Source organism: Crocuta crocuta, unplaced genomic scaffold, assembly GCF_008692635.1.
Source record: "Crocuta crocuta isolate KB4526 unplaced genomic scaffold, BGI_CrCroc_1.0 scaffold197, whole genome shotgun sequence".
Lineage (NCBI taxonomy): Eukaryota > Metazoa > Chordata > Mammalia > Carnivora > Hyaenidae > Crocuta > Crocuta crocuta.
Window position 1 is genome coordinate 11,517,412 of NW_027532002.1, and position 144,179 is coordinate 11,661,590.

General features: G+C 39.8%; 1 protein-coding gene and 1 non-coding gene across 3 annotated transcripts; one reads left to right on the plus strand and one right to left on the minus strand.

The window, feature by feature from the left end:
- Positions 1-54,628: 54,628 nt before the first annotated feature.
- Positions 54,629-76,770, minus strand: NPY (neuropeptide Y). Of its 2 annotated transcripts, none has more exons than XM_077775391.1 (4): positions 76,633-76,770; positions 60,893-61,080; positions 56,701-56,781; positions 54,629-54,832 (listed from the first exon to the last, which is right to left on the minus strand). In XM_077775391.1, the coding sequence occupies exons 2-4, from the start codon at positions 61,078-61,080 to the stop codon at positions 54,808-54,810; spliced, it is 294 nt and encodes a 97-aa protein (XP_077631517.1). In that variant the 5' UTR covers positions 76,633-76,770; the 3' UTR covers positions 54,629-54,807. The 2 variants fall into 2 exon arrangements, with proteins under 2 accessions (XP_077631517.1, XP_077631516.1); XM_077775390.1 differs by lacking the exon at positions 76,633-76,770 and adding an exon at positions 61,993-62,093.
- Positions 76,771-141,445: 64,675 nt separating this feature from the next.
- On the plus strand, positions 141,446-141,608 carry LOC144241050 (U1 spliceosomal RNA). The gene has a single exon (XR_013337957.1). It is a non-coding gene; the product is annotated as a U1 spliceosomal RNA (small nuclear RNA).
- Positions 141,609-144,179: the final 2,571 nt, after the last annotated feature.

Here is a 144,179-nt window from a genome sequence, read left to right on the forward strand (position 1 = left end):
TGTGGAGGGTGTGGGCAAGGGGGACAGTGTGGACAGATTGAGAGGCTGCTGCATTGCAGGGGTCCCAGTGAGTGATCCTGATAGCTTGGGCTAGGGTAACAAAGGTAGAGGTAGAAAGAAATGAACAGATTCAAAATTAAGGCACAAAATGACTAGTTTCGTCACAAATTGAATAAAATCATGTATAACAAGTGTTTATCAAACTTATAAAGAATGGAAGAAAATAAAGTATCAGGTACAGAGATGCTAGGCAGATTAAAAGGGAAAGATAGCAGGAGTGGCAATATTATACTCAGACCACGAGGAATTTAAGGGTTAAGTGTACTAAAGGGGATACACGGGATATGAGTACTGAGAAAGTCAGTATTTAAGAGAACCTCGTGTGATCGCATACAATCATCTATTGACAAATACTAGAGCAAGCACACATTAACAGAGGCCAGCAACACTTGGGTAATTCAATCAAGGTTCCTGAAGGAAAAGGAAGAAAGCACAGCCAGGATACAGAGCAGCAGCAATAGAATCCTCCCACATGACTGCAAGTTCCTGTCTCTCCGCATCCTTTTCAACAGGTGTTCTGCTGCAGATGGTGGCGTCTGAGTGGGAAGATAACTAAGGCTGTTTGGAAGCATTAACTGTCAGGATCAGTCTTACACACAAGCCTGGAACCCGATGGGCTTATGGCTCTCCTGCCTGTTGGGTAGAAACCATCAGACTCGGGCCAGGACACTTCATTCATCTTGGGACTCAACACTCCCCAAGGGTACAGTACTGTGTACTGTACTCACAGTACACAGCAGAATTAGGCCTGAATAAACTTCTTATCTCTCATTCTGTTGTCTCCTTGGGCTGACACAGCTTGGCCTAAACACATTCCTAAGCAACTTTAGGATAAGTTTAGTAGAGTCATATCATTTATTAAGGTGAAATAAGAAATATGTCCTGAAATAAGAAAGATACTCTAAAATTGCCCTGATTATACCAATAAACACCTAGAAATGGAAATTAGGAGATAATTTTATAAAAATAACAAAAATGTAAGATTTAAAAATTCAACAGAAAAGACCCAAGAACTGCATGCTTATAACTATAAAATCTTGAAGGATAAAAACTAAGATCTGAATAAAGGGAAAAACATACTATTTTCTTGGATAAGAAACCTAATGTATAAAAATTAATGTTAGTTTTCAAATTAATTTATAAATTTAATGTTCCAGTCAGAATTCCAATGGTTTTTGGTGGGTTTTTGTTTTGTTTTGTTTTGCTTTGCTTTACTTTGTTCTGAGAGAGAGAGAGAGAGAGAGAGCTGGGGAGAGAGGCAGAAAGAGAGGGAGAGAGAAAATCCCAAGGAGCCTCCACACTCAGAGCAGAGTGTGATCATGACCTGAGCTGGAATCAAGTCCAATGCTCAACCAACTAGGTGACCCAGCACCCATGGTGGTTTTTTGTTTTGTTTTATTTTGTTTATTTTGTTTTGTTTTTAGGGAAATGAGCTGGGAATTGAAGAAAGATGTCAGTGTTTGAATGGAAAAACAAATGATCAATAATCCTTATGAGAAATATGAATAACAAGAGTTTTGGGGGAACTTGCCTCACTAGTTATGCCTCACTAGGACATACTGTAAAATAGAACAAGCTACATAAGAATGTACAGTCACCATGATCAAATCAATATACAAACAGATCAATGGAACATAATGATTCGAAAAATCAGTGGAGGGATGCCTGAGCAGTTCAGTCAATTAAGCAACCAACTTCAGCTCAGGTCAGGATCTCATGGTTCCTGAGCTCAGCTCAGCATGGGGCCCTCTGCAGTCAACATGGAGTCTGCCTCATATCCTCTCTCTCCGTCTCTCTGCCCCTCCTTGATTTGTGCTTGTGTGCATATGCACTCTCTCTCTCTCTCGAAAACAAAACTAAATGAAATAAAACAAAATAGTGTAGCACAATAAAGATTCCATAAATAGAAGTGAGCATATTTCAAAAATTAATATATGGCAAAGATGGCGTATCCACTAATGGGGAAATGGGTGGGTTATTTAATAACTGGCATTGGCACAACTGATTATTAATCTTGAAGAAACTAATTAAAAATACAAATTTTTTTTAAAAATACAAAAATAAATTATAGGCAGCTGAAAGATTTAAATGCTTATTTTTAAAAGCAATGATAGCTTGGGCTAAGGCAATAAAGGTGGAGGTGGAGAGAAATTAATGAATTCAAAATTAATTTAGGGCACAAAATTGATATGGTTTGGTTATAAATTAGATAAAATCATAGCTAATAGTTGTGAAATGTTATTGTTTTCATGTGTTAGGCAGCATTCTAAACCCTTTACATATATTAGCTCATTTAGCACTTAACAGCAACTCTGTGAGGTAGGTTACAAGACCAATTTCAGTGTGGACACAGAGGCATGGAGAGCTGAAGTCATTTGCCCAGGCTAGGAGGTAGTTTCCTCATTTCCCGTTGTATTGGACATAGGGTCAAGGGGAGAGGGAGAGGGAGAGGGAGAGAGGGGTGTTCTAGGTATCTCCTGGGTTCTGACTTGTGCAACTGGGTGACATATGGGGCCATTTATTGGGCTTAGGAGCCTCAGAAGAGGGCCAGGTTTGGGAAAGGAATTTAATTTTAAGTTTAGTTTTGAACATGACAAATTTAAGATACTTTTAGTCATCTAAGAGGTCAAGGCACCAGCTGAATATACAGGTCTGGACTCAAAGGAGATTTCCAGACTTTGGATATAAATATGTTAGTTGTTGGCAAAGTTGATATACAGGTGTTAGTGAGGTCAGGGAAGTATAGAAGAAGAGAAGAAGAGGGTTTAGGATGGAGCTTTGAGGGTCTCTAATATTTAATGGCCATCAAAAAGGATAAACCTGAAAAGCAGACAAGCAAGAAGTACCCCAAACAGTTAAAGGAAAACCAGGAGATTGATGTGTCTTGGAAATCAAGGGGGAAAGAATTTAAAAAGGAGGAAGTAACCAATAGTACCGAAGGCTGCTAAAAGGTGAATTAGGATGAAGATAAATAAATGGAGAAGTCTGGATGTGTGGGAAGTAGAGGGAAAAATAGTGGGCAGCAGAGGGCTAACAAAAAGACCCGTTAAGAGATTGTGCATGTAGCCTAGGTATTGATGATGGGAGTTTTGATGAGGTAGTGATTGTGTCAATAGAGAGGATGGATTTTTGAGAGATGTATTCTGAGGTAGTACAGGCAAGACTTGCTAATGGATTGGAAGCAAGGATGGTTTCCAGGTTTCAAGCAGTGCACCTGGGTGAATGGTGTTGATATTTATTATAACGGGAAAAGACATGAGGAGGAATAGATTTGAGGGTAGAAATCAATTACTATTTAGGCTATGCCAAGTTTGAGATGTCTATGGGATATTCAATGGATATATGAGGTAAGTAGTTTGGGGCACAGAAAACGTATTTGACCATCAAAATACCATTTTTTTTCATGTTTATTTATCACTGAGAGAGGGAGAAACAGAATCTGAATTAGGCTCTAGGCTCTGAGCTTCAGCACAGAACCCGATGTGGAGCTCAAACTCAAGACCCATGAGATCATGACCTGAGCCGAAGTTGAATACTTAACCAACTGAGCCACCCAAATGCCCCCCTCTTATTTTTTTAAGTTTATTTATTTTGAGAGAGAGAGAAAGTGGGGGGAGGCAGGGTAGAGAGAGGGAGAGAGAGAGAACCTCAAGCCTGATGTGGGGCTTGGACTGGCAAACTGAGATTATGACCTGAGATGAAATCAAGAGTCAGGTGCTTAGCCAACTGAGCCACACAGGTGCCCCTCAAAATACCATTTAAAACCCTGGGCTGGAACATATCAGCCCAAGAGAGAACAAACATGGCCAATTACCAAAAATGAGTGGAGTAGGGGCTCAAAGAGTCCTGACAGTTTGTCAAAAAGGCAGGAGACTAAAGTGATGAGGACCCCATGAGGGACGCAAAGATGTCCCTTCAGTGGCACCTGTACACAGAACTGTGTGATTTTCTCTCACTGGACTCAGCGTTCTGAATATGGGAGCTAAATTGGAGATCTTAAGTCTTTTAGGCTCCAGGATTTCCCCTGGATCTTACATTTGTTTCCGTGATTTCCCAAACCCCAAATTGCAGGCTTGGATCCTGAAGAGAACTAACTGACCAGGAAGAATTAGGTGAACATCTACCTGACCTACAGCATTGCTAGAAGCTCATATCTTCCCTCAGCATTGATCCACAGACATGAGTCAAGCCTGTGCCCATTGGCTGCCCATTTGGTGGGCATTTGGTGCCCGTTTAGATACCTACCACCTCAGTTGATTTTCCTACCACCCAACCTTGCTTTTCTTACTTTTCCACATTGCAGAGTCCTAACTCATGAATTAATGATTCATAGTCAGGTCTGCTTAAGTTGTGACTTTCATTACCTCTCACATTGACTGTGGCAAGAGTCTGCATAATCGGTTTTATTGCTGCTTGTTCCTTCCCTCTCCGATTTGTCTTTTGGTTGCCAGTTTCATCTTTTTGAAACAAAGCTCTAATCCAGCATCTCAGCCCAAACACCTCTAATAGCTCCCTATTTATAGAACAGTGATTTTCAGACTCTGCACAGCAGTGCTCAGGGATTTGCAGAGATGGGAGTGCGTATGTATGCTAGGATGTCTACTCCCACCTTGTCCTACCTGACTGGCTCTGTGTCTGTATCTATTTTACATACCAGCCTCTGGTGTATCAATACTAGCTTTGTGGAATTGGAATTTGTTTTTTCTAGAGAATATAGCAACCAGAAAGCAAGGCCCTCCAAAATCTAAGAACAATTTTATATTAGGCCATCTTTTCCCCCACTCTCTTTTCTGTAGTCTCTGCTTAAAAGGAGATTTTTTGAGTTATTATTATTATTATTTTGCACTCAGTCTATATTGTTGCAATGAAATTTATTTCTTTGACTTACAAGACTAGGTTCTGGAATCAGGTAACTATGTGTTAAAATATTGGGATTTATCATGTACTAGCTGTATGAAACTGGATAAGTTATACCTCTATGCCTCAGTTTTCTTTCTGATCTATTAAAGGGAAGCAAAATTAGTGCTTCCTACAATAGGACTGTTTAAAGGCTTAAGTTAGACACTGTACATAAAGTGATTAGCACGGTGCCCAGTTTGTAGTAAACAAGAATTGCTGCAATAGATATTATTATGTCAAGTATTATCTTCATTTATTTTAATTAAGCCCAAGCATTTCAATAAAATAAAAAGTAACCATAATTTTTCTCTTAAGTAAATTACAGTGAAAGGCTGGTGTAGATTTGAATCTAAAGTTGAGTCATATCAGGTGCCTGGCAAGCTCAGTCGGTAGAGCGTGAGACTCTTAAAGTTGAGTCATGTCATCTATGTTACCCAGTCGAGTTCAATGTTTTTATTTTTATTTTCATGGCAAGAAGCACTAAAAATATTGAATTATATAATTAGGTTAATGAGCAAACTTAAAAGGAGCTGTTCTTAATAACTTTATGCATTCGTTCATGCTTTGTCTTTCACTTAAACTTCTCTTCCAACCCCAAATGTCTAAATTCTACTCATCCTTTAAATGTCAAATGGTCCCTTCTTCATTAACTGTTGCTTGACTTCCCTCACTGGAATCACCTCTCTTTCTTCTACAATCCAAGGGTGCTTGATCTGGCTCACTCTTATGGTTTTATGGTGGTATTTCTTCATAATGTATAGGAATGCACTTCTCCAGCTTGGGATCCCAATAGATTCACACCTCCTTCAACAATTGGTAAGCACCTATTATGGGCTAAACAGAATTCTAAGTGCTGGTAGAACAGCAGAAAACAAAACAAAGCCCCCCTGCTTGTGTAGAACCCACATTCCAACAGAGGTAAGAGGTAACAAACTCGTATATGTGTAAAGTCAGATAATAACTAGTTCTATGGATGAAAGCAAAGGAAGATGTAAAGAACAAGAGCATTGGTAGAAGGGAGTACTCAAAGGACATGAGGGAAGACCTCATGGAGAAGAGTGTTTGGGGCATAGGGATCATCAGCTAGTGTGAAGATCCTAAGATGAGAGTATGTTTGAGGAATACCAGAGTCTGGCTTGTCTCATGGTGAGGGAGCAGAGTAAGGTTGACAAGAAATAAGGTCACAGAAAAAAAGGTGTAAGAGAGACCCTGGAGGCCAGTAAACAAATTTTGACTTTCACCCTTTTATTTTATCTAATGCATTGAGCACCCCCATATTTATATTAGCAAAAAGCCAATTATCTCCCTTTTGATGCCTCTTTTTCATTCCAAATTGTTCAACAACTGAGGACTTACTTATTTGAACAGGTTAGTCCTGCTTGCCAAGAGAAAGAGGTCACTTTTCTCAGTCCATTACCACTGTTGCTTTGGTTGTTCCCACATGGGATCCTCATAGGACCTTGTCCTAGGTAGCCTAATGGGTACATTCCCCACTGTGTGGCCATACTATGGCTGGTCCAAATCCCTGTCCAGGCTTTAAGTCTGAGGTAAAAGATCACAGATCTCATATGTCACAAACACATGCTCAGCCATTGTTTCTAAAGCTCAACCATCTTGCCGAGGAGCTAGGCTTGGAGTAGCCACCTGCCATGACTACACACTGATCCCTAGTCATTGGTATAAACTCAGCAGAACTTGCATCTAGAGGAGTGGCACCATACATATTTATGAGTCAAATGAAAGTATGTAGGTTCAACACAAATGCATAAAGCTATGGATATTGAGACACATCTCAGTGTGACTTCCCGCAACACAGAGGAGGAGGCTGGCATGCTATAGATTCCACTTCATCAGGCATCTCAGACTTATTTCTCCTCTCTGAGGGAGGCTAACTAATAGGAAGAATCTGTCTGATTTACCTGAGTAAACTCCACAGCACCCAGTTTAGTAAATGGCACTTACATTTGCGGAATAAAAATCTGATACATTTGAAATGATCAAATCAATCTTTCATTTGTTGTGAAGTGTTTTAAAATGGATGGCCAGTGAGAAAAGGATTTTCCCATTCCCCTCCAAGCAGCTGATATTGTGGATTAATGCATACAATGGTGTCTTCAAATTTTATTCAAACAGACGCAGCTATACCGAATGCTCTTGCATTTTTGTTAGCTGGTCAAGAAAAAACCTTGCAAGTGGGCCAGAAGGCAAGGAAAGAAGGAGCCAAAAGGAGGCATTACATTTGAATTTTGTGAGACTGAAGAGAGGAGAGCGAGCCTAACAGGGCAGGAGAGCCCACTACCCCCAAAACGGCTCCTTCCTAGATCCTGAACACAAACATCAGGGCAGGGGTGAGATAGGGGCTAGGAAAGCCATCAACATCTTCTGGGGCCTTAGTTGATCCATTTCGCATCCTGAACTCAATTGGCTGGCCAGTTTAAACAACTGCTCCCTTTCCACCTTGCTCCAGAGTCAGGCAAACTGGTCTCTGAGGAACCAAAATTGGACAGACTACAAAGAAAACACTTCCATGGAGCCCCTGGGACTGCCGTAGAGCCCCGAAAACCTGTATTTATATATTGTGCGGATTTTCCCTTTAAGCTCTCCCCTGGCACTCCATTAATTAGCAAGTCTCTTATTCAAACCCACTCTCTCTTCCTTCTGCTTGTGATCCTGCAGTGAAGTCATAATGCTGAATTGGGTGCCTCCTAGCAGTTTCCATGACAACCAGCTATAGTCACCCAGGTAAAAGTTTGTGCCTTCACTAAAGGCTCCTGAAAGAAGAGAAGTAGAATGATGAGAGAGACAAGGTCTTATTGAAATACAAATACTTTCAACAATACCTCCACAAATTACTCTGTGAAATAAATTGATTTGCATAGCAGCTTTTTTAGTTAGGCCTGACACAGTTGCTTCCTCTACCCTCTCCATGGTTCAGAAATCATTTAAAGGAGTATTTTCTATTTATCCCTCCATATTAAATCTTATTTTAGATGTCTGCTTTTGGTAAAGAAATCAGAATTATGATATGCTAATCTTTTTGACACTCTACTTAATTTAAAATTAATCTCCTTTCATAACTTGTAATATCTTTTTACTGTAAACTCTCTCCTTCAAGTAAAGCACACCCACTGAACACTGAACACATACACAGGCAGCTTAAAGAATGGCCCAGAGAGGCTATCATGAAACCCCTGCTTCTTTCTCTGACCACGTTGAAAGGCAGTAGTCAAACAGAGATCACGCCAAGGCCCATGCATGTAATTCTACCTTAACTTCCACATTAGGGCTGGCCTGGAATCTGATGATGGTCCTTGTCACCCCAGACTACTGCAAGGAAGCTTCCCTTTTGCCAGTTTCTGAAGTGCTGCTGAAGTCACAGAGCCCATGCCACAGACTGTAACACAGATGAATGACTGTGGGCACTCCAGCTTTGTACCCGTCTTCCTCACTCTCAGCAGCCATGCCAACTAAAGTGGGGCTTCTGGGAAGTGGATACCTGCTGGGAAAAGCAAATCAACACTACCCAGTCACTGCAGTCACACTCAGATTGCTGCCTCCCTCAGCTGAGTCACTGTGAGAAGCTGCCTTTGTACTGGTATTTAGGATTTAGTTTCAGGGGTATATTTCTTAGTCATCAGCACCAACCTGTCCATGGAATTCCCAGGTGGTAATGCACAGTGCCCCTTCTACCTTCTTTATTGTCCTCATCTTTAGTCCACTCCTCTCTTGACACTGCTTGTGAATGGCTATCCAAGAGGGACAAGGAGACAGTTGTAGGGAAAGGACGAATGCTATGTCACAGGAATAAATGTAACATTCATAAGCAGGAATACATTGCATGTGGTTAATGTTACCTCTGGTCACCACTGACACACTGGGAATCATTATTGGATGTTAAAGATCAGAGTTTCAGAATACGGTATAAGTGTCTTCTACTTAGTCTTGTTAGAAGTGCTTGCTGGCTCCTGAAGCGATGTGATGCACTGCCTGTGTATATACACATTTTCGGCTGACTTATCCATTAAGCACAGTGCATGGTGCTTTTAGGGATCCATGGAAATGTTTTAATTTCTTTTAAAGTCAAAAGAAAAAATTAAGTATAATCCAGCTGAGATTATACTCATCTTTAAACCCACGCAATTATGATTATCATTTAAATTTTTAAAAACTGTTTATGTTTATTTATTTCCTGAGAAAGACAGACAGAGTGCAAGCAGGGGAGGGGCAGAGAGAGAGGGAGATACAGAAACTAAAGCAGGTCCAGGCTCTGAGCTGTCAGCACAGAGCCCAAGGCGGGGCTGAGACTCTTGAACTAAGAGATCATAATCTAAGCCAAAGTCAGATGCTCAACCAACTGAGCCACCCAGACGACCCTCAGGGAAAAAAATTTATGAAATAAGGGGGCTACACAGGCAAAAGTAGCTAGGGTCCACAAAAGTCATAACACATCCCCTGAGTCACTGTTATAAGCCCCTTTGAACAATGAATCACACACATGAAGATGATGGCCTAAAACACTAATGACACAGCATGAAATAGTAGTTTATAGAACCAGCAGTGAGTGTTGAGTATAAAGCTATTTGTCCTTCTAATAGTGTGTGTATACGCATGTGTGTGCGTATGATGTGCTGAAGGTCTCCTATAATGCTACATTCCCATATCACTGCCCTTGGATAGCTTTCTTCTAAAATATTTCTGAAAATTTGAGAATTGTCCCTTATTTCTTGAGAGACTAAGGAAACTAAGTTGGTCATTTCTCATTAGGAAACAGCTCATGTTCCCAGCTCCTTGGAAAGGCTGGAATGATAATCTTGAAAGCTGGCTATTTTAGCTAACGACGTTAATCATTCCGATTCTGCTGTCAACTGAGGTTATGCCATCTGATCTCCCATTTCCCTTGTCATAATCATTTATGTTCTACCCCTTGACATGACCCATAAGTTCTTTTTATTATATTACATATTAAATACACCAGAACATACTAAAAACTCTTCGTTACCCACTAATATATAAAGTGGGCGCATCATGATCTCCTCTTAAAAACATCTGGTTACCAAAGCACCTGAAGGCCCTGCTTAAGGTACTTTTACCTGCAGGGAAATGAAGCAGCAAATACTTCATGAAGGCTATAATAAATCCTCAAGGAATTAAAAGGACCCTGTGTTTTGCAGATCCTCTCGCCACACCATGGATCAACAAACTTTTCCTGAGCTGGATAACAACTACTCAATTGCTATGAGAGCATGAAGACAGCTACAGACAATATGTACACAAATGGGCATGGCTGTGTATCTGTAAAACTGTATATTAAAAAATAGGCAGTAGCTGATTTGGGACTGAGGGCTATAGTTTGCCAGCCTCTGTTTTACACTGTGGGTCTCAACACTGGCTGCTATTGGAATCACTGGGAAGTTTTAAAATTCTTGATGCACAAGACTTATCCCATGTCAGTTAAATAAGAATCATTTTTAAAGTAACCTTTCCAGGTGATTCTGACAAGGAGCCGCAGTTGAGAAGTCCTGTTCCACAGCGTGTTAATGAATAAAGGCAGCCATGTTATGGACAACTAACCATCTATCCAAGTCTAGTTTTTCTTTCAGGAGCCAACTAAAATCCTACCCTTTATTACCATCCTTACCTTGCTCAGAAATATTGAGTCCTCCCTTATCGGAATTCCTATAAGACCGTGGTGCAGAATTAGTCCTATTGCAACAAATTTTGTGTTATTGTTCTAGTGGTTATTCAAATCTTCTACTATTACTTGATGTTTCCTGTAGGTAAATCCTGTCTTCTCAAACAGACTATAAAGTGTGGGTTTCCTCACAACACCTAACAACACCAGCTACAAAATAGGTGCAAGGAGCTTTCTCGAAGGGGAGGGAAATGAACATGTTGGGGGATTGAAAACAGGTTTGATTTTAATGTGCTTTGGCAAAACTCAGTAATTTTCCTTATCTTTCCCCCTTTCCCCTGATCTGTTCCTTCTTCATTCTTCCCCATCTTAGTTAATATCACCTCCGCCCTTAAAAGATCTTGAAATTGAACTTGGCTTTTCTCCTTTCCCTTATACTCACATTGAAATCAGATAGCATACACTGGTAGTTCTATTTTTAACATAGACACAAAATCTGATCATTATTTGTCACCTACACTCATATTGTCCTGGTCCAAGTCACCATCTCTCACTTGGATTATTGCCAAATCCTCTTAACTGGTCTCCCTGCTTCTGCCCTGGCCCCCTACTCTGCCTATTCTAAACACAGCATCCAGAATGGCACAGTTCAAAAAGTTTAACTGTCCTTAAAATTCTCCAATGGCTTCTCATTTCCCTCCAAGTAAAAACCAAAGTCCCCTCAAGGTATGCCATTATTCTCTGACTTCATCTCCTAATATTCTCCCCATTGCTCACTCAATCTCAGGTACTTTGGCCTCTTTGCTAAACCCTGAACAAACCATGAATGCTAGTTGGTGTGATGGGCATCTGTGGGTTTGGCCTATCAGGTACCATTCACTTCTCTTATGGTAATAGGAACTTTCTACTCTAGAAGATACCATGTTACTTGGGTGGAGCAATTTCTCTCCCCAACCCTGGCTCCAAGAGTGGGCACATGATCCTGGTCTTGGGTATTTCTTGACTATTGTTACTGCTATTATTGGCTTAGCACTAAACGTATCTAACCAAGGCCACTCCAAACATTGCGTGTGACCTCTCTGCTGAGAGACTGGAGATTATTTTTCTGCTTGAGGTTGCTAAAGTTGATAGAATAAGGGTCTGGGGCTATTTCTCACCCCATGGCAAGAGTCTATTCAAAAGATGGACAGAAAAATGAAGTTGACACTATTGTTTGAACTCTGGACTCACACATTCCTAAAATGAAACCTGCTTTAGTGCTACAGCTGTGTGACAAAATAAATTCTTGTCATTATTTAAGGTTGGGTTCCTGTCACTTGACACTAAAAGAGTCCTAAAAAATAAATCTGGTCTGAAAAGACTCAATCTCATTGCTAAAAACATTTTTTTGTTGTTTACTTTTTTCAAAGACTGATTATCTTGAGAAAACTGAGGCAATACAATAAAGATTGAATAATTATGTAATTTATGAAAAGATAATACAGAGGCTTCTTTTTCTTGTTTGGTAGGGAATGGTGTCCCTAATGTTTTATAATGAACTAATTAACATATTTAGCATTAATTTTTTTGAGTTCTAAATTAGTGAGTTAAAGCATGATATAAGTTAGATTCTGGAGCTATGAATGAGAAAGGATATGAAGAGCCTCCTTATGCTAGGTTTATTGCAAAATAAATGACAAAAAAGGCTTTTACCTTAATGCATCATTCACCTTAGCATCCCTTTACGTAGTGTCTGCCGCAAGGTTGACATTCAGGAAAGTTTTACTGAGTGAATAAAAAATGATTGAATTATTAAGAAAGTAATTGTTCTTAGCATTTTATTGGGTCCTGGGCTTCAATTAAAGCTCTTCCCCATGGGGTACCTGGGTGGGTCAGTTGGTTAAGCATCCAACTTTGGCTCAGGTCTTGATCTCGCAGTTGTGGGTTCAAGGCCCATGTTCGGCTCCATGCTGACAGCTCAGAGCCTGGAGTCTGCTTCAGATTCTGTGTGTGTCTCTCTCTCTGACCTCTCCCACTTGCACTCTGTCTCTCTCTCTCTCTCTCTCTCAAAAATAAACATTAAAATAAAAGATCTTCCTCAGAAGAATGCTCACCTATGCATATAATAAAACACACACACACACACAGCTTGCATAAAATGTCTGTATTTTTCGGTGTCCTTGAGGCAATTATAAACTTGCAGGGTGCCCATGGATCCTAGGTTAAGAACTGCTTTGAAAATTCCACTGCAATATATGGCCCAGGCAGTATTTCCATCGAGAATTTTTATATTGAAAAGGTGATGAACACTCTTAAACATGGACTATTGAGGAAACTTATTGGATTGGCAGTTTAGCGGCTAAGTGACTTTGGAGTTAGAAGTAGACTATCTTTGGGGCACCTGGTTGGCTTGCTTAGTTAAGTGTCCCACTCTTGATTTTGGCTCAGGTCATGATTTGGCGGTTCCTGAGCTAGAGTCCTGCATCAGGCTTTGCACAGACAGTGCAGACCCTGCTTGAGATTCTTTCTCTCCCTCGCTTTCTGCCCCTCCCCCACTCTCTCTTGCACATGCATGTTCTCTCTCTCAAAATAAATAAATTTTTTTTTTAAAAAAGAAGTAGATTGGGGCGCCTGGGTGGCTTAGTCGGTTAAGCGTCCNCATGTACAACCTCAGGTAACTTCACCTCTTTGAACTTGCCTCAGTTTCCAAATGTGTAAGATGAAAATAATAATCCAATCTCCTCCAGATGTTTAGCAACAACTACAATAAACACTTCACAAAGAGCTATTAGCATAGTTCCCACTGTATAGTACGCAGTCAACAAATATTAGCTGCCAATGGTGTTAGGCCATTTACAAAATGCAATATTTTAAAGAGAATGAACTCATTTTGTCTACCATAGCTCAGGTGGAATGGTGCCACCCAACAGAGAGGTAACTATGGGAACTTCCATAGTTAATTCCATAGTTGGATTCTGTCTTTGTGATAAGAAGTTATATTTTCTATACATTATAAAAAACTGATTTCTATTGCCTACAAGATAATAGTAATCTCTCAATCATTGAGATCTTCTTTAAAAGTTGATCCAGGAGTCTTTTGGAAGACCTGGTCAGAGATGTCATGTACCTGAATCCTAGCCTTTCTCTTTAGTGACTGCTGAAGATATTCATGTGCTGATAATACAATTGATTATATTAATTGTCAAACCACAGGGACCTCTTTGTTAGCTTGAGCAAACTTCCTAATCAAAAATGTCCTTTTACACCATTAAAAGGAGTATTTAAAAATTTATGGAAAATGCAGGGCACCTGGGTGGCTCAGTTGGTTGAGCATCCAGCTTTGGCTCAGGTCATGATCTCTCAGTTCATGGGTTCGAGCCCTGTGTCGGGCTCTGTGCTGACAGCTAGCTTAGAGCCTGGAGCCTGTTTCAAATTCTGTATCTCCCTCACTTTCTGACCCTCCCCTGCTCATGCTGTCTCTCTCTCTCTCTCAGAAATAAATTTTTAAAAATAATATGGAAAATGCAATGAGGTAATTTCAACTTCTTCATTGACCAATTAAAAGATGTCCTTATTTTTTTGCTCTCTTCTGCACTGATTCATTCAACAATATTTATATAGGATGTGTTATATACTGGTGCTGTTCCAGATTCAGGAGGCCAATAAATTCCTGCCCCTGGGGTTAAGAGTGTTATAATAGACTGTCCGCTCCTTTCCTTCTATAATTCCACCAGCACCTGAAGATTTTGTTATGCAACGTTACTGAGAGTGAAGAAGAGTTTCCCTGGCTCAAGGCTGATCCCTGCAGCTGAGTGAAGACAGGCAACTCTTCATTCTCTCCATCTTAAGTGGTCTTGCTCTGAATCCAGGCTCTCAAACTCAAACACCTTCGGGAGCCACAGAAATAGCCTAAATGTGAAAGTGGCTCAGTTTAGAAAAACAGGACAGTTCCGAGTCTCCAGTAGAGACATTCAGATTCTGCTTTTTAAAACACAGACCTGCCAAAGCAAACTCATCTATCAGCCACAGTTTCTAACCACTGCTATTAATGAAACTCCAAAGGGAGAGGGATCAAAATCAGGTGTTGGCAAACCTTTTCTGTCAAGGGCCAGATTGTAAATATTTTCAGCTCTGCACACCATGCCGTCTCTGTCACAAGTAGTCAACTCTGCCATTATACTGTGAAAGCAGCCATAGACAAACTTAAACAAATGAGCGTGGTTGTATTCCAGCAGGATTTAGCCTGCCGGCCATAGTCTGCCAACCTGAGCCAACCTGATTTAATCATACCTCCTTTCTCCGAGAATAGAGGAAATGGGACATAGTCATCTTCACATCGCTAGAACCAAACAGTACACAGCACATGGCAATGCTCAGGGAATGCTAGCAGATGCAACAAATTCAGGAGAAGGTGTATTCTTGATGATCAAGCTGGTACTACTCAGAGCTTAAACCTCTCTTCCCAGAAAGGCTGAAGGCCAAAGTCTCTAAGTTGGAGGCAGTCTTCTCTCTGTCCAGGGATAGACTAGATAAACCCTGAAGTTCCTTCTCAGCTGAAAAAAAATTCTGATGAAAACTCAGGACTCAGAAAATAAAGTCTCTTGAGTGTTTCCTCTATTCTAGCTCCCAACTGCAAACTTAAGCAGATTAGAAGACTCCNGCCCTGAAGTTCCTTCTCAGCTGAAAAAAAAAATTCTGATGAAAACTCAGGACTCAGAAAATAAAGTCTTTTGAGTGTTTCCTCTATTCTAGCTCCCAACTGCAAACTTAAGCAGATTAGAAGACTCCAAGTATCCAACTATGTTTTGCACAACACAGAAGACAGTTCTTTCACACTTGGAAGGACACTTCCAGGGCTGGAACATGATTTGCCTCCTACTGCTACCTTGGCGAAAGAGTGCTGCACTCTGCCCAATGCGATACTTTAAACATCTTCACCCGGGAGTTGCTCTCCAAGTAGAATGTAAAAAGATTCCCTGAGCAAACCATCAGTGTTTCTGCCTCCTATCAGATAAAATGAGGAGCTGCTGCACCAACCGGCTGAGTTTCTAAAGCCAAATATCAACGGCACAGCTTGAGCAGAGCTTGATTAGAGACTTTATATTTGTTCAGAATAAAGAGGAAATATCTCATCATGTCCTTCTTACGGAGGAAAATGAGGGGAGGGTAACACCAAATGAAAAAGCCCCACAATCTTCTGATTATAGAAGCCAAATTAACCAAAGGTCATTTATACCAAGTATCATTATAAATAAAGGAGTCTGGGTCTGTTTCAGCTAGACTTTAAAAGCAGAGAATATGGCCTAAATGCTTTTTGCATTTTATGCCTACTTTTTATTGCCCTACATGTAGCACTCATGAAAAAATATCTCTTTTAATTTCTTTTAATGTTTTATTTATTTCTGAGAGAGAGAGACAGCATGAGCAGGGGAGAGTCAGAGAGAGAGATACACAATCTGAAACAGGCTCCAGGCTCTGAGCTGGCAGTCAGCACAGAGCCCGATGCGGGGCTCAAACCCACAAACCATGAGATCATGACCTGAGCTGAAGTCAGACACTTAACCAACTGAGCCACCCAGGTACCTCACAAAATACCTCTTTTAAATAGGAGCAACCCAGCCTGTTTGCTTGGCCAAAGTCTCTTCAAACCCTATGTAAGGAATAGAAACAGAATTCAAGATGGATATAGGATTTAAAAATACACTGTTTTCATCCAGTTCATTCCCTAGGTTTTATAGTCACTGTTTCAAAGGGCTAGGGGAAGATCTTCCTATTTTACATTTAGATTGTTCCAGAAGGAAGATGATAGAACACAAATGCCACAGTCATATGCCTGGCCTCAAGCCAGGTCTCTGCACCCATGTTCCCAGCTTGGTTGAAGCCAGGCCTTTCCCGAGCTTTGTCAAGGGCCCTTTAGGGGAAAGGGTCTTGTGGTCTGTGTTTTATGTGTTTGCTTGCTTGTTTGTTTGTTTAAGTAAAATAGACATGTCACATTTTTTTTAAAGTGTGACTTTTTTTTTTTAAAGTATAAGTTATTTGCTCTATGCCTTAATGTCCTCATCTGTAAAATGGAGGTAATAAAAAAAAAAATGCCTCACAGAGTTAGTGTCTGGATTAAGTGACAATACAATTCAGCATGAACAGAGCCTGGCATGGGAAGTAATTGTGCAGTAAATGTTGGCCATAGTCCTTTGGCTGGAGTTCCATCGGTGAATAAGATGTATAACAGTATCAAGAGATTTTTGTTAATTTACATCTTGCTCTCCCACTTCTGGGGACACAGATTTTTAAAGTTTCATATTTTAATCCATGTATACATACAAATTAATTTTTCTTTTTGGTCAATCAATAAGAAAACTCAGAAAACACAAATTTATATTCTCTTTCAAATTCCCATGATGCATCCAGGGTCAGAAAGGTTATGTTTCAAAAAGATGGCTTGGACAGAAGATGACATTTGGGTTAAAAACTTCCACTAGAAAAATTGCCCTATAACTCTAGGTCCCTAAAGCACAAGGAGGGTAAGCCAGGTAGTGACTGCCTTCTAACAAAAATAATGACACAATTATTTACTTGGTGCAATTTTAACTCAGCCTTAAAGCTCTTTATAGTCAATTTTTAGAACTAATCCCCTCTAATGGAAGATTAAATGCCTTGAAGCAAAGGAAAAAAAAAAGAAATTTGTTTTGACATTATGAGATCAATAAGTCCTGGAAGCTGTTAAACTACACACTGACAAGGCCCTGAGTATATTTAAAAATGTAGAGTTTTAGATTTCAGTACAAAGTCTATTTCTGTGGCTTAAAATATATGAAAACAGTTAATATTAGCATGTGAAAAATCACAAGTTTGATTTTATCTTTTGTCTGGTCTCAGGACAAAATTTATCTGCTAAATGCAGATTTAAAATCCTTTGCTGAAATGTTGGTAGTTTAACTGTACCATTTCTACTAAGAGCTCTTGAATATGAGAACTCATTTAATTCTGTAAATTACTGAACCTAAGTGCTTTCATCATGCAGCCAAAGACCACATAAAGTCCAAGTTGTCTTCGACAGTGTGCCTCTCTGGGAAATCACCTGCGAAGGAATCTAAGGGCTGGGTTACTATTTCATACATCTGTATTTGGCTCCAGCCCTGACCCTAAGGGATCCCTGAATTAAAAATGTTATTTTCTTTCTGTGGTGATAAGTATGCAGAAAGACCAAGTATCTCTACCTTCCTTTGGGGTCAAGCATAATGACAGTGTCTGTGAATCTCTTAGAAATTAGATAATTAGGTTCACAGTCTCAGAACATGCTTAAGGATTCTACAGTTCTCCACACTTCCTTCAGAGAAGTTTACCAAATGCATGAGATAAGCACATCTATATGGCCCTGAGTGTCACACCCTTCAATTCATCCCTAGTTTTCTTTTTGTAGTTCCCTGTTATGGAAGAACAGCCCACTGACTCTTCTTTTTTAAGGTGAGTTCTCCTCCTGTCTAAGGGTTGCTAGCCAGGGGAGGCAAGGAAGGAAAAATGACTTCTCCTTGGCATTTTTTTTAATATAAGGGGACTTTAAAACCCTAGCTCCCTGTTGCCCTTTTTTCCAAACCTTAGGAGACATAGGGGCAATAATGCACAGTAACTACAAAGAACAGATCTAGGCACCCAATGATTCCCCAAGCATACATGCAATTAACCTGCAATAGACCTGGACTATAAGGGACACTTAGCCTGTGCTGAAATGGGTAGCCCTGAATCCCCTTAAGATATAAGACTGTAAGGCAACTGATCTTATTTTGAGGAACTGTCCCCCTCTAAACACCCTAACTTTCTGACCTCAGGTTTCAGAAATCAACACACTCTTTACATTGTTGCCTAAATGTTTTGTATGATGCCAAACAGCCATCATACCCATGTTTAACTTAAGCAAATTCTACTCTGGGGAATTGGAGAAAGAGAGACTGTATAATATCTCAGCTGTTCTGCTCACTGCGTGTGTGCTCCAGGGTCAGGATGAGATGAAAGCCTACTATTCAGTCAGTGCTTTTGCTTCCCTCCCTAACAAGGGGAGGATCTTGCCACACTGAGTATGATTCTAATATTGAAGAGACTCATATTTTTCTTTTAACGGGGCCACAAATATTGAACCAACTATCTCACTGATGCTCAACTAAAGAAACAGCAGTCTGTTCCCAGTGCTGAAAGAGAAGCTGCTGGTGGTGATCTTACCGAGACTGAGACAGTCTCTAATATGGTTCTTTCCTAAAGGGTTTTTAACGGTAATAGTGACTGGAGGCCAAGTTCACTTTAGATTTTCTTTACAACAGAACTATTGTATGAGATTCTTCTCTCTGATATTTTTTCTGTAGCCAGTTTTCATGAACTGAGACTAAGAGAAGATATTGACTGTTCACCTTATTCAAAGAATTGATTTATTTGTTTGAGCTTAAAAGTGCACAATTCTCCTGAGTAGTGTTAGAAGCAGGGAAGCCAGATATCATGTTAATGACTTTGTACAGTTTTTGTGTACAGATCTGGTTCTATCTTCAGGAATATCTCCCATGAGAGTGAGGGAAATTCAAAATTGGCAGAATAGATCTTGGCATTGATTGATGAACTTTGGATGATGCAGCCCTGGTTTGTTTGGCATTTCTATCCATGCCTTGGCTGAAAGTTTAGAAGGCACATTGATTTAATTTGTGGATGACAGGAATCTGTAAAGGATGGCAAATGCATTGGGTGATAGAATGAGGATCCAAAAAGATCATGACAAGCTGGAGAAATGGGACACATCTAACAATATGAATTTTAACAGTAGTAGATAGAAGATCCTATACTTAGATACAACAAGCCAGGACTCACAGGACATTCCAGGGAACTATTGCTATAAATCATCAAGTTTGGGATATTTAAGTGCAGGTGCCTGGTGTGCATGTTGGGGGAGGGGGTATGGTTTAGCAATAGCAGGTGTGCAGAAGATTTGAAGATTTTGGTTGAGAGCGAGATTAGGGAGTATGATGTGGCTGCCAAAACCCAATGGAATATTAGGTTGGAGAAATATAAATAAAAACAACACTCAATTGGCCATGGCAATGGTGGGAGTTGGCAGTGAAAAGGGGAAAAGGCGGAATGAAAGGAGGAGGTCAAGGTCAAGAATGTCTTTTTTTTTTTAGAAAAACTTTCTCCTTCATTGGGTGTACTATATCCTCCAGCAGCTTCCTAAGAATAAATTCAAGGAAATTTTTAGATATCTGATTTCCAGAAAATGTTGTTATTCTACCCTCATGTTTAATCGGTAAGCCGAGTAGGAAATTTTAGGTTGGAAATATTCTCCTTTAGATTTTTGAAGGTATGTTAGCCATTATCTTCTGGCTTTCATTATTGCTGTTAAATCCAGTGGCATTCTGCTTCTTGATCCTTTGTACAAAACCTTTGCTTTTCTTCTGGAAGTTTCTTCTCTTTGTTCCAAGAATTTGGAAATTGCACAATGGTGTGTGTCTCATTCATTGTGTGGGGCTCTCTGGTGGTTTGTTCAATACTGACACTCATATCCTTCAGTTATTGAATTATTTCTTTGAGGATTTCTTTCCTTCCATTTTCTGTTTCTAGATTATCTTTTTTTTTGGTATCTGTTCTCTATGTGCCAGGCATTGTTCTAATCACTTAACAATTATTAACTCTTTGAATCTTCATTGCAATCCCATTTTCCTTGTCTTTAACTTTTCGTTCTATTTTAGGGGGAGATTCCAGTTCTTTTGAGTTTGTAATTTCTTATGTTTTACTTTTTAAGAGCCTTTCCTTTTTTGTTATCTAAATGGTCTTTTAAAAATAGTAACCTGTTCTTATCTTGTAAATGTTACATCGTTATATGAGGATAAGTTTTATTTGTTTTTAACTTTGCTCTTTGCCTAGTCTCTGTTTCACACTAGTTGCTTTTGGTCTCTCTTTCAAATCAGAGATTCTCCTCAAAATCATAATTCTTTTGGGCTGTTAGCTCACATTTAAGAGTGAGATACTCAAGTGCTATTTCAAAGCTCTCTGCACTAGAGCTTATCATTTGATATGACACGACTATTTCTTTTGGAGATCAATTGGTATCGGTACCTTTAGATCTTTTCTTCAGGTTGATTACATTACGTTGCCCAGACAGGACACTTCTAATTGCTCAACTGGTTAGAATACATCTGGCCTCCAGATATTATTAGAGCCCTAGGGGAGGAACAGAGCCATGTGGCATGTAACCTTTTACTTAATTCTCTTGTTTGCAATTATAGACCTCTGCCCCCAACTATACTTAGTGTCCCTCAGTCTAAAGACTCTGTTTTACCCACTCCAGAGAACAAAATTTGAGTCTTCACCCAGAGTGGGGGATTGGTAGTCAGTTAAGCTGCGTGAAGTTGGGGAGGGAATCCAGATGGTCTAACTGCTCCTCAACCAAACACTAAAACAATTCTACTCTTGGGGTACCTGGGTGGAACAGTCGGTTGAGCATCCGACACTGGTTCAGGTCATGATCTCATGTTTTGTGAGTTCAAGCCCTGTGTTGGGCTCTGTGCTGACAGCTCAGAGCCTGCTTCAGATTGTGACTCCTTCTCTCTCTGCCCCTCCCCTACTCATACTCTGTCTCTCTCTGTCTCTCAAAAATGAAAAAAATTAAAAATAAATAAGTAAAACAAGTGTACTCTTTCAAGTCCCACTTTCCCTCCCACTTCAGGGGCATCTGATACCACCTGATCCTGAGCCCCCAGAGGCTGTGCGGTGTATACCGGACTGTACCTCACTCGTGCTGACGTCTGCCACACTTGATGCCATTTGTTCACTTCGTTGACATCACCTTTCCTATTCTTTGTCCTCTTGGGCTTCCGCCTTTACAACAACCCATTTACTCTGGTTTCAGCGGTTTTGCCAAGGACCAAGAGGTTCAATCTGTCTCCTTAACAAGAAGTTCAGCATAAAACTTTTGTTGCAGCATTTGTAAAGGTCAAAAACTAAATCTACAAGAAAATTCACGAGGAAACTATGGAATTTGCTGCAGTTAATTTACAACTTGGGGTATTAGAATGAATGGTTATATCTATACAAGATTATTTGAAGGACTTCCATGATGTATTGTTAAGTGAAAAGCAAGGCCCAGAAAAACGTATAAAGTATGATTGCACTTTTGTAAAATAAATGGCAAAATCCCTATAAATGTAAATATATGTTTATGAGATTTTATATTAAAATTGATTTCCCAGTTTGAGGCAGGTAGGGTGTAGGGAAAGGCTGAGGGGAGTGAGCACAGAAGAAAAAAGTAAAAGACTAGAAGAAAACAAACATGTTCCTAATTAGAATAGTATGTATAATGTTCTATTAATATAACTTTAACTATGTATTTGTATATATGCTTAAAGATATGTATGAAGCCACAGTTACTGAAATGTCATAGTGACTTACTCTGGGTAACAGGATTATTTTTATATTCTCTTATACATTTCTATACTGACTTTGTTTTTATAATGAGCAAATATTATGTAAGTAATCTAGAAAAAAGTTTTAAAAATAAAAGTCCAGAGCTCTGAAAAATTAAAAGGTCCACAAATGGAGGTAGAAGAGTATATTTCTGGCTTAGTCAATAAAGGCACAAACACGGTAACCAGAGAGATTCAGTTTCACATTCTGGCTCTAACGTAGATAAAGCCATTTAGTATAAGGCTTAAGAGCAAGAGTTGCTTGGAGTTTGAATCCCCACTTCACCATTTACTGGCTGTGTAATTTGGGCCAGACAATTGACCTCTTTGTGCCTTAGTTTCCTCACTAAAAAAGAGAGTTAAAAGTTTAATAACTTTACTTGCTTCATAGTGTTGCAAGGTAGATGAAAAGAGTTAATGTTTCCAAAGTGGTCAGAACAGTGCCTGGCATTTAGTAAGTAATATACATGCTTGAATTTCCCCTGTATTTCTGCATTCTCTGGTTTAATTCATACATTTTATATGAATTTTGTATGATTTTACTTTATCTGCTCTCTCAGCATTTTCATTAAAATTCAATTTTTAAGTGGTTATACTAGAGTTTAACAACATACACTTCAACTAATCTACTTTCAAATAGTACTATATCTTTTCCCATGTAGTAAAAGTACCTTGTAACAAAGTATGTTCAATTTCTTACATCCCTTGTGGTATTATTGTCATTCATTTCACTTATCCAGATAGTCTAATCACCTAATACATTGTTACTGTTATTTCTTTATTTATTTTAAGCTTATTTATTTATTTTGAGAGAGAGAGACAAAGAAAGCATGAGCTGAGGAGGGGCAGAGAGAGGGGGAGAATCCCAAGCACGCTCTGCAGGGTCCGTGCAGAGCCCGATGCAGGCCTCAAACCCACAAAACTGTGAGATCATGACCTGAGCTGTAGTCAAGAGCTGGATGCTCAACTGACTGAGCCCCCCCCAGGTGCCCATTATTTTTTTAAATAAAAACTTATCTTTTAGACCAATCAATTCTATGATACTCTTCCTTTTTTAATATAGATTCATGTTTTTGATTTATATCATTTTCCTTCTGTCTAAAGAACTTCTTTTAACATTTCTTGGTGCCGTAGAATAAATGTTTGTGCCCCTCCCCCCAAATTCATATTTAAACATATTCTCCAGTATAATAGTATTTGATGGTGGGACCTTTGGGAGGTTATTAAGCCATGAGGCCTAATTTATGATGTTCCCTCATGAATAGGATTAAAGCCCTTATAAAATGTGGCCCAGAGAGCTTTCTAACTCCCTTCTATCATGTGAGGACACAGTGGCAAGATGGAGGTCTGTGAACTAGGAAGTGAGCTCTCACCAGAAACCAGATCTGCACATCTAGACTTGTGGGACTTCCAGCCTCCCGAACTGTGAGAAATAAATCCCTGTTGTTTATAAGCCACTTGGTCTATGGTACTTTGTTATAGGAGCCCCAGTGAATGAAGATATTTACAGAACAAGTCTACTGGTGAGAAATTCCCTCAGGCTTTGATTTTCTATGAAAGTCTTTATTTCTCCTTCACTTTTGAAGGATAGTTTCACTGGATATAGAATTCTAGGTTGGCAGGGGTTTTTTTCCTCTTCCAACACTTTAAGGCTTTCACTCTACTCTGCTTTCTTGCACCGTTTCTGACAAAAGGTTTGCTGTAATTCTTATCCTTGTTTTCTTTGCAGATACATTTTCATTCTTCTATCTTCTTTTAGTAGTTTCTTTTTCTCTTTGATTTCTTTCAATTTCATATGATATCCTTAGACGGCTGTTTTTGTTTTGTTTTGTGTTCACCTTGTTTGTTTTTTTCTGACTTTCATTGGTCTATTGTTTGATGTCTTTCATTAATTTTGGAAAAAATCTCAGCCATTATTCTTTCAAACATTTCTTCTGCTTTCTTCTGTTTTTCTTCTCCTTCTTGTATTCCAATGATATACATATTACATCTTTTGATATTGTTCCACAATTGGATACTCTGTTTTTATTTTTTTCTTCATTATTTTTCTCTTTGTATTTCACTTTGGATGGCTTTTGTTGACTATCAGTGATTCTTTTCTCAGCCATGTCAAGTCAACTGATGAACCCATCAAAGGTTTTCTTCATTTCTGTTATAGTGTTTTTGATGTCTGGCATTTCCTTTTGGTTCTTAGACTTTCCATCTGTCTCTTTACACTGCCCATCTGTTCTTCCATGTTGTCTAAATTTTCTATTTGGGCCCTTAACATATTAATCATAGATATTTTTAATTCTGTGTCAGAAAATTCCCACAGTTGTGTGATATTTGAGTCTAGTTCTGATAACTGCTTTGTTTCCTTAGTCTGTGTTTATTTTTTGCCTTTTGGCACTCCTTGTAATTTTTTGTTGAGTATTAGACATGTTTTGTTGGATAATAGGAACTGAGATAAATAGGCATTAGAGTAGGGGTTTATGTTAATATGGCTACAAGTTGGGCTTTAATATTTGCTATAGCTATAGGTACCAGAGGCTTCCAGTTCCTCAGCTTCTTTGCTTTTGTCTCCCCTGTTGACTTTGGGCTTCCCCAAATACTCCTCCTGAGAGAGAGTTGGTCTGTGTCTTATAGCTTTTTGTTTTTTTTATTTTTTTATGTTTTATTTATTTAGCTCTTTTAGCTGTAATCCACTGTGATTATACTGGAACCCTGGTGGTGAAGTAGTAAGGTGTGGAAAAGAGGTAGCCTTTTATAATCTTCGAATTAAATTTCATTCCTTTAGTGGTTCTGTGTTTCTGGGCTGCAGCCTTCACAAGTGTTTCTCCCTGCCCCCTACTCCCTTACCTGGCTACAACATTCTCCATCTATTTCCTTGAGGCCTGACCCCTGTTACAGATGGTTGTTTTTCCTGGTTTTGTTTTTTTCCTTAGGCAAACAGGAAGTCAGGAGGGAGCCGGAGTGGGAGGAATACTCTTCTCCAAGCCAGGATAAGACTCCAAGTGTTTTCCCCTGAAGTAGATTATGAAGAATATTCTTGGTGTATTTCCCAAGGATTATGCTTTTTTTCTCCCAGGAACAGATCCACAAAGATATCTTTCTCTGATCACCACCTTGAGAACCTGGTGCATTTCCTGGATGTAAAACGCACATAAATAGGGGGCTCCCACTAAAATTGTGACCCCTCCCCAAGTAGTTTCCCACCGTCATGCTAGTCCACACTCAGCTTCCAGTAACTTGACAAAATTATCATTTACATGTTTATTACCAGTTTATGGATCCAGTGGCTTTTGCTCCAGATAAGATTTTAGCAGTATTATGTGTACCCACCTGCCTCACCAGATTTAGGGGTAGCAGTTTGCCCTGTGAATTCAGTTCTCTGATGAGGCCAAGAAAAGTAACTGATTTTCAGTTTGGGTTTTTCTTATTGTTAGGATATGAATGATGACTTCAAAGCTTTTTATATGTTGGAGTTAAAATCAGAAGTCTACAACTTGTTTGTAAGAAGTTTCTTATACTCTCTGAATCTTAGTTTCAACATTTATCAAGTAGGAATAGCAGTTCCTATCTGCTAAGGTGATTGTGAGGAATAAGTAAAAATACCTACACATAGTACCTAGCAAATGATCAAGTACTAGTACCCATCCCCTTTCCCTCCAGGGAAATCATTAGAAGTAGAAAGACCCCTGGTAAGGACAAGGTGGAGGAGATTCCGAATTAGAAGGGTAGTTGGGGGAAGAAAAACTTTTAAAATCTTTCATATCTCTGAGGTTACCTAGTTCTCTTGCTCCCATTCTCCAAATCTGGTCACTCCCAAGGAGAAAGTTAATTAACACAATATGTAAATTAAAGAGCAGTTATAACACTAATTAACATTTTCTTATCAACAGCTAGCCCAGTTCGTATATGTGTAAATCAAGACATCAGTGTCTGCAGCAATAGAAACTCACGCTGGAACTCTGCAAGTATCCTGCCATCTAAACAAAACTGAGATGCTTAGAAGTGATGGCTTCATTTCCCCTCAAGACAAATGATGAATGTGAGCATTGTCACATCGATTGCTTCATCTTGGTGAGTAACAGACGGGGTGGTGACACAATAGGCTGGTGTGCAGGTGGGCGAGCCTCTGGGCAGGGGTGGCAGTCCCAGGGCTGGAGCACCGGTTTCTTCACCTGACCTTCTGCCCTTTCAATCACATGGAACTAAATCTATACCTTTTCAAAATGGGGACACACTGGATTTTGCTGTGCTTTGCTGGTTGATAGTCACAACTTGTTAAACAGCTCCCCTGAGGGCAGAGCAATTGTAATTTCCAGGGATGCGAGATGTGCTAGCAAAGGAACTGCCACACAGCCATCTCATCTTGCCCATGCACTGTCCCCTGTGAGGAGTTTCTATGCAGCAAACAACACATCTTCCCAAATATGGTTTGCACAGCACTAACTGAAGACATGCACCCGAACTTCCCAGCATAACAATGGCTCTCTGTCCCTTTTTCATAGAACAAACCTTGGAAAATCAGGAAAGATCGAGTCAGAGACTCTTAAAAAGAAAAAAAAAAAAAAAACAAGTTTGCAAAGATGAAAATTTTGTTCTGACCCAAATAGACTTGCTTTCTAAATACTTCCTCCTTCCACGCTTCTTAACTTTCACTGAAGTTTTTTCTCTCATTTGTTTGCTGCTTAAATGAGACAAAACTCTGGGTCTTCTAAATTATTGCACAAGAGGGGCGCCTGGGTGGCTTAGTCGGTTAAGCGTCCGACTTTCGCTTAGGTCATGATCTCGCCGTTCGTGGGTTCGAGCCCCGCGTCGGGCTCTGTGCTGACTGCCACGCTCAGAGCATGGAGCCTGTTTNCAAGTTTGCAAAGATGAAATTTTTGTTCTGACCCAAATAGACTTGCCTTCTAAATACTTCCTCCTTCCACGCTTCTTAACTTTCACTGAAGTTTTTTCTCTCATTTGTTTGCTGCTTAAATGAGACAAAACTCTGGGTCTTCTAAATTATTGCACAAGAGGGGCGCCTGGGTGGCTTAGTCGGTTAAGCGTCCGACTTTCGCTTAGGTCATGATCTCGCCGTTCGTGGGTTCGAGCCCCGCGTCGGGCTCTGTGCTGACTGCCACGCTCAGAGCATGGAGCCTGTTTCAGTCTGTGACTCCCTCTCTCTCTGACCCTCCCCTGCTCACGCTGTCTCTCTCTCTGTCTCCTAGAAATAAATAAAACATTAAAAAAAAACTTTTAAAAAAAATTATTGCACAAGAAATTGTGCAAATGCATGGACTTTAAGTTTGAAAGTCTTTTTTTATTTAAAAAGTCTCATTTTAATTATTTATATTAGTGATTTGAAAGTCTCATTTTAATTATTTATATTAGTGAAGAATTGCTGAGCTATCAATCGCAATATTATTACCAGAGCAACAAATTATCAAGATAAACAATCAAAATTACTTTCTTTGGTGTTAAAGATTATTGGCTTAGCCAGCATCCTTATAGGAAATAACCTCTGACTCAGATGGTTCTAGAGACTTAATGAAGGAACTACTTGTAAAGGTAGTAAGGCTAAGAGAACTATTGGGGCTCTCAGAGCTCAATAACAGTGGGAAACTATTTCCATCGTTAGGGCTGGAGGGGCAGGTGAGCCAGGGAGGACTGGAGCCCTGGCAGAGTCTCCCCCGATGTCCTTCTTCTGATAGGGCTGTCACCAAAACTGGCAACAAAGCCCAAAGTCGGCAAGAAGTGGAATGAATGTCCTCCCCCGTATCTCTTGGGCAAAGCAGGCAGGCAAGGGCTTACATAGGGCAGGGCAGGGCACACCTGATGGAGAAGGTCTCCTTAAATTTTGTCCCTTGCACAAATTTAAATTGTGCTTGTCTCACTAGATGTCCTGGCTCTTCCATTGGCCAAAACAAACAAGGCCATTCACAAGTGGGGGGGAGGGGCATTCGTGGGGCTTAGCCTCCTGGGGCACAAAGGCAGGCCTCAAAAGAAAAAAAAAGAGAAAGGATCTTGGGGAGAGTCAGAGAGAATAACAAGCACCATTATTTTTACAGGTCATGGCAACAATTTGTAAGTCTTGGGGCTCTTAACAGGAGCCTTTGTTCATACTATTTGCAAGGACAGATTTCGATAAGGGAAGAAAATAAGCTGGCAACAGTCATTCACACACACAAGCAAGATTATATTCTTGTGACTACTCTTATATTAGCATTTTATCAAATTACACTATTGGAACTGGTTTCATGGAGAAAAGATCTTTCTCCATCTGCAGAAGGAAACAAGAAGATCTTTTTCATCTTATCCTGTGACACCTCTTGTTACTTATGAAGACTTTCATTTTTAAGGCCAGGCTCTGAAATTTCATAAGTCAGCATTATGAGCAAAAACGGCAGATGGGGAGAGTTCAGTCTCACTAACAGAAATGAACCAAAGAGTGAGTGATATTTTACTAATACAATATACCCACATAGCTTTATCCTTTTTTTTTTTTTACATCATTTTTAACATTTCATAGGAGTCACTATATGTGCAATGATGAAGAAAGCACAACCTGGGGCACCTGGGTGGCTTAGAGGGTCAGATGTCTGACTCTTGATCTCAGCTCAGGTCTTAATCTCAGGGTTGTGAGTTCAAGCCCTGTGTTGGGCTCTGAGCCAGGCATGGAGTCTATAAGAAAGAAAAGAAAGAAAGGAAAAGGAAAAGGAAACTCCTCAGTGGCTGGCTGACATGGATCCCAGAGACTACTGTGTATATTTGTAGTTCTACACATTCCACTAATATCGATGTTGAACTACAGAAATAACTCAAAAGGAAATGCTTTTAGAGCAAAGCACTTTTGGGTAAAATCAGTCTCTGCAGAAATTGCCTCAGGGATTTTTAGTCTCTTCAGTGGTAGGAGCAACAGCTAAGAAAAAAAAATATGTATCTGGTAGGTATCAAGTACCTATCTCAGACACTGTTTGGTCCATTGCAAGCATTAACTGACTTCATTTTACCACAGCTCTATGAAGGAGGTGCTATTTTTAGTCTTTTTTTTTTTTTTAACATTCTTCTTTTTTCTTAAGATGTGGAAATAAGGATCACAGTTCTCATAAGGGTAAAGCTGAAAAGGGAGTTCAGGTCTGTACTTTCAGTGCCCAAGCTCTCAACTCCCAACAGCTGTCTTAGAGGCAGCGAGTCCTAACAAGTAAACCTTTCTCTTTTTCGTATTAAAAGAAATATTTAGGAAAAGATTTTTTTAAGTTTATTTTTTTATTTTGAGAGAGAGAGAGAGAGAGAGTGCAACTCGGGTAGAGGTAGAGAGAGAATTCCAAGCAGGCTCCACACCATCAGCACAGAGCCCCATGTGGGACTTGAACCCACAAACCATGAGATCATGACCCGAGCTAAAGTCAGAGGCTTAATAGACTGAGCCACCCAGATGCCCTCAGAAAAGATTTTTTTAGAGTAAATTTAAGGANCTAAAAACTAAACCTTTCTCTTTTTCGTATTAAAAGAAATATTTAGGAAAAGATTTTTTTAAGTTTATTTTTTTATTTTGAGAGAGAGAGAGAGAGAGAGAGAGTGCAACTCGGGTAGAGTTAGAGAGAGAATTCCAAGCAGGCTCCACACCATCAGCACAGAGCCCCATGTGGGACTTGAACCCACAAACCATGAGATCATGACCCGAGCTAAAGTCAGAGGCTTAATAGACTGAGCCACCCAGATGCCCTCAGAAAAGATTTTTTTAGAGTAAATTTAAGGACCATTTAAAAAAAAAACTTTAGAACAATAAAAGCTTTGGAAGAAACTGTAAATATTTCTTCTCCTTACAGTAGTAAAATATACATATCTTCCCCTTTCATTTTTGAAGCATTTGTAAAGAAAAAAAATATTGCAGAGAATGATACTGGACAGGGAGAACTCCTTCAGGTGCTGAGGATTTAGGAATGAGCAAGAAGGACATAGCTCCACCCAAACACAGCTTCTATGGTAGTAAAAAGATGTTGACAAGATACTAAATGAAGAAAGCAGATCACAAATTGATATGTAGAGTAGGAGTGTGTTTTTTAAATCAAAAGAAAAAACTGTGTGTATGTTTGTCTTAGTCTATTTAGGCTGCTATGGCAAAATATCATAAACCAGGTGGCTTATGAATAAAAGAGATTTATTTCTCACAGCTCTGGAAGTTGGGTAGCCCAAGATCAAAATGCTGGCAGATTCTGTGTCTGGTGAGGTCCAGCTTCTCGGTTTGTAGATGGCTGTCTTCATACTGTGTCTTCACATGGCAGAAGGGAAAGCTCTCTGGGGTCCGTTTTACAAGGACAGCAATCCCATTCATGAGGGTTCCATACTCATGACTTAATCACCTCCCCATATCTCCACCTGCCATACCATCACAGGGATGATGATTTCAACATATGAACTGAGAGAGGGAACACAATTATTCAGTTTATAGCAGTATCTGTAACTAGAAAGATATTTATAAAGATATTCTCTCTAGGTGATAAATAGAGACTATTTCAGTTTATTCAGTTTGCTTTTATGTCATTACTAACTTTTCTAGACTAAGTGACTGACCATGAACTCTCAAGGCAGAGACTGAAACTTCTTTGCAAAGGCAGCATTGAGCTTGGTGCAAGATAAAGCAGGTACTCAGGAAGTCGCTGTTGACCCAGAGAACAACTGGCACTTTCTAATACCACAGGATTGGAGGGTACATTCCCAAGTATCTCTGTGGTTGGAGCTGAGTTGCATAAAATATCTTCCTTTGTTTTACTGGCTTGTCTGAGTGTGCTGGGTGGATTAGTTGTCTGATTCAGGCAAGATCAGAAGAGAAAATGCTTATCAGCTCATGAGATTCTGACTAGGTTGAATCTTGATATAGCTCTGGTTGGTATCCAGAGTATCTGACTCTTTGCCCTTCACACTGTGGTCCTTGTTAAACCTGAGATACGTTAGATGTCCTGAAAAAAGGGAGACTGGGTTGACTCGCAGGAATATTAATGGATTTTGTCACTTTGTTGAGTTCCTCAAATTATGCTATTAGGTATAAAACATTATTTAGAAATTGTTAAAATATGTAATTTTGGTCCATTGATTTTATATTATCCATACCCATAATTTGTATTATGGATTTGTTTTGTTCATGTGCAGGCATTTTAGACCTTGGGAACAGCAAAGAACAAAGTGTTTATACATTCACTTGCTGGTATGTGAAGGGCTGTGAAATGTAGTTCTGGCTCTGACAGATAAGCCAGTCAATTTAAGTTATATTAAATGAATTCACTTTTTAATAGAGCTTTAATTTCAGCCTGGTTGGAAAGGGGCAGGGATGATAGAATGGAATTTAAAGTCTATAACAATTTCTTTATAGGACATGATTTTCCAGATTTGGGTTGGAAGGCAGAACATGATGATCTATTAATGTCAGTGCTTCAGGGGTTAAAATAGAATCTCAGTCATTTACATCAATCCCAGATTTTTTCCTTCCCAAATCAGGTTTTACCTGGAGTCCTTTTATATCTAATTCCTATGAGATTTTATAAAGCCTTTTGTTTTTAAACTTTATTATCAATTTATAATATACAAACAGAAAAGGCAATGAACAAGCAATGACCATGCAGCTCAATTAATGAACCCTAAATGACCACACTCGTGTGACCATCTCCCAAGTCAAAACATAAACATTACAAGTACTGCATAAGCTCCCTTCTGCCCCCTCCCAATCATTCACCCCTCCTATCTCCCCAAAGACAGCCACTATACTGACTTGTAATATCATAGAACAATTCTGCCCGATTTGAATATAACTCTGCTCATTCATGTGCTTGTATGTGACTCATTCATTTAATTGCTAAATAATATTCTCCTATTGTGGGCACTAGGCTTATTTCCAATTTGAGGCATTAGAAATCTTCCTGCTGTGCAAATTCCTGTTCAATCTTTTGTGTCTATGTGTGCTGTTGGGTATATATCTCGTAGATGAATTTTTGGATCATGTAGTATATTTTCATTCAACATTACTATATGATGCCAAGTAGGTTTCCAACATGGTTATAACACTTTCTACTTTTCCAGTAATCTCCAAGTTCCTGTAGTGCCACATTCTTGCTCAGGCTTGGTCTTGTCCATCTTTTTTATTTTAGCTATTCTGGTGAATTTGTTCTATTTGTGTGTGTGAGTTTAATTTGTATTTTCTAGATTGCTAACGAAGTTGAACACATTATAATATGTTTATTGGCCACTTGTTGGAGTCGCTTACCCATTTTTCTATTGCATTGTTTGATCCATTGTTTTATAGGATTCTTTGCATTCTGCCCCTAAGCTGTATGTGTCACATGTAACTTATCTCACTCTGTGGCTTTTCTTTTCACTCTATCAATCGTCCTTTTTGACAAACCAAAATTCTTAATTTTAATGTAGTCCAGTTTATTAATATCTTCATTTATTCCTTTTTGTAACCTGTTAAGAAAATCTTTGATTATCCAAAACTAAGAAAATATTTTCCACTGTCAGCTTCTAAAAGGTGTATTATTTTACCTTCTACATTTATATGTACGATCTATATATAGAACCTGGAGTTTATTTGAGAGTATAATATGCGAGAAGATTTTGCAAGTTTATTAGGCTTAGGAGGTCCCATAGCTAAATAGAAGCTTACTTTCTGTTACTTAGAATTTTAATTTTATATGTACTAAAAGAGACCTTTTAGATATACTTACAAAGATTTAAGGCGTGCCTGGGTGGCTCATTCAGTTAAGCGACTGACTCTTAATTTCGGTCCATGATCTCATGGTTTGTGGGATCAAGTCCTGAGTCAGGCGCTGCACTGACAGCATGGGGCTTGCTTGGGATTCTCTCTCTACTGCTCCCCCACAGGCGCATGCTCTCTTATCCCCCCATCTTTCTTTAATATATAAATAAACTTTAAAAAGACAGATTTTAAAATCATATATCACTCTCATGTATTCATAAAAAGAAAAATGTAAACAATATACTGGTAAGTATATAGGTACTGTGTGCTTGACCCTCCAATTCACCCTCCATGCTTTTCAGTCTTGCTCTATGCTCCAGGAGACTGAATTGCATGGACTTTATGAAAGGGCTCCTTGTCATTTGGATCCTGGTTGGTTCAACCAATGGGAAGCATCAAAAGGAGAACAGAGAGTGGAAAGTCAGTAAGGGTGAAGTATTTATTTCTCCTAGCTCCCTCTCTTCCTTCTATCAAAGGCCTAGATCCTGCCAGCCACCCTCTCCATCCGGCTACCTACCCAGGGGTCTAATAACCATCCCCTCTCCTTGCCTCTTCAAGCAATGGAGGAGTGACTACTCCCTGCTCTTCTGGTCCAGAGGCACCCCACTATTCTTTGCTGGTTGTCCTAAACCTTGCCCACACCTTCGTAAATTGCCCCTTCATTAAAATCTCCTCAATTCCGCAATTTCACTGTATTATCTGGTCCCTGCTGGAATCTTAGATAATACAACGATGATATTCCTAAAACATCCTCACCCACTGAGGATTCAACTCTCCTAAATCACTTTTCATCTCCTACTAATCAATGTCTATGCTTTTCGCCATAATTTTATCACTGAGTCAAGGCCACCAAGAGTATTCATGATGTTGTATTTCTTAAATGAGAATGCCACTGTGGTTTCTAGGATTTTCTTACAAGCTGCTGGTGCCCATTTTGCAAGTCTTCATGCACAGACCGTGACAATCACATCATAACAACTACCTTGCCAGCTGCAATTATTAGATGCTTCCAAATTTTAGACCTGGTAAAAATTTGTAAATGTATATTTTACAATCAATGAAATACTATAATAATGATGACAATAATAACTACAAAAATACTAGAACCTTTACATGTAACATAATCACTTTTAATGTCAATGGCAGTATTCTGTGGCAGATGTTATTATCCCATTTGCGTATGTGGAGAAACTGATGCTCAGGAAGATTCAAGACTTTGCTCAGGATCACACCCCTATTCAGTGGTAGAGTTGGGACTCAAAATCAAGTTGATCTAATGTCAAAGCTTATAATCTGACAGGCTCTTCAGCCACCTAGAGATGATGAGAGACCATGTGCATTCAATGTATTCTAATGATCTGGCCAATCCCTTGGGTTCCTTCCAGAAACCTCCAGTAATTCTCATTCCAATTCTAGGTCTTCTACTTTAATGGTTCTGTTATCTACCCCACAAAACGAGTCATTTATGAGAATAACTAATGGTGGTTCATGACAACATTTGCTCCCATCACACAGCAGCTGCAATAGACCCTTCACCCAATGGTTGATTATCCCTCAAGGCAAATGGACTTAATTATGCTCTTGCTTTCCTGTGCACCCACAGTATTCCCAACTTCTATAGAGACAAAGCTCCATTTCAAGAAGCCAGCAGGGAATAAACCGCCTATCGTGTGGTTATAGAGCAATAGGTTGGAAAGACATGGCAAGGTTCCAAACATGGATAACCAGAATCAATCCCTCACATAATGTCTTGGAGCAACACAAGCGCTTCTGCTCTGGGAATCAAAATGCAGGTTCTGATGAGTCAGTAAGTACCACTAAACAGAATGAGTATGTTCTTCCCATCACTGATGGTACTCAACATCACACTTAATGACTGTTCTAGTCTCAGTCCTTTTCAGGTGCCCTTGTAGGTCTCCTTGACATCTCTCTTTAGAGAAGTTCGATATACAATAGTGCTACTAAAGTCAGAGCTGTGGACAGCAGCAGCATCTCCCGGGAATTTGTTAAAAACACATATTCTTAAACTTGATCCCAGAACTGCTGAATCAGATACTCTGTAAGTGAGGGCCTGGCAATCTGTATTTTAACAAACTTCTCTGTTTAAAGTTTGTGAAGCATGGGTATACAGTATTTTTGTGAAAATATGGAGGTTAACAGTAACCTCAATGAACCTGCAACTGGCATTTAATTATTGGATTCAAAACTAAAAAATAGTACACATTTAATTTTATATATCAAATGTTACAAAGGTGTAAAATCCATCATTTACTCCTATCTGATCCTTATCTACAGAGGTAACCAAGGCTAATAGTGTGACAGAATCCATTCACACCAATCTATGTTTATTCACACATGCACAAACATGTGTATTCCTATTTGTGTTTTCCTCCCTTTCTTTCCACGTTTTTTGTTGCTACAGAATTAAGTTTATACCCCAGTATACATATGATTTTGCAATCTGCCCTTTTCACTTAATGTATCATGGACATCTCTCCAAGTCAGTGTATGTAGTTCTAATTTTTTTCCTTAGAAGTTGTAAGGTATTCTAAAGCATGAATGCTCCATATTTTATCCAATCTTTTTTTATTGATAGATATTCAGTACATTTTCAGTTTTTCACAGAGGCTAAATTAGAGGGTTTCCACTGTGAAAATAATTTATGGGCTCAGATCCACCCATGGGCTGAATTTGAAACTGAAAAGGGAGATATATGAGAATATTCTTCTGCATAAAGAAAGGCCTGTGAAGACTGCCTAAGCTACTCAGCTCTGTAAGTCAGTCTTCAGGCATTCAGTGAGAACTTGGCAATGGTCTACTGTGTGTCAGCCCTTCTGATAGTGGCTGAGGATTCAATGGTGAACAAGACAGACATGATCTTGATTCTCCTAGAACTCACTCTCCAGTGGGATGACACACAGGGACAAAAGATAATTATAATGCAGTATGATAAATGTCAAGAAGTTCCAGGTAAGCTATAACCTGTTGTTAGAATAGGAGTTAGTCAGATGAAGGAGGAATAGTGTTCAAAATAGAGGGATCAGCATGGGGGGTTTGGAGGAATTTCAAATAGTGTGAGAAGAGGAGAGATAAAGCTAGAGGTACAAGCAGAATGTAAGTCACAAAGCAACTTCTAAGTTTCACTTCTTGAAGAAAAAAAAACAAGGAGTCCTTTACTATAACAGATGGGTACCCATCCCTTCTATTATATAAGCACCTCTCCTTAGAAATTAAAAGAACTATATTGGACAGAAAAATGAGGTAGGAAAGAGACTTGGATACTTTAAGTTGAATTTTATGCCAGCTCTGAACACATAAAATAGGGACATTCAATAAACCCAGGCAAGGAGCACCCTAATCAAGATAGTGGGATAATTAATATTCTGGATGAAACTTGTGCTGTTACACCTACTGATCCTCACTCACCAAAAATCTAAACTCTATAATGTGGAAAATCCACTTGCAAACAACACTTGCTGAATACCAATAGGGAGTTAGATTCCAGGGATATAAAAAAATGGAGATTTTTATTTACCACATCCAATGGGAATATGATTCTCATAAGAAGAGCAGACTTATGGGGTGCCTGGGTGGCTCAGTCGGTTAAGTGTCTGACTTCGGCTCAGGTCATGATCTCACGGTTCGTGGGTTCAAGCCCCATGTTGGGCTCTGTGCTGACTGCCAGCTCAGAGCCTGGAGCCTGTTTCAGATTCTGTGTCTCCTTCTCTCTCTGACCCTCCCCTGCTCACGCGTCCTCTCTCTCTCTCTCTCTCTCTCTCTCTCTCTCAGAAATAAATAAAACATTTAAAAAATTAAAAAAAAAAAAAAAGAAGAGCAGACTTAGCCAAGAACACATGCCATGTGTAAGCTTTGCATTTGGGAAAGGATGATGAAAATGTGAAAACCACATGTCTATAAGGTGATGACATGAATAAGATGGAGGACACCAGATTTTATCAGCTGCCATGTGTGAGAGAAGAAGGTAAGATGGATTCCCAGGAAGTCATTTATAATCCTTTTTTTAATGTTTATTTATTTATTTTGTGTGAGAAAGAGCACGCACGCACAAGCATGCACTCAAGTGGGAGAGGGGCAGAGAGAGAGGTAGAGAAAATCCCAAGCAGGTTCTGTACTGTCAGCACAGAGCCTGATGCAGGGCTCAATCCCATGAAGATTATGACCTGAAACCAAGAGGTGGCCACTTAACTGACTGAGCCACCCAGGTGCCCCTCAAGATTTCTTAATTGACCACTGTTTGTTTGAATGGGAAACTGAACTGAACATAGACCACGAGGGTGACAGTTACATTTGCATTATACATCTGTTATTTAACTCCAGACAGAAATCTTTTCCAGACCCTAAAGTCTAAGTGTCCTATCAGAAGTTATGCAGTGAGGAGGACGTCTTTCATAGATATGAGATGTGCTTTGCCCATTTCATTCTTACTGTCTCCAGTCCACGTAATATCACCCCCATGTGAGTTTCTGCCCTTACTCCCTACAGAGGTCCGTGATGTGGCTTGAAGTATGGCATACAGTGTGTTTACCCACAACCCACAGGATAGTTATACTCCTTCCCTCCTCTCATTTGTCTCTAGAAAAGTTGCCACAATGTTCACTAATTCCATACTTCATTTCACAGGGTTCTGAGTACTACCTCTTAGAAGATCTTTTCTATATTTAGCTAAAATATGTTCACTATAAAGCATTCATACAAAATAGAAGTGCATAAGTACACCACGGGAAGTCAGTGCTCACTCCACCACCACCCTACTCTCACAGGTAACCAACTTGATATCTATCTTTCTAGAATAATACACATTATTTGTAATAAAAGTTAGATTTTACTATATACTCCATAAGGAAATTGCTCTTTTAAAAAAATTAATGTGTCAGGTATATCTTTCCATGCCAGTACATGTAGAACTACTTTATTCTTTATAAGTGCTAGACATAGTATAGATGTACCAGAATTTAATTAATCCTCTGTTAATGAACATGTAGCTTACTTTTAACTTTCTCTATACACAGGTCTATTGAGATGTAGATATATTGTGTATGGATGAATCATTCAGTAGGATAAATTCCTTATAATGGAATTAATGGCCCAAAAAGAACACACTTAAAACCTTTCCCTACACTCTTATCCAAACTGGGTATGTACAATCATTCTTTTAATTTACATCTTTCTTGGAGAAAGGCCTTTCTTACACCAGTGTTATAAAAAAAAAATCCATATATTTTCTATTACATTTTTTGGTGTTTAAAAAAAACCTTAATGGTTTTTTAAATTCAGGAATTAGCAAATTATTGTCAAATTCTGCCTTTGCCTGTTTTTATGAATAAAGTCTTATGGGAACACAGTAATACCTCTTATATATGAATTCTTGAATACTACTTTTGAACTACAAGGGCAGAGTTGAATATTTGAGATAGAAATTGTATGGCCCATAAAGTCAAAAATGCTTACCATCTCAGGGCTCCTGCGTGGCTCAGTCACTTAAGTATATGACTTCAATTCAGGTCATGATCTTGCAGTTCTTGGGTTTGGGTCCCCATCGGGTTCTATACTGATAGCTCAGAGCCTGGAGCCTGCTTCAGATTCTCTCTCTCTCTCTCTCTCTCTCTCTCTCTCTCTCTCTCCCTCTCTCTTCCTCCCTCCCTTCTCTGCTCACACTCTGTCTCTCTCTCTCTCTCAAAAATAAACATTAAAAAAGAAAAAAAGCTTACTATTTGGCGCTTTCTAGGAAATGCTATCCAACTGATATATAGAATTTATTTGGGGCACTTGGCTGTCTTAATTGGTTAAGCATCTGACTCTTCATTTTGGCTCAGGTCATGATCTTGCAGTTCATGAATTTAAGCCCCACATCTGACTCTGCGCTCACAGCGCAGAACCTACTTGAGATTCTCTCCCTCTCTCTCTGCCTCTAAATAAATAGATAGATAGATAAATAAATAAACAAATAACTAACTTTAATATCCAGAATTTTTAAATTTTATTCTAAAGTTAAGCAGGAACTTAACTTTATCTTATCAATTGTCATAAAACCATTTAATAAATGGTTCATCTTTTCCTTGCTGATATGAAATGCCATATAACATTGTTGTATAACAAATTCCCATATATCCATATCTGGGTTTCCTTGGGGATCCATTCTATATCATTGATCAGTTAATCTTTTCCTGCCTAAATGCCAGACTCTTCATTTCTTTGGTTTTATATTTCTTTTCCCATAGTTTTATAGTTTAAGTTTTTATGTTTAGTAGGGCAAGTCCTGACTTGTCCTTTTTCAAAAAGATTTCTTATATTCTTTTTCATTTTCTCTTTGGGATGAATTTTAGAATCTCCTTGTAAAGATCTCAGTGGGGTTTATTATCAGCATCTCATGGACTGTAATTCAGAAGAGAATTGAAATTTTTACAATATTCTAGCACAGTGACCGTGTCCTCATGGTTTCAGTCACCTACATCCAATATAATCATTTTTTCCACCTTTGCCCATTGCCAAATAATAATGGTGTTTTATTCTAATAATTAATAATAGATAAAATCAGGGCTGTTTTTAGCTTGTTACTAATTTTCCTCAGCTTTTTTTCTTACTGTAGGCTAAGATTAGGCATTACTCTACAATTGAGAGAAGCGGAAGACAGGATTTTACTACATCACCAGCAGTGCAAATTCCTATGCTGTAGTAAACATTTTTAACAATTGGCCAATTGAAAGACATTGATCCCTAAAATAAGCTCTTCAGCAAACATCCTCCCTATTGACTCAACACTGCTACTCCAACACACTCCACCATTTCCTGTTGCCTAAATTAATTTTTAGTCTACTAGATGCTGAGTGAGCATGTACAAATATTCCTCTTCAAGCAGGTGAGGCCCACAAAGGGCAGCAGGAACAGCCACTTTTCTGCTTTTTCTCCACACTCATAATAATTAGCCCTGCTTCCCAGCCTCCCTTGAGTTCACCCTTGACAGTGGCAGGGTGAGAGTTGGGTTCTCAGCTAGGATTCCCTGATATGCATCCTCTGAGAGGGGGATTTGTGGTCAGGAAGTTCCTCTGGGTGTGCTCTTGTGATTGGACTGAGGAGAAAGTGAGCTACCACACAGTCACTGCCCAGAGCTTTGGAGCTGGAAGGGCCCTTCAGAGTTATGCCAAATTAGGGGAAGGACCTGGGTCTTTATACCTATGCACTGAGTAGTCGTGGGTAGGGGCTGCCCCCAGGGAGAGGGCATGACCTTGGGCAAAACAGTTCTGGGCCCAGGGCAATTCCCATTAACAGACTCAGCCAAGGGCCTTCACCTACCAAGTTCCCTAGTGCCTAGGAAGTTGAGTGCCTCCCCCCTGAAGGCGGGATCTGGGTGGCACCGAACAGCATCCACTAGAGAGCTACAGGGTATTCTTCGCCCCTGTCCCGTATTTATTTATTTTTGAGAGAGAGAGAGAGGGAGAGCAAGTGAGCAAGCAGGGGAGGAGCAGAGAGAGAGGAGAACAGAGGATCTGAAGTGGGCTGTGCACTGACAGCAGATCGGGATGTTGGGCTGGAAATCATGAACCAGGAGATCATGACCTGAGGCGTTTCTTCTTTCAGTGCTCCATCTTTTAAATATAGTCTCTTCTGTCATTAATGCTGTTTTATGGCTCTAGAGAAGGGGAGGGTGAGTATTTCCCAGAACGAAGAAGATAAAAGGGGTGAGGGTAGTGACACAAGAACATCAGCTAGGAAGGGCAAGCACAGGACCTTCTGCAAGGGAGAGATGAGGTGAGACTAGGGTTTAGACACTGATGCTCTGGTATTAACTCAGTGAGAATCTAGGAAGCCCAGAAAAATAAAAAGGTTGCTGGAGTGTCCTCCTCAAGCACTGGTGCCAGAAGTAGAAGAGGTGTGCTGATGTGAAATATCTAAGGGCAGGGGCATAACAAAATCCCCTCTGCTTTCCTGTGTTCTGAGCGTGGCAGGGAAGGGATCTAGATGTTCTCAGGCCACAGGGAAGGCAGCCAAGCATGCCAGCTGGAACTCGTGCTAAGGTGAAGGGTCGTGTCCCTCTAGCAGGGGGTTGAAAGTAGGCTGTCTAAGCTGCCTAACGGGATTCACAGCCAGGCCTCAGAAGATCAGCAGCACAGTGAGAGGCAAATGAAGACTCAGTCATGCTTGGGCCACCCTGAGAGAAGAGATCACGAGCTATTCCAGCCAAGAACACTTCAACAGTGGGTGGAGTGAGGGCAGAGGCCACTGCTGCCTAGACACCAGTGGACATGAATTACAGCTTCTTTGGGGGCAAAGAAAAGTCCCCAAAGGAGGATAGCACTTGTGCCAAGAGTCCTTACTCTAACACTAAGCCTCTCCTTGCACTTAGATTGCTCTTGGAAGGAGAAAGAGGAACGTTTGAAGGAGAGAATCAGTCCAGATATGAAGTTCAAAATTTAAAGTAATTATCTACCTAAAATGCAGAGAAGAGTGAATGACATTTGATTGGCAAGTTTCACTCTCCTAACCATCAATGGTAACGAGACCATGCAAGGAAACTGAGTTCTAGTAGGGAGGAATAAAGAAATCCCCACTCCCATGACCTTTAAAAAAAATACATTTGAGACACAATATGTGTCACAAATAAATTTCTTTACTATAAATAAGAAAAGCAGCCCCCACCCCCACCCTGTCACATTCTGGCAAATCCAATCTCAGAAAATACAATGTTAACAATGGAGAGGATCACTTTTACTTCTCTAACACAGTCCGTCTCTCTGCAGTGACCTCATTGTATGTACTTCTGCAGGATGTGGTTACCCTTCACCATATTGTTTTGAAAAACCACCAACCAGGTATATTAGGGACTGAATACCAGGAACAAGATTTGATAATTCCCAACAAGTTAATGATTGATTTCTTCTTTTTTTAAAAATATTTTTATTTATTTCTAGGAGAGAGAGAGAGAGAGAGAGAAAGACAGCGTGAGCAGGGGAGGGTCAGAGAGAGAGAGGGAGTCACAGACTGAAACAGGCTCCAGGCTCTGAGCTGGCAGTCAGCACAGAGCCCGACGCGGGGCTCGAACCCACGAACCGCGAGATCATGACCTAAGCGAAAGTCGGACGCTTAACCGACTAAGCCACCCAGGCGCCCCCGTGATTGATTTCTAAAGCCCCTTCTAACTCTTTTGACTCATGAAGTTCTGACACAGATTTTGTCAGTGTGAAGGAAGGGCCAGGAAACTGATTGTCTTTTCCATGGACCACTTCCCTTCACTCATTAACAGCTGAGATGTGAGGGAATAAAGCTACCCCAAGGGGAAACACACTGCAGTTATAGATGGGTTTCTACACAGAAGTCTTTACTCTTTGGTAAGATTAGATTCAATAGGAGCTTAAAGCAATGACTCCATTCAGATCTTCTGAAAATAGTGACAGACGACCATGTTAGAGCTATCCCACAATCTGAGATTCTGAGACTGTGAATCATCAATATGCTGGGGGCTGTGAGTGAGGGAAAAGTTTACCTCTTTATTAACTATTTTTTTCCCAATTGGGGAACTCCAGATTTCTAATGGCCAGATTGGTTATGCATCCAAATTAGCTGCTAAAACCCTTTAATGTCAAACCAACTCTAATTAATGATATGACATTATACACCTATTCCTCTGGTCTTGATGGAGGAAGGCAACAATAATTTATTAAATACTATCTGCCAATTATTTTACCAAGTATGTTATGTATCCCTCATTTAATTCTAATGGCTCTGCATAACTGGTATTATTATTCAGTTTTAGAAGCTGAAACTAGCAGAGAGAAAGAGATTGTGTCTTGCTCAAGCAGTAAGAGATGGAGCAAGAATATAGCAAATAGTACTTAGTATCTAGTCTTTTCTCTATTCCATACTTCCACAGCAGAAACTGATTTTCTCACTACTCTGTTGTCCTTAACTATTTGTAGTATAAGTTTATGTGCACTTTCCTTTCTCTCTGATGTCAGCCTTTCTGATACACTAGTCTAAATATATTTTTATAACTCTCTCATATATATGCCAAGGAACAGCTGTCATTTTGGGCACACATAGAACATAGCAGTGAGAAGAGAATTAGCAACTAAGATCAAGTTCAGTAAAAATCAAGTACTAAGATGCTGCTAACAAACTAGAAATGCTGAATAAAATATATAATTTTAAAAATGCAAAACAGAGCTCACCAAAAAAAAAGGAGAATAATTACCTCACTACCAGAAATGAGAAACAAAACCTAAAAAAGCAAAGATCTTAGCAACTGTGCATATGCTTCATCCTCTTTAAGATTATACTGGGAGCAAGTTGAAGTAACTTCCCTTTCAGTGCCTACATAAAGGCAGTAGACATGGCCATTAGCCCAAGTTAAGTGGGGATGTGGGACAGAGATTTCAGCATTAAAATGGGATTCTCAAATAGCTATATATTGTAGATATAACAAATAATGAAAGCATGGAATAGGATAAAACTTTACCTACTGGCTTGGCTTGCCAGTCCATGCCTAGGCTCTGAATGAAAAAAAAAAAGTATCTACAGGAAATGAAAACCTCAAATTGTACATCATCTGGGTTAGAAAGTTAGATTTATATTGCCCTTAATAATCCAGGAAACACCAAACTGAGAAATTAACATAAAAACGCTGGTGGTTCCCTTAGGACTCCCATCAGGTGCAAACACAAAACTACATTTATAGAACACTTCCCCCTTCCAAGTTGTAGAAAGTTTCTATGGGAAGGCAAATAAAAGAAAAGTCAGAGTAAGAAAGTCTGACACTCTGAGGCAGCAGAGCCTCGGAAACTTAAAATACAAACCAACAACCTAAAAGTGTACAAACACAGATGTATTTAAAATAATTAGAAACATAAACGTGAATCAAAGGCCCAAGAAAATCATAAGGCACAGGGCATCTGAGTGACTCAGTCAGTTAAGTATCCAACTTCGGCTCAGTTCATGATCTTGTGGTTTGTGCGTTTGGCCCCCATGTCAACTCTGTGCTGACAGCTCAGAGCCTGGAGCCTGCATCAGATTCTGTATTTCCCTCTCTCTCTGTCCCTCTTTGCTCATGCTCTGTCTCTCTCTGTCTCTCAAAAATTAATAAACATTGGGAAAAAAAATTTTAAAGATAAGTCATTACGAAAGCAGAGATAAATTCAAAAATAACAAAATAAAAATTGTATTAATTAATAAACTATCATCATTAAAATTAAAGCTCAATGATGGGTTAAGCAAAAGATAAGACTTGCAGAAAAATTAGCAATTAAAAGGCAGATTTGAAGAAATTATTCAGAATATAGCATAAGTAAATAAATGGGAAATAGAAATTTAGAAATTTAGAACATAGAATGAGAAGGTTTATTCAATAAAAGTTGAAGAACAAAAGGAAAGAGAAAATAAGGGAGGGGCAACACTTAAAGAGATAATGTCTGTGAGTTGATAAAAGATATTAATTCTTACATTTAAAAACACAAAAACTATAAAGATTGCGCACGCGCACACACACACACACACACACACACAAACTTAGAAACTATAAATGGGTCACCTGAGTAACGCAATTGATTGAGTGTCTGACTCTTGATTTCAGCTCAGGTCATGATCCCCAGCTGTGGGATCAAGCCCCGTTTGTGGCTCCATGCAGCATGGAGCCTGCTTGGGATTTCTCTCTCTCTCTCTCTCTCTCTCTCTCTAATAAATTTTTTTTTATTTACAAATAGTTTATTGTCAAATTAGTTTCCACATAACACTCAGTGCTCATCCCCACAAGTGCCCTCCTCCATGCCCCTCCCCCCTCCCCCCCACATCCATCAGTCCTCAGTTTTTGTCAGCATTCAAGAGTCTCTCATGGTTTGCCTCTCTCCCTTTCCCCCACCATTTCCCCCCTTCTTCTCCCCCTTGTTCCTCCGTCAAGTTCCTCCTAATAATAATTTTTTTTAAAAAAGAAGTTTTATGAATTCAGTAAAGTTGTAGGATACAAAATTAATACAGTGAAATCAGTGACCTTTCTATATATAATAATGAAGTACCAGAAAGAGAAATTAAGAAAACAATTCCATTTACAATTACATCAAAAAGAATAAATAGAAATAGAAATAAATTTTTAAAAATTTGTTAATGTTTATTTCTGAGAGAGAGAGAGAGACAGCATGAGCAGTGGAGGGTCAGAGAGAGAGGGAGACACAGAATCTGAAGCAGGCTCCAGGCTCCAGCTAGCTGTCAACACAGAGCCCGACGCGGGCCTTGAACCCACGAACCGTGAGATCATGACCTGAGCTGAAGTCAGACGCTCAATCAACTGAGCCACCCAGGTGCCCCGAAATAGAAATAAATTTAACCAAAGAGATGAGAGACCTGTACTCTAAAACTATAAAATGTTGATGAAAGAAACTGAAGATGACACAAATGGAAAGATATTCCGTGCTCTTGGATTGGATAAACCAATATTGTCAAAATGTCCACACTACCTAAAGCAACCTACAGATTCAGTGCAATCCTGATCAAAATACCAACGGCATTTTTCACAGAAATAGAACAAATGTCCTAAAATTTGTCCGGAACCACAAAAGACCCTGAATTGACAAGACAATCTTGAGAAAGAAGAATTAAGTTGGAGGTATCACAATCTCAGATCTCAAGATATACTATGAAGCTACAGGAATGAAAACAGTATGCCACTGGCACAAAAACTAACACATAGATCAATGTAAGAGAACAGAAGTTCCAGAAATAAACTCATGCTTATACGGTCAATTAATCTATGACAAAGGGGGCAGGAATATACAATGGGGAAAAGACAGTCTGGGAAAACTAGACAGCTACATGCAAAAGAATGAAACTAGACCATTTTCTTACCATACACAAAATTAAACTCAAAATGGATTAAAGACCTAAATGTGAGACCTAAAACCATAAAGTTTCTAAAAGAAAATATAGGCAGTGATTTCTTCAACATCAGCCTTAGCAGTATTTGTCTAGATATGTCTCCTCAGGCAAGTGAAACAAAAGCAAAAATAAACTATTGAGACTAAACCAAAATAAAAAGATCTCCACAGTAAAGGAAACCATCAACAAAACAAAAGAGCAACCTACTTAATGGGAGAAGATATTTGCAAATGATATATCTGATACAGGGTTGATATCCAAACCATATGAAGAACTTAAGTAACTCAATACCACGAAAACAAAGAATCTAATGCAAAATGGGCAGAGGACCTGTAAAGATATTCTGCCAAAGAAGACATACCACTGGCCAATAGATACATGAAATGATGCTCAACATCACTCATCATCAGGGAAATACCGATCAAAACCACAATGAGCTATCACCTCATACCTGTCATAATCACTAGGATCAGAAAGGCAAGAAATAGCAAGTAGTGGCAAGGATGTGTAGAAAAAGAAACCCTTATGCACTATTGGCAGGAATGTACATTGGTGCAGCAACTGTGGAAAACAGGATGGAGATTCTTCACAAAGTTAAAAGTAGAAATACCATACGATTAGTAATTCCACTACTGGGAATTTACCCCCAGCTTTGTTGCTTTATTTGCATGATACCTCTGTGCCTCAGTGTCCTCATCTGTAAAATGTGGCCAGCCATACTTGCCTCTCATGGTTTATATGAGGATTAGAATAACTAAAGTAAATAAAGGGCCAGTTTATACTAGCTTCTCAATGAATGCTAGCTCCCTCGTACCCTACTTCTTATCACAAAAAGCAGAACCTGAAAAACTTATAACTTCAGAAGGCAAATTGCTATTTAGGATTTCCAGTTGAAATCATTTTTTTATAAAGAGTTAATTATCCGTGAAATTAAATATTTATGCATTCATGGAACCAATGTATTTATAATGTTAGAATAAGAAGGTAGCTAGTCTAGAAATTACAGCTGATGTTTTCTATCATGGGAATATTACAAAGTTACCTTTTACAATTTTCTAAAGAGAAGAGTGTACTGGCAGGTCAATTAGGGAAATGGCACACAGTTGAACAGTAACATTCAGGTGTGTAAATGCGGATGGTTGGTTTAGATGCTCACTTGTAAGTAGTTCAGCATCTGGAGCATATTTTCTGTTAAAACAAGACCGCAAATGGGGATTTGTTTCCCAAGTAGGGTGACCGACTAACCTGGTTGACCTGGGACTGGAGGGCTTCCCACGACTTTTAGGGCCAAACCTGGGAAGGTCCCAGGGAAACTGGAATTGTGGGTCACCCTACCAGGCCAGCGCCCCAAAGCTGATCTGCCTGTATCAGTCAAGTTGCTGAAAGTGTTCATGAGGACCCTGCTCTGCCAGCTGCCAGTTTCTCTTATTAGTGGGTGTAGCACTTGATCTCTGACAGTCAGCCGGGAGGCCCCAGGTGCTGAGACTACTCTGGAGTTCATGTGTGGGAGACAACACTGTTGTCTCTGTTACACTTTGTCACTTAGACCCCAGTGCAGCCTCTTCTGTGCCAAGAACATCACTTCTGGTACTTTTAGCTCTGAGTACTTACTCTTCTCACATTGCTACCCAAAATGAGTCCCTCATTTTCAGGGTGGAGGTAGGAGTGTTAAGGGAAGATCAGATGTCATCTTATCCTCTCCCTGGTCTTTAGACTCTCATCCCACCTCCCATTTGTATCAACTCAGACAATCAATATCACTCTGAGATGACAGTCGATGCTCAATCTGAGATGGATGGCTATTCACTATTTCCCTAGACAGCCACCTCAGAATCCTACTTCGAGCTTGCTTAGGCACCTGCACAGCCTTTCTTCTAGGAATATGATGTAGTTAGTAATGACCTTGAGACCTACAAAAGAGCCGCCTATTGAATAACTGCCATTCACCAAGCCCACTTCAAGTGACATTCCTACTCCCTCACATACTAGTGAAAATGAGTTCAGCTTCCCTGCTCTCCCATAGAGATTACTTTCTGCTTCTGTTTAAACTTCAATCATCATCTGCCGCATATTATAGTCACTAAAGCATGAGTCTATCTCCTTCTTAAATTGTTAGATCTTTAAGAGCAGAGAAACTGTCTCACTCATCTTTACATCACTCTTAGAACCGAGCAGAGTACCTGTCACAGAGAGACTGTTCAATAAATATTTCAGGAATTGATAACATCCTTGGGACTCCAGAAACTCATCAGAGATCAGCTGGCTCTATTTTGACTTGGTCAATAATTCAGTCTGTTAGGAGGAATGACTATGTTAAATATGTTCTGCCAACTTTGCTTGTTCTTGCATTAAAATTTACAGATCAGTTAATTTAGTAGGTTGCTTAGACTTGAAAAGACTTGGCAGTGATAGAAAAGATGTAGGAATCAGAATAAATAAAATTCAGGGGCGCCTGGGTGGCTCAGTCGGTTAAGCATCCAACTTCAGCTCTGTCATGATCTCACGGTTCATGGGTTCAAGTCCCATGTCAGGTTCTGTTCTGACAGCCAGCTCAGAGCCTGGAGCCTGTTTCAGATTCTGTATCTCCCTCTCTCTCTGACACTCCCCTGCTCATACTGTCTCTCTCTCTCTCTCTCTAAGAAATAAATAAAACGTTTTTAAAAAGGTAAAAAAAGAATAAATAAAATTCAAATTACTCCAGGCAAACTTTCATTGAAATGTCATTGAATGANTCATGATCTCACAGTTCATGGGTTCGAGTCCCATGTCAGGTTCTGTTCTGACAGCCAGCTCAGAGCCTGGAGCCTGTTTCAGATTCTGTATCTCCCTCTCTCTCCGACCCTCCCCTGCTCATACTGTCTCTCTCTCTCTCTCTCTCAGAAATAAATAAAACATTTTTAAAAAGGTAAAAAAAGAATAAATAAAATTCAAATTACTCCAGGCAAACTTTCATTGAAATGTCATTGAATGATGCTGTTTCTTCCAGTAGATAACACCCAAACAGTAAGGTGTTACTTAGTGAGCAAAAGAGTAAAATATGATTTTTATATTCTACTCAAAGGCTCTCATTTCAACTTTAAATTGCCTCATAACACAATCTATAGCAGCCAAATCAATGAGTAAAGTCAAATTTCAAGTAAATACACTGTACAAATCACATTTCAAATTCAATTAACTTCTGGAAAACAAAGAATTCTGAAATTAGAAATAGATTGGGAATTAAAGGAGTCTGTGCCTTATAGGAAAAAAACTAATTAAAAAAATGCCCAAATCCTTTACAACTTTAAATATCAAAATTGCCTAAGGACAAAAATAGTTGTAAGACATAACCTACATTAAAGTCAATAAATTAGTAATGTGCATAATATGCTCATATGACATACTAGCAATATGTCATCAATACATTAGCAATTAAGTGGTTACAATTTGTAAAAACTCCAAAATTATCATTAACTCAAAGCCAGGGAAAATTATTAGTGACCCAAAAGGTATTTCAGAGAGCCTTGGTACCATAATATTCCAGGTTGGAGGGGGGGAAGTTATTTATGGACTTGATAAAAAAGGGAATCTATGCTGAATCAAACTTCTGAGATGTCGGGAAAGAAGGGTTGATTCAACCAATAACCTTAAGAGCAGTGGGAAGATATGTTTAAATTAACTCCTGTACTTTTACCAAGGCCCTACTATAAGTGGGACCTGTAACCTCCAGAAAGAATCACAAGGAATCCTTTGGGGTCATTCACCAGACATTGCATTTGTTGTGCTTCCTCTGGGATCACTCCCAGGCGTCACAATCCATGGCAGATAGAGCTGGCTCTCACTGAGCACCTACCATGTGTCAGGCTCTAAGACAAGTACCATCACCTCATTCCCATAATTGCAAAGTGTTTCAATCCTGCAGCATTAGAACAAGTTTAAATTGATAAGCTTTTACTTAGCACACTAAAAACTGAGCTGAGACGACACATACGATTAATTATATGTTATTCCACTCTGATTTAAAAAAAAAAGAAAAGAAAAAGATTCTGTGTGATTTCACACTGTGCTAATTTTTCTAATAGGCAGAAGAAAAGGGAATCATTTAGTTGTGACAATATCATAATCCCTCTAACCATGAACCACAATAAAAGAATATTCCACAGAACCATCTCATTCAAAAAGCAGTTTTCCGTTATGGCAAATAGAAAAGGTTATTTGTTTAGTTTCTAAGCATTGTAACTGAGTCCAATGTTCTGCATGGAGGAGAAAAAATATTTTATGTTGCCTACATAGTAATAAGTAACCATATAAGCATAATGCCTATGTATTGGAAAGAAAGAGGGGAACAATGAACTTGCCTGTCATCAGCAAGGCCATAGAGTCTGCATGAGGGCTGAGCTCTGGACAGTGCATCAGGCATCTTTACTTAGCAGAAAGCACTGTACCATGATGGGCAAATCCCATTTCAGGGCTGATTTTTCCTTCTCTTTATATCTGCTCTTCTGCCTTGACCCACATCTAAATGGGGAAAGAGGCTGGAAGATACTAAGAAAGCTAAAATATTGCAAAAAAAAAAAAAAAAAAAATAGGGAGTCCTTTTCTTTCTGAATTAGGGTGTAGGACCAACCCCACAATGTTTGTTCTCTGAACGTGTAAATTTGTCCATAACATCATAATAAACACATCTCAGGCTGAGAAGCCTAGTCCTGATTTGGCTGAATGAAGATTATGGGAGGTACCCATCTACCCCTGGAGCCAATCTATGGAAGAGCAGGTGAGACTGGGGGTGTGGAGGACGGAAGGAACACTGGGGTAAAGACAGCTGGACATGGACTTGCTTTCATCTCAAATGGGATCTTCCCTTCAGAACAGTAACCCAGTGGCCCAGGCCTACCACGTGGTCAAATTCAGTGTATAGGTATCAAGAATAATTCAAAAGCACTCAAAGTATATATGCTTTCTCATACCTGTATGTCCTCTGCTCCTATCTCACATTCTTTATCTGGCAGTGGGTATTCCTGCTTCAAATCTCAGCTCAGCATCAGTGGCTCCAGGAAGTTTGACCTGCTTCCTCCACTCCCCGCAGCCTTGGCTGGGAGCCCCTTCATGGCTCCTGTAACACCTTGTACTCACTTCTTGTTAGAGAGGGAGGAGATATCTCTGTTCCTGAAATGGGGAATAATAGCAGTGAAGGGTCTCTTCCTCTATTCTCATTCCTATCTCCCTTTGCTTGGTGGTGGTGGTAGGGGGAAGGGGCTGCTATTCGGAGTGACTCATGAGACCCCAGTGCACTGTGGATGTGAAGGTCTGCCCTACAGACCTGTCGTACTCCACCAGGATGCTGGTATGGGGGACAGGGGCACTTTAGAAGCTCAGGCCTTAGTCAGGTGCCCTGACTCAGCTTAGGGCAGCCCTGCATTTGGCTTCATTGGATACTTGCTCATCTAGCACTTTGGTCCCATTTTGGCAATTGATTCTTATATCTATAGCTCCTTTGTCAGGAAAATGCAAAGGGAAGCATGATAAATGAGAAGATTCTAGCACCTAACTATATCCCAAACCTCTAAAACTTCCATCTTTGCACTCCCAACAATACAATGTAAATATCTATATCTTCCTCACTAAACTCCCTGAGAAACTATTATTGATCTTTATATCCCCAATGCTTAGTACAATGTCCCATCCATATTAGATACTCAAAAAGTGTTGACTGGATAAATGAATGGGTGAATGAGTTTGGCCACTCGTGGACCTGCTTTACTGACTCAACTCCTGGCCACTCTACCTCTGTTCCTATCAGGTAGATCGCTGACCATTCCTTACACAAGCTCTGACTGACCCACGTCTGTGTTCATCCAGCTCCACATCCATATTCAGCTAATTCTGCCTTTTCCAGCTAATTCTGCCCATACTCATTTCCTTTTCTAAATTACTTTTGCACAATTTAGTACTTTGTTATTCTCAATTTGTTTTAAGTGTACTAGAGCTATATGTTCTTAACTAGGTTGTGTAAGACCTGGTGCTGACTACCTTCTTCCATGAAACATTATCAGGTATGGCAACGTTTGCAAACAGAGGAACTTGCTATCTAGTCTTCCTACCTTGAATGACCCAGGGAAAGTCACTTATTTTCCCTAGGCCTCAGTTTCCTCTTTTGTGAAAATGGGGGAATAATTATCCATTTGAATGTGTCACGGGCATGTGAAGAACAAAAAAGTACGATGGCATCTGCCAACACTTTATGCAGAATTTATACCTCTTAAAATGTGGAACAGAGTTTGGATCAGCAGAGACCTTAATAAACACTTGCGGATTTACTTGATAATGATGACGTTGCTTACGGGCATCTCATTTTAATGAAGGTTCACTTGTTCTTACTGTAACTCTAGTAAGGATTATAATCATTTGCAATGACAGATTAATGATCTTGTACATTTATCCCAATTCCAAGGAGGGTCAGCAGACTGAAAATGTTTGAAAAATATTACAAGGTCATCTCTTGGAATGTATTTTTACAATTTGTAAATGTTTACAATTACTGGATTTCTTAAAGTGAATTCTTGTTTATTAGGGATATCGTAGTCTGTTTGGGCTGCTATAGCAAATTACCAGAGATGGATGGCTTAAAAAGAATAGAAATTTAGTCTTCACAGTTCTGGAGGCTGGGAAGTCTGAAATCAAGGCACCAGCAGATTTGGTGTCTGGTGAGGGCCTGCTTCCTGGTTCATAGACAACTATCTTCTCATTGTGTCCTCATGTGATAGAAGGAATAACGGGCTCTTTGGTGTCCCTTGTACAAGGACACTAATCTCATTCATGAAAGGTCTACTCTCATGACCTAATCAACCCAACCCCCTAAACACCCCACCTCCAAATACCATCACCTTGGGGATTAGGAGTCCAACATATAAATCTGAAAGGTTACATTCAATCTGTAGCAAGGGAGTTATAATGCAACACAAGAATTATCAAAAACTTCATTTTTATCCATTTCCCTACTACTACTTACTTGTAATATTATCTTAACTTGAATTTTGATTCCAGTATAAACTTATGCAGAAAGTTGAGCAAGACCTATGACCCCCATTTCATGAGTCAGAACTCAGAAGTCTAGTAAATTTGAAGGTCAGAGAACCTGAAGCCACTGAGTCAGGACTGCTGGGCTCACATGGTATTAAGGTTCAGTTCTCTTTCTAGTAAGATGAGGTGAAGAGGTGAGTTATCAAGGCCTGATTGATAAATAAATGTAGGCTGTCTAACATTTAGCCTCTTGGGCATTTAGATTTGGTAGGATAAGAGGTTTAAACTTTTGTTTTAAAATGAAATTTCCAGGCTATCTTTCAAGGGTCCATATATGTCATTCCTATTTGCTCTGCTCCATGTAAACATAAGTTCTGTAATTGGTGATGAACAGATTATCTGTGCTGCTAAATGAATCTTTCAGTCAACATATTTCGCATAATAATAACCTCAGTAAAAATCTTTTGACATGTAATAAGAATATACTAGGTTAGTAAAGAACCTTTGGCTGTGTGATAAGAAACTATGACTTACTCAACATTTTAACATTAAAAAACCCACTTTACATATTGGTGCGGTAGATCCCCCCACTTCTCCCAGCAGAGGGAAGAGGAGATATGTTCCAGGACCCCCAGTGGATGCCTGAAACCATGTAGAATACCAAACCCTACATAAACTATGTTTTTTCCTATACAGATGTACCTATGATAAAGTTTAATTTATAAACTAGGCACAGGAAGAGATTAATAGCAATGACTAATAATGGAACAATTATAACAATATACCATAATAAACATTATGTGAACGTGGCCTCTCTCTCAAAATGTTTTACTACGCTGTACTCACCTTGTTCTTCTTGTGAAATTTGAGATGATCAAACGCCTAAGTGATGAGATGAAGTGAGGGGAATGACGTAGGTGTTGTGATGTAAAGTCAGGCTACTAGTGACCTTCTGATGATTTGTCAGAAGGAAGAACATCTCCTTCCAGCTGCAGTTGTCCGCACATGATAGAAACTGCAGACAAGGAAACTGTAGATAAGGATATTTACTTCAAAGTGCAAGGAAACAAAAATGAGGACCAAAGTAGGAAAATCGCAGAACAATTTCATTAAAGGTAATTATGTTCTGTAGCATCATTGTCTTCAATGGTCGAAGAAACAGAATTCTTTATATACAGAGAATATTTTTGATACTCTAAGATTCCCTAAGATGTGACATATACTGGGGTTTTGTAAGCAATTTTGAGACACCACATAAAAATAATTTTTATAGTGTTGTTCAAAGTCCAAATATAGGATGTCCCATTTTCTTTGATTTAAAAATTACATGTAAGAATTTGGTAGCATAAATGTTAAACTAAGCCCATGCATAGGTACATGAAGGAGGGAGAAAGTTTAATAACCTTCAGCTAAATTAATTAACATACCCCATGTTCTGTGAAAAAGTAGTCATTCCTACTCAGTGTATTTCTGTTTATGACTCAGACTCTTAGTGTGGGGGCCTAAATACATGTACAGATCTGAGATGTCTGATATGAAAGGTGCCCCAAAAATGTGGCTATTGAAATGAAAACCCAATCAAATTTAAATCCCAATCCCTCATTTGTACTTTCATGCATGTGCTCAAAAACCACATGTGGCTGGTGGCTACTATATTCGAGGAGAAGATATTTTGCAGAAAGTTCTATTAGACAGGAATCCTTTCTGCTGATAGCAAAGGCTATCAGGTTAACATCGATTTCATGTGTATATGGGGGGAAAGTTCCGTAAATTATTCTCAATTAGCATTCCCCTGCTCAATGTTTCCAAATATTTTATTCTCTCTCTCTCTCTCTCTTTCTCACACACACACACACACAGTTGTTGAGTCTTGATCATCACTAATCATATCTTTATAACTTTCATAGTCACTGCTTTAATATTGGTGAAACGAACCTTGAACCTTCTACTGAGTGAGTTTGTGATGTAATGAATAACTTAAAATAATTTTGACTATTGCAACAACAGATTTTTTCATTGAGGAACATACATGTTTGAATGCTTGGTACTTTATTTAAACACACGTATATACAAGGACGACAAAGGGAGACTCTGCAGAGTTGAGCCCAGTGGCAGCATGCATTGGGAGGACCAGCAGACTCTAGTTTTACAGGATGAAATATGGGTTGAAAAATAGGAAAAGACTGGAGAGCAAGTTTCATTTCCCATCACCACATAGAAGGGTCTTCCAGCCTGTCAAACATAAGAAGCAGAGCATGTAAGAGAAGCTTTCCCAAATTCCTGGGAGGCTTACAAAAGTGAGACATTCAGTTCCGAAATGAAAGATGATCAGAAACTGTTGAAAGGGCTCCTGTTAGCATTCTAAATAGGAGGTCAGGTAGAATATCAGAGCGGGGACAGTGGCATAATACACAGAGACCCAGCTGAGTAGTTTTCACTCATGTTCACGGGAGTCTCAAGCAAATCTCAGAAGGAGTACTTAAAAGGCTCTGAATTTATCAAAGGAGCCAAAGAACGCTGCAATATTTCTGAAGATCCAAACTACAGGAATTATGCAAAATGGTAACAAGAAAGTTATTGTTACTCAATTCTGAATATGCTTCTTTTGTTTTCCTGAAAGGCTTTTTATGTAGTAAGATACTATTTTTATAAAGAACTCTTTTTAGTAAAATAGCATTCACAGGCAACTTCGAGGATGTCAACTTTTGCCTCCTCCTAACCGCACAGGATTGAGGCTGTCTCCATCAGGGGGCAATTAACTCTATTTCATGCACCAACTGTGAGACTTTAAACCACAAAACGAAGAGTAACAGCAAGAGTATTAAGTCTGGATGGTTCCTTTCCTTACCCAAAGGAGGTAAGGTTTACGCTAAACTTTTTACCACGGCAAATATCACATGCATGTCAATGAAACCTTAAAGGCATGTATTGTTTAGTATTAAAAACAACCCTTATGAATTTTCCACCTGTTTCCCTTGCATTTTCTGTTTAAATCTGGGTTGATACCTCCAGACAAGAGCATTGGAATTTTATTCCAATCCAAATTGTTACTTCCTTCAGAGAAAAAAAACTTGATGACTTTAGACTTGCACCTTTGCCCTGGCTGGCCATTTCACAAGAGGAGAGAAGGACAAAGGGAGGGAAAGTAAGTGGCTCAGCAGGTCACCCCACTTGTTCTCTGGGGAGAACCCCAATGAAGAGGGACACTCCAGTCACATTCACTGAGCAAGCGTTCTAGTGACCTCTTCTGGGGAACCTGGTTCTTGACATTGTGGAGCTCTGGGTTTAAGGCAGACAAGCTCCCACAGAAATGGAGGGACCATGTGCCATATGATCTTGCTAAGTGTAGAGGCAGAAGGCATCAGACAGTAGAGCCAGAAAGTTATGAAAACAGAGGAGGGTGAGGCTACTTCCCAGCACCCGTCGTTGTCCAATGTGTGACACTGGCTGTTGGTGGGCACCTCTTCCCCAGATGGCTCCACACTCCCAGAAAGCCCCCGAGGTTACAGACAAGTCCCTCAGAATATGATGTCCTTCACATTCATTCCTTGATATTACTCTGTGATATTGAGCTTAAAATATTTCCAAAAGGAAACAACAGCCCCCACCCAGCCGAGATTGATCTCCAGCTTCATGTAAAGTGAGGAAGACTAGAGTGAGACCCATGAGTGATATCAGCAGGGTATGTAGACACTCCACACAATGTATGAAAACTAAAGACGACCCCCACCAAAGATGGTCTGTTAGTCATTTCAGTGTAGAGATAGGGACTCACTCTATTTTCTCTCAATTCTAACACAGATAGAAATTCTATATAGAGTCATTTCTGAGGTGGAAGTCTCTTATATTTAAAAATTTCAAAGGAGCACTAAATAATCTGGGGTAGAAAATAATACTCCACAAAATTTTAGAGATTTGCATATTAGTCAATGAAAAGAAAGGTCCTCACTGCCCTATTTTCCATCTCCATTTCTGCCAAAATGCTACCTGGTCTAGAAGACCCTTTCCAATGTCTTCCCCCTCCCAGGCAGTCCTCTGGGCTTTTCCTCCCTTGTGCATCTTGAGCTCTGCAACAATGTCCCCACGTAAGTGTTTCATACCTGGTTCTGGGAACATTTTCTGTGCTTTCTCTCATCAAGAGGTCTGAAATCAGTGTCTCAGGGCTAGATCGTTTTCCATACCTAAAAAAATAGAAAAGAAAAAGAAAGAATATATTAAAGTAAGTTTGACATATTCATAAAAAGAACAAAAGATAGTCTCCCGCTTGGTTGGTCATCTGCTAACAAGTAATCTAGGTATATGAAATAAACATTATCAGAAATAGGACTTCAAATCATACATACATATAATTTTACTTAAACAATAAGTTAGCAGGTTATTTGAACCAATAAAAATTTCTAGTTAAATTCTTGCCTTGTATAGTTCCACAAACCGTAGATACATAGACAGACTTTTATAAACAGGTGACAGGAAATAAAAACACATTGCAGTATAATTTTCAAGATTTCCGTACTTGGTTAACTGGCTATAATTCTGATGATTTATAGCAGTTTACATCTTAACAAAGAGACCAGATGACAGTTTGGAAACAGCCTTAGGGAAAAAATCAGCAGACAGAAGTTCTTGACCTACCTGTGTCTTCAAACCTCATTCTTCTTATTTATAAAAGAATCATAACCCATGTTTAAATTGGAGTCTTTGTAGAAATCTAATGTGAATCACAATGTTTTGAAAGCAACATAGTAAAACACAAATGCAAGGTGCTGTTGTTGAAATTCACCCAATCTGACAGAAAGCAACAAACATGGGTCCTATATTTTCCATATTTATTTGGGGTACCAAAAGCTAAAAAACTTCTTTCATGCTGTGGTTTTAATCTGCCCTGTAAATATAAAGGAATCTCACCGGTCCGTGGAAAGACTATGGAATCTTACTGGTCTTTTTTTTCTCCTAGAGCAGGATCTGTCTAGGACTCTGTGTGGATGCAAGTATATGCTACTTGCTCCAGGTGAGTGAGGGCACTGGTCTTTCTCTCTCCCTCTCTCTCTCTCTCTCACTCTCTCTCTCTCACTGCTGAAGAGTCTACCAAGTTGTATTTTTTTCTCTTTCTCAGAAAACTCGTTGTATACCAGAAGCCACATTGTTCACAAATGAAAAACTAGCCTGGATGGATTGATTAGCTGATAGGTAAAACACCAAAACAAAATATAACCTAACTGCCCATCAAGTAAAATTAAATCCAAATCTTGTGGAAAGATTTCCTATTATTGCTCCATTGCTGGGGCTGAAAGGAAACAAAAACAAACAAACTGCCTCTTCCCCATCATTTATAAGGTTTCCTCAAGATTTTCTGGAGTTGTGATGTCGGACTAGATCGCTGCTTCTATACCTGTCTATTCTGTTCATCAGTTGATTTTATTAATCTGAAAACTCTCGAGCAACCTTAACTCATTTATCTGCATCATGCTCCAGTGAATAGAGGAACTGATGAATGCTTTCTACAATTTACTAGTAAAGAACCTAAATCTAGAATAGCAGGATTTATAGTCATCAAGTGGCACCCAGGAGAGCACTGTTCACTATTCTTCCTTCTCTGCTTAATTCAGGATTCTGCTGCTCTACAATGTCTCACCTAGCAAAGATAGAGTCTCTGGGGGAAAAAAAATTCACAAACCTGGCTTCACATTGGTATCAGCTGGGAAGCTTGTTAAACCACTGCAAAGCCCAGGTCCCACTCACTCCTGAAGTTCTGATTTAAGAAATCAGGGCTTGGGGCGCTTGGGTGGCTTAGTCGGTTAAGCGTCCGACTTTCGCTTTAGGTCATGATCTCGTGGTTCGTGGGTTCGAGCACCGCGTCGGGCTCTGTGCTGACTGCCAGCTCAGAGCCTGGAGCCTATTTCAGAGTCTGTGTCTCCCTCTCTCTCTGACCCTCCCCTGCTCACGCTGTCTCTCTCTCTCTCCTAGAAATAAATAAAAATATTTAAAAAAAAAAAAAAAGAAGTCAGGGCTTCAGCCCAGCACTAGTGTATTTAAAAAGCTCCCTAGGTGATTCCAATGTCTGATCAGGATGGAGAGAGACTAATCTAGGGCTGGGTTTCTCAACTTTGGTACTATTAACATTTGGGGCTGGAAAATTCTTTGTTGAAGGAGGCTGTCCTAGGCATCATAGGTTGCTTAGCACATAAAGTCAGCCCCAGCTGGGAACCACTGATTTAGGGGACTGGAAAAGTCAAATGTGGTAGATCCATGCTCTAGAATAAATGATACAGCTTTCAGGCAATGAACCAGAAGTATACAGCTTAAAGCAAGGACTGAGTAGAAAAAGAGAGGAAAGAGAATGATATCAGACTATCATTTGTGTCAAATGAAAACATTGTTCACCAATGATGCTGCAATTTTCAAAAATACAAAATTGTGTTTATGATTGGGTGTGTGGGGTGGGAATGGAGATGCTGGATGCAGATGATAAGCCTCTGATGGTTTCTAAGAGGGAATTTATATGAAGATGAGACAAGAAACTCTGGTTCAGGATTGACTCATTCCCACCTAACCTGAATCTCTTCCCATCAAACTCACGCCCCTTTCTCTTTATTTTTGTACCATCAAAGGGGTTGGAAATCACACTGGATGCTGATGATAGTGACAATATCCAAAGAAAATCAGTAGGATGGCTCCAATTTCATCACTCCTATAAAGAAAATCCTTCATAAAATGTTCTTAGATTCATGACCTGTAAAATGGAGATAATTATACTCACTTCAAAGCTTCGAGGTAAAGACTGAATGAAATAATGCCTAGGGAAACATTTTGAAATGTTAAAGGTTTATATACAATGGTAAAAGCTTTCTTTATAGCAATCGTCTTTGCAGAAATGAGTTCTACTGTGTTATAATTGACAAACTAAATAACCAACAAAGCTTTTCCTAGACAAATGACAATTAATATCTTTTTTATTTCAACACTTCTTTTCTCTAGTCTATGAAAGCATAAGCAAGAATTTGAAGCAATTAACTTTCTGAGAAGTCTACTAGGATATAAAACATTATTGCTTTTTGCTAACTAAAATGAACAGACTTCAAGGTTCACAAACCAGTACTATTTAATTCTGACATTTTATGTATTTCTGATTCTATGTAAACTGGGACTTTTTCAAAAGCTTTTTAGGATGTCATATCCCTTTTGATGAAACGGGAAAAAACGTATTAAAAAATATAAATTCTCCCCACTTTGAATCCTTCTCAACTACTCTCTGACTTGTAAAAAGTAAAGAGTATTGTAAAAACAAAAACAAAATAATACTTTACAGAACATAATTTAAATATGTTAACATTAGTATTTTTAAAGGGTTCACCCTTTTTAGCTTATCGAGATCATTTGATCTTGGAACTAAATTAGATATTGGATGATGTAGAGCTAAAATGAACCAATTTGGGAAACACATTTTAAATCCTATATTACAGTCTGGATATGATTTTTCCCTCTAATATTTGATGCTGAGAGGGAAAGCACAGCATTTAACTTTAGCTTTCCGAGGGTTCAGAATAAAGTTTACAATTTTTCAAATTCCGTGTAATGCCAGGGTTTATCCTAGCGTGACTAGTTTCTCCTTAACAAAGCAGTAAGTGGGCACTTCCTTCCCAAGACTCACCTGCTATATATAAGATGGGGAAAGTCTCTGCATTTTAGATCAACTGTTTTCACGCTAAATTTCTATTTATTGGCACCAGGATTTTTAAGTAGAGAGCTGAGACGGCAGAAAAAAACAAAAACCCACTGTACAGAAGACAAGAAAATAGCTCTATTTGTCTTTTCCTAAATACTGTCATGCAATTTGCTCTGGGCAGCTTGGAAAATCTGGCAATATCTTTAGCAACCCAGCTGTTTCCTGGTTGGTGTGGTGGAAGTAGTCCCTACACCTTCAGCTCACCCTTCTCCCTACAGCACTTCCTGGAGCACCCCTGACCTGTTTTAGGGGGTCTTTTCCCATCCAGGTTTCCCAACAGTCCTCCAACTGTTCTAAGAACTAAAAACAGCAGGGAGTGAGTGGGAGATGATGGCCTCCCACACAGCTTAGCGAACCCAAATCTGGGGGGTCACGATTCTGTAACTATAGTTGCAGAGGGAAAGTGGTCAGTGCCCAAAGCAATTATTCAGAGAACTGACTGTGTGCCTGGCACTGTGCTGCCCTGGGAAACAAGCAAGAAAAGACGGGTCCCTGTGCTCTGAGATCCCTGGGACCTCCACTCCCGCGGGCAGGGCGCTCCTGGAGTCCGTCCGGAGGAGCCCACCCACCTCTGCCTGGTGATGAGGTTGATGTAGTGTCGCAGGGCTGAATAGTATCTGGCCATGTCCTCTGCTGGCGCGTCCTCTCCTGGGTTGTCTGGCTTGGAGGGGTACGCCTCGGCCAGCGCGCCCAGGCACACAAGCATGGACAGGGCGAGGGTCAGTCCGGAAAGCCCCAGTCGCTTGCTACCCAGCATCTGCGGGCACAGAAGGCAAAGCGGAGAATAAGGGGGTTTGGAAGGATGCACAGCTTGAACCTGCCTTCTGTGTCTTCCTCGCCACCCACTCCCCCCGCTACCACTCGAGACCCTCACCCGCGCTCCACCCAGCCCCTCAGAGGGAAGCGGGGGGTGGCAAGCACCACGCTGCCTACTAAAGGCACCATCTGCCCCGCCAAACCCCTCTGCTCCATGTGGAAAGTCCGCGCAAATTCGGTCCCAGTCGCTGGGCCGAAGCGCCACGCACGCGGAGGCGCGGGGCGGAGGCGAGAGCCCGCCTGAGCCAGTTTAGATACTTTACAAACACATGTAGAAGTTCCTTCCCGTGGGCTGAGGAATTGTCACTTTCCTACCCTCTTCCCCAACCCCTGCCGGAGGAGAAAAGTTTCTTCTCCCATACTTTTGGTCTGTCTTTGCTGCCGGAGATGGGCGGGTAGGGCTGACGATGCCTTCGGGGTGACAATTTGGGAGAGAGGGAAGAGAACTCCCCGGCAGGGCAGGCAGTCTCAGACCCGATCCCAAGGATCCGGGAAGGCGGCACGGAGCTTCCAAACTCCGGGGAAACCTCCTTCCAGGCGACGACCTCCCGAGGAAACGGGGCTGGGGGTCGCGTTGCCCTCCATATCCTCCAAAAGATAACCCCGAGGGGCCCCGCGGCCCGGAGGTCGGGGAGCAGGACGGATGTGCAGTCGGAAAGGACCAGAAGGAACAAGTGGAATTTAGCCTCCTCGAGAGGCCACGGCGCGTCGGGGCAGCAGAGGACCGGGCTCGGCGCGCAGGGGCTGGGGAGCCGGGCGCGACCCTCCCGCGGCCCCAGAGCGCCCCGGGGTGGGGGGTGAGCCGGCGCGTCCCCCAGCTCCCGCCCCAAGCCGAGCGGGTCGCGGCACTCACGGTGGCGGGCGGGCAGGCGGGCGTGGCTGAGTGGCGAGGGCTGGACAGTCCGGGGCGCCTCTCCGAGGGCTGAGAGCCAGCGGACCGGGTGTGGAGAGCGGGTCGCAGCACCCTCTTTTATGGAGCTCCCTCGCCTCGGCAGGAGGGGCCTCAAGCAATCACGTTCGGGCGACTCCCACCCCGCCACTTCCCGCCCCCGAGTGGCGGGGGGGCGGGGGGGGGGGGGNGAGTGGCGGGGGACAGGGGAGGGGGCTGACGCCATATCGCACGAGCGGCGGCTCCTGCAGCCACCCACACCCCAACTCCCCGACCCCAGGCCCTGCCCCGGGCGGGGGGCCTGGAGAAGCGCGAGCGTGGGTACCGAACCACCCCGAAGTCCGAGTCTCTGCCCTCCGGCGGCGCCCAAACCCGGCTTTCCTTCACACCCCGTCTAGTCCTGCCAGAGACGGGAGCAGCTCAGATCGTCTTTGTCGCCTGGCACCGGGACCGCAACTCGGTGGGCGCCCGGGTAGGGAGGACGTGAACCCTCTACTTGATGGAGCATCTCCCGCACCCGCGCGGAAACGGCGCGGAGCACAATTCTGCGCGCTTTCGAGCAGAGACAACTCGGGGTGCGGATCTTCCCGCGCGGAAAGCAGGTCCGGGACGCCTGCTCGAAGTCGCGAGTTCAGTGGCTCCCGAAAGGCCCCCTCCTCCTCCCAGGGTCTGAGAATGGGCTTCCTGGGCTTCGGCCCCTTTCCCCAGCTCGTGTTTAGAGGGCATCAGCCCACTCCAAGTACTCCCTCAAACGCTAGGAGCCCGGCTCCATAGGACCCAGAGTGTGACGACTGAAAAGACCTCAGAAAGGGGACACGGTGAACCCACTTGCTCACTTTGCTGGGGAAGAGCGGCGTTTTGACCGTCTGGAGACCCATTGAAGCGCTATCGAACGAAAAATTCTGATCCAAAGCTACCGGGTAATTAAATGAATAGGAATTTCTCTTTGGTTAGCCCTTGGATAGTTACAAACAAGTTCATTAACGTTGACTGAGAATGTGGGTTCTCATTGAAATCAAACAGGTTTTAAAAAAGAAAGGAGATCACCATTAGTTTGCACATCACATTAAACCTGTTGAATGAATATGAAAGGTGAAGAAACCATTTTTACAGGATCAGGATTTTATGTCCTAAAAGTTCCCTGAATGAAGGCTCCTAGAAGTCCGACTCTTTCTAAGTAAAATGGTTAGGAAATTAAAGCTGTTTTAACGTTAAAATGACAAGTGATTTCTGTTAAACTGACACTTTGTTTTTGTCCTGTTTCCACCACACTGAGTTAAATATCAATTACTGTGTGGCAAGCTCTGAGCTCTCCTGCCCCGTGTGTGTGTGTGTGTGTGTGTGTGTGATAAATTTTGAACACCACCTCCCTTTCACTTAAGTGAATACCTCTCTTTCCATATTGCATAAACATATGACAGGGACACAAATATCAGGGCTCTCAGAGTGGCTTCAGGGGACTTAATGTCTGGTAAAGTTAGAACAGCATCTTCTCACTTAGAGCTCTTTCTTGATCAGAGGAAAACCTCAGTCCACTTTTCAATAGTTCTTATTTTTAGAGTGTATCACAGATAAAACTTAGAAGGAGTCACTGAATTTGGAAGAAATTACTTCAAAGGAGATGCACCATTCTTGAGGGGAGAAGCCTGTGAACATCTGATTAATTTAGCTTACAATAATGTCACTGACATCCAAAACTAAGCTTATTCTCAGGGTTCACCATTTAGAGATATATCCTTACCTCCTTATCCCCCTGGCCTTGGGCTCTGAATATTCCATCTCTTCTCTTAGTCTTAACTCTATTAACTGCCTCCTCTCTTTTCCACAGTTTTCTATGCTTATACATGTAAAGATATACTTACAGCATATAAATCTGCTTGAGTTTGTTCCGTGAAAGACACAAAGCAAAACCTAAACCCCTGAAAATCAAAACATCCCTCACCCCAGCATCCCCTTCTAGTTTCTGAACCATCTCTCCTTTGTTTCGAGATCAAGTTTATTTATTTATTTATGTGTATATGTATCCTTAGCAACTTTACTGAGATATAAGTGAGATTTGCTAATCTACAATTGTTTAAAATATTCCATTGGTGGGGCACCTGGGTGGCTCAGTCAATTGAGCATCTGACTTCAGCTCAGGTCATGATCTCACGGTCAGTGAGTTTGAGGCCCACATCAGGTTCTGTGGTGACAGCTCAGAGCCTGAACCCTGCTTTGGATTCTGTGTCTCCCTCTCTCTCTCTGCTCCTCCCCAACTCATGCTCTGTCTCTTAAGAATGAATAAATGTTAAAAAATTTTAAATAAAATATTCCATCGGTTATACTTGTAAACATATACTCTGTGAGTTCATCACCACAGTCAAGGTAGGGAACATATATATGGGGCGCCTGGGTGGCTTAGTCGGTTAAGCGTCCGACTTTCGCTTGGGTCATGATCTCGCGGTTCGTGGGTTCGAGCCCCACGTCGGGCTCTGTGCTGACTGCCAGCTCAGAGCCTGGAGCCTGTTTCAGAGTCTGTCACTCCCTCTCTCTCTGACCCTCCCCTGCTCACGCTGTCTCTCTCTCTTTCCTAGAAATAAATAAAAAACATTAAAAAAAAAAAGTTAAAAAAAAAAAGGTAGGGAACATATACATCACCACAAAAAGTTTCCTCATATCCCTTTGGTGTCAACATTTATGCTATTTCTTGCCTCTCAGCCAGGCAAACATTTTTATTAATTTCTTATGCCTCTTTTCTGACTTTTTTATGCAAATAAAAGCAAAACTGAATATATGTTCTATTTTTCCTTTTTTATAAACAAAATAAACATACTCTGTTCAGCACCTTAATCTTATTAATCTTATTATTTAATCTTAATCTTGGATATCTTGGATATCTTTCCATTTAGATCTTAAAAGATTATTAACTTAAGCTCCTCTCTTCTCCTTGCAGATGGAGGAGTGGGGCTGAAAGTTCCAAGTTCCAATCATGCCTTGGTTTTCCGGTGACCAGTCCTCATTCCAAAACTATCTAGGCCCCCCCAGCCACCAGCCCTCCTGTCAGCAAACAGCCACTCTTCTCACTTCAGACAGTTCAAGACTCTTAGAAGCTCTTTTGTCCGGAACCGGGATTAGCAACCAAATATTAGAACAAAAGATATTCCTAGCACCCTTATCACTCAAAAAATTACAAAGGTTTTCAGAACTCTGGACCAGGCACTGGAAACAAAGACCAAATGTATTTATAATACCACAGGTGGTCAGATCAGGTCTCATTGAAAAGGTGACATTGAGCAAAGACTTGAAGAATGTGAGGGAATAAGCCAAACCAAACCGAACCAAACCAAAACTAGGGCAGAGCATCAGAGGCAGAAGAAAACCTGACATACAGCCCTTAGGGCAGGTATGTGCCTGGCATTTTCCAAGAGGAGCAAGGAAGCCACTGTGGCTGGAGCCAAGTGGGAGAGGAAGAGTATAGTGTGTGAGGTCAGAGAGGAGTGGAAGAAGAGAGGTCGATAGGACTGTGTACATATTTTTGGTGCTTACATAAGTGGAGAGTCATTGCAGCTTCTGAAGCAGAGAAGTGATAGGATCTGACCTATAAAGAGTCACTCTCACTGCTGTGTTGAGAACCTGATGAGCAGCGTGACCGGATGAGGGAGGCCTGCATGGAGGCTAGTAGACTAACCCAGTAGAGACGTCATGGTCACTAAGACCAAGGTGGTAGCAGGGGAGAGGGGAGAAATGGTTGGATTCCAGATATATTTTACAGGTAGAGCAAAGAGTATAAGAGAAAGAGGAAGGAAGGAAGGAAGGAAGGAAGGAAGGAAGGAAGGAAGGAAGGAAGGAAGGAAGGAGAGAGAGAAAGAAGAGGGAAGAAACAAATTGCCGTTATCAAAACTGAAGGAGGGAAAATCATTACAAGCCTCATAGACATTAAAAGGATAATAATCAACTTGAATAAAAGGATAATAAGCAATGCCATAAACAAGTCTCAAATAAAAATTAAACAATTTAGATTAAATGGAGTAATTTCTCAAAAACCATAAACTACCAACGTTCAGTCATGATGAAAGAGATAACCTGAATAGTACCACACCTCGTTCAGATTGTTCAGCAGATTCCAAGTGAACCCAAACCCTCCTCTTCTCTCAAAGACAAGCTGCTTTAGGCGATAATTTCCTCCCTGCTCTTCCTGCCTGTCTCTCTCCTACTTCCCTCTGGAATATACGTGGAAAGGTATGGAAAAACAGGCAAAGTAGGAGTTCATTCCATTTGTCCCTTCCCTGTTTATATTCTGTGTTTCTCCCTGGTAGTAAAACAAATAAACAGAGAATGCCAGTTCTTAGCAGTTCTTCCCAGCTCTGTTGTATGAACAGCTATTTTTCTCTCATGGTAGAGAAAAATGATTGTTTAAAGACCCTCCTGACACTTTTCTTTTGGCTTCCTTTCCAAATCCCATCTGTCACGCCATCTCCCTACTTCCCTCCAAATTGGGATTATCCACTTTTTCAGAACTTTATGTCTTCACATTTCTGTTCATTGTACTGCTTGTGAAGGAGTCAAGTAGAAACTACAGCCAATTTCTGGAATGTTCTCTCTGTAGATGATATTTTTAAACTTACATTAGGAGACTGTGATCCCTAGTTTGGTTGTTTTTTGACTTTTTTTTAGCTATTCTAATTTTTTTTGTGCACTTTGTTACACTGGAGAGAAATTTCTTGATCTTGTACGTTCTTTCCCAGCTTCTCTGTGAAGCTGAAAACAGGGTTCACCGACAGCACTACTTTGATTGTGGTACATTTTTAGCAGTGTCTGTCTAGAAGTACACGTACGAGAGAACTCAATTATGAAGATTTTTTTTGGACCAAAATTACCCCAGAATTTATCTGAAACATCCAGATAATTGCAGGAAAATATCATTTTGTTTTAATTTGAAAGTATTCTGATAATAGCTGTAATTCTCTCCTCCGCTTTGCATGTGCAGGCATGTACTGAAGATTCCAAAACAGTACCATAGTGCCGAGTTGAGACTGGCTTTGTGTCTTTATGAACAGTCATACTTTTGTTATTTTAATTTCTTACAATTATTAGCTCCAGTCCCATGCTTCTAGTCACAAGAACCCAGAAGAGCAGAATACTTACTTCATTGAGAAAGCAACCTTAAATGTGATCATGGGGAATGACCAGCACATTTCACCACATTGAAGGCAGACTTTCTAGGAAGACATTGACTTCCTATCATGTATGTGGTTAAAATGCTGCGTAGAGCGACTGCTTCCCAGGCAATAGCACCGACTACCTGCTAGGCTTATTGAGGAGTCTTATCTTCAGTTCAGATAGGGTTGGGTTTGAAGAATGTTCACTTTCTGGTGTGAGGATGGATCGTTTCCATTTTAGAGGATGTAGATATTGTAAATTGGATGTCCCTAAAGATCCATTGCAGGACACTTCCAGCCTCCCAGGACTCCAGAGGCTTTAAATGTGGCCATCTGTTTCCTAGCTTCGCTTGCTCCTAGGGCGCAGATGTTATTTAGCTCCAATCCTGTTGCTTGAGAGCTTGATTCAAAATTGAGTTGTAACACTGAGATATCCTATATTCTCCACGTATATTATTAAACATAAAAAGTTTTAAATAACCTTGAGTTATGAAGAAACTAAGTTATGAGAGGAGAGAAATAGGCTGTGAATATCCTGTTTGTAACCCAAACAGAGGTGGAAGCAGTGTGGTCTGGAGCAGATGGCTCTGACGGAAGATTCCAGATTCTGGAGCTCCCTAACTGAGGCAAAGGTAGCAGTGCCCTTGGTGGGCTGGTTCTGTGGTGAGGTTTTTAGAGGGAGTTGTTTCTGGAAGTTCAACCCAGGGTCTACTGTTTTAACACTTAGTCCCAAAGAGTCTTTAATAAATCCTTTTCTGCATGAAACAACTGGAACAGCTTTGAGACCTGAAATAAGAACTCTGACCACCTGCAAGACCATGGGAGAAACAGTGCTAAGTTAAAGATCTTGCTACCACAGATTGGGTCTCTTGAGTCTCAGAGATGGGAAACACAGGTCTCCATGAGGCATTTCCCTCATTCAGCTTCTTCCATGGGTCCATTTAAACTGACAGAGAATGGTCCTGTGGGAAACATGGGGCATCACTCTCAGAGATATAAGCTATTGGAATGGCGACTGGGGTATCATAGTGTAAAGGTCTGTAAAGAGCCATAGAACTCCCTCAACTTACTACCAGGGATGTCATCTCAAAGCATTTCCCTGAACCTTCCTTCTCAATGGACACTCTCTTGAAATGGTTCAAAAGTAAGGGAGAACGTATTACTAATACATTCTGAAAGTAATAGAGAATTCCATTTCAGTTGTCTAAAATCATGAAGAAAATTTATAATCTTACAAAATAAGAAGGCCAACAATAAGGCACCTCTACTGAAAGTTAATTCTGCAGCTCAGTTATGTCAACAAGAGCCAGGATGGCTTTGATTTATGGACCAGCTTCTCATGGTTGTTAGATTTCCACCCTAACTCANTCTGAACCTTCCTTCTCAATGGACACTCTTTGAAATGGTTCAAAAGTAACAGAGAACGTATTACTAATACATTCTGAAAGTAATAGAGAATTCCATTTCAGTTGTCTAAAATCATGAAGAAAATTTATAATCTTACAAAATAAGAAGGCCAACAATAAGGCACCTCTACTGAAAGTTAATTCTGCAGCTCAGTTATGTCAACAAGAGCCAGGATGGCTTTGATTTATGGACCAGCTTCTCATGGTTGTTAGATTTCCACCCTAACTCACGTTGCATCCAGACATATTGACATCCTTTCAAAGACAGTAACTTGTTTACTTTGTCATTCCTTAATGAACTCTCCAGACCCACCCCCCTGTCTCCTCCTATTATAAAAACTACAGCAATAAGTAACTTTGCACATCTGTCTTTGCTCATGTTGAAGTCCTGGAAATGGAATTTCTTGGTCAAAGCAAGCATGCATTTGCAATGTTGATAACTCTTATCAAATTGCCTTCCCAAGAACTGTGTCAATTAATAGCGTGTGAGAGGGTGTGTTTCCCTGAAGAGGGGTGTGCTTTTACAGATGATGTACAGGGGTTCCTACTGTAAGAGTGGATCAGATGTACCTGGGGCTAAGCAGAGGAATATGCCTGCTTAAATTTTCAGCCTCTCCATTTGGCCTCAGGAAAGAATGAAAGACATTGTCTTTCCAAATTGAAAAGCTATGTTTGTGGCCAAAGTACTGAGCTCTTTGTGGCTTGCTCCATGGTAGGACTGGAACCCAAGGAAAGTGAAACCTGAGTCACAAGGCAAAGCCGGTTACTGAATGGACCCCCAAACAAGGCTAGAGAATTCTGTTGTTTCTATGAAGCAGATAGAAGTTAGGGAAAGGCTATTTTCAGAGACCTTCCAAACTCTGATGAGCTCACCAGAAGTGTTTTTCAAAATACCAATGGGTCTAATTGTTTCAGTGTTAGTTCAAGGAAAACTGTTTTCATCTTCAAATAACTTTAAAGTTCAAATGGTGAAATACAACTTTTCCCCTTATGGACTTCTGAAGGTTTTGCATAATTGGGAAGTAAAGACTTAGGCTTTATAAATATATTTTGACATCTTAAGAATGGATCCATTTGCAAGCTTTTCCAGGAATGTCAATACATGATATTCCTAATTATTTCTTTCTTGCTCTTTTTTTTTATTTGAGAAATTAAGATAGTGCCTAATTTTATATTTGGAAACAATTATTTTAATTGTTTAAAATCTGTTTTTCAATTCAAATAATTTTTTTTCTCCTGTTGGGTGCTAGTGGAGATCATTTAAATGAACTAAGTGAGAGGCCCTTCAGAAATAATTGAATGAAAGACACACTGTATGTACCTTCAGCTCTTCTTACCAAATCTTTAGAGGACCTCTCTGACTCAGAAACCCATGGCATATTACCCAGGAGAACATTATTCTTAAACTTCAGTGCTGCAGCTAATATCATTACCTCATAAGATAATTATCTCCAGTGGGATGAAATTAGACCAAGAAACCAAAGTTCTCTAACTTCATTCTAAGGCTTGAACTTGACACCTCTGTTTTATCTTCTTTCCTTCCAACAAGCCGCAGGCTAACTTCAGGCCTCACTGTGACGACATTCCTGGGGCAGTGTGGTTTGCAGGCATTTTTTTTTTTTTTTTTTTTTTTTTTTTTACAAAAATTTTTTTTTAAAATTANTCAAATTTATATCCAAGTTAGTTAGCATATAGTGCGGCAATGATTTCAGGAGTAGATTCCTTAATGCCCCTTCCCCATTAAGCCCATCCCCCCTCCCACAACCCCTTCAGTAACCCCGTTTGTTCTCCATATTTGAGTCTCTTATGTTTTGTCCCCCTCCCTGTTTTTATTTTATTTCTGCTTCCCTTCCCTTACATCCATCTGTTTTGTATCTTAAAGTCCTCATATGAGTGAAGTCATATGATATTTGTCTTTCTCAGACTAATTTTGCTTAGCCTAATACTGCTAGTTTCATCCATATAGTTGCAAATGGCAAGATTTCATTCTTTTTGACCACCAAGTAATATTCCATTACACACACACACACACACACACACACACACACACACAGAACCACACCACACGTTCTTTATCCATCCATCCCTCATTGGACATTTGGGCTNCGCTAGTTTCATCCACATAGTTGCAAATGGCAAAATTTCATTCTTTTTGACCGCCAAGTAATATTCCATTACACACACACACACACACACACACACACACACACACACACCACACCTTCTTTATCCATCCATCCCTCATTGGACATTTGGGCTCTTTCCATACTTTGGCTATTGCTGACAATGCTTCTATAAACATTGGGGTGCATGTGCCCTTTCAAAATAGCATACCTGTATCTTTTGGAGAAATATCTAGTGGTGCAGTTGCTGAGTCATAGGATAGTTATATTTTTAATTTTTTGAGAAACCTCCATGCTGTTTTCCAGAGTGGCTGCACCAGTTTGCATTCCCACCAGTAACGCAAAAAAGATCCTCTTTTTCTGCATCCTCACCAGCATCTGTTGTTGCCTGAGTTGTTAATGTTAGCCAATCTGACAGGTGTGAGGTGGTATCTCATTGTAACTTTGATATGTATTTCCCTGATGATGGGTGATGTTGAGCATGTTTTTATGTGTCAGTTGGCCATCTGGATGTCTTCTTTGGAGAAGGGTCTATTCATGTCTTTTGCCCATTTCTTCACTGGATTATTTGTTTTTGGGGTGTTGAGTTTGATAAGTTCTTTATAGATTTTGGATACTAACACTTTATCTGATATGTTGTTTGCAAGTATCTTCTCCCATTCTGCCTTTTAGTTTTGCTGATTGTTTCCTTTGCTGTGCAGAAGATTTTTATTTTGATAAGGTTCGAATAGTTCATTTTTGCTTTTGTTTCCCTTGCCTCCAGAGACGTGTTGAGTAAGAAGTTGCTGCGGCCAAGGTCAAAGAGGTTTTTTGCAGGCATGTTTTTAACCTGGTACTTCCTTTCCTATACCCTTTGATGGCCATTTTATTTTATTTTTAGGAGATAAACTAGGATAGATTGCCCCAAATATAGTAATGACATCCCTGAATCATGGTGCCTTGATTAATTAATGCTGGAGAGTTAGGCACATACACAGGTCACATTCTGGGCCTTCAAAACCACTCCATACAAACTCAGCATTTCACATCTAGACAGTCTTCTTACTCTTCAATTGGGCCCCTTGGTAACTCATACCAGCTTTCTCAGTTAGCTCATTGAGCAGGTGAACTTACTCTACTGAAATTTATTTTAGCATACACTTGCCATATGCTACGGACATTTTTGATTCACAAATTGAGATATAAGTTAGGATTAGGTTTTACACAAGTACCATAAAACCTGATGAGTGAGGACTTACGCAAAGGAGGAGCTTATTTACCCCATGTGAAACAAAGTCTAGGTTTAAGCAAATCAGGGCTCAGACAGCATCTTAGAAAGCCAGCAAGGGACTAGGCTCTTTCTCGTCCTGCTCCATCATCCTCAGAATGACTGATGTACCTTCAGCATCAAGCTCTAATTCTGGTCAGGAAGAAAGAGGAAATGGAAGAAGAATAACAAGCTAACTTCAACTCATGTCTTAGTCACCAGATCTCTCATGGACTCACCTAGCTGCAAGGGACTCTAGAAAGATAACTTGTAGCATTCTAGCTTCTATGGTAGGGAGGCAGGGAAGGGAGGGTCTTGAGTGAGACTGTTTACACTGTGTACCTAGTAGGCTTGTGCTTTCTGGCATCTGGTCTTACTCATTTCAGACTTTTTTTTTGTCATTGATCACTGAGAGACCAGAGCTACTACCTCCCCTTCTGCTGCTGAGATGGGGCAATGAAGACCAAGATGTAAACAGTCTTTGTGTTTCACTTAGAATTTTTCCTAAATAACAGAATGAGCACAATGATCAGAAAGCCTGCATTTTAGTCTTGTGTTATTTATCCTAAACTGTCTCATCACTTCACCTCTAAGTCCTAGTCTCCCATTGATCAAAGAGAGGAATTGGGGTTCAACCTTCCATTCTTCCTCGCATAAGATTGCAAATGCCCATTATGAAACCAGCTCTCCCCCACATTACCATGAGGACTTGCAGAAGCCTGGTCAAGATAGGAGGCCTCATCATGCTGCCCGTCATCCTAATGTCCTCTATCTCCCAACCATCTATTAGGATCTCCCAGCATTTGGTCAAGGAAAACTGTGAGGTGTTTAATAAGAAAATAGGGCTTATGTCATGAACTATATTTCTCATTGCCCCTGTGTGACTTGTGCTTTAAAAGTATGAACTAGTCTAGTCTTCCTTATTAGAAATTCAAGCCCCTCTTCAGATAGTTGTGACTTCTCTGGGATCACAAGAATAACCAAGAGGTCAAGCCACTGATATGGTATTATCTACCAGCTTTTCATTACCTCATGGCCGAGCATGTTCCAAAAGGTTGCCTTAGAGTCAGAGCCTCCACTCTTGACATAAGAAGCCTTTTGTAGGTCTGCACCTGTAAGCAAAGCCTCTACTTCAATCTGTGAAATATTGCTGAAGATAGAGGTGCCCAACTATGCAAATAAATGTAACTACTATAAGTCCTCTAAATAACTTGGCACCCATCTAGGGGCATGAGGCTTGTGGTGAATGTTCAGATATTTTCCACAAAGATTGTCACTGATTTTTTGTTTCAACTTCATTCAGCCCAGGTGTTTTTCACTTTGTAACTAGTTTACCTATATCACAGGTATAAAGCTGTTGGTCACATAAATTCTGTTTAGTGCAACTTAGTCAGAGGGTAGGCTTTAGTCAGCAAGTCCCTTCTGACCACAACTATCCTGTAAGAAGTTCAAGCCCTCACGGGGCGCCTGGGTGGCTTAGTCGGTTAAGCGTCCGACTTTCGCTTGGGTCATGATCTCGCGGTTCGTGGGTTCGAGCCCCGCGTCGGGCTCTGTGCTGGCTGCCAGCTCAGAGCCTGGAGCCTGTTTCAGTCTGTGACTCCCTCTCTCTCNCCCCCCCCTAAAAAAAAATAAAACATTAAAAAAAAAAAAAAAGGAAGTTCAAGCCCTGTCTTCTTCTTCTATTTATTTATTTATTTATTTATTTCTAGGAGAGATAGAGAGACAGCGTGAGCAGGGGAGGGTCAGAGAGAGAGGGAATCACAGACTGAAACAGGCTCCAGGCTCTGAGCTGGCAGTCAGCACAGAGCCCGACGCGGGGCTCGAACCCACGAACCGCGAGATCATGACCCAAGCGAAAGTCGGACGCTTAACCGACTAAGCCACCCAGGCGCCCCTCAAGCCCTCTCTTCTCACAGGTAGTCCATAAGAGAAGGCACGCATGCAAGGCACATTATTGTGGGACTGATCAGAGCCTGTGTCTCCAAACACAATGGGTTCAGAGGGTAACAGGCTGACTCTGCGGGTGGGATAGGAGGGTCCTCTTCAGCCGTGGCTTCAGGGACAGCTCTGAGACTCTCGGGATCTCCTAGAACATTCTGACTTCCTCAAAATAGGTGGCTCCACCCTTTCCTCTCTAGCCTATTATGTTTATCTAGAATTTTCCATGGCATGAGGGGAGAAGTCAGGAGGTGGGATAGATCAGACTCCTCTGATACTATACATCTGAAAATTTTAGTTTCATGCTGCCTTTGTTTTTGTCTGACGGGCTGAAGAACAGAGAAGAAAGGAGATCCAGCAAGGCTCTTGATAAGGGGCTCATGGGTAGAATTCAGGATGTCTATGAAATTGAATGAAAAAAATATGCCCTTGTGGTCACTACTCTAGCTAAAGTTTAGTATTTCCTTCATTTATGAGAGTGGAAATGATCACAGCCATGTTATCATTTCCTCTGACTGGAACATCAATAGACATTACAATAAGTGTCACATCACATTGAGGATGAGGCAGAAACCTTAAAACAGCACTACACTCATGAACCTTCGAAAGTATGCTGATTATTAGATCCACTACTAGATCTTATTAATGGTCATTAATGCATTAATAATGAAGTGTATATTTAATTATATCACATTCAAATACTTAACATCTGTATTTCGATATTAAACTTTTCTTTGTAATCCTATGTTTTTGTTATGCATTTAAAAACATTTTTCTAAGGAAGGATTTCATGGCACAAAAATAAGTTATAGGATCCCTGCCCTGGAGATACAATTTGTAGAACACATATTGAACACTGATGGAGGAAAAATGCACTTTAAATCTGAGACAGATTTGTCTGCTAACTACAGTACAACAGAACTAAAAGTAAGCCAGTGTGCAAAAAATATTTTAATCTAACTATACTACTCCTGACCTCCTTAGCATATGGATATAAATGGGGTCATATTAATACTTACAGCTGCATTTCCTTTGCACCTACCACCTAATGTCATGTCTCCCGCTTTCCCCCATATCTCTGTCTTTATAGAAATTCCTGAAAGTGTCTAATGTGAGTTCATCCACAGTCTTCTCATACTCTTCCTCTTTCACTCTTGTTCAAATCTATGCCCCAGAAGCCTATGGGTGGGGAGGGGGGAGGATGGTCCATCACCACCCCCTCAACACTCTGGGTACCTCCTTTGAGACAAAAGATTGTCTCCTAAAGTTCCTAAGTCACAAATCCCCATTTGGATAGGGAAGTGCCACATTCCTTGAAACTCTCCACCTTACTTCAGTGAAGGAGGGAACATAGTCCCTTCCTCACTCTATACCCAGCTCCAGAAGTTAGGGCTTCCTTGACTCAAAGAGTCAATTTGGGGATTAGGGATTAACAGAATGGGGAAGAACTAGACGAGGAATGGGATATATCCCTTGTGAAAGGTCTGAATCGTAAAAAGTTTCTCAGACCTGAGTCCAAGCGCAGGGCTCCAGGAAACCACATGCCAGACATGACCCTGTTCAATTCCCCACCTCCTTTCTTCTCATTTCAGTTCACAATCCTCTTCTCCGTGAGCCCCAAATGATGAATTAACTTGTTCACATGGATTCTTGACTGATCCATTAGACCCACTAATACCTAAACCAGTAAACCCCGTTTGCTAAACGTTTCTCCTCTGCCCCTCCGGACCCACCTTTACATTTTCTAGAAACCCTGCTTTATGCCCAGGGAGCCTGAACATCATACATGGCATCAACAGGTGCCCCATCCTTTGGCTTCTGACAGAAGATGGTTCAGCCATCGGGAAGTACTATCAGGAGATAACAGGGTGAGGAAGAAGCAGCCAGTGTCTATTTCCTCCAGTTTGCTCCTTGCCCAGTCACCATGAGCTGCAGACACCTCTACTGAAGACATGGCGTCTATTAAGTAGCCTTCTCTTAGATCTACAGGTACTTTCTCTGGGTTCTGGCAATAACTCCTTTCTCTTACCTTGTGGCCTACTGGGTAAGAGCCTTCGCTGTTGCTGGCCTTGGAGCACTAGCCCTTGCTTCACTTTATCCTGGCTGCACCTGTCTAAGCAGTTCCTCTACTGAGCTCTCCTCCATTCCTCATGTGAGTATGCTGCCTGCTGCTGAGATCCCGACGGATCCACCTGACTACATCACCTCAGCTGCAAATTTTAAACTTTCCATCTTGTCCCTGTTGTGTAGGAGGAAAACAAAAGAAAACAATATTGCCCTGCCAGTTCTGTGATGGTGCTCTGTCCTTCATGATCTATGTCGCAGTCAAAAGACAAGGCACTGGCAGTACATCTCCTGCCCAGCGACCTGTAAGCATGAGCCAGGGAGCCCCTGTGCAGAGACTGACTCCTGGCTGTGAGCCCCAGTGACAACTATGCAGAGTTTTCTGTATCCTTATCTTCCTCTCGGTGCAGGCTTGCCAGCATGGAAAGGATTGAGCTAGACCTCTAACAACAGCTCTGACTGCTGAGATCGAAGTAGGAAAATTGGAGAGAATAAAAAACACAGATTATAACATCACCAGAAATGGGGCACTAGGCCAGGAAAGAGCCTACTCAATATTGTGGGAATGATGTTCCCAGAACCTAAGACTGGAGAAGACTTTAGAATTTGTGTGCCTGAGTCAATCCCAGCAAATGGTCCTGTTGCTCAGATAAGCTTATTTCTGGAACTGCATTTCGTGAATCACTTACCTTCGAGAAATCTGGTTGCAAAAGTGGCCATTTCTGTCATCATTCCCGTTCTTGTGCATTATGGACACCCTCACTGCAGGAAAGACATTGTGATCGCTGCTCCCACGGGGGTAGAAATAATGTAGCGAAAATGTAGTGCTGCCCAGATGGACTCTGGTGTCACTGATCAAGTGAAAACAGTAATGCCTGAAGCAAAACAGACGGAGGGGGCACCAAGAATAAACATTTATTTCAAAGCAGTAGTCTTTAAGAAATATGCATGATATGGCTAGCTGGCGGTATAATGACTGTTAAAATATTTCTCCGCCTATTTGCAAATCCATCAATCACATTATGAAGTGGCACTGTGTGCGATACAAAAAGGAATAACAATTAACTGAAGTCCACTGTGTATTAATCACTGTACTTGAACACATCCAATTTTAATGACAGCACTACAAGATAAATGTTATTATCCCCATTTTCCTGAAAAGGAAACAAACTCAGAAAGCTTATAGAATCTGCCCAAGTGCACATAATAAGGGACAGGACAGGGATCCAACTGTAAGCCTTAAGCTAAAGTGAGTGATTGGACCTCCTGGCTATATATTTGAGAAAACAGGACTGAGTACACCTCTATATTCATGTACAAAATGTATCGTCACTATAAAATATGACTGAGGCAATACAAGGTCCAAATGACGTGTGAGGAAAATAAGTTTCAGGCTACTCAGGAGGAGAGGGAGTTCTTGCTTCTGAGGCAGCCAACGGGGATATGAGATTTGATTTCGACTTGGAATAATGAAGAAGGTTTGGGAGATGGGGCAAGTGGTGTAGGTCAACTCACAGGCATGGAAAAGTACCAGTTTTGAGCAAGTATGGCAACTTGGCTGGGGGCAAGGGTTCACACAAGGAAGTAACGGGAAATTAAGCTGGAGAAGAAGACCCAGAGATCAGCTAGGAGGGAAATGACTATAAGGCTACAGTGATTAGACTTCACGCTGTTGGAAAGGAGATGTAAAATGATTAAGCAATGCTTCAGAAAGACTGACCAGGTAGTGCTGTGACAGAGGCCTGGAGAAGGAAAAGGAGCGTGCCTGGAGTTTTGGAGCCCAGGAAGAAGGCTGCAGCAGTCAGCAGGTGTGGAGGGAGAGGGGCCTGGATCCAGGAGATGGCAGTGAGTACGAAAAGGAGGTATGAGTGAAGAGTCATTTCAGAGGAAAAACCAAGAGGATATAGCAACCAACTCATACTAATATTAATAATAATAGCACTTGGGGCACCTGGGTGGCTCAGTCAGTTAAGCATATGACTTCAGCTCAGGCCATGACCTCATGGTTCATGGGCTTGAGCCCAGCATCAGGCTTTGCGCGGACAGCTGAGAGCCTGGAGCCTGCTTCAGATTCTGTGTCTTGCCCTGTTTCTCTGTGTCTCTCAAAAATGAATAAAAACATTAAAAATTAAAAAAATAATAGCTAACATTTATTCATTTGTTCATTTCCACAAATATTACTTAAGTGCCTTGTTTTCTTTTTAATTTTTTTTAATGTTTTATTTATTTCTGAGAGAGAGAGAGAGAGAGACAGCAAGAGCAGGGGAGGGTCAGAGAGAGAGGGAGACACAGGATCTGAAACAGGCTCTGAGCTGGCTGTCAGCACAGAGCCCGATGCAGGGCTTGAACCCACGAACTGTGAGATCATGATCTGAGCCGAAGTCGGACACTTAACTAACTGAGCCACCTAGGCGCCCCTTAAGTGCCTGCTTTGTACCAAGCACAGGTCTGGGTCTATAGCAATGAACATGACAGACAAGGCTGCTTCTCTTATGGAACTTATATGCTGATGGAAGAGACATACAGCAAATAAACATACAACAAATAAATAAGTAGAGACACAAATGAAATGGAATTTCAGGTGAGCAATTTGTGCAATAAAGGCATATGAAAGAGGATTATGGTGCTAAAGTGAGGGATGAGGGGCTTAGGTGGAAATAGGTGTCCCTGAGTTTGAGACATGTGAATAGATGATGCCAGGGAATGAGAAAAACACTGTAGGCAGAGAAGGCAGGAAGCACAAAGGCCCTGAGGCAGCTGCATTCTCCCTGTGATCAGAACCACAGGGCCAGGATAAGTAGAGACTAGGAGTGAGGCTGAGGGTCAGCAGGGGCTACACGGCGAAGGCTTGCAGGCCATGGTGAGGGCTTTACACTATTTTCTAAGTGAGGTAGAGATTGAAACATTTTGAGAAAGAGAAGGGCATGATATGATTTACATTTTTTTACTTTATTTTTTTTAAGTTTATTTATTTTGAAAGAGACAGAGACAGTGAGAGTAGGGAAGGAACAGAGAGATGGGGAGAGAGAAAGAGAATGTCAAGAAAGTTCTGAGCTGCCAGTGCAGAGCCTGATGCAGAGCTCGAACCCACAAAACTGCGAGATCATGACCTGAGCTGAAACCAAGGGTTCAAAGCTTAACTGGCTGAGCCACCCAGCTGCCCTTGATTTTTAAAAATATCATTCTGAGTACTTGATGAGAGCTGACTATGCAGCAAGGGTACGAGGGGGAGATCGCCCAGGAAGTTGTTACAATAATCCGGGTGAGAGGTGTTGGTGGCTTGGGCTGGCCGGGAAGATGATGAGCAGCAGTAGGATTTGGGACATGTGGGACGGCAGAATGGACAGGACCTGGTGGCGGACTGCGGGGAGTATGTGGAACGTAAAGAAGTGGAAAAATCGAGGAAGAACCTTTGAGAGGATTTCTTGAAACATGTCTTGATGTAGGGATTATCCTGGATTATTTGATTTTCCTACAGCCCCATCATCTAATCCATTAATAAGTAGAGTAGCCTCTGCCTCCAAAACATATCCTGGATCTGTCTAGTGCTCAGCACCTTCCCCACAACCCCCCAGGTCTAAGCACCATCACTGCTTCCTTGGACTAGATGTCCAAGATGTCTCTCAGCCTCCCTGCCCCTGCTCTTGCTCTTCCCCAAAAAGCAATTCTGTAGAGAATGTAGATTCCATTGGCCTCTGCTAAAACCTTTATTAAGTAATTCCTGAAATAAGAACTACTTAGAATAAAATCCAAATTTCTCAGCCCACGTTACAAAATCTTACCTACTCTGGCCCCCGTGGCTTTGCCAACTGCAGCTCACCACACCCCTCCCCTTTTCTCGTGTCTTCAAGGCCCATCCTTCATATGATCCGGCTCTCGGCTTCTATGTTGCCTCCTCAGTCGGCCTTGCTGCTCACCCAAGTCACTGTTTACTTAGTGAGGTTTTTGTTTGGCTGGTTGGTTTTGGGTTTGAGTTTTTTTCAGTCATATTTACTTTGAAAGGAGGCGTCTTATTTCTTCCCCCTTGAATCTGAGCTGGGCTTCAGGACATGCTTGAGTAATCAAATGCAGCGGAAGTGACACTGTGGCACTCCTGAGGCCAGGCTCTTGCAGTGTCTGCCTGGGCCTCCTGGAACACTCCCACTTGGAGCCCCCCCCTCCCCCCGAGCTGCCCTGCAGGGAGCCTGGCTCCCTTGAGCCCCTCCACACTGGGCAGATCATGTGTAGGCACTTCAGGCAACAATCCCAGCCTTCAGGCCACAGTCACTGATATTCCCAAGTTTACAAACCTTAGTAAAACAGGAAAGAAGAAAGGGAAGGAGGGCGGCTGGAGGAAAGGAAAGCCACAGGATCTCTCCTTCACCTGCTCACTTTCATTTCTAATCTATCATTTCTAGGGCAGACGACTGCTATGGATTTAAAAATAATTATCTGATTTGTTGTCTTGGTTCCAACTTACCTTATTAATTTTAGTAGATTTTGGCCTTATGGTAGTTTTCTTAGTGAATCATATTGATAATGAAAATACAATTTTTGAGTTTTCCTGTAGTTTATTGATAATTTCCTTCTCATTTTATTAAATTTGTTAAAACTTGAAAAATAATATTGAATAACAGCAGTGCTGCTAAAGGTATCTTATCCCAGTCTTAATTTGAGATTCCCTCATTTAATGTTTGCTACCTGCTTTAGGTAGATGGTCTTTACCAATTCTAAAGACTGCAGTTTTATTTTATTCCTTTTTCTATTATTTTTAAAAAGCTATGACTGGTCCTGAAATTAATCAAATGTCTTTTTAATATTCATCATGTGGTTTTTGTTCTTTAATTTGTTAATGTAATGAATTATATTGATTGGTTTCTTAATATGGTACTATCCCTATATTCCAGAATAAATTCTATTTTAGCATGACTATTTTTCTTTGATATGATATTTTATTTTGAAATTCTATACATCTGTTCATAAGCAAAGTAATTCTATGCTTTCCTATTTATGTTCTGGGTTGTTTTTTTTTAAAGATTTTTAGGGGCGCCTGGGTGGCTCAGTTGATTAAGCAACCGACTTCAGCTCAGGTCATGATCTCACGGTTTCTGGGTTCGAGCCCCATGTCAGGCTCTGTGCTGACAGCTCAAATCCTGGAACCTGCTTCGGATTCTGTGTCTTCCTCTCTGTCTTCCCCTCCCATGCTCACACTCGTTTCTCTCTCGCTCTCAAAACTAAAAATAAACATTAAAAAAATGTTTTTTAAAGATTTTTATATTAAGATAATGCTAAAGTCCCTGTGGTCTGGAATGGTTTAAATAAATATTGAGATAATCTATCCTTTTAAGATTAGATAGATTAGATAGAACTCAGCTGTAAAATCATCTTGGCTTGGTTCTTTTAAGTAAAGGGTCTTTAATTATTGTTCCCATCTTTATTGGTCTGTTCACATTTTATACTACTTCTTCAATCAGTTTTAGTAGATTGTTTTAAACAGAGAAATTATTAATTTCTCCTAGATTTTAAAATGTATTGTCTTACATTTCCACATACTATTTTTTTAAATTTCTACAATCTCTTCAGGATCTGTGATTCAATCTGCTTTCTCATTTCTCACATAGTATATTTTAGGTTTTTTTAAATCCTGACTCAGACTTGACAAAAGATGATTTTATTGTTCTACCCAAAGAACCAACTTTGGTTTTATTTTTCCTTTCTACTGTTTTGTTCTGTTTTCCATGTTGCTTAGTTCTGCTTTTATCCTTATTGTTTACCAGTCTTAGCTTCTTGCATTTTATCTGGTTGCTCTTTTTATAACTTCTGATGGTTGAATAACTGCTTAATTTCCTTAGTTTTTTTCTTAAAGAAAAATCTGCAGCTCTAAATTTTCCTTTGATGAGAAACTTATCTGTGCTGATAGCCTTTTCTATGAGCTATTTACATTTCACTTCTTTCTAGATAATATAGAATTTTAGTTTTAACTCACTTTTTCATCCAGGGGTTAGTTTTCTTTATTCTTTCCCAGATTAATTTGGAAGTTCTACTTTTTCTTCCTTCCTCTAGTGAATACTTTTTACTTTCAGCTGTCAGGATTCAACTTTTATTTCTCTAACAATATGTTAAAAATACGACTAACTACATCTTTCCCCAAGGAGTTTGACTTCCTCACTCCTCCATACATCTTTGGGCCTTTCTCAACGCTCCCAAGGGCATTAATGAGAAAGGATTATGAGTTGATATGTTAAATCTACAGCAATTGTCTGTCCTAGAAATAATAAATTGGAAATGAAAAGTTAGGATGAGGAAGACAGTCTATTCCCTGTAGTGACAGAGACTATAAAATATCTGAATAAAACTGATAAGAAAGTTTATGACGTATGTGAAAAAAAATAAAATCTTATCAAGAAATGTAAAATATGTTCTGTACATACAGAGAGGCGTATTATACTTCCCAAATTAATAAATGAATTTATTGTTGTTTCTATTATAAACTCAAAAAAATTATTCTGGGGGTGACATAAAAATGATTTGAGATTTCGTACGTAAGAATAAATGACAGAGAATAGCCAAAAACTTCTTTGAGAAGGAAGATTAGTGAGGAGTGACCTTGTTCCACAAATATTAAAATGTAATAAAAGTTAATAGAATCAAAACAGTATGATACTGACAAATTACAGGATAGAAAATCTAAAAATAGATCCAGAAACAGGCAGAATTCTCATATAGGACAAAAGTAGTAATACAAACATAAAATGTACATTAAATGAATCTCAAATTAAAAAATAAAAATATTAAAAGAAGAATTCTGAAGAAAATCCATATAACGAGTTGGGGGGGAGGGGAAGGCAGGGGTAGAGAAATGCTCCTAAAGCAAAATTTAAATAATTTGTAGGCCAAACAGTATCAGGAGCAAAGGTAAAGACAAAATATTAGAAAAGAAGTTGTTGTAGCACATATGACAGGTAAATTTTTAATACCCAAATATCTCTTATAAATTAATGACTAAATGAACCAAAAATGAGCAAACAAGATGCATGAGAATTTTATGGAGATCTGAAAATGAAAATGGAAGTACATTCAGCTTAACTAGTGTCCCAGAAATACACATTAAAAGAAGTCACATGTTGAAATCACATAATGTCACTGCTTTTACTTTTTTGAACTTTTTACAATAAAAGTTAGAGGGAATAGTATAATGAACATCTATATCCATTGCTTAGATTTAATAATTGTTAACATTCTGCCACATTCCTTGATCTAATTGTTTTTTGATGAGGTATATTTCATTGAGGATATCATGCTGTTTCTTCCTAAATACTTCAGTTATATCCCTTTTAGAAAAAGCACATTTTCCTAAATAACCACAATACCATTTCAACACACAGAATTAACAGGAATTCTTTCACGCTCTCTATCACTCAGCCTATATTCTAATTTACCCAGTTGACCCTAAAATATCCTTTACAGCTGGTTTGTCCAAAGTGTAACTCAGTCAAGGATCATTAACTGCATTTGGTTGTTTTGTCTCTGGAATCTCTTTGAATCTGGAATGGGATCCCCACCCCCAACTTTATTTCAACGGTAGTGATTTGTTGGAGACTGGGTCAGCTGAATGACATGACATTCAATCTCCTGGGTTACTTCTTTGTTGTTTTCCTTATGTTTTTCCCTGTATTTTGTATAAAATGAAGTTAGATCTAAAGGCTTGATTAGATTTTCCTTCCTTCCTTCCTTCCTTCCTTCCTCTTTCCTTCCTATCTATCTGGAAAATAAGCAGCTCCTAATATCCAAGAATAATCTGACTCTCACAACTGGTCCTCAGTGGTGACTGACCAATTGATCTAATGCTTACAGCTAAGCCATGGTGTTTTTCCATTGGACATAAACAACCTCACATAACAACTACTTCAGACAAAGTCACAATGAATCCAAGAGAATACCACTCTCTTAGTTAATGTAAGTGACTTCTGCTTCTTTGCTCCACTGTGCTCTCCCTATAGATAACATTTATTAAGGTATTCAGTCACAGTATTACCTCTATTTTCTGAGAATACCCAATCTGGAACAAATTTCCGCTTCCTTAGGCTCTCCCACAAACTACCCAACTAAAGCCCAAATCTGAGAATATGATCCTTCTAACACCCTTTTATGGAGATTCCTCCTTCAGTGCTTCCCTAAGCCTCCTTCCCCATGGTATACATTCTCCTTTGTGAGAGGGAGAAAAAGAAATTCAGCTTATTCAGGTACATGTGTTACTGGTGGTCTTTGGATGAAGGAAATTGAAGAAAAAACATAGTCCATATATGATGCGTTTCAATTATGGTGTTTTTCAATCCATTACAGTTATTATTCTTTTTGATGCTTAAATTGTCCCAATTCTGTTGGTGGGAAAGCCTTCAAACCAGTTTATGTGATTCTTTGGCAGAACACTATCTCTGAAAGCATCCTGTGTTTTGACATACAAAGATGTCCCAAGTTCACCTGGAATCTTTCCTGCCCCACATCTGGATAAAATTTAAGAGTAATATGAGGCTATGATTTCAAGGATGTGGGAAGTCAAACACTCTCACAGTTTTCTGGCTGAAGTTGAATGTTTATATTTTGGGGAAAGATTTAAAGTATTTACCAACATTTACAGTATTCATACTTATGGACCCAACAATCCCATTTTGGGGAATGTAACAGAAAGAAATAGAAGCAGGAGAATGTAGGAATTTATGCACAAGGATGTTTACTGCAACACTGCTGGCAGAAGGGCGCAACCTGAATATCCACCCAAGAGAAATAGGAGACAAAGGAGAAATGGGTACAAAATGTAGAGTATATTACGCAGCTCTTGTTTTAAAAAATGAGCTCCAGCTTTCACTAGAAAATGTACATGAAATACTGATATACAAAAGAAACATGCTGCAGTGTGATATATGTATGTATATATAGTATACTCTAAATCTGGAGGGGAAAAAAATCACCCTGTGCTTGTGTTTTGTTTGATCATGAGGGAAGAAATTTATTACACTAACTCAAAGGAGTGGGAATGTATCCAAACCATCTCTGATCTCCTTTACTAGGTAGCAAATACATATTTCCTTTCCATTTACCAAACAATTAACCTTGAGGAAAAATAAGTAAACAATAACCAAACTAAAAAATGGAATTTTATTTAAATAGGGTTATTTTTTTTAAATTTATAAGCAATCAGTAGGATAAAGGATAGTTATTTTAGGGAGAGATTTAGCCAGTTTCTTAACAAGGACCTGGGTTTCTCCCAGGAGGCTATGTCATCAGAGCCTCCATTCTAAAATAGACTCTCTGCCATACTGGGTCCCAGATATTACAGTAAGAACTCTTGAAGTGACTTGGATTAAGCTAGTGGTACTTCTTCACCCACTGTTACAAAGAGAGAAGCACTTGACTCCTAAATCAATGAGGAGAGAAAGTTCACCTTGCAGCATCGTAAACTGCCCCATAACAAAAGTTTACATTTAGCCTTTCACCACAAAATATACCTACATATGAAAATTTTATGGCATTGGGGACAACACAACTCTGGGAAAAGTATTTAAAGTCATTATATTTTGGTGATTTAAAAATAAATTAGCAGAGCATTTCAAAGATACACGCGCTAAAGCTAAATGGAAAAGAAAAGCTGAAATGAGAAAAAGGTTCATCCTTACCACGCCAGAAGGACTTTCCACCCAAAGTAATTTCCGTTTTCCGGGTGAGTGGGTTTGCATTCTGGCTACACTAATGCAATAGTTCTGTGTATGAGTAATTTTAGAGTTCTACTCAGCAATTCTAACTCCACTGATAAAGCCTTCTTGTGGACAAAACAGTATGTTTATCCTTTATCAAAAATGCATTGCCATATGAGAGTAAATTGTGACAAACATTAAAAAAAATATATTACTACTAAAGATGCTATAAACAAACCATAGCTCTGCTCATGGCCATGAGAGCTTTCAGTAATCACATATTACATAGTTTAAGTATAATTTTCTGATGGCACAATAGCCCCAGGCAGTTTTTTGTTTGTTGTTTTTAAGACATGAAACATTACCCAGAAAGCACACTGCCTGTCCACCTAATGTTATAGGAACAGGAAACCTATTAATTCCCCTCTTTCTCTGAATGCATTTCTCATTTATCTTGCTGGGTTTCAACAGAACTAAGAGGTGACTCTCCCCATGTTCAATCTCACGACTTGGCATTAAGGTCTGCTCTTTGGGGCACGCATTTGTCACCAGTTCCTGCTTAAACATCTTCTATAATTTAGATACCAGGGGTGTGAGTGAGGGTGGTGAGCATCAAATCTTTTTCTCCAATCATTAATATTTACAGTTTCAAGTTTCAGCTAAGAGTCCAAGTATTCTTGATAACCTATCTACTTTCTTCTGTTGGTATTGGTGGGGTTGGATATGCTACTTGCTTCCTTTACTTTAACTCTTTGAGAATATCCTTAGTCAAATTAAGTTTTGTCTTCTGTCACAAAAGAAAAATTCTCTCTGTTTACTATCTATGGGAAGCACTATTCTCCCTTTTCTTTCTACACGCCTGCCTCCACCCAACATCAGGTGGGTTGATGATAGCAGTGGACCATGAACTCTATTTCCCTTCTCTGCTTAATGTAAACCTCCCTCCTGCCTTCCATTCAATGGATGGAAACCCCTACGTGAGACTTGGCAAATATTTTATCCTTCTGTCTACTGAAGCTGGCACATAAAACTTACCATTTCAGGTATAAATATTTCTTTTCCATTTTAAATGATTCTTAATATAAACACGCTTCATATAAACTAGCATGGTGCCAGGCACATAGAAGGCAATAAATATTTATTAAACTGCATATTCTCAGTCATGAATCTCACTCTTACATGCAAAGCTTGGCGTGATGCTGCCAGCTTTGAATAGATGAGAAAGATGTGATAGGGCAATACAGATATATAAAGAGTCAAGGGAACATGCAGGTGCTGCAATCAATGGGCCATTTACAAACAGCTGAATCACTTTTCCTACTGGATAGAGATCTATTTTATAAAGAAAGTGGTCTCTACAGGCTCTGACTAAAGCAATTGAAAGAAATGCACACTTGAGATAATATCTCCCAACAGATTCTAGGGTCAATTCTATGGCATGAACTTACCTAAGCATCTAGAAAATAATTCAGGCACAGAAATAACTACTCACCTCTTGAAGTGGATAAAAATATATTCTGGATATTTAGAAGAGAGCAGTAATTTTATTCATTTAATTATAAGTATATTTCTATGGACCCTGCCTAGCCAGTAAAACATTTTTACTGATTGAATCTTGTACTCATTTACATGGTTGTTTCCAAATAATAACAAAAACAAATGACATTCTTTCTAAAGGTTTAAGCACTTATATAATTCACAGTTTCAAAATTCTATTTTAATCGATACAATCTAAGCAAGATGTTATACGAAAACTGCAAATGTTTTCTTTTAACTAAAATTTGGAGGTATGGAATAAAAATGGCTGTAGCTACTCAAGTTCAAATTTCCGAAATACCAAGAGAATTGCACAAAATCTTACAGCCTTGATTCCAAAATCAAAAGAATATTTACACACACGAACTTCCATTGTGCGCTGGCTGAGCTTTCCTGTTACCATTCTTCCCAACTTCCTATACTCCCCAGATAGCTAAGGATCATGGGATTTACCCTCATGCCTTCCCATATTTCTACCCTTCAGCATGGAGATTTCTGTCTCCACTGTTTTTTAACGTTTTGTTTTGAAATAATTGCAGTCATAAAAATAGTAAAACAATTTACAAAGAATGCCTCAATACCCTCTACCCAGATTCTCCAAATTTTATATTTACCAAAATTTCTTTATCATTCTTTCTCTGTATATGTGTGTATATGCATATTATATATAGATATATGTTTTAATGAACATTTGAAACTGAGTTATTAGACATGATTTCCTTTTATTCCTAAAAAATAGGAATTTCCAGGGAAGAGGTGAAGGTGAAAAAGTTAGCAATGGTAGGCTGATGCTCTTATTTAAATTCACAATAACACAGGCAGACTTGAATTCTATTGGCATATTTGAGATACACACCCCCTCTAGGAAAATAGTGAGGGAGGCTCTCCATTTGAAATTAAATATTGATGACTAATTACTTTCCACACACTTTATCCTTGAATTTGCCAGAGTGACTGTTTCTTTGTTTTACAAATACTTATTTGAATCACGGGACTTTCTGTTTTATTCAACTGTAGGGATGTAAAATTCACAGGTGGCAAATAGTGAAGAGTCATAGACAAAGTAATAGAACTCCTACTGGGCAGAAAATATTAAGTTATTCAGCCAAAGCAGAAATATATTAATTCAGTTCCCTCAAGATTACCTAAAAACTGTAAGTGGCTATATTTCCTCCGAGATTCCCAGTAGAGTACAGTTTTAAGTCTTCAGTAGGTAAGAGAATATATCATCTCCATGACTTCAATGGAAGCTCTTTAGTGATTGGCACAAGACACCACACTCATACTTGGAGAGCACTAGCCTTCCATCTTGGCTCTTCATTGTAACCACCTGGCTACTATTCTGAGACTCTGATATTATTGGTCTGGGATGTGGCCTGCACTCAGGGCTTTTAAAATCTCCCCTAGATTATTCTAATGGGAGCCAATGTTAGGAACCACTGCTGTAGAAGGTTTTTATTTTTACCTTAAGGTTCAAGAAGTAAAATTCTAGTCTCCTTATTTATGTAGATTTCTATGACTCCCTATACTTTCAAGATCCCTCTACTTATATATTTATATACATATGAGAGGACACAAAAAAAAACCCCCACCAATTTAAGCTCTTTGGTACAGTAGGGGTTGCTAAAAATTTTCAGAGACTAATTGACTCTTTAAGAGACTATTTGCCTTAAGTTTCACCTTAGGGAATAATGAATTACATGTACCTTATTTTTTCCATTTAGGTTCGACGGCACAGCATTGCTTCCCCTTCACATTTGTTTTTATCACTATGATGCTTTCTGTTCTTGGCAGCTGACTGAGCTGGTCTCAGGTTTGTTATTACATTAACTGAGTGACGCCTAGCTACCAAATGCTTTGTATATAACTTCTACAAACATATTTCAAACAGAAAATCATCAGCTTTTAAAGAGCTAGGAGAGAGCCAGGATTAGGATGAGTCAGGGAGGCACCAAAATCTATCTACTGATGAAGACACTGGGGGGACATTTCCCATCTGTTGATTATTCCAAGCCATTCAGCCCACTATTTCTCTAGGCAACTGTTATTGGTTTAGAGGTGACCATCTGTTCTAGGGTCTCCTGAAAAAATAAATAAATTCCATGGTGAAAGGATGGGTTAATGCTCTCTCTCCTGCTAAACGTGAATAAGGAAGCATGGAGCCTTGATCTCTAAGTGGCTGCCATTTTGTGACATGAGGTATAAGAGCCTTAGTTTGAAACCAATGCTGAAAACAACAGAAGGTTCTCAAACAGCCAGCAATAGGGCCAATGTTATCCATGGGAAAAATAGCTTCCTGTATAAGTGATTTCAGATGGACAAATGGCCCCCAAACAACTCCTTCCTGCTCATAGGTGCCTAAAATTCCCTTACAGGAGAGACTTTTATTTAATATTTAGAATAAAGACAAAATTCAAACAGCTCAGCTCAAAGCAACTCACTGACTCATATACAGTGTTTGACATGACAACCTTTTCTGTTGTCCATATTTACTAAGGTACTTTAAAGGTGAACACACCAAAAATAGATGGCAGGAAGGAAATGGAAAGGGGGTGGGCAGAGGGATGCTGGCTGGTCCTAGGGCTGTCACCAAGACTGTGGAAACTTCTTTAGCAATATATTTTAGTTGAGATAGTTTATATATTAATCCTACTTGATAAAGAAAATGCAAGTGGCCGAAATGATTTCTCAGGGATTATTTTTTACCATTTTTTGGTGGACATTTCTACCAATTTTGATCCATGTATAGATTCAGGTAACCACCATCACCATCATGACCATACAGAATAGTTCCATCACCTCAATAAATCAACAAATGCTACAGTTTGGTAGTCACCCCTTCCTCCACCTATAACCACTGGCAACCTCTGATCTGTCTTCCAGCACATTTGTTTTGTCTTTTTGAGAATGTCAATTAAATGGGATAATACAGCAGTAAATTTCTAAGACTAACTTTCTTTCACCAAGCATAATGTCTTTGAGATTCATCCAAGTTGTGTGTATCAACAGTTTGTTCCTCTTTATTGCTGAGTGGCATTTCACTGTATGAAGCTACAATAGTTTGTTTATTCATTCATTAGTTGAAGGACATTTGGATGGTACAAATGGATATTTTTGTCTTGTTCTAATCTTAGGGTCAAGTATTCAATCTTTCACCAATGAGTGTGTTATTAGCTGTAGGTGTTTGAAGAATACCCTTTATCAAGTTGAAAACGTTCCTGTTTTTTTTTTTTTCAGTCTTGCTTATCTGGTTTTTTAAATTAAATTTAAATTTAATTTAATTTAATTTAATTTTCATTGAAGTAATGCTGACACACAATGTTATATTAGTTTCAGGTGAGGCATATCAGTTTTATTGCTTTTTCAAAAAACAAACTTGTTTCACTGATTTTGTTTTCTGTTTTCAATTTTCTTAATTTCTGCACTTTATTATTTCCTTTCTTCAACTTGCTTATATTTAATTTTGTTCTTGTTTTCTAGTTTCCTAAGAAGAAAATTTATTGATTTAAGATCGTTTTCCAATACCGCTGACCCTTGAACAACCCCTTGGGGTTAGAGGTGCTGACCCCTGTGCAGTTGAAAATTTGCATAGAACTTTTGACTCCCCAAAAGCTTAACAACTAATACTCTACGGTTGACTGGAAGTCTTACTGATAACACCAACAGTTGATCAACCCTATTCTGTACATTATGTGTATTATATACAGCTAGAGAAAAGAAAACGTTATTAAGAAAGCCATAAGAGAAAAGACACTTATATTACTGTGCTGTATTTATTGGGGAGAAAAATCTAGGTAAAAGTGGTCTTCACAAAAAAAAAAAAAAAAAATCCAGGTATAAGTGGACTTTACAGTTCAAGCCTATGTTGTTCAAGGGTCAACTGTACAGGAATTTGATGGTGTAAATTTTTATCTAAGTACTTACTTTTCAGAGTTCTCCTCATTGTCTTCTTTCCGGGCTTTATAGCTGTGTCCAGTGGGAAAAATGTGATGGAGCTTGCCTATTCAGAACCAGCTAATCCTTTTAAATTCAACTTTTCCAGGAATCTTCTCTCAGAAAAAAATTGTCTCTGTTTCACATTATCAGAAGACACATAACCTTCATCATTTAAACAAGATAAAAGTGTAGAACTTTTCTGGTGATTTGCCAGAAATATATGCTTAAATGGTTACCATGATAAACTTTTTTCATGATTAGTACTTAGCTTTTGTGTAATTTATTATTAATTGTTCCTCCAAACTCTTCTGTTAGAGGAGAATATATTGTTCACCATTCTTAAGAAGAGAAAATCAAGGCCTTCATAAGAGAAGCCTTTTGGCTGGAGTCTTTACTGATAAATCCCCTAGCTCACAGATTCTTTCCTCCATTGTGACCAGTTTATTAATAAGCACATTAAAAGCATTCTTTATTCCTGTTACGGTTTATTGATCTCCAGCATTTTTTCATGGTTCTTTCTTAGGATTTCTGTCTCTCTGCTTATATTGCCCATTTGCTCTTGCATGTTGTCTATCCCTTAGCATATTAACCATATCATGTTTAAATTCCTGGTCTGATAATTCTAACATCCCTACCATGTCTAGTTCTGATGCTTGTTCTGTCTCTTCAAGTTGTTTTTAGCCTTTTGGTATGCCTTCTAATTTTTTTCTTGAGAGCGAGACAGAATGTACCAGGCAAAAGGAGCTTCGGTAATGTGGTGGTGAGGTGTGGGGGAGGGGAAGGGTTCCATTGTTCTATAATTAGCTTGAGGTCTTTTAGTGAGCCTATGCCATAGAACTGGGAACTTCATTAAGTGTTTCTCGGGGTTTTTTTCTCCTCCCTTAGGTGCAACTGAGGGCCAGCAAGGGCTGGAAATGGGCGTTTCCCTTCCCCCAGGGTCAGTTAGGCTCTTATATCCCAGCAGGTTAGCTCTGATTAACTAAATTTCCTTGTGGGCAGGCTTGTTAAGAAAGAGTGCTCTGGTACATTTCACAAAGATTCTCTTTCCCTTTCCTCTGCCAGCTGTTGAGGGTACTTATTTTCCCCTATATTTGTTGTGGGAATTTGGCTTAGCAGTTTGCTCCTGGAGGTAAATCTCAGAATACTGTAGGCAGGGACCCCTCGAGTGAGTTGGAAGTTTTTCAGTCTCCTAGTTGTCAATACTGAGTCTCCAGCAATTAATCAGTTACAGATCAGGTTTTCCTTCACAGAGCCCCGGCTTCTTTGGTGATTTCTGCTTAGGAGTCTGTGCTCAAGGCCTGGGGGTGGGTGGTCACAGCTGTAGGTCGGGGTGCCAGCTGGGGAGCCAATGAAGAAGAACAAGAGGCTTTGGAGATGTGAGGTATGGAGGAGCTGGAGATGACACGGCCCTTGGGTAGAATTACTATGGGCCAACACTCACTTTCCAAAATAGAATCCCATCTGCTGAAGTGTCAGGCCCTTCACAAGAGTTAAGCAAGTGGATCCTAGCTCATACACTCTAACGAAGTAGCACTGTTCCTAGGTCCATAGCCGGAGCTGGCAGAGTGGAAGGAGATGCACAAAGAAATGAGGCTCCATCCCAGAGAGGCAATATGAATATCAGTGGACAGCCTGAGGTCTGGGGCATAGGTGGGCACAGAGTTGGGAGGCTCTCTATCCCTCTAAAATGAGGAAGTGAGGTTGAGCACAAGCAAGTTTCTTTCTCACTGTCAGCTTAGAGCCCTACATAGGGGGTGGAACTCATGACCGCAAGATGGTGACCTGAGCCAAAACCAAGAGCCAAACACTGAAAGTGCCTGATTTTATCATTCATTTCTATTACCTGTTATAAATCAGCCAGTGCCTACAGGAGTAGCTGCTTATGTCTGGAAATTCCAACCCATCTCCCCTTGGCTGTATCCCTGGATGCACCAAGGTGGTCCCCACATCCTCTATATTGAGTGACTCTGTGCACCTGGCTGTCTGACAGATGATCCAGGAGGGCACCAGGCCTACAAAAATAAATAGTTTTTCTTCCCAAGAATGTTAAGCTGGAAGCTGAAAGTCATACAGCCTGGGGCCACAGGAAATGGAGTCATGCTCCCAGCAGGGCTCTGGAGAGGAGGCCTGTAACCCCCACAGCTATGTGTGGGCCCTGGAGCTGCCCTTCTGGAGCCTTGGTGGCTCATGTGTTCTGCTAATTCTTTGACATTCGAGTATAAATCCACTAAATTCTACCTTTTACTTAAGCTAACCAGAATCTGTTTCTGTTGCTTGCTACCTCAGGACTCAAATGGGTACCTTCATGAGTCAAAGCCTCATCAGGGATAAGACAAGTCACAGGATGGGACCCACTGGTCTCAGGGGGTTTAAACCTTATGGGGGAGAGAAGATGTACACACAAATAACCATCACATGAAGCTAAAGGACAGAGTGGGATCGTAGAGGCACAATATATTGACTGTAGTGATTGAGGAAGGCGTCAGGTACAAGGGGCCCTTGAGGTGGGCCTTGATGGATGGGTAGCAACTTGACAGTAGAAATGGCACAGGGAAACCCTTAAACACAGTAGATACTATAAACAAAAGCTCAGCGTGCAGACAGGGGGAGCTGTCTCCAAAGTGGACTTTGGTTGTAGTGCAGGAAGGGGCTGGAGAAAAATCAGACAATGACTTAGGACAAGATGTTTTCCCAGCATAACTCCTTGTGGCCTCTCTAATAACACAACCTTCAAATAAAAACGTGGTTTGATACATTAACTGATATATTTTTTGTTCACAGAATTTTCTTTTTCCTTTTTTTTTTCTTATACAAAGTGAGAAAGACATACTGAATAATACTAAACATTGGTGAAAGAGAACAGAAAAGATACACAGAAAAGGAAGGACATCCAGTGGTCATGGATCTAAAGAGCTGATATTGTTAAGATGTAAAACCTATCCAAAGCAATCCCTATCAAAATTCCCATTGTCATTTTTATGGAGGTTTTTTTTTTTTAAAGGCACTAAAGTTCACATGGTACTATAATATTTCCTTCCTTTTACTTTTTAACGTTCTTCCATGCAATCATCTAGATATCCACTCTCCCTCAGGTTAGGGTGTGATCACAGAAAGGAGAGAAAACAGCAGTCAATCCTTGGCTTCTAAGTTTCCAAATACCAACTTTCAAGAAGGGCCGGTACTTAAGATACAAATTAAAAATGCTAAAGAGAGACACACCTAAAGAGGCTTAGTCCAATAAATACCGTTTTAATTCTAGTAAAAAATAAAGAGGCATGTCCAGGATTAAGGACTGGCCAAGGCCAGGCAGCTTCATTCGAGGCCTCTTGAAAATGTCCTGGACTTTGAATCACAAATGGAGCCAGCTTATCAGTCACCCAACAAGGAGCAGCTCAGAGCTATAGGGTTTCCAGGGAAAACCTTTTCTGAGCATTACATCCTGATTGGCCTTTAGAAAACTCCATTTTTCTGATTTCCTCTTGCTCACCCTGTCTCTTGCTCTCTTCAGTCCTCAGGCCCTTCAGCACCAGCGATCCCTGGATTCCCACCTTAAATCATACTTCACTCTTTTTTTTTTTTAATGTTTTATTTATTTCTGAGAGAGAGAGAGAGACAGCGTGAGCCAGGGAGGATCAGAGAGACAGGGAGACACAGAATCTGAAGCAGGCTCCAGGCTCTGAGCTGTCAGCACAGAGCCCGACACGGGGCTGGAACCCACGAACTGTGAGATCATGATCAGAGCCGAAGTCAGACGCTTAACCGACTGAGCCACCCAGGCGCCCCAAGCATACTTCACTCTTGGCCAAACCCAGACAACCTAGAGACGTCTCTGGCAACTTTTCTTCCAAGGCCAAGGCCCACACCTCCCTACCCAACAGGTGCCTGTTCCTGTGGCCGCCCTCATCCTCAGCGCCTCCCAACCATTCTGCCCACGCAGCCCTGCTCTGGGAGCCGAAAGAAGACCTACAGAGGGGGCTACCTGAGCTCCCTCACTTTCTGATTGTTGGTTGGGTTCACCAAATAGGAGGAGCCAGGAGGACAATGGGTAGGAAAGGAGGGAGGTCAGGGTGTTTGGTCCCTAATCTCACCCCTTGTCTCACCACAGACCCACCACCTGTTGTGTCCCTCACAGCTGTCACTCTCACCTACTGGCCCATCCTCCAGGGCAGTCTCCGACTCCACAGCCTTTGTTTTTCTCCTTCCTGGAAGGGACTTTGCAATGGTAATAACCCCTAACTAGATTATGCTATGGTTGGATAATACCCAAGCAGCCTCCTTAACATAGGAAACAATATGGTGTGGGGCAGGTATGGAATTAGTTGTAGGGACTGGTCATGAGAAGCAGGAAGATATGCTTTAATAGTTGGAGCCTTTGATTGGGAAGCCAGGCATGCACATTTTAGCCCTGAAATTCACCACATGAACCTGGACAAATTCTTAAGAGTTAGGGCTTAGAATCAAGTCATAAGGTTAATCATCTCTGTGTGTCTCAGCTTTCCTACTCTGGATCTACCTTCGTTGAGGCACTGATCACCTGGCACTAGTATTATTTGCTTTTATCTGTCTCTCCCAGTGCTCAGTGAAACAAAAAGCCACATTTTACTAATCTTCATTAACCCAGCATCTAGCAAAGTGCCTGATTCAAATTTCCTTAAATCAATGCAAAGGTTATCTGTTTAAATTGCCTCTAACATAGAAATTAAGATATCACTCAATCCTAGGTGGCTACAAAATCTCCCAATCTCTCCAAAAGCAGAAGAGACAATGTCCTGTGATGGTTTGGAGTGAGCCCTGGAGTCAAAACTTATAGATTTACATCTAGACTCCACTACTTACAAGCTCTGTGTAGCCTAAGGCAAGTCACTTAAACTTGTGCTTTAATATCTCAAATGAAAAATGAAGGTAAGTTTTGTGGATCAAATAACACAAGTGCAAAGCACTTAGTACTGAGCCAGGCACATACTTCTCTCCCAAACTTGCCTGCTGTCGGTACAAGGGGAAAGCCTCTAACATCCAACATATGGCTAAGAAGCCTGTTGTGAAATGGACCTTGTAAACAGATGCTAGGCCAATATGAAAATAGGAATATCAGATTTTCAGAAGAATTTAAAAAAATTTTTAAATATTTATTTGTTTTTGGAAGAGAGAGACTGCATGCCAGTAGGGGAGGGGCAGAAAGAGAGGGAGACACAGAATCTGAAGAAAGCTCCAGGCTTTGAGCTGTCAGCACAGAGAGTGATGTAGGGCTTGAACTCATGAACTGTGAGATCATGACCTGAGTGGAAGTCAGACGCTTAACCAACTGAGCCACCCAGGTGTCCCTTCAAAGGATTTTAATGGAACGTTTTGAATGAATCAGGAAAGTAGAGTTAAGGCAGTAGTTCTCAACTGGGGGCATTTTGTCTCCAGGAGGCATGGAGCAGTGTCTGGACACATTTTTGGTTCTCATAACTGGGGGAATGTTACTGGAATCCACTGAGGAGACAAGTGATGCTGCCTAATATCCTACAACACACAGGACAGCAGCCCACAATAAAGAATTATCTGACCAAAATGTCAATAATGCCAACTTCATAAAAGAGGGTTTCACAGCTGGACCCCAAAATTCTCAGGCCAGGGGCATGTGAGACTTTCTATTACCCTGACTCCCTTATTTGACAAAAGCCAAATGTGTATCTTGCCAAGCTCCTAGAGCACACTGTACCCTCCCGTGTGCCGTCTCCCAGACCTGGCCGCAGCTCTTACATCAGCAATAGGCTGCTTCCATCAGGGTAATATATTTTTTAAATGTTTACAGAGCAACTGAGGAGGGTAAAAAAATCACAGAACATTTGAGAAAACATCTACTCACGTACATTTGTTCTCGGAATTTGTGACCAGCCTTAGAGCCACAAACAAGGTTGATGTTCCAGGTATGAGCACACAACCAGGAACATTAAGCACCTGGCTCGTCCGCCACAGCAGGTTGCTTTACACACTGTCCTTGCCAAGGTCAGGCGCTGTCATCATTAGTTGGTTAGATACTGAGGCATGGGTGTGGCCCCGTAAAAGCTGCAGTCTCACCATATCAGCTCCTCAAGATCATATGATGAATATACACTTAATGCCCACTTCACTTATGACATCATTCAGAGTTTTCCCCCACTTTTCCCCACTCACATGAATGCAAACTACAGGCACCAAATGTTTACTGTAGGATTGCTGGGCTGGAAAATGTTGGAAACAACCCAAATGTCCATCAATACAATAATTCCTAAACAAAATGTGGTGTATACGTACCATAGAATTTGATGCCATGTTAATAGGAGGGATCTACTTCTACATGTAACAACACAGATCTCTAGGACATATAGTCTTGGGGGGAGTCCCCAGGAATACTCTCAGCCCTGTGGGCACATGGATGAGATGGAATGTGCATTAGAAGTGATGGGCAAAGAAGACTTTAACCTTATTGGAAATGGTTTCTCTTTGAAAAAGGATTAAATGTGTTGCTTACAGTCTTAGATATAAAACTAATTTTTAAAAAAACCACACAAACTATTGCAACTATAAGGCAAAGGTGTAGTATAAAGAAATGAAAGGGGCACCTGGGTGGCTCAGTAGGTAAGCATCCGACTTTGGCTCAGGTCATGATCTCACGGTTCGTGAGTTCGACCTCCACCTTGGGTTCTGTGCTGACAGCTCAGAGCATGGAGCCCATTTTGGATTGTGTCTCCCTCTCTCACTGCCCCTCCCACCCTCATGCTCTGTCTCTCTTTCCTCCAAAAATAAATTAAAAAACAAAACAAAAAAAGAAATGAAAGCTCTGCTCTGTTGGGGTGCATCAAAAAAGACCTCAGAGAAAAAGAGACATGTGAACTGAGCCTTTAAAAGCCTTGTAGCAGCCTGATGGGCTGAGGTAGGGGTGAGGGGGTTATTATATACAGAGGACAACAAAGATGCAGAGATAAAACCCCCTTCGGAACATTTCCACATGACTGACCCATTCAGTGGAGAGGCGCAGATTGGGGTGGGGGAACGTGACACTGAAGGAAGCAGACACATCTGGGACTTTAGACTACTGGAAAATGAATGCCTTCATATATCTTGCTGAGGAATTTTGAATTTTCTTCTGTAAGCGATAGAAAGCCTACAAATGAGGGATGACATGACCAGATGTTGAGTTTAAAAATATCAATCAAATAAGTGATTTTTCTCTCCAGAGGCTGCAGAGGACAGATGTGCCCATTACCCATCCCATCTACGGCAGCCCATCAAACCATCACAGTAGTTTTCCTTATATTGCCTCGCACATATGGACCCACAAGGATTATTTTTATAAAGATTTTCAAGCATAAAGGAAAGTGTAAAGTATAATAACAAAGTGTATGTGCAATCCCCAGATTTTAATAATTTTAATAGTAATATACCATGCATTGATGCATATTTACAAAGCAAATGCCCCTAATTAACCAGAAGAGGCATAAAGATAGAAAACAATATTAGCATTCCAGAAGTATCTCTCATGACCTCTTTCCAGAAATTGCATGCCTGAAATGTAACCACTATGCTGACTTCATGCAAAATGACTTTTCAGTATAATGTGAAAAAAATCAAGGTTTTTTTTTCCTATGCTATCAAATTAATCCAGCTTCGTTTATTGAAAAGGCCATCATTTCCCCCTCTGTGCAGCAATGTTGATAATTTTTAGAATGCCTTTCTGAATCTAACTACTTTACCTATAGTTTTTCATATATTCTTTTTAGTTATAGTAGGTCTGTAATTTTATTTCCTTGTCCTGCCCTTGAAAATAGTTTTATTAGCCCTATGAAATTGGTTAGGTAATGATTTCTTCTTTTTAAATTCTCCAATTTACAGTTGACCCTTGAACAATACAGGTCTGAAAGGTGCAAATGTACTTATATGTGGCTTTTTTTTTTTTTTACATACAGTACAGTATGGTACTGCAAATGTATTTTCTCTTCCTTATGAATTTCTTAATAACATTTTCTCTAGCTAACTTTATTGTAAAAATACTGTAGAGAATGCATATAACACAATAAAATATGCATCAATCAACTGTTATCAGTAAGGCTTCTTGGTAACATTGTTAAGTTTGGGGGGAGCTGAAAGTTATTTTCAATTGCAAGAAGGGGGGTCGGTGCCCAAACCCCATGTTGTTCAAGGGTCAACTGCTTTGTACAGTTGCTTTTATGGTTTGGTCAAACTCATTTCTATATTTACCTCAAGTATTTGGGGAGGAGCAAGAGGGGATTTGGACTGATTAGGTTTTGTCCATGGTATTTGGTTAATTCAGGTGTCCATTTTTTTCTTAAGATAATCTAATTTCTTAAGATAACTTTGAATTTTTTAGAAAGTTCACCATTTTTTCTAAGTTTTCATATTTATTGGCATAGAGTTGATCAGAGTATTTTCTCATAATTAAAAAAGCTCTATTGCGTTTGTATGTTTTAAAAAGTAAATATACTTTTCAAATTGAAGTAAAATTGACATAGAATGGGAGGCATTATCTTACATGCAAAGTCAGTTCACTTTTGAGAAATGTATATACCCATATAACCACCATCTCAGCCCAGAAAAATCCCTGTGCTCCACTTCCAGTCAATCTCCATCCCCATAGGCAATCACTGTTTGTGTATTCCTACAATAATCAAGAGCACATGTTGACTACTTTTTTAAGTTTATATATTTTGAGAGAAAGAGGGTACACGTACATCAGTGGGAGAGGGAAACAGAGAAAGGGGGAGAGAGAGAGAATCCCAAGCAAGCTCTGCACTGTCAGCACAGAGCTGGAAGTAGGACTCAAACTCATGAACTGTGAGAGCATGACCTGGGTTCAAACTCACAAAGAGTGAGATCACGAGCTGAGCCAAAATCAAGAGTCAGACGCTTAACCAACTGAGCCACCCAGGTGCCCCAGAAGCTGACTATTCTTGAACCTATAAATGGAATGACACAGTAAGTATGTACAATATAAATAGCATGTACTCTTTTGTAGATTACTTCATTTGTTCAACATCATGTGTTTGAGATTCATCCATATTGCTGTATCACTAGTTACTTCTGTGTGGTATGTTGTTTGAATGCACTACAATTTTTGTATATCCACTGTCCTGTTAATAGCTATTTAGATAGTTATCTTGGGGGGTACTTTGAATAACGTTGCCATAAACATGTTTGTACAGGTCTTTGTTATCTGTCTTGGTTAAATAGCTAGAATTTAATGGCTGGCTTCTAGGGCTATTATACTGATAACTGATAAAACCAGGATTGACTCTAGATCTGTTTGCTTCCAAAGATCCATGACCCCTAGATTGATTGACCTGCTGTTCTTGCTCTGTCACTAACTAGTTGTGGGATTATGAATAATTTGCTTCTCTGGGTCTCCGTTTCTTCATCTGTAAAATGAGTAGGTTGAACTAAATGATCTTCAAGTATTTTTCTTCCTCTAATATTTCAGAGTGTGTTAAAGGCAGATTTAATTTTCACTGGTCCCAAATCCTTCCTTGGGATCCCCAGGGCTCTCTTTTGGCCTCCATAGAGATTTCCCAGGAGGTTTATGACTAGAAACTGGTACCAAACCTCAGGCACCTGTAGATATTCAATGAACCAATCTATGCTCACCTTCTTGACTCCTCTCTTTTGCTGCTTCAAACCTTAATATAACTCAGATACTAAAATTATTACAAATGCATAATGCCCATACATAGTCTTTATAAAGAAAGTAATCATGCCATGCCCACTTTGACCTTTCAAATGGAGAGAAGAAAGGACTCTGAGTGGAAGACCAAAGCCCAGGCACTCAGGGCAGGTAGCTTCCAACCATTCTGTTTCCTTCTCAAATCATGGCAGGGAAGGATAAGGATCCTGAAGTGGGAGCTCAACATGCGCTCTTCATTATGTCTCTTATCCCAGAGGAACTCTAAAAGGTAAGTAGCTTAATGAAGAAGGCTGTAGAAAAAGAGTAAATTTAGAAGTCCACATTTTGAAACCCGATAGAGGCGATGGTTGCACAACATTGTGAATGTACTAAATGTCATTGAATTGCACATTTTATAATTGTTAAAACTGTTGAGGACAGTGTAGGTGTCTGTATATACAACATTTAAATGCTGCCTGCACAAAACAATTTGATTCTAACAGTCTCTACTTATTCTCCACTAAATTTTTGAGAACAAAGAGATTAGACTTGGGCGTATGAAGTAAAATGAAGTCCAAAGTGTGAAAACCATAAGTAAGCAGCCTGGATCCAGAACAAGGAACACTACTATTTTATCAGTCTGAAATGTCCAAAGGTAAAACAGCCTCTGTTGGTGGAGGAGTCAGTGCTCTTTGGTGATTCAAGCAGACTGTCATTGCACTTGGAACTGAAAACGAGCTGACAGGCTGGTAGGCTGGAGTGGTTCAAAGCCTTTACCAGCTACAACCCTGACTGTATTCCTTCTCATTTGTGAATTCTGCAGGTCTTTCATCTTACCCACAAACACCTTCTTTGCATAGATAACACATTATTTCAACAAGGAGTTGAGAAGTTTAGGTATCCAGAGGGCTTTGCCATTGGATGATAGTGGCTCAAATCTCCCCAGGGCCAGAAGGTTTTGCTTGAGCACACTTCAGTTGCTACTCTGATGCAAGGGTATTATAAGCCTAGGTTTGAAAACAGTATTAGAAATTGTAGGAGGGACAATAATCGGAAACAAGAATGGCAACTGTTATTTGTTCCACTTATTTTTGCTGCAAATGACCCCAAACTAGATGGCGTAAAATGACAGCCACATTTCTGTTTGGTCAAGAGTTCAGGAAAGGGATGGCAGAAACTGTTTGATTCTGTTCCATGATGTCTGTGGCCTCAGCTGAAGACTTGAATATCTGAGGGTGACTCGGTGATGGAGGAGGGCTGGGCTCACCTGGAGGCTTCTTCATTCACATGTCCAGTGCCTGAATGGGGGCCATGGACAGGAGTGCCTACCTGTGGCTTCTCCTTGTGGCCTGGGCTTCCTCACTGCATGATATCCTCGACACAGTTGGGCTCCAAAGTCAGCAGAAAAGGCAGAAGCTGCATCACCTTTCATGATCTACTCTTGAAAGTCATGTAACATCACTTTAGCTGTGTTCTATTAGTGACAAGTGAGTCGTAAGCCCATTGGAACCCCTGAGGAAAAGGCTTAAATCTCTTCCTCTCAATGGGAGAGTGGCAAGTTGAGGTTGGAGAAGAGCATGTGGGATGGAAGGTGTTTTCATAGCCATCTCCAGAGGCTACGATCCACCATGCTGTTAAAATCCTTCTATAATACCATCAAGATGCTCCTTACCTCCCCCCAAATTCTACCTTTTCTTCTCCCACCATACTGGGACCACTTGGCTCCCTGCCCTGCTCTACAGATGACAAACAGGATGCAAGTTACTTTCCTTTTTTCTACTACCACCTGTAGGTTATTCCATCTCAAGACACCCCCTTTCATCTCCTTTCTTATTCCCTTCCTTTCTCCCTCTCTCCTCTTCCTTTCTTTGTTCCATTCGTGAGCTGGAGGGAAACCCTCAGCACCTAGAGTGAATGATACAAATCTGCTGGGAGAAAAGATGCAAATCTAAAGGAAAAGGAAGCTCGATGTTTTGACATGTCCTTGCATATAAGGAGGAACAGAGCTCTGGAGGCCTTTTTAGGATCTGTGAAGTCCTTCTCTGTCTTCCTAGGTAGGCTAGATTTTTCTTGAGCACAAGGATTTAAGATAAATCAAAAACTGTATTTTATTATATTGTATTTCAGTTCTATTACAGCTTCAATAAGCTTTCACGGTTTGGCCTGGAGATGCAGTAAGTATTCCAAGTTATTACTAGTGACTAACAAGTGACCTTAAAAACCCACAGCCCTTATAAGCTTCTGAGGCCCTAGTATTAGACAGCGATTTACCACTTGGTTTAGGCATCTGAATAGCTGGAAACTATGCCACAGGAGGAAATCCTGATATGGAAGAAGTAAGCCACACTCCACACTAAGTGTGGTGTAGCTAAAGTCTCTGAACTACCTTCTCTCAGCCTGTCTCCCTTGGCTTCTACTCACAGGCCTCACAACCGATGTCAGCAGGGAAAGCTGAAAACACAGATATCCCAGTTGCCCTGGACTAATGAAATTTTACTTCTCAAGGCCCTTTCTGGAACAAACTGTTAACCCCATCAGATTTCTAGGAGTGTGTTCTGAATATGGGCTGAAAGGGACAGACCTCTATTACTAACCCCACATGAAGCTCTGTACCTCAACCATGGTTCACTCAGACTCAGGGGAATGATTGATTTGGAGGAAGGTTAAAGTGTGGGATAAATCCCATGATAGGATCTCTTTTTTCCAGCTTAATTGAGATATAACAGATATATAACATTGTATAAGTATAGATAGGGTAATTATTTGATATATGTACATATTACAAAATGATTACACAATAATATTAACCTATCCATCAACTCATATACTTACAAATTTGAGGGGCAGATATGGTGAAAACACTTAAGATCTACTGTCTTAATAATGTTCACGTGTATAATATGTATAGTTAACAGTACTGTTAACTATAATCACCAAGCTATATATTAGATCTCCAGAATTTATTCATCTTATATCTGGAAGTTTGTACCCTTTGACCATCATGTCCTCCATTTCCCCCTCTCCCCCAGCCCCCAGCAAACCCCTTTTACTCTCTGTTTCAATGAGTTTGGCTTTTTCTTTTTCAAAATTACACATATAAGTGAGATACAGTATTGGTCTTTCTCTGTCTACTTCACTCCACATAATGCCATCAAGGTCCTTTCATGTTGTTCCATATGTCAGGATTTCCTCATTTTTTATGGCCAAATAGTATTCCATTGTGAGGGGCTACCTATATCTATCTCACATTGCCTTCATCCACTCACCCATCAATGGACACCTGGGTTACTTCCATGTCTGAATATTGTGAGTAATGGTGCAGTGAACATAGATCTCTTCAAGATAATTACTTTATTTCCTGCAGATACATACCCAGGGGTGGGACTGCTGCATCATACAATAGTTCAACTTTTAAGTTTTTAAGGAATCTTCATACTGTTTTCCATAGTAGCTCTCCCAGTTTACATTCCACCAATAGTGCACTACGGTTTCCTTTCCTCCACACCATGATAGGAGCTTGCAAGTACTTACTGAGCTAAACCTGCTGGTTATTAGATCTAACCTAAAGGCAACTGTAACACTCACTGACAGGATTACCTACTGTGCAAATGTGACACCATTATTGTATAATTATAGAAAAATAAAGCAATTGCTAGTGGTATATTGCCACCAAAAAAAAACTGTCTCCAATTTGCCAGTGAAATAAAAACATGGAATCATACGGTTTATTTTTTCAAGACTCCACAGAATCTTGAACATAGTGTTACACAGAGAAATAGAACAATGTGAAAGTCTCCTTTAGCAGAGCCCCCACTTGAAGGTTATCTCTTATCATCAGGTAAGCACCTGAACTCCGAAGAACCGAAGCAGGGGCACCTGGGTGGCTCAGCGGGTTAAATGTCCAACTTCAGCTCAGGTCATGATCTCAGGGTTCGTGAGTTTGAGCCCCACATCGGCTCTCCACTGTCAGCACAGAGAGTGCTTCAGATCCTCTGTCCCCCTTTCTCACTGCCCCTCCCCTGCTCATTCATTCTCTCTCTCTCTCTTTCTCTCTCTCTCTCTCTCAAAAATAAGCTTAAAAAATGAAAATAAAGAACAGAAGCAGCCTTTAAGTCTTGAGAAGACAAGAATTAGTGCCTCCATATTTCTAATTCTGATATTGTGGGGTGAAATCAGTGACTGATCTGGTCTGCTTCTTCATTAGTAAAGCATGCACATCCAGCCATTCTATAGGTCCCTGTACATCAGGATTCCCCCATGACCATATATTTCCCCCTGAATTGCAGGTAAGTCCAAAAACAGTCTCCCATGGAGATTAAATACTGCTCTATTCCCAGTAGTTTTCTATTAAAGGCCCATTTGTACTGGGAAATAATTTTCTACTTGGAAAGCAACAGACACAACTTACATTTATTTTTAAAGAAAAAAAAAGTTGGCACTAACAGGTTTAGAGTCTCCTGCTGGGATGTTAGGCTACTGAATTATTCTCCTTCAAGCTATTTGCAGACCCATTAATTTAGAAATTAGAGAAATAAGGACACATACGCCATGTAATTAATCTGCCCATTTCGCCTTCCTTTACTAAAGCAGTTTCCAGGGATGTTAATTGGCTGGAGAGTTTCCCAGTGCCTGGTAGATCTTGATACATTATGCATTAAAAAAGCACTGCTCCTACCCTTAAACTGTCAGGGGGCTTTTTATTTTTTTTAAAGTGGACTTAGCACTTTTGAAGAGTTAATTACAAATCTAAGGAATATTTCTGTTTGGTGTGCCTCTTGGAGTATTGGATGCTAATGGCCTCTTTCTGCCATTAAATGATAAAAACTTCCTATTGGATTTTCTGGTTTGCCCAGGGCTGAGGGTAGAGGCCTTCCTAAGAGCAGTCACCAGATTGTGCCTTTGTTTTCAATAAGTCATTAATTTCCTCATTGTTTTGTTTTGCTTTATAAGGGAAACTATTTGATTTCTGGGTCTGCAGCTCTGGTGCCTGCCATTCATCACCCTCAAATTTCCTGATGTGACTGCAGATGGCTTGTCCTCTTCATGAGAGTTCTGGGAGAAATGACCACCCATGTCCTTGGCTTCCCCACGTCTTTATCAACCCTGACTCATTCCTCTTGGGGGTTAATTGTCCCTTTTCTCCTGTTATTTCTAGGGAAGAAAACACATATACACTTTTCCTTTAGGGGAAAAATAGATAAATGCCAAAGAAGAAAAGAGAAACTGTGTTTTGCACAGTTTTTAAGCAACTAGCCATGATGACGGACAAACGTCCTTTTAGGCCTTTTTATATTGGCAGTTGACAGCAACTGGTTATTTGTCCCAGATTTTCTGAGACAGCCTCACTTTCAAATTTGCTTCCCCGTTGCTGCCTCCTCAGATACATGCATTCGCAAATGAGAAAGAAAGAAGGAAACTCCTTTGTTGATGAATATATTCTGATTTCTTAAGTTCAAAATATATAAACAGGATGATCATTTGAAACAGCATGTGTGAAGGTTAGTGTTACAATTAAACAACACAAAAAGTCAAATCTAACACATTACATTATTATGTGTGTATGTGTGTACCCATATGCACAACCACATCATTGTGCTCCTTGGTAGAGAGAAATACTAAGCAGGTCAACAAATAAGTACAACTAGATGCACTGTCAAATTAGAAAAGATAAAGGACAAGCTTCGGAACTGAACAGACCTGTGGTGGGAACTTGGGATGGAATCCTGCCTGTCATTTAGGAACAAGCTCCCACCTAACACGCGTGAGCCTCAGCTGCCACACCTTAAATGACAATAATGACATTTATCTGACAGGGTAGCTGTGAGGAGGAAAGGAGCTAAAGTTCTGTAAAGTCTCTAGCACAAGGCCTAGCATATACAATTGGGTTTTTTTAAAGGAATATTCATATTAGTATTTTTAAGAGTAATATAGCCATTACAGTTAAAACAAGACTTTCAGGAGGGGCTGGAAGGAGAAAGGTGAGTGAGGAAAGAGAATGTGTTCCATCCTTGTCTCCCTTGAGATAGAGAAGTTGGGGAAGTCCTTCTTCCTTCTCCAGGGCTTATCCTAAACCAAGCAAACCTATATTCTAGCCTCTTCCCAGACACAGAAACTAATAGCTCAGGAGTGAATGGGCCAGGGACTGGAGTGGCCCCAGGTTACTCCCTGGATGTCCCTTGTCAGAGCAGCCATGACATCTGTGTCCCACTGGAATGTAGATTTAACTCTAGAGCATCTTAGGGAAGCACCTATTGCTTCCTGTCCTGACCTTGCTTTCAGGGGTGGGGCCACAGAGTGAGCCTGCCATGTCTATATTCCCTGTCCTCCTCATCCCAGGGCCATAGAGGAGAGGTGAAAAGCAACTTGCTGCCCCAAACCACCTCTTCCAGAGCTGCTTGAAAATCTCCTGTCCAGATCTGTTTCCAGATTCCAGATTTCCAGATTTGTCTGAGTGAATGAGGAAATATCACGGTACTGCTGGTCAGTCGCTCTTTAGAGTGGATTCCAAAAGCCAGTTCTGAGCTGCTGTAGGTGGGAATGAATGGATGGCTCTCAAAACTCAGGTGCATTACCCTCACATGGTGAGCTTATTAAAAACGCAGATTCTTAGACTTTTCCTCTAGTTGTTCTGATTTAGGAGATGTTTCAGTAACCTAAAATTTAGAATGAGTTTTTTCAGTTTATTTACTTATTGTTGGTTACTGTGTGCTAAGCGCCACTGCTAAGATCTTCACTTACATGATCCACTCTTGTTTATTCTCAATCTTGTGAGGCAGCCATCACCAATACCATCCAGACAGTTGGGAAATTGACATTTGGAGAGGTTGAGTAACCGGATTCAAGTAACCCCAAAGGCCAACCTCTGTGGGTGGGTAATCACTGAAGCTCTGTGCCACAGACCACCCTTGCCTTGGGTCACCAGCTCTCATGCCCACTGACTTCTGGCTCCCCAAACTTCTGCACAAACTGAACTAAATTTGTTTCAGATCTGGCTTGATCAAGTGAATGATTCTCATGTCGTTTATGAAACAAACAACAAAAACTTAAACAGCACTTTCTAACCCTCCTTCACAGGAATTCAGGCCCCAAGGGTCCTACCTTGCCTTGTAAAAGAACCATTACTAGGTATAAAAGATCCACTTCCCCAGTGCTCTTTCCACCCTGCAGTGAAAGAGTTATTGCAGACTTCTTTCTACATATCTTGTTTCTGAAATAAAGTCACCATAGACCGTCACTTCTGTAATCCTGTCAGATTTTTCTTTCTATATTTCAAGGAGCTGTAATATCCTGCCAATATGCTTTTTCATCTTAGTCTGTAGATATGAGACTTTGAATTGTTTGGCTTTATGATTATTCTGACATTTCTATTGTTTTTCTATTTAATAAGAAACATGTAACCAGAGTCTCACAGACGAGGCTTTCATTGCTATAATTTCCCAAGGGCACTATCATTATGTTTTCCAATGGCACTCCAAGAGTCTATATTATTTTATCAATTATTCTAATCAGCATGGGTTTCAGGTATAAGAATTGAGCCCAAATTCAGAAAATCCTTTGTTAATTTCACTAGAAACAAAAATGTGTATCCATTTGGTATAACTTACAAAGAAGACTCTTAGCCCAGAGAAGGAATTTGTTTTCAATTACAAAGACCATGGAGAAGATAAGGATAATTTCATGGAGCAATTAAACTTGCAGATGTTTTGTCTTGTAAAACTAGGAGCCTAGTGATGACACATAGAAGCCTCCTTCCCTTATCTGTAGGCTGTGTTTATTACTTTAAAAATACTACATTGGGATACAGTTGATGCCCAACCTCCTGAACTCTGTAAACCAACATATAGGAGCCAATCCTAACCAGAGGTGCCCGTTTTGTTGGGCAATGGGCTGAAGCATTGTTCTGGAGCCTCTTTCTCAGTGTTAACAAAAGCAAGAATGGCTTCCAAGAACCTCATACTTAACCAATCATGTCCTGTTCCGTTAAGCCACTAGACCTGATTGTGCTGGACATTTAATGTACCAGGTATAGGCCGAAGGGGCTGAGTAGTCTCTCAGCCTGTACTCTGTTCACCCAAGCTGGTGTCCTGATACAGGGCAGCATGTGGCCAAAGATGCCATCTGCCACCAAGGAATGTACCTGCATTTCTCCACCACCCAGGTAGAATGCAGGTAACCTCAGGTTCATCTTATCTTCCCTTTCCTGCTTCCACCACACAATAAATGTATCTGTTGTTACTAACAATAGAAAGAGAGAATTAGGAATAGGAATTATTTCAAGAAATTAACCAAGGTGTGGAGCTAGCTTCTTGTAGATGATACTGTGCTATTTAATTTATTTCAATGTAGTTGGAATTTTGGACATTCACAAATAAATATTAAATATTATTTATAAATAGGAATAATTCCTCATGATTTAATAATTGAATTCCAAACTACTAACAAATTAAATATAAATAATTAACAGAAAAGTATCCCAGGGGAAGGGAAAAGCAGAATCTTTTTGTTTTAGTTAAATTAAAATGTTATGTTAAATTTAAGAGCGAGGTAACAGTAACTGACAAGGGAAAATGCAGTGACTGGAAAGACAGTGCTTAGTTTGTAAAGGCCACAGAAGAACTAAACATATCCAAGAGCGGGTTGCTGTAAAAAGGAAACTAGAAGCTGCACTGTAAAGACTCTGATCCATCTGAATAAAAGTACCATACACTCAGACCACTTAGGTACACAGATAGATTCATACATCCAGGCCTTTTGAGGTTCTGTCTCCAGGAACCACAGTGATTTTGCTCCCTCTCTTGCCCGGGGACATCTGGCAATGTTGGGAAACATTTTTGGTTGTCATGACTAGGCACTGAGTGGATAGGGGTTAGAGATGCCACTAAATGTCCTACAGTGTACAATACAACCTTCCACCGCCACCCTGCAGGACAAAGATTCAATTCAAAAATGTCAATAGTGCTGAGGTCAGCAGAAACCCTGCTCTATTAGGAATGCAATCAACCCTGAGCAACAGAAATGGTGCTGCAGGGACTTAAATAATTAAGAGGTTTATTTATCTCATGCAGTAAGTAGTATAGAGTTGCAAGCAAGAGCCTGTGTTACAGCTCAGTGATGTCATCAAGGTCCCAGGATCCCCAGAGGCAGTTGTAGAAGATGCTGCTTTAGCTGGGCACATTACTTCCCAAAAGCAAATTAAACTTCCCAGTAAGATATAAGCATCATAATGAATATTGTATAGGCAAATAGCAGGTTAGTCACAGATATGCTTTTCCTTTTTCATGATGCATCTTACGCTAGCCTGTCTCAATTCCTTACGCTAGCAAAACTCTATCCAGTCCTTTCTACCCAAATTGAACTCTTCTGTGGAGTCCTTTATGCTATTCCCAGGCTGCGTGGCTTCCTCTGAACCAGAAGTTTCAGTCTCTGGACAAGAAGAACCTCAGGGCCAAAAAGGCACACAAAAGGGACACCAAAGGGAGAAAAATGGAGCTTTCTCCAGAATAGTACTCAGTGAGTTGGACACATTTCCTTGTGGACAAGTGCAAACGTTTCAATAAGAAGCCATGCATATTTGAAAGCAGGACAAAGAGATGTCAGTGGAGAAAACTAGAGATTTTTTTTTAACTGAGCAAGGTTAATGACTTAAAGTAAACAGCAAATTCAAAAATATAGTGTGAGAATTTTATAAAAGGTTTCCAATAACCACTATATAACCAACAGTGGGTGGGAAAGAGGACATAAAAGGGAGACCCCAAACAGCTTGCTTATTATTATACAGTAAGAATGATGATAAAGATGACAAAAATAACAATCATGGGCAAAATCTTTGAGTCAATCTCCCGTCCCTTGGAGCTCATCCCAAAGAAGGATTCTGAGGTCTCCTCTTAACTTGAGGGGATGGGAGAGTGAGAGGACATAATTAATATTTAGTAAAATCTTCCACAGATCTGGAAGGAGAAATGGTTGTAGATGAGACATATGTTTTCCTCTCCATGACCTTGTCCACAAGACAAGGTAAATAGCTGACCACAGAGACCCTGGTTCTGAGGAGAGCTGGGTGAGGAGAGGTTAGGAATAACCCACCTGAAAAGGATCCTCACTGTGACATGTGTGGACACTCCTTGAAATTGCCAAACAGGTTCCCAAGACTCTGCTTTCCATGCCAGACCAGAGAAAGTTGAGATTTGTTTCAAGTTTTGTTTACATCACCTTTGCACTGATGATTCGTACAGTTGTTCATAGTTTACAAGGGCAGCTGCTACTTCCAAAATACCTCATAATCTTAAAGCGGTTCACTATGTTAATCTAGTGACAAGAAGAAGCTTCCAAAATTGGAAGCTTCTTGGTCAATCTGAAAATGAAATCTTGGCAGTTATAAAAACAAAAAGAAAAACAAAAACAGGGGTGCCTGGGAGGCTCAGTTGGTTAAGCAGCTAAGTGTCTGACTCTTGGTTTTGGCTTAGGTCAATGATCTCATGGTTCATGAGATCAAGCCCCACATGGGACTCCACACTGACAGCATGGAGCCTGCTTGGGATTCTCTTTCTTGCTCTCTCTGTGCCCCTCTTCTGCTCATGCTCGCTCGCTTGCTCTCTCTCAAAATAAATAAATAAAATTTAAAAAAAACAATTTCTGCTAAGCAATTCTTGTAAGACTGCTTAGTACAGGATAGATCAGAATTTATGGAGCTTTAAAAAGCCTCCTTAATAATTTGGTATTCTTACTTCTTCTGTATTTCTGATCTGATTTCCCTTGAAGCAACATTTGTTTCTCTCAGAGAACCCTATATGATCAAAAGGTTTATACTATTTTTAAGCACTTGACTCTTCCTGAGACTTGTACTCTGTTGGTAAGATATGCTTCTTAATTCTATGTTCTGAAGAGGTAGGTCCCTCAGATGTAGTGGGAGCTCAGTTAATCCTTACTGGTCAATTTCTGTGGCATTTGTGCAGAATGATCAAAATGGCATGGCTGTCCTATTGCACATGCATTATGTGACATTAGAGTGATAGGTTTTAACCTATTTTCAAACCTATTTAGAGTGTACTTACCAGCATGTTTGATACAACTGAGCATGTGTTTTGAATGAAGCTGAGGGAGAAAAAAGAGATCTGTACATAATGAACATAAGTGTGTGTCCTTGAATTGCTTTGCTATTTCAGGGTGGGAGGCAGGATGGACTTGAAAGGTCACTGATTAGTCCGGTTCCACATCAGTAAATCAGTGTGTGGACATAGACAGAGGAAAATAATAGCCAATGGAGTTTTACCAATAAAAAAAGTAAAATAGGAAAACATGGTTTATAGATTATTTTGATGCTTTCAAATCTGACAGCATAGCACCTTAATAGTACACATTTCACTGGTCTCTGAACAGACTTGATTTCTAGATTGGATGTTTATTCTGCATTAAAATGTAGATTGATCTGGCAAAATCTAGTACAAAATGTTGTTGAATAAGCAGTACCGAAAAAGATGTTATGTTGAAGACAGTGGAAATAATCTGTTGCTGTAAACATATTTTTAAGGTCAAACATCTCCTATTTTGGTGAGACACAATGTCAAGAAATAGTATGATCATCTTAACTCGAGCCAGTCAAGGAGTTTAGAAAGTCCAGCACACAAAGATGTATACCATTCATGATTGGCTTGCTGGCTGATCTCAATATAGATATGTCTGTGCACTACTTTTCTTCTCTTTTTCCAACTTGTACCCAACTGCCATGAGTTTAAGATCTTCAGTTTTATTACTTGACAGATTCCTTGGTTGTCTAGACAATAGCCATTCTACCTTGCTAAAGAAATTCAGGGGAACCTAGATTAAACTACTACCCACCTACTCCTTTCACACAGAGAAAGAATCTTGATTAATCTAAACCAATTATGCGTAGTTACATTCTCTTTCATTTCGACTGGTTTAAGAATGGCGTGTGACACAATGCTGGTCAGTGAAATATGAAGTGAAGACCATGGGGGTTCCTGAAACTATTTCTCTCACTTTTAAAAAGTTCACAAGACAGTGGCCTATCCTCTTTTTCAGAAGCATGAATAGTAGCAGCCATCTCGGGGTCATGAGAGCAGCCAGACTATGAACAAAAGCCAACACACTGAGGTAGCAGAGCAGAAGGAAGGAAAGAAACCAAGTCCTTCATGGTACCATTGAGATACTGAGTTAACTTATCCTGCCCACTGAGGGTAACCACTATCCTGATGTAGTGAACACTGTAATGCTACCCACATTCCTTCTTCAGAACAAAGGCAATCATTTCGCCAACTACCAGAAGTATTTCTTCTCCTGAAATCACCTTATTTGGGAGGTGCCTCGATCCAGGTATGTCCCCTCCCTGGGGGAAAACCTGTATCCAATGACTGATTTAGAGAGGGATAACAAGGCCTACACAACTTGCTTCAATGGGGAATAACTCTAAAGGGTATCCTAGACCCAGAGTTTCCTGTAGATCAGCTGAAGTCTTCTTCCTTATTTATTTATTTATTTATTTTTAATGTTTATTTACTTTTGAGAGAGAGACACACACACAGAGAGTGAACAGGGGAGGGACAGAGAGAGAGGGAGACACAGAATCTAAAGCAGCCTCCAAACTCTGAGCTGTCAGCACAGAGCCTGACACGGGGCTCAAACTCACCAGCTGTGAGATCATGACCTGAGCCGAAGTCAGACGCTTAACCAACTGAGCCATGCAGGTGCCCCTATCTCTATAGTTTAATTTGATGTCCCTTATTCCCAATGAGGTTGAGATTTTTTCAACTAATATTGACCATTTAAGTACCCTGTTCAAATTTTTGGCCCCTTTTCTACTAGTCTTTTCTTTATTGAGTTGTAGGATTTTTTAAAATTTATTTTGGATATAAACCCTTTGTTGGTTATGTGTATTGCACATATCTTCTTGGTCTCAGTGGCTTGAGTTTTCACTCTTTTAATCATGCATTTTGATGAAAAGAAGTTCTTACTTTTAAAGTAGTCAAGATTATTAATCTTTTTTATGCTGAGTGTTTTGGGGGTTCTGTTTAGGAAACATCTGCCTCTTGACTATCGTGAAGCTAATCTTCTACATTACTTTAGAGATGTTTTATTATTTAGTCTTTTGTGTTTAGATAGACAGATCTATAATCTGTAATTATTTTTGTACAATGTGAAATCTTTTTATTTTTTTCACATGGATATTTAAATGTCCCAGTCCCATTTGCTGAAAAGACCACTCTATCCCACTACTATCAATAAGTCTGTTTTCATAACTCAAGTGTCCAAATATGCACAGGTCTGGTTCTGGGCTTTCTATTCTGTCATTTTAGTGTATTTGCTTATCCTTTTATCAGTACCAAATTGTCAACTATTTTAACTTTATAATTAATAATTATGGGTAGTTTTTCAGTTAGAGGCAGGCTTCATATCTTGTTCTTATTCAGGAGTGTCTTAGCTATTATCAAACCTTTGAATTTTTATATAAATTTTATGATTAGCTTTCCAACTTCCAGAAAACACCATGTTCATTGCACTCCATTCCTCCCTGCATCTCTAAATCTTGATCTGAGATCATTTTCCTTACATCTGAAAAACATGCTTAATTTCCTTTTTTGTATATCTGCTAGTAACACATCTCTGAGTTTTGTGTGAACATATTTTCTTTGACCTTTATTCTTTTTTTTTTTAAACATGCTCCATTCCCAGTATGGAGCTCAATACAGGGCTTAAATTCATGACCCTGAGATCAAGACCTGAGCTGAGATCAAGGATTGGACGTTTAACCAACTGAGCCACGCCGACATCCCTGACCTTTATTCTAACACTATTTTTGCTGGGTATATTTCTCTAGGATTGTCATCACATTGAAAATACCATTTCAATACTTTCTGGAGTCCATCCCTTCTGTTGAGATGACAGCTATATAATTCTTGCTCCTTTGCAGATAATGTCATTTTTTTTCTGGCTGGATTTAATATTTTCTCTTTGTCTTTGTCTTTCTCTTTGTCTCTGTGATTTACTATGTTATCTAGGTATGCATTTAAATATATATATTTAAATTTATACATATATGTATATATATGTATGTATACGTGTACATACATATGTGTGTATATATGTATGTATGTGTATATATATGTATGTATATATATGGTGTATTGATGTATTTTTTGATTTTTAGAAAATTCTTACCTAATATCTCTTCAAGATACTGCTTATGCTCAATTCCATTGTCTCCTCTGAGACACCAGTTACACGTATGTTAGTTATTCTCATCATAATTGCTATGATGCTAATCTCTCTGTCTTCCTGTGCTACATTCTGGATGTCTTCTTCTGACCTATATTCTATTTTAATAATTTTCTCTTCAGTTTTGTACAATCTTCTGTTGAGCCCATTCACTGAATTTTTCATTTTAGTCATTAAGTTTTGAGGTCTAGAATTTGTTTAGTTCTTTTTTGAATCTGTTATTTTTTTTTAATAATTCCCAGGTCTCCAGCTTGACTTTATTTCCTTTAACATGATAAGTACATTATCTTTAAGGTTTGTGTTTGATAATTCCAATATCTAGAGCTGTTGTAGGTCTACTTCCATTACCTGTTGTTTGTGCTGTTTTCATTTTATGTTGTTTTGTCTGCTCATGTGTCGTTTTCTCTGTGCTTCAGACATTCCATTTGAAAAATCTGAGAAATTATTTGAAGCCTAGGATAATTGTATCTTCTTTCAATGAGGATTTTCATTAGCAACCCACCATCTTAATCCATCTCAGGGATCGGTACTTTCTAAGTCATCCATATGTTTCAAAGATAGATTACAATTCATGTGAGGGCTGGTTTACTTCCCCTTTACCCTTATTCATAGGATACAGATCTTCAGAACCTCAATTCAAGGTTGCAGGGTGGTGGAGGGAGGTATTAAGCTGAGCTCCCACTTGTCTTCTAGGACCATGTGGCTTTCAAAAGCACTACTCAACCTCTATGACATCTCTTTTGGATAAGCACACATCATCAGGGTCAAAGCTGCCCCAAATGCCAGCCACACTTCCCTGGATTTCTGTCTTTTCCTGGATATTAGTCCTATGATTTTAACCTTCTAATGTTTTTAAGCAGACTTAAAACTTTTTTTTTCAATTTGTCTAGTCATCCTTAGTGGGATATTGGGTCCAAGTTACCTAGTTCATCATGACTGGAACTCTAATAAATTATTTCCATCAGCATAGAAAGAGATCATAGTATCTCCCACTTAATAAAAATCTCCCATAACCTCCTTTGGCTATTTTCTTCTATTGACTAGTTGTCTGCTTATCTTTCTATGAAAACTCTTCACAAGAGTTTGTACCTTGATTTTCTTATTCCCTACATTTCATTTGTCTTTGAACACAAATTATGATTTTGTCTCCAACACTCCACCAAAACCTCTCTGGTCAAAGTCCTAATGGCTTCCCTGATGCCATATCGAATGGTCCATTCTCCATCCTCATCCCACTCCATCTCTCTAAAGTACTTAACATACTTTATACATTTTCTTCACTTGGATTCTATGAAATCCTTGTGGTTTTCCTCCTAAATATATGACCACTTCTTCTAAGTCCCCTTGGCTGAATCGTTTTCTTTTTCTTAACTTCTAAATGTTAGAACATATTAGAGTTCACTCCTTGAAATTCTCTATCTGCAGTCACTCCCTAGGTGATCTCATCCTGTCCCTCCTATCCCATGGCTTTAATTCCAACTACTCAATAACTATACATTCCCCCTCTCTCTCTCTCTCTCTCTCTCTAGACCTTGGTATCATCCTTAACAACAAACATATTCTGAATTTAATCACCTTTTGCCACCTCCAAAGATGCCACTCTGATCTATGTGTGTTAACTAAGAATGGCTAGAGTTGGAAGTATCAAGTACAGTAGCTTAAACCAACAATCAGCAAATGAGGCCTCCAGGATCAAATCTGGCCTGTCACCTTTTTTCGGTAAAGAAAGTTTTTTTGGAGCACAGCCATTCGCTTTATTGTCTATAGCTACTTTTGTGCTACAACAGCAGAGTTGAGTAGTTGTGACAGAAACTATCTAGCCCATCAAGCCTAAAATATTTGTTATCTGGTCCTTTACAGAAAAAGTTTTCTGATCCTTGTCTTTAGAGGGTCTTTGTTAGGTTTGTGTAAAGGTCTTCCAGAGGTATGTAGTTAAGGATGCCTGCGGTGGCCCCACAATGTCATGATGGATACAGGCTCTGTCTAATTTTCTATTCACTCTTGGCTTATTGCCTCACGGTCATAAACTGACTACTGCATCTTCAGGCATCAAGTCCACATTTCAGGAAGAAAGAAAGGAAGAACATAAAGAAAAAAAGAGTGAAAGGAATCAATGTCAACTACGTTGAGTCACCCTTTTTATCAAGAAAGCAATGATTTCTCCAAAGCCTCTCAGTAGACTACAATGTCTATCTCGTTGGCCAAAACCATGTTATTTTGTCACCTTGAGCTGCAAAAGCAGCTAAGAAATAAAGCATTTAGCTTTCTAGCTCCTCTAGTGGAAAAAGGAAAAAAAGAAGTGTGAAAATCAATTCTGGGTGTTATAGGAAGCCATTGTTTCTCTCCTGGATTGCCAACCAGGTCTCCCTGCTTACAACCTTACCCCTTTACAGTCTATTAACCACAGTGAAACCAGGCTGAGCCTTCTCAAAAGTAAATCGCATAACATCAGTGCTTTACTCAAAATCCTCCAAGAGCAACCATCACATTTAAACCCTAAAGCTTTTCAGGATCTGGCCCCGACTATTCTCCAGCATTCTCCCTCCTTCTCCTTCTCTGATTCATTCTTACCCAGCCACACTGGCTTCCCAGAGGTTTTAAACACACAGACAGTCCTGCCTCGAGGCCTCTGCTTGACATACCCTGCTCCCAGGTCTTTACAGGACTTGCTTCCTCACTTGTTCTGGTGTCTGATCAAATATCATCTCCTCAGAGAGAGCTTCCCTGTCATATAAAACAGCACCTGTAACACTTTGTTCTACTTCTCTGCTTTATTTTTGGTCTTAAGCACTTATTAGTATCTAACACTATCATTTATGTGAATGTGAGGAAAGGACTTTGTGTTTCATTGTTATATTCTCAGACCCTAGAAGTGGGTCTTAGCACTGACTAGGGCTAATGTTTGACGAATGAATGAATAAATTCCCATCATTACCAGTTTTTTCTATTCCAAAAGCTTGTTCTTATTTGTTTCACAAGGACACAGTATGATGTGATGGTCTGGAGCCTTATCTTGTTCCCACCTTTCTCTGGGTAACCCTGAGAATGTCAATCAATTTCTCAGGGTCTCAGTTCCATCATCTGAAAACCAGGGTGAGAGGGAGATTTTACTCTCTAAGGCAGTTCTAGGGCTCCCCAATTCTGTGTCCTTGAGGAATGTTAGCAAAAGGACCCTCACTCATCCAGAGCTGGCGCAGAAGGGTTCCTTGCTATTCCTATGCCTAAGAAATTGGCTCTCTTTTGCTTGCTCACTCTCTCTCTCTCTCTCTTATTCTTTTTGAGGCTTGTCACTTTCACAACGATTTATTATATGGAACGGAAGCAACGTAATGAATCCTTGCTCTTTCAGAGAACCTTTCCTTCACCCTTCAATATAAACAGCCAGAGCCATGATAGACTATAAGTGCTGGGCAAAGTCACTCATTCTTTCACATTTGAGCTTTTGTTGCTGTTTTGTGTCTCTGGCTATTTTGCACTCTCCTTGTTTTTTATATCCTATGTGCTAGCTGCACCTGAATATTCTGACTTACCTATACACCACCATGCTGTATTAGAGCAGGAAAATAGAAAAACCACTGAAATGAAGCAAGTCCAGACTGCGAGACCTCTGGTGATAACTGGAGAGGGAGCAATTTCAGGGGGTCATTACTGACAGTCACCTGCCCTGAGGGGGACAGAAGAGAGCAAAAGACAGTATGCCCAGTCTGCTCCACTGAAGATAGCAGAGTAGACGAAACCTGAACCCCACAGAACACTGAGGTTCAGGCTGCCAGAAGAGGAAGAGAGAACTGCCCATTTAGGGGAACAAGGACACGGCCCCAGCTTCTCTGTGGCAGCCCTCTGAAGATCAGTGTTACCACGAGTGGCCAGTGAGAATTGGCCCAAATCAAAAGTGCTGGTGGAAAATTCTCCACATCTCTGGCTCTTACTATTGATCGTTGATAGAGGAATTGAGGGAGGTGCTTCCTTAGAGAGCCCTCACCCTCAGCAACTTGGCCAAAATATTTCCTTCTCTTCAAAGTATACACACTGGGGCGCCTGGGTGGCTTAGTCGGTTAAGCGTCCGACTTTCGCTTAGGTCATGATCTCGTGGTTCATGGGTTCNGATATAATGTATCATGGGATGACTTTTAAACCACCACCCAGTGGGGCAGAAATCAGCAAGGCTCATAAGATGTGCTGTTATGTTAGAACTGACTTGAAAACCTCCAAAGTCATATATTTGTTACTCAGTTCATCTTAGCACATTTTAAGGCACAAATACTCAAAATGTACTCTATTTAAACTTTTTTAAATGTTACTTTTGAAGGAGGGAGACACAGAGCATGAGCAGGAGAAGAGCAGAGGGAGAGGGAGACACAGAATACAAAGCAGACTCCAGGCTCTGAGCTGTTAGCACAGAGCCAGACACGGGGCTTGAACTCACAAACTGTGGGATCATGACCTGAGCCAAAGTCAACCAACTGAGCCACCCAGGCACCTCAATTATGTACCCTATTTAAAATACACTCAATGTGCCACTGTTTGGTTTCCTTCCTTCCTTTCTCACTCCTGCTCCTTCCCTTCATTCCTTCCTTCTTCCTTTAATATTTGCTCATCACTACCATCAATAATTTCTGAGAACTTGCAGTGAAGTCTAATGCATTCCAGACTATATTGGGTTTAAGATCAGCTTGGGAAATGTCACTCTTCCCACAACAAGGAGTACATTCACTGCAATAAAAGAAGATTTTCGGAGCACGTGGGTGGCTCTGTCAGTTAAGCATCTGACTTCAGCTCAGATTATGATCTCGAGATTGGTGAGTTTGAGTCCCACATTGGACTCTATGCTGACAACTCAGAGCCTGGAGCCTGTTTTGGACTCTGGGTCTCCCTCTCTCTATGCCCCTCCTCAACTTGTTCTCTCTCTCTCTCTCTTTCTCTCAAATGAATAAACATTAAAAAAATTTTCAAAGAAGTTTCTCTATCTCAGTCATACAAGTCTCCTGTCATGTAAGAACAAGATATTCTCCTTGGTTTAAGCCTGCCTCATAATGAATACTTCCTCTGTATCAGGGATATTCATCACTCACTGTCTTGCTATTTCCTCATAAAAATTAATATTTGTGTGCCGATTGAATGCTTTCTCCTGGTGCTATGTTCAAATATGTGATGAGCAGACAGAGTCTAAGCATATCCAAGTCAAGTATCTTATATTCTTCATTCTGCAAAGCACTAAGAGTCAGTTCACAGAATTTTTAAAGCTGAAAGGACCCCTGGAGTTATAACCTCTCATTCTACAGATGATTAATAACTGTTAAGTGACTTGTTCAAGGTCACCACCAGTGAGTGGTTAAATTAGGACTCTTTCATCTTTCCACCCAGTTTTCTGGCATTTTATACCCATTGCTTTTGAATTTGACACACAAGAAATAGTTTTAAAAGTCTGAATGGTTATAAATATGACATTGAAAATACTACCTTAAAGGTTTGGGAGTGGGTGGGGGGAGACCCATGACTTAACATATTTGAATTTTCAGTTAGGAGGAGGTTTTATTCAAAAGCACCCAGCAATGATCTGTTCTTCTACCGACATTCTACTCCTTTTGTTTAAAAAAAAAAAAAATGCTTATTTTGCTTATTATGAGAAAGAGAGTGTGTGTGCACACACATGTCAGGGAGAAGCAGAGAGAGAGAATGAGGAAATCCCAGGCAAGCTCCACACTGTCAATGTGGAGCCTGACATGGGGCTCCACATCACAGATCACGAGATCATGACCTGAGCCAAAATCAAGAGTCGGACGCTTAACTGACTGAGCCACCCAGGTGCACCTGGACATTCTACTCTTCTCTGGGGGACATGAATTGTTTTAAGTAGTTAAAAAAAAAACTCAATCACCAAAGGATCAAGCCACTTATTCATGTCAAAGTTGTCAAGAACTTACATTTCTAAAATGTAAATTAAAAAGACAAAGTTTAAAAAACAAAGTTTATTGTTTATAAATACATATAAGATATATCCATTTTTTGCAAAGACTCAAGTTATTTGCAAATCTTATAGCTGAGAAGAAGGAAGGTAAAATGTCTTGGAAATGGATCATGAATGTAGCGTCAAAATCCACAGATATCCATATGGGTCCAAGAAAGGAAACATAAATGCAGAGGAAAAGTCTGCCTAGTCAGAATTTGAGTTTTAAAAGATTTCTACATTTTGAATTTAACTTCAATATAAATGGATATTAGTAAAGCTATAGCTTATGAGAAAAGAAGCTGTAATGGAAAGTACTCCTCAAGGGGTATATGGTCCCTGTTATGGGCAAAAACCCAGAACTTCGAATATACAAGCAGATCCTGTAATAAGTCTACACAAACCTGAGTTTAGTTCCAAAACATGAAGACTTTCAAAACCCAGGGCTTCTATTTTTGGCCGAGTTAGAGGAGCCAGCTACAACTTCTAAGGCTACTGGTAAGTGGAGAAAAGCAGTACTTTGAGTATATGTTTCATCAAACTCAAACAAGGCAATAGTCTCCCTTGATAGCTTGGCAGACAAGTTCACCCATTTGGATGAAGCAAATTCAAATAACATAAAAACTGAACTAAATCAGGCTTATTTTGTTAGTCTCTGAAATGTGCTTTTAAAAACTGTTCTTTCTCCAACTCCTAAATTCACCCTGTCCCCCTTCACCCTTGGAAATCACTACAATTCCCTGCATTTAGCCAGAGCTTCAGGCCCACACAAGCTTCTTTTCTTTTAATTCGCTCAAAGCCAGAACTTGTAAACAGGTTTTTCGCACCCTGCTTTGTAATCCCTTCCTCATTTTACACAACCGTCGAAGTGACAGAGGCCAATGTGGTGGGAGGCAGCCATGGTAGGTGACTTGATAAAAGATGTCAGCATCCTAGCTCCAACTGTGACACTCCCTTTCAATAGATAAACTTCTCTGTACACTGAAACGTTCATTATGCCATTCAGAAAGTAAAGGTCTAGTGTGACAATTTCCTGTAAAGCGCCTCTGTGATTATAAAGAGAAAATCAGTCACTTATTCTGCTGGGATTGTTCATAAGACTGACAGACATGCTCAGTAAGGAGCGGAGAGCTTGCACCTGGTCAGGAAACTGCAAGATGAGACAACGGTTCCTCTGTTGCTAATAATTATGCCTTGGGTTTAATCATCAACTTCATGCCTGACAAAATGGAAGCCACAGACTGGGAAATGATGAAGCAATAGGTATTTAAATCATGGAACATTTTTCGTTCAATTAGTATGGTGATGAGGCGCTCCATTTGTTAGGGATTCTAGCTGATGCAGACAGTATTTTAAATTAAGGGTAGTTGAAATGACGGCAGCGGAGTTTGAGGAGTGACACACCACAATGAATATGTCAGTTCTCTATAGGCTGGAGATAGACTTTTGATGGCTTGAATCATAGCTCAGAAAGCTGAGATTGAATAAGAGAAAGTAATTTACTGCCTAACCCATGTTCATAATGGTTTCTCTTCTTTTTAGCGAAAGCAAGGAGTGGGGTTAAGAAAAGACAGACAGCCTGGAAGAGGGAAACAGATGACTTTAGTCTGTAAATTCCATTTGCATATTATTAATCAATTTAGGCAGCTGGACAGTCTGGACCTATTACTTTGAATACTGCGTTAGCCAGCCCAGTTTATACTCATCTAATTGCTCCTTTGTATAGAGAATGTACCAGGAAATGATAACATCGCTTCTCTGGCTTTGAAGCTGGCAACTCTAGAAATTTTTTTTTTCCAACAAATTTCACAATAACACTCAATCACATCTCTCCCTGGGAGGCTGTTCTTGATGTCACATTGTGAATTAAAATGGCTTATGAAATGCTCTTCCATTTTTTCCATCTCTCCTTTCCCACCATTTGCAAAACCCCATCTATTCTAGGAATCACAAATTTTCATTAATTTGTATAAATGTCACATGAAATTGCTGCAAGGAGGTCTTCTATTTTGTTGCCCATCCTGTCATGATTATTAATAGTGGAATAGGCTTTTCCTAACAACTCAGGAAAGACTTGAGAGACAGGTTCTATCTAGACAGCCATGTTTATTGCCACACAGTGGCATCAGAAGTTTAATTAATTGAACAATTGCAAAATAGTTATTCAGTTTATCATCTCAAGGCAGAAGATAAATAAGAAGACAAGAATAATTCTTGCTGGATGCAGATAAAAGGGCCCATTGCAGTTACCTCTTAATAGGCTGTACACATGTGATACACTGTGAAATTTCCTGGGGCAAATTTTTAATTGCAAAACAGGTTCTCATTAGCCTAACAGGCATACAGGCACTCCTTCCTATGATATATTTATTGTTGTGAGCTCTGAGAACAGTGAAGAGTAATTTGAATATCAGCCCAAGTACTTTGTGATTGCATATTATACGTATATCTCTGTTCTTACTTCCATAAAACATATAAAGAGCATGAGATGTACAAAATGCTGGCCTTCAGAAGTCCAAGTTTCTGCCATAACTAGCCATATGATCTCAGGGAAGACCTCTCTGGGTTCAGTTTCCTCATGAGTAAAATTTAAAATGTAAATCACTGAAGTTTCTTCTAGTTCTAACATTACATGATTTTATATCTTTTTTTAAAAAGGTTATTCATTTTGAGAGAGAGAGTGAGTGGGGAGTGGCAGAGAAAGAGGAAGAGAGAGAATACCAAGCAGACTCCATACCATTAGCGCAAAGCCCAACGTGGGACTCGAACTCATGAACAATGAGATCATGACCTGAGCCAAAATCAAGAATCACACGCTTAATGGACTGAGCCACCCAAGCACCCCTTATAACTTTTTTCAAGTTAATGTGTATTAGATTCATGGTGGGCCAGATGCTGTCTTCTGTGCCCCATAGGCATTCTCTTGCATGCTCCTCCCAACAAGCCTCAGAAGCAGGTGCTATTCTTTGCTGTATTATTCACCCCACTTACCAGTGAGGACACTGAGGCCTAGAGAGAGAAAGTTAACACCCCAACTACAAGCATGGAATCTAATATTATTGTTTTTATGGAAAAAAATATTTGCTTGTTACTTTAAAATCAATCAACAGAGAAAAGCACATATAACAAAACAAGAATAATCTTTTCCACTTAGAAAAAATTATTAATGTTAGACAAACATTATTCCAGATACCTCCTTGTACACATATGTACCTAGTAGGAGCTGATAGACACACAGAGAGAAGAGAGAAAAATGGTGCTGAAGTAAAATATATTAAATTATATTTTATTTAATTTTAATAATAAAAAGTAAATAAAACCAAAGAAATTCTGGTCTTTAAGTAAGTCTTCTGCAGGCGATATTATTTTCTGAGGAAGCTCCCTAAGCTGAAGAAAATAAGATTATGAAAACCATTCAGAGAGTGGAGTCTTATCTACATATATTAACTTCATACTCCAGTTTCAGGCAGCATCAACTAAATCTCTGCTAGGAAAGGTGAGGAAAGAAGCACTTATTCCCACCTTCTAATTTTCATTTGTTATTATCTTTTTTAAAAAACAGCATCAAGATTTTTAACATTTCCATTCTATTCACTATTCGTAATCCTCAGGATTTTGGAATAACTCTGTTACTCCAGGATTTGGAGTGTGGGTTCTAAGTTTAAATGGATTTGTTACTCACTTTTTCTTTTTACCATGTAGCTTTTCTAGTCCTGAGTACTTTTGTTTTGATCCATGTCTTGGTTGGCTAGAGTTTACTGTCAAGTAGATTTTTCAAGGGCTCAGAAATGCTGAATTCCCTAAATTCTTGTGTGCTTGGGGATTTCTGCCTGATGCCTCTGTATAGAGCAAACACTTGACTAAATTTAGTATTCTTGGGTCATAGATTTTTTTTTCCTCAGAATTTTATAGACATTGCTTCACTGTCTCCTAATATTGTGATCATGGGAACTTCTAAAGCCAACGCAATTTTTTCCTGTGACTGAAATTTTTTCAGGTTTACTGCGTAAAGAAGTCTTATATTTTTACTGTAACAACTTAACATGATATACCTCCATATCGACTAATCGCCATCATTTTGTCCTGGGGAAAAAGAGGAATTTATTTCATTCTGCAGATCTATTTGTCTATTTCAGGGATTTTTTTTAACCCGATCAAACCCTCAAAAAGATATTCATGAGACAGGGTAAGAGTATGCTTCCAAAATATGATTTAGAGCATATTTAGATAGGGTTTTCCCCAAATAAAAGTCCATAATCTTCTAACAAGAAAATATTTCACTTTGTCTAAAACTAAATCTTATTCAGTTGTTTCTTCAGTGCTTTATTTTTTTTAAATATTTTTATTTATTTCTAGGAGAGAGAGAGAGAGAGACAGCATGAGCAGGGGAGGGTCAGAGAGAGAGGGAGTCCCAGACTGAAACAGGCTCCAGGCTCTGAGCTGGCAGTCAGCACAGAGCCCGACGCGGGGCTCGAACCCACGAACCGCGAGATCAGGACCTAAGCGAAAGTCGGACGCTTAATCGACTAAGCCACCCAGGCGCCCCAATTTCTTCAGTGCTTTTTAGCCCTGTCTGGCACACATGGACACTTCATAAAGGCTTGGTGAAACAGAATACAGGATAACTGCTATGGGGAGGGCAGAAGAGAGGCCACGATTGAGAAGCAGGTACTGGAAGGGGAGGTGAAAAGATTCCATACAAATCTCACTCTCTTCTCCTGGTTTGTCTAAAGCAGTAGTTCTTTAAGCAGTCCTATTCTACGTAGTCCACTCAAGAGCCTCACTAGTGGGATGAACCACTGTCAGCAGCCTGCACTTCCTGCACTTCAGTGATAAAAAAAAAAATACTAATTGGGATAAGAAGCACTTGAAACTCTTTCATTTTAGACACTAGTCCCCCATCTGGCTTCCTGCTTGAGCATCTCCCTAATCCAATCCATCTTGCCCACTGTCTTCGAAGTAATTCTTCAAAAAGAAACAAGTAAAACAAGTACCAACGGAGATAGTCTGAAGTCTTAGACTTAACTATTTCCCTAATGGTTTTCCCACCAGAAATAAGTCAACAAGAAGTCTAAGTTCTTTGAGTTAGGGTCCTCTCAAAGTCTTTAGTCTAGTACTCTGATCTCCCAGCTTCTCTTCCTGCTTTAAGTTTTTCTCGAAGTATAAAGATTCTGAAGTTTCTAGCACAGTCCTTCTTAATGGTAAGTACAAAGTAAATGTTAGCTCTGGACCCCACTCCATCTCAGTATATTGGTGAATTGCTATCTGGTCATATTGTATTGGAGTTAATTCTTGGAATTCTGTCTCCTTCTAGACTGCAAGCCCCTTTGGGAAAGATTGATACATGTTTACTGGATCAAACTGAATACTAGGAGCCTGTGTTCTAGAAAGATACAACTCCTATCCTTACCCACTTTCTTTGTGTTCACATTCTCTCCAATCCTAGATAATCGAAGGAGTGACAAAAACAGTAGTCTCTAGATCTGACTATATCAGAGAACACTTATTCTGCACAGAAAGCCCAGGACTTTGTAGTGGTGAGAGGCTTGGATTTGACTCCTAGTTCTGCTACTATCTCACAAAATGACCCAAGAGAACTTCTTTTCTCTATGGGTCTGATCTCTCACATGTCTCTTCCACTCCTGTCTCTGAGGTGTACTGCTGAAGATCATCACCACAAGATTCAGTATGGCCTCCAACATGATTCTGTAATCCTCTAAGTGTCCCTGTCCCACACCCTTACCATTCTCACACTGAACCTTCCCTTCCCCCGTACCATCAGCAACTGACCTTGACCTTGTCTTTTTTACAGTGAGCATAGGTGCAGAGATGGCCACCAACAGTTTCTTCCTTTCCTATTCATGCAGACTGCCCCTTCCATTAAAGGCATAGTCTATTTCCTTCCTCTGTTTTAAAATTAATTTATTTAAAAAATTTTAAGTTTATTTCTTTATTTTGAGAGAGTTTGCATGAGTGAAGGAGGGACAGAGAGAGAGAGAGAGAGAGAGAGAGAATCCCAAACAGGCTCTGTACTGCCAATGCAAAGCCTGACCCAGGGCTTCAACTCATGAAACCACAAGATCATGAGCTGAGCCTAAACCAAAAGTCAGACTCTTAACCTACTGAGTCACTCAGGTGCCCCTATTTCCTTCATCTTTAATCAAAACTGGCTCAGGACTTGCCTTGGCCAATAGAAAATGGCAGAAAAGATGCTGTGTGACTTCTGAGTCTAGACCTTGAGAGAAGTCTTGCAGCTCTCGTTTATCCTTAATGGGACCCAGCCACCATGTAAAGTAATTTTAACTAGACAAATGAATGGCAAGAGACCCCATGGGGAGAGAGAAAGAAAGAGGGATTGTGTGAGATTGAGAGAGAGAGAGAGAGAGAGAGAGAGAGATTGCAATTTAGCAAGACCCTAATCATGCTATCTACCCCATCTGAGGCACCAAACACATGAGTGAAATCACCTTGCATCTTCTGGGCCCATTAGAGCTTCCAGCATTAATAACTCCAATCAACACCACCTGAAGCAGAAAAACTGCCCCACTAAACCCAACCAATGCATGGAATCATAAGAAAAAGATTGGGGGCGCCTGGGTGGCTTCAGTCAGCTAAGCATCCAACTTCGGCTCAGGTCATGATCTCGCGGTTTCTGAGTTTAAGCCCTGCATTGGCCTCTGCACTAATCGCTTAGAGCCTGAAACCTGCTTTGGATTATGTGTCCCTTTATCTCTGTTCCTCCACTTTCATGTTCTCTCCCTCTCTCTCAAATATGAATAAACATTAATTTTTTTAAAATTTTTAAGAAATAAAAAAATTGTGTTTTAAGTTCCTAATTTTGGGGGGTTATGCCAAGAATAACTAGAATTCTGACTCTCCTTTCATTCCAGTGCCATCATAATAAATACGAACTCATATTTTAAGATTTGGCTAAAGGGTCTGCTCCTTGTCAATTCTGTGTTCTTACTCTGCCCACTACAGCCCTACTTTCTCTTCTCCCTGATATTCCACAGAATTTTTATTATAAACCATGTGCTTACTTCTCCCAAAGGTTCTGTGCTTCTGGGGGCTAAGACCCTGGTCTAATTCATTTTTACCTGTGCTTAGCACAGTATGTGGCACATTTAGACATTCGGTCATTATTTGCTGAATGAATGAATAAATGAATGAGTGAGAAAATTTAACAGATGATGTCTTCACACCCTGTGGTTGCAAAATTAATCATGTAATTTAGCAATGCTCCGGAAAGTCAACATAAGCAGTTTCTCATGTCACACTAAGGCGAAACAAGGAAAAAGGGCAGACCACACAGGAGAGTGTAGGTGGAGAGAGATTAAATCCATCAGTTGAAGGCATTGTTTCAATCCAAACAAGTCAATTAACTACCATGCACTGAGCAGAATCTGCTAAAATGTGTAAGACTTCAGGGAGTCACAAGCTAAGCCAATAGCACGACTTACCTTGCTCACAAGCCCTGTGCTGGACATGAGGGTGAGGAGACCTACAACACTTAAGGAACCAATATTTATTAAAGGCACCATTACTTCATTTTACATATTAGGCAATTTAGGCCAGAGAGGCCAATTATCTCAAGTCACCCAGCTCAAACAGGGAAGAGGCAGGATTTGAACGCAGGCCTGTGTGACACTGAACCAGAGCACAGTTTTACCTGGTTTGGGCAAAAGCACAAAACCTGGGAGGCAACTGCAACACACTCCACTCATGCAGCCAGACAAGTGATGATGAAGACCATGCCTTTGGCAAACTGCATCATCGAATAAATAACAGTCAAGACCTAAAGACGTGTCAGCCATGATTTAGCATACACTATCTTCCGCCTCAGCACTGCAATGCCCTCTTAGCGTCTGTGCCTTTCTAGTACCTCTTTCCTTTCCATTCACCTTCCAAACACCTTCCATCCACCTCCAGCAGTCTCTTCCTAAACACAAATATGGGCCGGTTATTCACTTACTTTAAATCCACAGCATAATGTCCAATTTCCTTTACACAGCAGACAAGGTCACCCCAAACTCACCCCAATACTCTTCTCTTGAGTTATCTCCAGTCACTCTTAAGCATGACCAGATTACTCAGTATCTCCTGCAGAGATGTGGGTTAATTTCAGTTCTCCATGCCTTTGTGTGTGCTGCTGCCTCCTCCCAGAAGGCCCTTTCCTCCCCAGAAAACATCCTTGCAGATTCTGCTCATCTCCTCCCCAAAGCCTTCTTCCTCTCCCCAGCAGTCTTGCACATTTTGGCACCTATACACTTTTACACCACTCAGCTGCCATATACACATTTTCACATCTCTCTCTCCAGATCTCAAGGTCATATTTGTATCTTCCTTAATCCCATCCTCAGCTAGCACCTAGCACCATTCCTGATACCCCCTAGGCCCTCCACAAACGCTTACTGAATGCCGAAGCACATTTTTTTCCTCACTCACATCCCTGGCTTGTTGGAGGAATACAGTGTCTACAAATCTCAGCACCTATCTTTTCTTTATCATGAAAGGCGTGGTGTGTTTGAGTTCTTAATAGTAATTTTTCTCAAAAAACCTTCATTTCTTCAGAAAGAGATATTTCAGATCCCAAGACTATCCCTTACAGCAAATGTCTAACTTGCCATTTGTGAAGCTGGAATAAATGGATTACATCCATTTGATTTTCTCGGATAAGTTCCACCATGTGGTACAGACTTCCTGTTATTCCCATTTGTTCTCATGACAGCTCCAGTGGGAAGGAGCCTTGTGGCTTTGGGCTTGCTATACATTTCCATCTTTGTCTGCAAGGCTATGCCTATACCATATAGCGCACAGCAGTACTTTAAAAACTGGAATGCTCACAGAGCCTTCCATTTTTCTCTTGCTCTGAAAGATGCTTTCAGTTATTTATATCATAAAATTAAAAAATTCAAACACACTCAGAATTCAGCGATGAGGTGCATGACACACTAGGCCACAATACTGCCTGTTTCCAAAGAGATTTCACTGCCTTTACTTTTAATGGATTACTGTTTTGTCACATTATCAGCCTCAGGTACATTTAAGGATCACCAAATAAATGTTTAATGGCATGAAGTCAGGCATTCCTGTTACGACATTATGCAACTCCACTGGCAGGTGCAGCAGCGCTGACAGAGGATGCCTGCTAAAAGGCAACATTCCCCTACAATGATGACAATTACAAAGAACAGTGCAAGGAATGGCCAAGAGCATTCCTGGCAGACAGACCTCTCCACCCATGGAAGAGGTGGGCACAACATGCAGACTATAACGGCTTAGCATTGAAAGAGCAGAGTCTTCAAAACACATGTTTATTCATTTGCTCTCTAGTATCTTCTGGGCATGTGCCAGGCTACAGAGCAAGGACCGTCAAAAAGCCAGGATAAGCCTTCAAGGAATCAATAATGAATAGACAATTAAAATTCAGAGGGATAATTTACACGAGACATCCAATATTAGCTTTATGGACAAAGTGAGGTAAAATGATAATTTTAAGTAAGTTATTACAATCCACCCTCCCCCAAGCCAATAGGCTCACTCTCAAAGACATCTTGTGGTTAATCACTCATAGCATTTTCATGTTGTTACTAACATCATAACTTACTCTGCTAATATTAAATTATTTGACAACATGAGCCAGAGTTTACTCTGGATCAGCTACATAGATAATGAAAGTAAAGGCCAGTGAGACAACCAAATCACTGACCACTGAGTTCAAAGGAACTGTCTAATTAGCTTAGCAATCACATAAATTAGCATTCTTAGGATACAGCCACATTAGCTTTCGGCTGGTGGCAAGACAGTTCTGTGTAGAAATAGCAAAGCCTTTAGAGAAAGACTTGGATGTAAACCCCAATGTGTAACTTTGGGGGAGGTCATTGAAGGCTCTGTGACTCAGTTTCCTCATATGTAAAAGAAGCACAGCGATAGTAGCCATCTTCTTGGGTTATTATGAGGAAATTTATGCAAAGTACAGAGCCCAAGGTCTGGGTTTAATAGATGGAATCAGCACTTAATAGATGGACTATCTGGTTATTGTCATAAGAAGGAAGAAAAAACACAGAAAAAAACCCCCACAGGAAATTCAGGATAAGTAAACGGTATAAAATAAACTAGTGGGAAAAAATTCCAAATATATCATTAATCAACAGTGAAATTAGTTCCACATTCAGCTAAGATAGAATAACAGGTACTAGATTTAATCTCCCAACTGAAACAACCAAAACACTGGACAAAATAAAGGAAACAAAGGTTTTTACAACACTGAATATCTGGTCATGAAAGAGAGCACTCCCCGAGAGATGTAAGAAACAAATGAGGCAAGCCATATGATTTCCCCAGCAAACTGCCTTCAGAGTTTCCAGGCAGTGGCACAGAGAAGGGAATGCCAGAAGAATCTGATGGACTCCCTGAATCTAGAGGGAGGATTTGGGGAAGGAGGAAATAAAGACAGCTAGAGTTCGCAGACAGAGTACAAAAGACGAGATAGTTGCACAAGGATCTGCAGGGGCCTCCTTGAGTGTATAGAAGAATAGTGATCAGTGAATGCATACAAGGGAACTAGGGGATAAAACCCCCCTAAAGGAGAAGAACAGTACTCAGGGATCGCATCAGGTCCTGAATTGTGCTTGTTCCCACCAGCCAAACTGAAAAATCTCCTAATTCAAAAGGCACTCGATAGAGTACTCAAAAGGGTCATGCTTCAGTCATGGGAAAAATCAGTCCTGGACCAAATGCTGACCCATCCAAACATCTTAAAAACAAGACTTAAAAGGATCAAATTATTTCTAAGTAAGTAAACTGCACACCAGAACAAAGCTGAGTAACATTTATAGGAATACAAAAACATATAGCACCTGACAAGGTGAATGGAATTCAGAGTATCTCACATCTAAACAAAATTGACCAGACATGCAAGGAAGAAAATATAACTTACAATATGCAAAGAAACCTATCAAACTAGACTAAGAACAGAGACAGGTGTTAGGTAGCAGACAATAATAGCAAACCATTAATTATTACCATATTTAATATGTTAAAAATGTCAGAGAAATTGAAAATATAAGAAAAGCCCAAATGAAACTTCTAGTGATGAAAACTACAATTTCTGAGATGAAAAAATATGCTGGATTAGGTAATCAGAAGATTAAACATTTCAAAAGAAAAGACTAGTGAACTTAAAGACAGCAATAGAAACTATTAAAAATAAAATTTGGGAAAAATTTTTTAAGAAATGAGAAGAGCAGCAGTGGTCCAATGGATAATTTCAAGAAACCCGATATAAGTATAAAGTTCCCAAAGGAGAAATGGGAGAAGGGGCATAAAGAAAGCAAATGATGGTTGAAAATTTTTCACCTGTGATATAAACTATAAAACCTCAGATCCAAAAATCTCAATGAACTCCAGCATAAGAAACATGAAGCAAATTACACAGAAACACATCATAGTCAAATTCCTCAAAATGAAAAGTAAAAAGAAACTTTAGAATCAGGCTGAGAAAAAAGACACGTTATGAACAGAGAAACAAAAACAAGGATGACAATATATTTCTCTTCAGAAACAATATAAACGATAAAAATTGTCAACATGTAAGTCTGTACTCAGCAAGAATATCTTTTAAAATTGAAGGCCAGATAAAGACTTGGTCAGACATACAGTCTAAAAGAATTCATCTTCAGCAGATCTGCACTATCAGAAATGTTAAAGGGAGTCCTTTAGACAGAAGGAAAATACCAGATGGATATATGGATCTACATAAAGGAATGAAGAGTACTATAAATGGTTAATACATTAGTTAAAATGTGCTTTTTCTTAGCATTTAGAATTCTTTAAAAGGTAATTGATTACTTAAACAAAACTAATTACAGAGAACTGTGGAGTTTATAGAGTATGTGCAAGTAAAGTATACAACAGTAGGACAAAAGTTAGAGAGGGAGGAACAAGTATATTGTAAAGTTCTTACAATCTACAAGAAGTGTTCTATCATTTGAAGGTTGACTGTGACAACTTAATGATGCATAGCATAAAACCTAATGTAACCCAAGAGTTATAACTAATAAGCCACCAAAGGAAAGAGAAGGGAATCACTGATAAGAGATACTCAGTCAACAATTAAAAAAAAAAAAAAAGCCAGAAAGAGAAGGAGGAAAGGACAGATGAGATAAAGAGAAACATATAGTAAGATGATAGATTTACATCTAACTATATCAAGAACCACATTAAATGTAAATGGTTGAAATACCCCAATTAAAAAGCACATTGTAAAAAAAGCAAAAACAGGGGCGCCTGGGTGGCTTAGTCGGTTGAGAGTCCGACTTTNCAAAAACAATTTTTAAAAAATTTTTTAAAAAAGGGGCGTCTGGGTGGCTCAGTCGGTTAAGTGCCGACTTCGGCTCAGGTCATGATCTCACTGTTCATGGGTTCAAGCCCTGCGTCAGGCTCTGTGCTGACAGCCAGCTCAGAGCCTGGAGCCTGCTTCAGATTCTGTATCTCCCTCTCTCTCTGACCCTCCCCTGCTCACGCTGTCTTTCTCTCTCAGAAATATATAAAACATTTTTTAAAAATTGTTTTAAAAAAACCAAAAAACAATTTCAGATTGGATAGCAAAGCAAGACTGTACTGTATGCTGCCACAAGAAGTGTATTCTATAAAGACACAATAGATGATAAGTAAAAGGATAGAAAAACATGCCATACTAATTTTTAAAAATCTGGAGTAACTACTAATATAAGATAAAGTAAATTTCAGAACAAAGAATGTTAATAGGTGGGTCATCTCAGTCATAAAGAGGTCAAGAGGATATAACAATCCTTAACACTTCTGCATCTAATAATGGAGTTTTAAAACTGAAAGAACTACATTAACAAAAATTCCACAATTATGGTTAGAGATTTTTATAATTCATTGACATTTATAGACTATTCCACCCCAAAACAACACAATATACATTCTCTTCCGGTGTACAAGAATATTAGAAAGATAGACTATAAAATAATTACCAGGGGCACCTGGGTCGCTCAGTCAATTGAGTGTCCGACTTTTGATTTCAGCTCAGACCATGACCCCATGCCATGAGCTCCTGCTCCCACTCTCCCCCCCTTTCTCTCTCCCCCTCTGCCCCTAGCCCCAGCTTGTGCTCCCTCTTTCTCTCTAAAATAAGTTAAAAAACAAACTACCAGTAAATTTTGAAGGATTATAAAGTCATATAAAATATGTCTTCTAATCAAATGGAATTAAATTAGAACTTAGTAGCAAAAATGTTGATCAGCTAAAATACAAACAATGTCATATTTGGTATGTGTGCATAGACAAGCATACAGGCACACATATGTGGCTATGTGCTGTTTTCAAATGACAGACCTAAAACAAAGATGCAGAAAAGTTGAAAACCAAAAAAACTGAAAGGCATATATTAAACAAAAGATTTTATAGCTACTTTCATAAGTAATAAAGACAACTTGAAGTAAAAAGCATTACTGGGATAAATAAATCCTCCACATAGTGAAAATATCTTAATTCACCAAGAAGATAAGACAATTATAAACTTCATGCAAACAAAGAGAAAATACAGAAAACCTCCTGGGACTAATAAGCAATGACAGCAAAGTTTTAGTACACAAGGTTAATATACAAACCTGAGTTTGCTTTCCTATATACCAGGAAGGAACAACTGGAATTTGAAATTAAAAATCACAATACCCTGTAGCAACTTCTTTCTAGATATGTCACCAGAAGCAAGGAAAACAAAAGCAAAATAAACTATTGGGACTTGATTAAAATAAAAAAATTCTGTACAGCAAAGGAAACAATCAACAAAACTAATTTATGGAATGGGAGAAGATACTTGCAAATTACATATCTGATAAAGAACTAGTATCTAAAATATATAAAGAATTTATAAAATTCAATACCCCAAAAATTAATAATCCAATAAAAAATGGGCAGAAGATTTGAATAGACATTTTTCCAAAAAAGACACACAAATGGCCAACAGACATATGAAAAGATGCTCAACATGACTGATTATCAGGGAAATGCAAATCACAAAGGCAAAACCACAGTGAGATATTACCTCACACCTGTCAGAATGGCTAACGTCAACAAAACAAGAAACAGCGGGTGTTAGTGAGGATGTGGAGAGAAGGGAGCCGTCTCACACTGTTGGTGGGAATGCAAACTATGCAGCCACTCTGGGAAATAGTATGGAGTTTCCTCAAAAAGTTGAAAATAGAAGTACCCTACTATCCAGCAATCTCACTACTATTACCAAAGAACACAAGATACTAATTCGAAGGGATACAAGTACCTTGATGTTTATAGTAGCATTATCTACAATAGCCAAATTATAGAAACAGCCCAAGTGTCCATCAACTTACAAATGGATAAAGAAAATGTGGGAGATTATACACACACACACACACACACACACACACACACACACACACACACCCTAAAAAGGATACGTACATATATATGTATATATAAGGAGATATACACATATATGTGCACGTGTGTGTATGTATGTATATAATTAGGTGTGTGTGCATGTGTGTGTATTCCTAAAAAATATATATATATATATTCCTAAAAAGGAACAAAATCTTACCATGTGCATCACAGATTGAGCTAGAGAGTATTATGCTAAGCAAAATAAGTCAAAGACAAATACCGTATGATTTCACTCATATGTGGAATTTAAGAAACAAAATAAATAAGCAAAAGGGAAAAAAGAGAGACGGAAGCAAACCAAGAAATAGACTCTTAACTCTAGAGAACTAACTGGTGGTTACCAGAGGGGAGGTAAGTGGGAGGATGGGGTAAATAGGCAATGGGGATTAAGGAGTGCACTTGCTGTGATGAGCATCAGGTGATGTATGGAAGTGTTGAATCATTATGTTGTACACCTGATGCTAATATTACACTGTATGTCAACTAAATGGAGTTTAAGTTAAAACTTCTTTAAAAAAATAAAAAATAAACAAAAATAACACAATATCACTTATTTTAGTACCCAAAAAATAAGTACAAAATCTATATGAGGAAAATTATAAATCTCTGATGAAAATAATCAGAGCCTTAAGTAAATGGAAAGATATTCTGTGCTCATAAATAGGAAGACTCAGTATTGTTGGGATGTCAGTTCATCCCAACTTATCTATTGATTTAATGCAATTCCAATTAAAATACCAGAAAATCTATTATTTTGTAGATATTTACAAAGTGATTCTAGAGTAAATGTAAAGGCAAAAGAGTCAGAATTAGATAACACAATATTGAAGGAAAAAAGAAAGTTGAAGGACTGACATTTCCCAACTTCAACACTTAAGGTAAAACTACAGTAAGCAAGACAGTGTGGTGTTAGCAAAAGACAGATCAACTGAACAGAGAACCCCAAAATAGGGCCACATAAATACAGTAAATTGATCTTTGACAAAGTAGCAAAGATAATACAATGGAGAAAAAAATCCTTAAAAATATTTTTTAATGTTTATTTTTATTTTTGAGAGAGACAGAGCATGAGCAGGGGAGTGGCAGAGAGAGAGAGGGAGACACAAATGAGAAACAGGCTCCAGGCTCTGAGCTGTCAGCACAGAGCCTGATGCAGGCTTACAAACTGTGAGATCATGACCTGAGCTGAAGTCAAATGCTTAACCAACTGAGCCACCCATGTACCCTGAAAAAAAATTTTTTTTAAAATAGTGCTGTAACAACTGGACATCTACATGCCACCCCCCCAAAGATTGAAAAGCTAGTCACTGACCTTACCTTCCACAAAGGTTAACTCAAAGTGGATCACATACTGATATGTAAAATGCAAAGTTCTAAAACTTCCAGAAGATAAAATAGGAGCACATCTAGGTGACCATGGGTCTGGTGGTAACTATTTAGAACCACCACCAAAACTACAATCCGTGATCAAGTTGGACTTCATTAAAATTTAAAACTTTTGCTCTGTGAAAGACAATTTTAAGAGAATAAAAAGGTAAGCTACAGAATAGAAAAAAGTATTTACAAAACATATCTGAAAAAGGACTGTTATCCAAAATAAACAAAGAGCTTTTAAAAATTAAACAACAAGAAAACAAACAACTCAATTAAAAATAGGCAAAATATCTGGGCAGACAACTTACCAAACAAGACACACAGCAAATAAGCATGTGAAAAGATGCTCAATATCATATGTCATTAGAGAACTGAAAATTCAAACAACAATATACCACCACACATCTATTAGAACGGCTAAAATTCAAAACACTGACACTAAAAAAATTACGGACAAGGATATGGAGCAACAAGAAGTCTCATTCATTGCTACAGGAATGCAAAATAGTTTAGCCAATTTGAAAGACAGTTTGGCAATTTCTCTATGCTAAACACAGTCATCTCATGATCCAGCAATAATGTTCCTAGGTGTTTATCCAAATGAGTTGGGAGCTTATATCTACACAAAAACATGCACACAAATGTTTATAGCAGTTTTGTTCATAATTGCCAGAAACTGGAATCAGCCAAGATATATCTTCCAAAGGGTGAATGCATAGACAAACTCTAGTACATTCAGACAATTGAATACTTATTATTCAATGATCAAAAGAAATGAACTGGGGTGCCTGGCTAACTCACTTGGTGGAGCACATGAGTCTTGATCTCAGGGATGTGAGTTCAAACCCCACACTGGGTGTAGAAATTACTTAAAAATAAAATCTTTTTTTTTTAAAGGAAAGAAAGAAAAAATGACCTATCAAGCCACACAAGCCACAAAAAGACATGAAGAATACTCAAATGCATATTGTTTAGTAAAAGAAGCCCATCTGAAAAGGCTTCATACTGCATGATTCCAATTATATGACATTTTAGGAGCATCCGGTTGGCTTGGTTGGTAGATCATGCAACTTTTGATCTTAGCGTTGTGAGTTCAATCGCCATGTTGGGTGTGAAGAGTATATAAAAATAAAATCTGGGTTTTTTCAAGATGGCAGAGAAGTAGGGAGTTCCATACATTTCACTTGCCCTCGTCCCTCAAACAGAGGCCTGAAGCCATAGGAACCCTTACAGAATCCAGGAGTTTGGGAGGAAAAGGAGACAGAGTCCGCTGAGAAAACCTTATAGCGTGAGTGTGAACTTGGGAAGATAAAACTGGGCTGGACCGGAGACACAGAGGGAGGGGGGGATCGCCCTTTGCAGGGAGCCACAGTGAGTGTAGGGGAAAAAAGAATGGCTGAAACTTCTCAAGACACTGTCCCTGTCGCTGGAGAAGAGAAAAACCTCTGCTCAGGACACAGAGGGACCCGGTTTCCTGCTGTTCAGCTGACCCTAGGGGAGACGCACTGGTCCCAGGCCACCCCCGGGTGAAACTGCTCGTTGCTCGCCAGCCCAACCTGGAGGGGATGCAGCGGCGCCTGAAGCTGCGCCCTTGTGCTTCTGGCTCGGCTTGATCCGGGGGGGAGATGAGAGGCTTGAAACGGCTCTGAGGGACTCGCCTGCGAGGTTATATTTCAGGCGACGGGACACACAGAGACCCGGTTTCCTGCTGTCCAGCTGACCCTAGGCAGGATGCACTAACCCCAGGCGACCCTGGGTGAAACTGCTCCTCGCTCGCCTGCCCAACTTGGAGGAGACAGGAGCAGAGGCTTCTGGCTGGAGCCCCAGGGGTAAGAGAGGCTTGAAACTGCTCTGAGGGACTCACCTGTGAGTTTATATTTTGGACAATTTCATTGGGGCGCAAGGACTGAGATCTGGAAACGAAGCCTGGCTTGGGATATAGAGCACAGCCCACCTTGGCTGCGCCCCCCGCACAGGGAGATCACACCTAAAAGAGTGAGTTACAACGCTTGGTTCGAGAAGGGACTAGGGCACAGCCACTNTCAGAGCAAGAGCAAGACCAACATGGATGCACTGCCCTGATTAATTCTGGTCAGTGGCTTGCTTAAACAGTCACATTTAACCCAATCTCTAGATGTAAATTCTACACCTCCACCGCTACCTTTTTCTCTCTTTCTCTCTGGAGTAATCAGACTATATAGTTTCTCTGAGTAGGATCATCATTATTTCCTTCGCCTCCTCTCCAACCATATTCCACTCTTTCTCTCTTTGAAATAAGCCTCTTACTCCTTCTGCCTGCTCATTTCATTTCCAATTTCACTTCATCCCCGCCCTGTCATTTCTCTCCTTCTCTATGCTCTTCCACCAGCACTGCATACTCCCTGCTATTTATTTGTAGCTGGGAAATCTGGTTCTATGCTTTAGACTGTCCTTTGTCTATTGGGTTTACTTCTTTTTCCTTTTCTTTTCTTTTTTCTTTTTTATGTATTTTTATTTTTACTATTTGGCTTCCCTCCTTCCTCTTTTCTTTTTTCTTTGGTTGGCATGTTTGTTGGATTTGTCTGTGAATTTGTGTGCCTTTGTTCCCTGTGTGTTTGTCTGTCTGTTTTCTTTTCTAGGGCTACCTCAAGAAACAAGCCAAAGTACAAATGGTAGAGAGATCCAAATACCACTACCAGTAGGAAAATAAAATAATCAAGGTCTCAACAAGAGAAACCTAGAGACATCATTCTAAGAACACTTTCTGAATGACAGGCCCTGGACAGTCAAAGAGCCTTCTTTGGTACAGCAGCGCTCACAGGTGCAGAGTGCATAGCAAGCTTTTAAAACTAATAAGAGATAGAAAGAAAACAAAATGATGAAACAAAAGAGCTCTCCTCCAAAGAAATTCCAGGAAGAATTGACAGCTAAAGAACTGCTCAAAACACATATAAGCAAAATAACTGAACAAGAATTTAGAACAATAGTCATAAAATTATTCGCTGTGCTTGAAAAAAGGCATGGAAGACATCAGAGAAACTATTGCTGAAAAGACTATGGAGCTTAAAAATAGTTGTGATGAATTTAAAAATGCTATAAATGAGATGCAAAATAAAATGGAGGCATCCAATGCACGGAATAAAGAGGCAGAAAGGAGAATAAGTGATTTAAAGGACACAATTATAGAAAAAGAGGAAGCTGAAATAAACTGATCCAGGGACACTAAAGAGAGTTCGAGAGCTCAGCGATACAATCAAATGGAATAATATCCATATCATAGGAATTCTAGAAGAGGAAGAGAGAGGGAAAGGTGCTGAAGGAGTCCTTGAACAACTTATAGCAGAGAACTTCCCCAATCAGGAGAAGGAAGCAGACATTGAAATCCAAGAGGGACAGAGAACTCCCCTCAGATGTAACTTGAATCGATCTTCTGCATGACATGTCATTGTGAAACTGGCAAGATATAAGGACAAAGAGACAATTCTGAAAGCAGCTAAGGATAAAAGGGCCCTAATATACAAAGGGAGACCTATCAGAGTAGTGACAGACCTATCTACTGAAAGTTGGCAGACCAGAAAAGAATGGCAAGAAATCTTCAATGTGATGAACAGAAAAAATATGCAGCCAAGAATCCTCTATCCAGCAAGCCTGTCATTCAGAGTAGAAGGAGAGATAAAAGTCTTTCCACATAAACAAAAATTGAAAGAATTTGTCACCACTAAACCAGCCCTACAAGAAATCCTGATGGGGACTCTCTGAAGGAAATGTTGCAAGGAACGCAAGATACCAGGGACACCACCACAAGCGTAAATCCCACAAAGGACACGATGACTCTAAACCCATATTTTTCAATAATAATACTGAATGTAAATGTACTAAATGCCCCAATCAAAAGACATAGGGTAGCAGAATGGGTAAAAAAACAAAATCCATCTGTTTGCTGTCTGTAAGAAACTCATTTATGACTGGAGTACGCCTTCAGATTGAAAGTAAGGGGATGGAGAAATATCTATCATGCTACTGGAAGTCAAAAGAAAGCTGGAGTAGCTATATGTATATCAGACAAACTGGACTTTAAAGTAAAGACAGTAACAAGAGGTGAAGAAGGGCATTATATAATAATTACAGGGTCTATCCATCAGGAAGAGCTAACAATTATAAATGTCTATGCATCAAATATGGGAGCACCTAAAAATATAAAACTAATAACAAACAGAAACACTCTTATTGATAAGAATGTGCTAATAGTAAGTTCAATACTCCACTTACAGAAATGGATACATCAACTAGACAGAAAATCACTAAAGACACAATGAACTTGAATGACACATTGGACCAGTTAGATTTGACAGATAATATTTAGAACTCTATATCCTGAAGCCATGGAATTCACCCTCTTCTCACGTGTGCATGGCACATTCTCCAATATAGATCACATACTGGGATAAAAAGCCGCCCTCAATAAATATTTAAAAATTGAGATCATGTCATGCACACTTTCAGATCACAATGCTATGAAACTCGGAATCAATCACAGGAAGAAGTCTGGAAAACCTACAAAAATATGGAGGTTAAAGAACACCCTACTAAAGAACAAATGGGCCAATCAGGCAAAAAGAGAAGAAATTTAAAAATATATGGAAACAAATGAAAATGATAATACAACAATCCAAACTCTATGAGATGCGGTGAAGATAGTCCTAAGAGGAAAGTACATTGCACTCCAGGCCTATTTCAAGAAACTTACCTGGCAGGGGAGACACCATGATCAGGCAGGTGGTTCTCCCAGGGCGAGGCAGGCCCATTGCACTGCGGGCGCGCTGACCCCTGCAATTTCCCCAAATGTGGGAAACTCGACTGCAGAATTTGTGGTAGTGGGGACTGTGTGTGCGCTCTCCCCTGATTAAAAAAAGAAAGAAAGAAATTAGAAAAAGCACAAGTGCAAATCTAACAATGCACCTGAAGGAACTAGAGGGAGAGCAACAAGAGCACCCCACACCCAGTAAGAGAAGAGAAATAATAAAAAATCAGGGCAGAAATAAACAATATAGAAACCAAAGACACAGTTGAACAGATCAATGAAACCAAGAGTTGGTTTTTTGAAAAAAAATGAACAAAATTAACAAATCTTTAGCCAGGCTTCTCAAACAGAAGAGAGAGAACACTCAAATAGACAAAATCATGAATGAAAATGGACTTATTACAACCAACGCCTCAAAAATACAAGCAATTATCAGGGAATACTATGAAAAATTATATGCCAACAAACTGGACAACTTAGAAGAAATGGACAAATTCCTAAACACACACACTACCAAAATTCACATGGGAAGAGACAGAAAACCTGAAGAGACCCATAACTAGTGACGAAATTGAATCTCCCAACAAATAAGAGCCCTGGGCCAGATGGCTTCCCTGGGGAATTCTACCAGACGTTTAAAACAGAATTAAAACCCATTCTTCTCAAACTATTCCAAAAACTAGAAATCGAAGGAAAACTTCTGGACTCATTCTATGAAGNCTGGCAAGGATGTGGAGAAACAAGCACCCTCCTACACTGTTGGTGGGAATGTAAACTGGTGCAGCCCCTCTGGAAAACAATGTGGAGGTTCCTCAAAAAATTAAAAGTAGAACTCCCTATGACCCAGTAATAGCACTGCTAGGAATTTACCCAAGGGATACAGGAGTGCTGATGCATAGGGGCACATGGACCCCAATGTGCATAGCAGCACTCTCAACAATAGCCAAAACATGGAAAGAGCCTAAGTGTCCATCAACTAACGAATGGATCAAGAAGATGTGGTTTATCTATACCATGGAATACTACATGGCAATGAGAAACAATGAAATCTGGCCATGTGTAGCAACATGGATGGACCTTGAGGGTGTTATGCTGAGTGAAATAAGTCAGGCAGAGAAGGACAGCTACCATATGTTTGCACATATAGGAGGATTAGGAGGAACTTAATGGAGGACTGTAGGGGAGAAGAAGGGGGAAAAATAGTGGGGGAGAGGGAGGGAGGCAAACCATGAGAGACTCTTGAATGCTGAGAACAAACTGAGGACTGATGGCAGTGGGGGGGAAGGGAAGGGTGGTGATGAGCATGGAGGAAGGCACTTGTGGGGATGAGCATTGGGTGTTATATGGAAACCCACCTGATGATAAACTATTTAAAAAAAAAGAATTAAGTGAGAAAAAAAGAAAAAGAAAATCTTAAAAAACACATATACATATAACAGTTTATAATAGGTAAAACTATAGAAATAGACCCAAAAAATCAGTAGTTTGGTGAGAGGGGAATGAATATATATAGCACAGAGGATTTTCAGACCAGTGAAACTATTATGTATGATACCATAATGGTGCATAAATAGCATTATACATTTGTCATAACCCATAGACAATGGGTGACCCCTAAACTGTGGGCTTTAAACTATGGAATTTAGTTAATATAATGCATCAATATGGTTCGTTAATTGTAACAAAGGTATCACTCTAATGCAAGATATTAATAATAGGGGAAACTGTGAGCAAGGAAGGAAGAGAGGGTATATTAGAACTCTCTGTATTATCCGCTCAATTTTCTATAAACCTGAAATTTTCTAAAAAAATGAAGCCTACTAATTTAGAAAAACATACAGCTTCAATATTCAGAGATTAAAGTTTCCAAATTTATAAAGAAAAGTTAATATGTAAACCAATATGGTGAAGAATTTTGACATACCTCTCACAAATGTTGAAAAATTATGCAAAAATTCAGTTAAGTATATCCAAGATTTGACCCATATAATTAACACTTGATTTATAGAGCATACTTCAAATTACACTCAACAATAAGAGAATTCACATTCTTTTGAGACATTGAGACATTTATAAAAATTTATAAAAATCCCAGAGTAGTCCATAAAACAAGTATTGAGATATTTCAAAGTACTGATATCCTTAGGATAATGTGAGGTTGAAAATCAATAATTAAAAAATATTCCAAGCCCACGTGCTTAGAAATTTGAAAGCATATTTCTAAATAATTCTTGGATTGAAGGAAAAATTAAAATGAAAATCATAAAAATAATAAAAATTGTATATGTCAAATATTGTGAGTGCAACTAAAGCATTGCGTAGAAGATAAATTATGGTAATTATGGTATTAAATGTTTATGTTAAAAAACGGAAGGCTGAAAATTAAAGAGCTAAGTATCCAATTAGGGAACATTTTAAAAAGAGAAACTATAGGAGAAAGGAAAGAGGACTGAAGATACAGACAGAAGTTACTAAATTGGAAACAGAAGATAGTATTGAGGCTCAATAATGTCAAAAGTTAGGACTTTTGAAAAAACTAATAAAATAGACAACCCCCAAGCAATACAGATTAAGAAACAATAGAAAAAATGAAGGGGTCATATAGATGTTTAAAAGCTTATGAGATTGTAAAAATCTTGTCAATAAAAGTGAAAACAGATGAAATGGACAAA

What these genes read in the sequence shown, in the direction of transcription:
- NPY (XM_077775391.1), bottom strand. Translation starts at nt 61,080, where the DNA reads ATGCTGGGTAGCAAGCGACTGGGGCTTTCCGGACTGACCCTCGCCCTG. An exon ending in AACCTCATCACCAGGCAGAG is followed by an intron (nt 56,782 to 60,892) that starts GTGGGTGGGCTC and finishes CTATTTTTTTAG; the next exon opens with GTATGGAAAACGATCTAGCC. An exon ending in GAAAATGTTCCCAGAACCAG is followed by an intron (nt 54,833 to 56,700) that starts GTATGAAACACT and finishes TATGTTTGACAG; the next exon opens with GCTGGAAGACCCTTCTATGT.